This window comes from Grus americana, chromosome 1 (genome assembly GCF_028858705.1).
Source record: "Grus americana isolate bGruAme1 chromosome 1, bGruAme1.mat, whole genome shotgun sequence".
NCBI classification, from domain to species: domain Eukaryota; kingdom Metazoa; phylum Chordata; class Aves; order Gruiformes; family Gruidae; genus Grus; species Grus americana.
This window is the reverse complement of record NC_072852.1, coordinates 123,383,414-123,527,592: the sequence shown is the minus strand read 5'-3', so window position 1 is coordinate 123,527,592 and position 144,179 is coordinate 123,383,414. Positions and strand designations below refer to the sequence as shown.

Below are 144,179 nucleotides of genomic sequence, written 5' to 3'. Positions count from 1 at the left end.
GTTCTCACTTAGATTTAAGTACAGTACCAGTAACGTTAGCAAGGGTTGTTCAACTCTGAAAAGTCTACTTTTTTCTTGTTTGCTTTCCAAATGAAGACTATGTTTCAGTCCCTTTTTTGATTGGGAAAACCAACCCGCTCATTGCTCTTTTCTCATTTTTTTTTCTTCCCTCAATGGTGAACTCCAACCTTAATGCAAGGATTTTAAAGGAAGTCAAACTGATTTTTTCATGTTAAGAATTTACCCAGACACTAAACAAGTTTAAATGTCATCTCCCATTTTTGGTTATATCCTTATAAATTAAGTTATCCAAATACTGTTCTGCAAATTTACTCTCAAGGAAAAAATCCAATCTGATATATTTCCTTTGCAGCATTTCTTGCTTTCTATTAAAGTTTGAAAATTGTTGTTAGAACTTCCTGGAACAGGAACAAAAATTATTTAACTTATTGCTGGGTTGGAGAGCAAAGTGTTTGGTGGGAAAAGGGTGGGGAGATAGTAAGAGCAAACAAGGCAAAAAAGGCTTGTATTTACTGAATCTCTAACTCTCAAGTGTCCAACCTACAACTGGTATTGCCAGCCAAGCCCAACATTTCTACATTTTCTTTTGACATTTGGAGATTAAGTAAATCATGTTTACGTGCGATAGTACCAGCAGACACTCAACTCCGGTCTCTCCCCACCTCTTCAGGACTTGTCGCCAAAGTGATATCATGGAAACAGCATCGAGGAGATGGCAGGGAATATGTGTCCTTACAGGAGACCACTGCTATTGACTAATCTCCTGATTTAAGGGAGCATCGACATAATCTCCAGCCCTGCTTCCCTTCTATACTGAGTGGTTGCTATAGGTCTGCATGCATGTGCAAACCTACCTGATAGACATGTGCTTGTTATCTCTACATTTCTATCTTATTTGCCCCTTAAAATTTTAGTAAGGGTACAATTAAGGATACCAGTTAACGGCTGCTGTTTGTTTTATAAAGTAAACATGAAGCAATTGACTGTAAGTATCAAGTCTGTGGTGCTTTATTGAGCTGTGATTAGAAAAACACTAAAAGGCTACTTAAAGCTACTCCACTTTCTAAAGGTTTCTGAAACGTATCTGAGATTGGCTTGCAAAAGCAGCATCTTGACATTGCCTTTGTTTATCATTTACCTTTTGATCCCATTTCTTGTGGCTATAGGTTCATTTCAGCAACTTTGCTTGGTGGTGGGTGAGAACAACCTCAAGGCTTTCTATTTTCTGAGGGTTCCCACACTATATGGCAAATGAAAACAGATACATGTCAGATGTGGATGGAAGGAGAGACGGGAGGGAGGCAGGGATGGAGGGAGGGAGGAAGGAAGAAAGAAAGAGAAGGAAGAAAGAGAAGGAAAGAAGGAAAAGGAAGGAGGGGAGGAATGGAAGGAAAGAAAGAAAATGAAGAAAAGAAAGTGCAGGCTTTTTTATAACCTTGATTTAACATCCAGTCTGAGCCAAACCTGTTTTACAGAATATGTTTCCTTGGGGGCTTATAATGCAACTACTACAGAGAAACCAGCATGATCTGACATAGCATGAACTATTCAGCAGCCTGCTAAAAATACGAATAGCTCACAATGACAGGAGAATCAAACTGTAACTGCCTGGAATGTGAGATTATAAAATGTGAGATTATAAAAGATCACGATCCAGATTGAAATTCAATATATTTGTTAAAGTTGCCAGCAAAGACACACAGACTATTGGAAAATAGTCAGTGCATTCCCCACAGCTGCTAACAGCGGCCTTTGGACAAGGCAAGAAGTTGCAGGTTCAAAATAAAAATAAACAAAAAAAAAGGCTTCTGATATCAATCCAAAGTATTCAAAAATGGAAAATGTAATGGGAAGCAAGTAGTGAAAAGCCGGCCTGGAGGGGTGAAGAAAAGGCAACTGTAGCCTGTAACACTGATGTCTCAAAGGCAAAAGGCACGTAAGCCCTTACCCAGAGGGGTCTTCAGAATGTCCTTTGCTGTAAGGCAATGCCCTTGCAAAGTCTGTGCTGCCTAGGGACTGCAGTATTTAAAGGGATTTGCTATCAGAAACTCTCGGATTAGGTAATTTTACATGCACCAAGTTAAATATCAAAGCGAGAACTAGCCAGCCTGCCAGGCTAGCCACCAGTGTTAGTGAAGGTAAGTAATAGCACTAAAGTATCCCTATTCAAGTAAGCAGTTAAACAAATGTTTAGACTGAGCACATGACTTAAGCATTTACTTAAGCGATTTAATACACTGAGGCCAGATTAATGAAATTCAACTGCTATTCATCTCACCACACAAAAGCGTCCTCCATACCATAGATATGAAAGCAAATAAGATAAAAGGAAAGATGAAATAAGAAAAGAGGTTCTACTTACCTGTGCTATGCATTTTGTCTTTTTTATGGAGCCATTTGTAACCATTCCTAAGCATGGTTTGTATTAAGGCTGCATCACAAACGACACCTACCATGCAGCTGTTTACATCTGGCTCACAGGTGTTTGCCTGGTGTTTGCCAGGAGCAGATGGATGCCTTAGAGGCACCTTTCAGAACTGAGAAGCAGAGCCAGAGCAGAGGAAAGGGAGAGGGTCTTTACAGTTCCCTATCTTTGTTACCTCCCTATTAAGCGTCCTGTTAGGAAATACAAGTCAATTTGAACAGAAATATTGGTTGGAAAACTCTCCTGATTTTCCTCTAAGGTAGTGAAAAATGCAATAGTGAACACAAGCAGGAGCACAGGAGAAGTTGACTAGAAAAAGAGAGTATCGATAATATAGCATGGCAATTCAGGTAAAGCCCCTAGCAACAGGAATTCAAGGTACAGCCTTTGCCTGGGCAGGGACTGCAGTGTGTCCCCTGCCCCAGGGGCCAGAAATGAGTGCATGAGACTAAAAAGCTGTCAAATGCTCCCAGGTGCCTGGCAGTGTGATTTTGTGCACACACCAAGGAGCACGGCAACTCCAGATGGTCCCAGTGCTTCCTTCTCTGGGTCTGTGGCTGCTCTCCTTTTGCTTCATATCCTGGAGGGTCGATGTTTTTAAGTGTATGTTGCTATTCTCCAAGTTGCTCCTATGGCTGCAGTGAGGAGGCAGGAGGAGCCTCTCAGTGAATCCAGCACATGTTAAAAACCCTCCTGTATGATGAAGAGCTTAGGGCTTCGATTCCCCACAGGCTGAGCAGCCAGTCCCATTTTTGAAAGCCCGTCCGCCATCATCTGCTGTAGGCCAGAGGGTAGGTCTGACACTCGGCAAACCTACCCAAGCCTGTCTGGAGAGCAGGACTTTTGCCCACCTGATAATGTGAAACCGGTGAGAAACATGGGCTGCAAGGAGGATGCACCACCACACCTTGCCTGCGTTCTCCCGCCCGTCAGAGCAGGAGAGAGAGGAAAGCTATGGGCAGGAGGGCGCGGGAGGCACGACAGGAGGAACCAGCAGGAATTCGTCCCCTGCGTTACCAGCCTGGCACTCGCTGAGCCAAGTACGCCGGGGCTTTGGCAGGGGAGTTTCATTCGAGAGGAACAATGCAACAGACACGGGGATAACAAAGAGACCTTTGTGAACACGACCGGCCTGTAGCACAGGATAAGGACTTCTTTTCAGGCTGGCTGCCTGGAATACTGAAGGAGGACAAACAGCTTCCCATGCCAGGATAACATGACTGAAAATCCCAGTATATCGCCCTAACTCCCCGTCTGTGCAACTCCTCAGCCGTGCAGCGACTTCTTCCTCCGCGGGAGGACTTGAGTAAGAAAGGGGGAGAGGCGGGAGGTCAGGCAGCAGGCAGCGCAGGCAGCTCTTTGCATGCGTGCACACGTAGCGCTGGCAGCCGGAGCCTGGCTGCTGGCAGAGGCCGGTCAGCTGCCTGGCTGCAGAGTTTGGGAAGCCCTGCGGCGCACAAAGGTTGCACTGAGACAACAATTCTGAATTCAGTGCTTGTGCTCTCCTGAGCCAGCAACACATAAAAACCCCCGCAACTTTGGCATATCTTCTGCTTCCAACTTTCCTGAAGAACTATCACAAGGCAGAGAAACAATCCTCAGCCCTTCTCACACAGAAAGCTGAGGATTTTTTCCATGGGCTGGGTAACACAAAGCACCCCAAATTAGCACCATTCATGCTACTACAGCCAAGTACCGCCTGCACAACATCCCCAGCGAAAGTGTTGCAGCCTCTCTTAAGAGCCTACAAAATAAAATGTAGTCACAGATTCCCAACCCAAGCATACCACTAAACCCACCCACTTCATCCCTGACCCCACTAATTTATTTTTTTTCCAATAAATTCAGGCACCTAGTTTACCCCAAAATACACCAACTTCTTTAACTTCGCAGAAGATTTTTCTTTTCAAGTAACTACATCACCAAGCCTATGCTTTAACCAACATTCAGAAATCACATGTTCACCATCTGGATTGGAAGCCTGTGCTTTGTTTTCAATTCCCATCGCAAATTCAGTAATCAGCAATGCCATCAAGCTGTCTTTGAAATATTCTTACACCCCATCAGCTTCATGGGCACTATCATTAGAGAAGTGACACACTAAATCTTCCATGCACAAGAATGCCTGCAGATCAACACATGTATCTCCACTGAGCTTACAACCATTCAAAACATATTACATTGCTGTGCCTTAGAGCAGACTCTCAGGGACCACTAGTCACTTGGAGGAGAGCAATGATGGCACTTACTTCATTGGTGTAAGACTTGGTTTTGCTTATTCACTTTTACAGTGAATGAGCAACCAGAAGCTTACTTCAATGCAAAAAACCAAACCAACCAACTGACTCTACCCCTCGGTTTTCACATACTAAAGGCTAATGGGATCCACATGGAAAATTAGCAGGAAACCACAACCAGCATTAGAAGACCATATGTTTTGAAAGAAATTTGAAAGAAATGGGCAACTGGTTTAGCGGAGGGTGTCCCTGCCCATGGCAGAAGGGTTGGAACTAGATGATCTTTGAGGTGCCTTCCAACCCAAACCATTCTGTGACTCTATGATTCTATGAAATTTCCCCCAGCATCTAACTTCCCAACTTTTAAATATCACCTACCCTCAACAAACTCATAATCAGAAGCAAAACAAATTGAATACCCCCTTGACAAATGAACAGCAACCAGCAAAAAAAAAATCTGCCTGCAGCCCCTGCCATGACTGCCCTCCAAGCAGCCCCACTGCAATCCAGGGAGCCTTCACATGCTCACCATGAAACGTGACACACACTGCACCCATACACTACGGGACTTATGGAAACTATGCAGCTGGACAACACTTATGTGCTGGAGTGAACTCTCCTGGACAATTAATAAAGGACCCTAGCATCCAGTTACCACTAAAACATTCCCTCTGACCTCTTGGAGGGTAGTTCTGAAGGGTGATTTCTGATGCAACTCCAAAAGACAACCCTGAAAATGAAAATGCTTAACTCTAGTAGAGTAAAAAAAAAGTTATGGACTCAACAAAGTCCATGTATTTAAGGCATACTTTGAACTTTCTTCTGTCTAGCTGAATGATGCCCGTTCCACATGGGCTGCCTGCCGACCTGTTTTCCCCCTGCTTTTCTCTGAAGGAATAAACGTGTTATCACCTTCCCCTTCCAAAACCCCCTATCTTGACCACACAGGCTGTAACTGCTCTTTCTCTCTCAAGTTGGCTGGTCAGCTAGTACAACTGAGTTGAACACAGATTTATTGTCTCTAACGTGTTTTGTCTGGAAGATGCTGCTGCTGCTGTCCAAGTCACCAACTTGCCTGTCTGGATTTTTTTCAAATGTCAGATGAAAGGTATGAAAGGTCTAGTGAAAGATATCACATCTGGCGAAATGCATGTTATTGCACTAACCTTGCACACACTGGAGCCCTTCACCCCACGACAGAGTATCCGGTGCTGCTGTGGGAAGAACATGCCACGTGTGCGCCACAGACTTGTTTTGTTGGGCCATGAGGAGCAGAGCTCAGATGCTTCTTATGCCCACAGGCCTGCACCCACTGAGAAATGGTGGCACCCATGGTGGTGGTTGCTCTCCCCACCGTGCCCATCCCCGCGTTGATGCTTCCCGTGCAATGCTCGGCTCTGTCCACCCAACACGCCAGCCGTGACCTCGAGCCTGTGCCAGGAGTACAGCAACCCCAAGCAGCCAAGGCCGTGTGTCCCTTCGGCACGGTCTCAGCTGCAGAAACAGCTTTCCTGAAGTGCACGTGAGACGCGGTGCTCTAGTTACTTTCAGGAATGTGCCCCTACCGAGGATTAAGTAAAATAAATGTTATCTGGTTTTGTATTTGTTTGCATGTTTGCATATGCATCCCCGCCTCTAACCGTGTCCAATACTTAGAACTGTCAACTGCTCCTAGTTATTAGAGAGCGTCTCAGTTTTACAGGGTCACTTTTCATTTTTCAAGAGCCTTTTCTTTAGAGAATGTTTACATCTGCCCTCCATAAACACAGAAATACCATATATAGAGTTACAGTTCCCTACAGAGGCACTTCAGAGACCATCCTTGCATTGCAAAGGAGTAATGCTGAAAAAAAAGAGGTCATATCTGAAGAATAATAACCCCTACAAGACTTTCTTGGGTGCGCTAATGAGCTAAGGATGTCCAAATATATATAGGTGAACTGTCCTCTTAGACATTTCATTCATATTTTCTTTGAGCATATTTTCTTCTCAGTCATAATAGCAGAGCTTCATCAGATAGTGCTTTTCCAAGTCATTTTTGCTTCATTTCCAAGCTACTGCTTCACAATCTGGTCCAAATTTTCCAATAATTCTCACTGATGCTGCCAGGGGCATCCGCAGAAAAGTGCTGCCCCAGAGTTCAACCTGTGATCTTTAGTGAGACCAACAGTGCTGATTATTAGTGGACCACATTCTTCGTCTTCCCCCACCCGAAACTTGCAGCTATGACATTTCCTGGGCTTCTGCATCTGAGAAAACTCCTGTTGGCCCCAAGGGAAGAGACCACCTCTTGCACTTGGAGAGACGGGGACCTGCAGCATGGCTTCCTTGCCAACCCATTTGGGCATGCTGCAAGGGAAGTATGGGGGGCTTGTGGCTCCAAAATGAGGGGTCTTCCTCTTCAGTCTTGTCAGCAGAAACTGCTGAGCAGGTGGTGGTACCCCCAACAGATTCCTCCTTACAGCCAAGAGCAAAGACAAGCTTTAAGTGTGAAGTGCAGAGCAGCATCCAGTAGAACAAAGTAGAATTAAACTCTGTCCAACTTTTGCTGAGTGAGAGCAAGCTCATAACTGTCCTCAGTGGTTTAAGTCCTTCCACTCGCACAACTGGTTTTGGTTAGCTGTGTCCTTGATTCATGTCAACAGAGAGTTTGGCCCAGAAATTGCACATTATTATAAAAATCACAGGCAGCTCTTAGAAATGGCTATGCATATGTTGCAAACCTTGGGCATTTCTGAGAAGGGTTCAGAGGCAGCTCCTCTGCAGCCACTGAAAGCTTCAGGATGCCTGCATCATGCAGGCGGGTAGGCAGATTTGGACCTCACAGCGTGTAGCTGTGCGAAAGCTCCCCAGATGGTGTTTGCACAGGAGGTGTTTGACAGTGCTCGGAGCAGGACATTGTAGGCGATGCTGAGTGAAAATCTCTGCCATTGTTTCCCATGGAAAAAGGAGGTGAGGAGGAACAAACTAGCAGCTGCAGTTCACTACTACCCAGACAAATTACTCATGCAAAAAATAACTCGATTGTCACCTTTTGAATATTTATAAACTCTGCGTGTCAGGATCCAGATGAGAACTATGTGGGAAGCCCTGCAAATATGAGACCTAACAAGTGTGCAAAAGCATTTGTTGGCCCCATCACTCAGCTAGCGATTTTGCCAGCACCCCAAGCAACAGTGCTTCAGAGTAGATTATTTTAAAAAAATGGTCCCGAACCTTTCAGTCGCACCTGCAGCATGGCACTTTCAAAATGAGTTGCAGGTGCAAATGAGACAGTTTGAATTTCTCTTTACCTGCCTTGCATGAAATTCAGCTAGCGGGGCAGCCCTCAGAAGTGTCTGTGGCAGTTGCAGAGGGCGAGCAGTCCTCAGCGCGAGAGCAGAGTGTTTGCTCCCCTTTCCTTCCGCTCCCTCCACCAGGCTCTCTTCATTTCTGGGTGATGCATGTCCAGATCAGTGCAGAGGAGGGGACAAAACCCTTCCTTGCAAAAAAGTCGTGAGTAGAAGATTTGTACCTGCCAGGGCTGCAAGATGGAAAAAAAAGAAAAGGAAAAAGGAAAAAAAAAAAAAAAAAAAGATGTCATCCAGTGGATCTTGAGAACTGTCACCACACCAGCAGCACGTCAGCAGAGCTGTGAGAAACATTTTCAGCCCCGGGACATTGCAGGACATTGTCAGGCCAGGCCAGGCAAGCTCGCTGCTCTTCGGCCACACACTCAGAAAAGAAAGGATCCCAGTTTCTGACAAACAAGCCATGGGCAGGGCGCCAGCCTCCCGGTTTCTGAGCACTGAGAAGGGGGAAAGGCTGCTCCTGGGAGAAAGGCTGCACCCAGGGGTGTGAGTCGGTCGCTGGCGATGGAAAGATTTAACCCTTCCAGGGACGCTCTTGCAGAGAGTCGTGAGGACAGCGAGTGTGCCCAGGCAGGTACCAAGACTCACCAGAGCGACAAATCCTGGCTTGCCCGAGCCGATGAAGCTCATTTTTATCAGCCTTTGCCATCAAAGGCCTTTCCGCAGTAACTTCAGAGCAAATGACCATCTATTTAATAATTAGCAGTATAGTGCCAAATCAAAGACACAACAGCCATTGTACTATCCCCAGACATTTAGACAAAGGCACATACCAATTTTCACATGGTGGCATTGCAGTTCTCCATAACTCTTATGCAACAGTGTGGGCAATACTGCCCAAGAGTGCTTTTTAACATTCCTTATTCCAAAAGCTATGCATCGTCTTGAAAAAAAATTCAAGAGCCAGCTTGTGTAGTGCTGCCAATTTGCTTTTCCTCTGCAGCCAAATGCAATTGATACTAAACTTCAGTTGTTAATTTTTAAGTCTGCTTCCCCCCCCCCCCCGCCAGTTTGTTAGTTTCTCAGATGTGTATGGGTGTGCTTTGATTTTCTTACTTTTATGCATCCACAGACCACCTGTCTGCTGCCTTACAGACCAGCACAATGTGTGTACCACAGACCAAAAAGCACTTTCCCTTCCAGAGCCTTAGTGTTAAAAAATGCTAAGAGTTAAACTACAGCTTTATATTAAGAAAGAGTAACTGTAAAATCCTAAGAAACTACCTAGCAGGACACCTCTAACTGGTTATAAAGGTAACAGTAAAAAATGGAGGGGCAAAAGAATATTGCCTGCTTCAGAGAAAATGCAAAAGAACCTTTTTCTCAAATTACACACCCTTTGTAGCAACTTTGTACATGCAGGAGGGGACTGATGCAGTCTCAGAAGATTGCACTGTGGTTTACTAAGGGTATGGAAGGAAATGCATAAGAAGCAAGGGAAAATTATTACCGGTCAGTTTGTCGGGTCCTGCTAAAGGACACGAGCCTCACACGGTTACTACAGCTACGAAGAAGTAACTTGGATATGAGTCAACGCTTCATCCTTTGTCGCGTCCTACAATTAATCTAGTCCCCTCAGGCTTGCCCAGGTTCCTGACCTTTGTCTCTGCTGCTCCCTCATGCAGCCACACTATCCTTTCACTCTGCAGAAAGTCTGCTCTGGGCTCGTACATACATTATGGATGATACATGCCCTCCTGTGCTGTGCTTAAGAGCCTCAGTGTTCGCTGCTCAGGAAAGCTCGCTGCCTGGCCGTGTGCCCTTCTGCAACTACCCATTAAAACACTTACCCTTCACATGAAATTATAAAGTGATGGGGCTCCAAAAATAGGCAGTGTCATCTGGTTTGGAGCTGTGAACCTTAAAGCATCGGCTGAGCGAGCAGGGAAAAGACTGTTCTTCTCCATTAATACGAAAAAATAATTTCCAGGGTGGAAGCCCATGCAGAGTAACTTGGCCTAGAGATGCCCATGCTCCACTTTTCTTTTAAAAGCAGACGATTCTGGTTTGAGTGTTGCCAACGCAGCAAATTCGGGAAGAATTAAATACCAACATGTTGTTTCATCCCCCTTTTTTAGTAGCTGATAGAACAAAATTTCAAATTACTATAGCAACAGGCTTAAACAATACTCTGGAACTTGTCGATATTTATCCCATGATCTAATAGCGGTTTGTTGACTGTGCTACTCTGCAAGGCTACGGCATTAAGTCAGAGCTTTATTCTTTTAACATATGGTCCCCAGGAAAGAAATTTTCTCTTGCGCTTTTTGTACTCTGCACTAGAGTTAAGTGCACCAACAGTAAGATTCATAAAGAAAGGCATTAGTTACCTGTGATTAAATCCCACAGCCTAGGTAAGGATTTAAAATTTATGGAAATAAAATTATAGACATAAAAATGAGGTTGCATAGATCCAGATGAGTGTTAACGAGTGTGAAGGCCTGCGAGAGTAATGTGTTATTTTACTATTATTATAACATATGTTTATCTTTAAAGAAGGCGTCTGTAAAAGGTATCGCACAGGGATTTAAGTCATGTGGGTAGGTGCAAGTAGCGCAGGATTAGGTGGCTGGGGGACCAGGCTAAGATCAAGGAAATTACATCATTCCCAAATTCAGAAAATTTAGCAGTGAATCTCAAGGGAACAGGGCAGAACTCCACTAGAAGACGTTTTAGGAGAGGTGAATGCGAGGATGCTGCACTGTATAAATTTTTTTTTTTAATTTTTTTTTTTGAGGAGCTAACTCCCTGTGACACTTTCCAAAAATACAGCCAAAGACAGCAGTTCTGTTGGTCAGCTCAGGCATTGCTCCCAGACCCATGTACAGAGACCCACCTCTCATGGGACAAATTCAGCTCCCAGAATTACACAGCAGATTTTGACCTCACTTATTTGCAGCAGCCTTTCTTCCTATGACACCACTTTTGCTGTATGTTGGAAAGCAGCAAACTCCTTTTTGGGAACACGCCTCATTGAAAGCTGGCCAGTAATCATAGAATCACAGAATGGTTTGGGTTGGAAGGGACCTTAAAGCCCATCTAGTTCCAACCCCCCTGCCACGGGCAGGGACACCCTCCACTAGACCACATTGCCCAAAGCCTCATCCAACCTGGCCTTGAACACTTCCAGGGATGGGGCATCCACAGCTTCTCTGGGCAACCTGTTCCACTGCCTCACCACCCTCACAGTAAAGAATTTCTTCCTGATAACTAATCTAAATCTACCCTTTTTTAGTTTAAAACCAGTACCCCTTGTCCTGTCACTACATGCCCTTGTAAACAGTCCCTCTCCAGCTTTCCTGTAGGCCCCCTTCAAGTACTGGTAAGCCGCAATTAGATCTCCCTGGAGCCTTCTCTTCTCCAGGCTGAACAACCCCAACTCTCTCAGCCTGTCCTCACAGGAGAGGTGCTCCAGCCCTCTGATCAGCTTTGTGGCCCTCCTCTGGACTCGCTCCAACAGCTCCATGTCTCTCCTGTACTGGGGCCCCCACAGCTGGGCACAGTACTCCAGGTGGGGTCTCACAAGAGCGGAGTTGAAGAGGAGAATCCTCTCTCTCTCGGCCTGCTGGTCACACTTCTTTTGATGTGTGTGTAGATCCACCTACAGGACTGGCCATGTACTCATTGCTTACTGCTGGTGCTCCTAGCAATCCCAGGGAGAGTGCTCCCAATAAGCCAGGTGTGAATGAATTTTGAGATGTAGGATTCACTGAGGGCAAAGCATGGTACTTGGCTTTAGAAAGGAAGAGGAAGACCACCTGGGGAATGATAGAGCAGTCAACCAAAGTTTGACACCCTGAAAAATACTCAGCCAAATTATTAGACAATCAGTCTGTGCCTCTCAGAAGATAACAAGATAAAATAAAAACAAGGTAAAATAAAATAAAATAAATCTGAAATCATCAGAGTGAAACTCTGCAAGACAGATGTGGAGGGTGGCATTCAGGAAAGAAAACTTGGGTGCCCAGAAGAAGGACAAGCTGGCAAGATGGACTGGGCTGCTATGCAAACCAGTTGGGGGGTCAGAGCGAAGCGGGGAGCAAGCATGAATCAACAATGTGATACTGTTGGAAAAAAGTCAAATGTCATTCTGGGACATGCCAGCAAGCGCTGTAAACAATTACTCCGCTCTGCTCTGCATTGAGGAGCCCTGAGCAGCAGCCCAGTGCCCAGACCTTGGCACCAGGCTCTGAGGAGGGCGCGGGCAGATGGGAGCACAGAGGAAAGAGGAGTGAGAGGAGCTGCAAGGGACTGAAATTCATGATTTATGGGAAATAGATGAAGGAATAATTTGTTTAAGCTAGAAAAAAGATTTCTCCATAAATAATACTCAGAACAATATTAAATGCTGAAATTCACATAGTTTCTGGCATGGGGTAGCTATGCTGGGGATCTCTGAGAGACTTCAGGCGCAGAAGTGGGGAGCTGGTCCCAAATGCTTGGGAACAAGCAGGCTGCCAGGGGCAATGCAGATACCCTTGGGCTTGCTTCAGAGCAGGGAATGGTCCCACTGAACTCCCAGGCCACCCACCCACCCACCCTGTCTGTGGCTTCACAGTCCCACCCTCTTCTTGACTGAGATCGAAACCCACTGGAGCTACCAGCTGCCATGAAACCCCTTCTCTGAGCTGATATCGCTGGTGAAAGGAGCAAAGCGGACAGAGTCATGTGCCCTACATTTCAATGTATGACTTTCTCAGGCAATGCTGAGCCCCTGAGGGTGCCATGATGGGCTTTGGGCACACAGGGTCTGTCTGCCACATCGCACCATGGAGGGGCTGGGTAGGTGTGGAGCAAGCAAAAAAAAAACCAACCAAAACCCAAAAAAGACAACAGAAAATTGTTTCCGGCTGTGGAGCAAAGGACATCTGTGGATGGGTTAGCTCCATAAAAAGAGTGAATCAGTCATCTGAGAAAGGTTGAGCAGGAAATGATTGCTGTTGTTCAGGACTCTCTTCCTATGAACAGAAGGGTGAGGATGGGGTACCTTCCCCCAGCACCACTGGCTGGGGTTGTCTCTGCCAAGTGCCACTTGTTTTGGGATGGAAGGGTTAGGAGGAAATCATGTGTGTCTCTGGCAGTTGCCAAAATCATGCTTGCTTGCCTTTGGAATACCAAAATCCCACTTACTTTCCCTGTGCTTCACGTGACATGTCTCTCTGCCTGGGTCTTTTCTGAAAAATTGTAAAGTGACCATGAAGTTTGTTTACATTGCTGCTCAAGATAAAAGTGCATGGTATCACAGTTTAGCTGGGTGCCACACTGTACAGACCGACCTGTCCAGTGATTTTCTTACTCACACAATGCACCTTTGCTGCTTTTATAGTGTCCTTCAGTCTTCTCTCACCCATGGATTTAGAACCATAGAACCATTTAGGTTGGAAAAGACCTTTAAGATCATCAAGTTCAAGCACTAACCTAGGATTGCCAAGGCCACCACTAAACCATGTCCCTAAGCACCACATCTATGTGTCTTTTCAATACCTCCAGGGATCATGACTCAACCACTTCCCTGGGCAGCCTGTTCCAATGATTGACAACCCTTTTGGTGAAGAAATTTTTCCTAATATCCAATCTAAACCTCACCTGGCACAACTTGAGGACATTTCCTCTTGTCCCATCGCTTGTTACTCGGGAGAAGAGACCAGCCCCCACCTGGCTACAACCTCCTTTCAGGTAGCTGTAGAGAGCGATAAGGTCTCCCCTCAGCCTCCTTTTCTCCAGGCGCTAAACACCCCCAGTTCCCTCAGCCGCTCCTCATAAGACTTGTGCTTTAGACTCTTCGTTGCCCTTCTTTGGATGTGCTCCAGCAGCTCAATGTCTTTATTGTAGTGAGGGGCCCAAAACTGAACACAGGACTCGAGGTGCGGCCTCACCAGAGCCAAGTACAGGGGGACCATCACTTCCCTCGTCCTGCTGGCCACACTGTTTCTGACACAAGCCAGGATGCTGTTGGCCTTCTTGGCCACCTGGGCACACTGCTGGCTCATGTTCAGCCAGCTGTTGACCAACACCCCCAGGTCCTTTTCTGCTGGGCAGCTTTCCAGCCACTCTTCCCCAGCATGGGGTTGTTGTGACCCAAGTGCAGGACCCAGCACTTGGCCTTGTTGAACCTCATACCACTGGCCTCAGCCCATCAATCCAGACTGTCCAGATCCCTCTGTAGAGCCTTCCTACCCTACCCTCAAGCAGATCAACACTCCCTTATTTTTTCCCTTATTCTTCTTGAGGAAGAAGGTTTTTGATAAAGGATTCAAGACTCCATCCACCCTGAGTGGTGATGGGCCCTAGCCCCCAGAGATCTCCAGCATAGACACTGCAGTGCCATAGGAAGCCCATCAGGGCTGTGTGGACCATCAAGGTCCTGGTGACAGTCTCAGGTCCTCACTTTGTGCAATGGTACCCGTGGAAAAAAAACCAAACCAATCTTCACTCATCACCTTGTCAGGTGTAGTCTTCCTCAGCCAGAGTGAAGACTGGGACATGCCAAAATTATACCTTGAGCAGTTTTACACTGTAGTATGTTACCGTAATAGTAAGTGCCCCTCTGTCAGTCGTACCCTCTGCATCTGTTTTCTGTATTTTTTGCTCAACTTCTGGCCAGAAGGTCACTGCAACTGGTTCCACTGCTAATGTGCCAGCCATTTCAGTAGGACCTGCAGGCAGCAACACAATGCAAATAAATAACAGGAACTGAGTTCCTGCAGGAGCCTAGACTTCTCTGGAACTGAAAAGGATTTCTTTTTAATTGTTTTCTGGGTTTTTCATCAACTTGCTGTTACCAGACTCAGTTTCTGAGTAGCTGTCCTCTATAGTCCAGAACTGGATCATGTCAGAGAGTTACACTGCCCTCTGACAGTGGTCCAGCCCAAGGCAGGTGCCAGCCTTCCTCACCTCCACAGCACAGCTCATACCAGAATACTCAGGACTTTCCATGAGCCCTCCCACAGCCAAGCAGTAAATCTGCAGAACCAAAGACGTGATCTTACCCAGGGTAGAAATGTCTTTCCCATCAATGGGTATGATTTAATGCACGTCTGCTACATTTCTTAAGTTGTGCAAAGCGTCGTATTTTACCGATAGCACAACCTTCTGGGACTGTGCATCCCTTTGGATTCCCTTGTAGGGTTCCCATTCCTATGTGGAGAAAGGCAGAGATAAGTCATTTCCTCAGTGAACTGAAAGAAACCCGCCTTGCCCTCACCCCCATGACTTCTTCCTCGTAGAGAACAAGCAGAGTGTACAAGCAGGGTTTCTGAGAATGGAGAAGAAGCATATGATAGTGCTTTTAATGTCTGCTGTGTTTCCATGCCCTCCTCTGTGTTTGTTTCCTGGGCTGTGCACAATCTCCAGCAAAGAAAAGATTTTGAGTAACTCTCTGAAAATCGTCCTCCGCTGTGTCCAGGGAGCTAGTCCTGTGGAACAATAGGAAGAAACAAAAAGCACTGTTGGCTTCCTAGTCAAAGGCATACTCTCCAGCTTGAGCACGCGTATCCGTGGATGATAGAGATCAAAAGAAAAAACAGACAAGCATTTCAGTTATTCTAATTAACACAAAAGCTGACTCTCACAAAGTCCTTATCTCCATTGATTGAGGTGCAATGTTGAACTCCCCAGGGGGGTCGGGAGTCTGCATAGCTGCTTTGACAGTCCTGGCAGCACCACTGTGTTCATGTTCTGGGTTATGAAACACTGCAGTTGCTCCAGGCTTAGTGGGTTTGCTTTGTTGTTGCATGACAACCATTGGGCTTCACTGTATGCTATACAGAGGAAACACATAGGGGCCCAATATTCAGCAACTGAGGATCTCACCCCATGATATGCATTAATGTGCCAGAAATAAATGTGAAGTTGACAGATATATTCATTCCCCGTTATGTGAGTCTTCTGTTCCCATATTGGCTCTCAAATGCAGGGCTGCCACAGGAAAGCGCTGGCTCCTCAACAACCATATACATTGCAAATTAAAAAACAAAAAGGAAATGTTACTAAGGCCAACATATGTTTTACCACAGGTCTTTGCAGAGCAAATAACTTAGAAAATGTGCTGCACATAAAACATTACTATGTAAAATAGCATGTATTGTGCATTTTCAATAGCTCTCTGCATAACCTCAGGACTGGATGGTAGAAGTCTGTTGCATAACGTATTTTAGGTAAGATTTCCCACCATTAAAAATGCTAGTTGATTACAACATTCAAGACCTTGTTCACTTGGGATCAACAAACTTATTCATGCCAGGCAGCACTAGCAGATTCCACTATTAACGTAGCTACATGGGAGATGGAGCTGACACTTCAGAAAAAAACTTTCCCCAAAGAGGTAGTGGAGACCAGTGTCATCTTTCTATTTTTCAGTACAATTTTACCGTAAAAGGATGAAAGTCTAGAGGTCTGCTGTAAGACTGAGAGTTGGTGATAATTTCCTAACATTTCCATGCCATTGGTGAATCACACTCATTATACAAATTAGAAGCAGGTAACATCATGGTTTCTGGCTGGACAGATGGATGGCATTCATGGCTATAATTTTTTCCTGGAAAATGCTGACACAGATTGACAAAAATAAGTTCTAATTTATGTCCAACGTTGCCTAGTTGGACTGGTCTGAAAAATAAGACTTTAAAAGACCCTGACAAAGTGAAAAAACAATTGAATGTTCGTATCTTTAAGATGAAATGCTATGCTTTTGTGACTGAGAACAAGGTTCCAGCTTGACTTAAATACTTGTAATGTTTGATTTCAGGCACAGTAAGCCGTTTTGTTCACCCACAAATGATTTTTTTTTCACTCTTCTGTTCATCCAAAACACTTTGAATATTCTCATTTTGGGGCAACCTGAAACAAATTGTGTTTTAGTTCTTTCAGTACTGCCAATGAACTGAAAAAAAACCCCTTATTAGGCAAGCTCTATTTGCAGGTCCCATGCTCTGTTTTAATCCTTCAAAGCCTCTCTGTGTTTTCTAGCAATTGTGGGTGTTTCAGGCAGAGCACATGTGTACATTTATCTGTAAAATAAATTTTGGCACAAAGCTTTAGTATGATGGGAAAAGCTTTTTGATTTATGAGACCGAAAAGCTGCTTTGCTTTATTTGCTTCTTCAGTACCTGACTGAAATGTAGGTAAGACTAACTTAAAAAGGACTTAAGAAGGACATTTTACTTTAACCTAGGATTATAGTCATTTTAGCTAATGACATATAAGAAGATCAAAGTTTAAAGATGTGTTTTCCGTTTTTGTCTGAAAAACAAAACAAAACAAAAATCAAATCTCATCCTTGATCTAGAAGTTTTACTGATGTTTTGGACTTTTTATTTGTCATTTCTTGCACCTGCCTGTGGAGTGTCAGACAGTTTGAGTCCTTAATGGTTACTTCTATAAAGAAGCAGTCATGGAGTTATGCGGCTGCTGACAGAAGCCAAAACCAAAACTGCCTGTGACCATAACAGGAGGCACATTGAGTTAATACTGGGATAACTCTTCAGCCAGGGAGAAATTCTGGCCCAGAGAAGAGCAAACCCTCTGACTAAGCATCTCTTCCCTTCCAGCTGCCCCGTGGTCACTCTCCGGTTTTTGTAATGTCACCACTTTCCCAGCTGTCCCACGACTGTAGCATCTTCCAGGAGAGCAAAACGTTGGTAATTTTTTAATTCGTCAGCCTCAGCAGCCGCATGAGGACCAAGGCAGCGCCAAGGCTGTGGGCCCTAAGAAGCTGATAAGCACCAGGCCAGGGCTTTGCTCACCCAGGAGTTACACACAGACCTGCTAAATCTGGTCTTTACATCTACGGCTGAGTGAAACGGCAGCCCACGGAGCCCTGTCCTCCTCTCGTCCTCCCGCCGTGCACCGGCAGTGTCACACCACAGCTCTGCGGTGCGGCTTCTCTCAGCCACCCACGTCGGAGCTGATGCTCCAAGGAGCAGAGAAGGAACAGACTGACATCGGTGCAGGATGCACCACAGAAAAATGCCCCTTATAAGCCAGAGCAGGGAAGATGTTAAATAAAGAATCTGGGAGGATGGCTTCTGCAAGAGGAGGTGGGTAAATGAAAAATCAGGTTACATCTCACCTAGCCCTTGACCCCTCCAGGGCATGTACATTTTGCAGGACATTTTCTGTGCAAAAATGGAAGGTGAAAGATAAGGAGTTTTAAAGCGCTGGTGTCTGGCTGCATCTGCGTACAGGATGTCCATCCCACCCAGTCAGCTCTGCTGGGAACATAGATTCATTCACTCATCTCTTTCACTAACAGACAAAAGCAAGTGCTGAAAAACAATGATATCTCCTAAATGGTGACTCTGACATGGAAAATACCTGATGTGTGTATCAGGTATTCCCAAACACAGCTCTCATTCCCTGAAATAGCGAACAGAAGTCAAGGAGCAGGTTAAAATGTGATGGCTGAACAAAAAAAATCCACATGCCACCTTTTTTTCTTAACTTTTTACAAAGCTGCTCTCATAGAAGTTATTTACTCTAACACCCTGCAAACTCATACTGTATGGATACATGTTGTGGACGAGCATTTTCCTTTCTATCCATCACGGCTTCAATGACTGTAAGAGAAGCAAGAGTGTATTTTCTTTTAATCCAGTTCTTCCTCCAGGTTTACAGAAATAAAACATCTGCATTTGTCTTCCAAGTACTTCTGACTTTGGAAACATCAGCTGCTGTATGAGACTGTAGGCTCGCCAGCAAAATATGGTTGTGGCTCTGAGTTTACCATCTTTCAGATCCAAGAACCCATTTCAGCTACTTAGTGAATTCAATAGAAAGTGTGTCAGATGTATTGGGTGCAAAATCTGCCTAGTTTGTGTTAAAAGTAGATGAGTTTAATCCTGGTTTTATGAAAGTCTGTAGCAAAGCTGCTGCTGTCTTCTGAAGGGCCAAGCTTTCACTCGCTGTGGATTTTCTGAGCAGGTGGACAGTGTCACTCAAATAGAAATCTTTCTGTCCTTACTAACTCCATCCCTTGGAAAAGTCCTACAAGTATCCTCAAAGTGTTACAGGGCTGGCCATAGATAGGGAATTTATCTGTCATTTCTTTTGATGACACATGAAATGAAATAAAATGTAATTCATTTTACTGCCCCAGAGTTGTGCTGGCTGCTCAGGGGCAGCAGAAGAAAAAGCCATATTGCCACCCAACCCAGCAAGCCCAGCTTTGAACTGACGCAGCGAGCACACAGTCACTTCTTGGAGCAGAACTGCACATTACCATTTAGCTGGATGAACGCATGAGACAGAAAAGTTGTTCTTGATTAAAAACAAATATCAAGCATGGCAAGAAAATGAGTAAGGATAAACAGATTAAGTGTGATATGTCTGAAGGCTTCCCACAGTATAAAAGCCATATGTGGGAGGCATCAGCCTAAAATTAAACTCCTAATAGTGTGAGTTAAGGTTTTGAAAGAGGCACCTGACACAATCAGAAGGGGAAAGTCTGAGTAATTGGCTCATCAAGGGAGGTTCTCACCACTTTCCCATGTTCTGCATCTTCCTCCTTCTGCTGTGCTCATCCAAGCAGGAAAACGCCATTCAGAGGTCAGACCAGACAAGCTGACTTACACGTCCCTCCAGCCCTGCTCGTCCGAAGGAGCCCCCGTGCAGAGCCGAAGCAGGGAAGCAGCTGTGGGCAGCCCCAGCTAAGCCACGGCCCATTCAACGCTAACCCAAGCCCAGGCAGGCTGGAGCTGGTATGAATGTTAAACTCAAGCCAACCTGCTAGCAGCCTCTCCTGCCTGTGCTCAGCCAGCTAAAGCCCCGCACCACAAGCTCAGGTATGGGAGAAGGAGTCCATTTTAAAAACGGGCAATAGATTTTTTTAACAATCAGTCACAGACTAATTGCAACAAGCAATTGCTTGGAACAACAAACAATGACCTACTGGTTGCTGTCTCTGTGGTCATCATTGTGGGCTATAACCTCAACACCCTCGCAAGCAGAAAGGCAGAGTGGCATGTTTCTAAGCAACATAATTTACTGATTTCATTCAATTCACCAAATTGTGTTCATTTGAGGCAGCCGCCTTTTGTTCACTTGGTGATGCTGCAGCCTTGGCTTCCACAAAGACCCTCCACTTCCAACAGGAACACCGGCTGGCTTTCCCACCACCAGGCAGCCGGGGGACAGCCAGCATCCTCGGGGTCTGTGTTGTCCACCACCCTTGGCCGTGCAGCTGGCATTCCCCCTTCCCCGCCCCAGAGGCTCCCTGCTCATCGGTGGATGTGAGGGAGCCTACAGTTAGTGGGAACCCAGTATCTCCTGAGGCTTTATGACAAACCGCTTGCACTGCCCCTCAAGCCACATGTTTTCCAGTAACTGCACAATCAAGCAATAATTCACCCGGACCAAACTCAATAGCTATGTGTTGCTTTAGCTTGCAAGCTGCTCAGCTCTGGTGGTTTCTTCCCAATTAGTCTTCTTTATAGACCCAATCAACAACGTCTTCTCTTTTCTTCACTGAGGAAGAAATAGACCAGATCAAGTAAAGGTACATTTGTTAGTGACTAGGAAATCCTGAAGTTTCAGGCTCTCCCCTTAAAGCTGAAAGCCCGATCTGCTGCCCACCACCTCACCTCACCACCAAGCGCTTTGCAGAGGGAGCCCTGCACAGCAGCCCGGAGGCTTTTCCACTCCCTTTGGGCACGTGCAAGGAGTGAGATTGCAGATGCTCCCACAGCCTCCCTTACTCCTGCAAAGATCTGCTGTGACCATGGAAGAAATTCCTGCTCAAGCAGAGCATGCAGGGCATGCACATAACATTTTTTGCAAAGCAAATGTCTAAATTAACTACACTGAGAGAAAAATGATGGGGAGACCAATCATGAGGGACCACTACGGCTCCCAGAATATGAGCAAAACTTACCAGCCTTCTGTCACCGCACCCTTTACCAGATATATAGATTTTCTCTTTTCTTGTGGGGAGACCATCTACTTAGGCAGGGTGCAGTGCACTTAGCCCATGCCTGGCTGCTGTTTTGGTAGCCCCAGGCTTCAGGCTGTGGTGCTTGGAAGGATGCTGCACAGCCACAGAAAATGCATGCAGCACCCTGGTCCACGCCCTGTGGCAAGATCAGCCGCCGCAGTCAGTTCCCATGTGTAAATGCAATGAATGGATTTGTTATTTAAAGCTATCAGCCATCCCATGTCAGGCATGAAATTAATAAATGATTGGGAAGGGGAGCTTTTCTTCTTCTCCCTCTGTGGAGGAGCTGTCTTCATCCAACTCTGCACCACTCCAAGATGAAGTATTTTTGGCTCCCTGCGTTTTAGCTATTTGAGATAACAAACTCAAATTTCTTAGTCATCCAAAGGCAAAAATGTCTTTAGCTCTTTGCTGGTGTTATGGCTTTGTTTTCACTGTAACCCATGCTCTGGGTGCAAGCATGTGGGTCAGCATGACACAGAAGCTGCTCCTACGCTAGGCAAGTTTCCTAAATGAGATGTTGTGAAAAGGCAAGAGGTGGAATTCAACCATTATCAGTAACACTTCCATGCAGTGCCCACACAACTGCTCACAGGAGGATATAATTATTACAAAGGATAACCAAGAAAGACTGACAGAAAAGAGTGCTAGGTTTTGCATTGCTGCTCACAGGCTGCACTATAAACAGGGCCTGAAACACCATGTGCACCCATGTTTCCTCCCAGGAGTTACAAGACAGACCAACCTGAGGCTGCACCTGAAGGTTAGTAGCACAGCCAGGAGACGGTCTTCTCACGAGGGCCCAAGAATCACTCTGCAAGGTAGTGTAGATGCAGTTTTAAATACTAAGAAGTGAACCCTGGATGCCATTTTGTTCTTTTTTTGGTTTTTTTTGTTTTTTTGTTTGTTTTTTTTTTTTTTAACCAAGGCAGGGCAAATCTTGCCTTCAGAAGCACTAGGTAATCATAAGGTAGTTGGTGAGTATTTCTGATTGGACTAAACATTGGGAAAAAAACCACTATCTGCATGCTACTCTGTGCAAAATGGCTGTGCTCAGCACCACCTAGAGCTGGATGCCCGTGGCTCTTTACCAGGGTATCCTTTTAAGTTTTTAATTTGGGAGCACAATCAATTGTTAAGGATATGAAGGCAGGTCATCATGGAGGCAAGAGTTATTTAGCACAGCTCTCTGAGTCATATCTGTTTACTGAGGCTGGCCACAGCAAGGGGACTAAGGGAAAGACCTTCCCAAGATTTAACTGCTACTAAAAACCAGGAGCTCCAGCGTGCTCCAAAAGCCAAAGGGAACATGTCTTTTTTACCATCTACATTGCATATGAAAATCTTCTTACACAGGTGAGTGTACCTGCCGTTATGCTACATCATAGATATAGCTGGGTAATAGATATAGTTACTAGAAACCTGAATCTTTAAGCTGCTCTTTCTTAGGCAGATAGCAGAAGCATGCTAAATGGCTAAACATGTAACCTGAGCATCATAAATATCTTACTCACTGTCACCTGCTCTAGGCCAAAAGAGTAAGAAATGTTCTTTCAAAAGTTATCTAGAAAGTATTGTTGGTTAATGAATGAATTCAAAATAATGAGCTCTCTTGGAAACAGATTTAAAAGAAAAAAAAAAAGAAATTTAATTAATCAGATTGATTTTTTGCTGACAAATTATTAGCCCGGCTTTGTCAAGTAGCAGTCTAACCAAAAAGGAGTGTATGATCTTCTTTCCTTTAATTATCCTATTATTGCCTCTTGGTTTCCCAATCATATAGAGCACTTCTTCTCTTCATTCAAGCTTCCAAGAATCCTTCTCCATCAAAAAAATTGGGTTTTGGTTGGCTAATGTGAGGATGACTAATTTCCATCTACCTCACTCAATCACAGTCATCAGCCAAAATTTGGAATCCAGAAGATTGTGTCAAATTAAGAAGACAATAAAGCCAGTTAATTTATTGATGGTATCTGTTTATTTATCAAATTAGGCAAAAATTAAAAAAATATAAAGACCTGTTCTCCTGAAGACAGGAATAATCAACATCAGGAGATGTTCTTTTCTGGCCGGCAGCTGTTCTCAAAGCTCTTGGTCAGAGCTGCACTGTCATTCCATCCTCATCATCTCCCTCCATCTATCAATAAAGTTCAAATTCTTGAGCTAACTGTGGCTCCACTGAGTGTCGTAATTTATGTATCTGTTGTCTCCTACGGAAATTATATCACCCAAAACATGCCTTCTGTACCACCAAAAAGTTGGCAGGATTAGCTTTATGGAGATCTACAAAGTTAGTTGTTTAAAATATCAACAGAGACAGTGGTATAGTTAGGTGTCAGCTCAGGCAAATTGAATTTGCTCAGATTTATTTTAGATGTATAAATATGCACCAAACTGTGTGCGCATGTGTGTACGCACATGTATAAATACATGCACACCCACACACATGAATGCATTGAACCAACATATATCCATATTTATATGAACACACAGAATATATTGTCCTACAGTTACGCCCATATACACCAAACAGTTGTGTTCATCACTTTTTTATCTGCTGTTTCGCCACCAGACAGAAGCTTGCAGACGTTAAAAACCTGCTAAACCCAGAAGAGAAGAAACTGATGGGTGCTGTGCAGATGAAGATGCCTACAGCTGGTGAGGAAGCTGAAGGTTTGTAGGGTTGCTGCTGCCAACTCAGTGTGTTTGGCAGGACGAGGAGGAGAGGAGATCATACACAGATGTGCCCCATCACAGGAACATTAACAAAAACTAAAGACAAAATTCTTTTTCCAACAGGACAAGACCTTCCTCTGGGGAAGGTCATTCTTTTATTTCCCAGTCTGAGGTCTCCTGTTATGTGATAGCTATAAGATTTTATGACCAGCTAATGTAGGCCAGGATGGTAAATGCCCATATTCCTCACTTTCCCACCATTTCTTTTCTCTGTCCTAAGGAATCAGAGCATGGACAAATCCCATTGACGTAAATGCTGTGGGGTAGCAAGAATGTTTGCTACCAGGCCATGCTCTGGAATGATAACTATGCAAGAATTAGCATCTATAACTCTCCATAAACATTGGGGTTAATCTCCAGGGTTTACAAGACTCTTTAATAGGACAATATGCTTTACACAGGACCCATCCAACACTTCACATATCAGCAAAGTTTACAAAAAGGTAAACTGAGCTGGGGTAATAGTTCAGACATACAGCCAGGGTTCTAATGAGAATGCCAAAGTCAAAGTAATAAATGGATTTGCAAGTATAATACCTTCCCAAATGGCTGAAGAGCATTCCAAGTCTGGCGAGACAGTCAGAAGGGAAGAGCTGCAAGAATTACATTGTTCTCTCTCAGGCTCTGAAATCTAAAGAAATGGATGAAATCACCGCACATTCAGTGCAAAATGATGAGCTGGCTTAGACCTGCACTCTGCCAGCCTCACCCAGCTTGGGCAGGACTCCACTCCTTGGCTGGTCCTGCTGAGGGGACCAGTGCTGCCCACAGAGTTTAGGGCTGCTGAGAATGAGTAAACGTGGTTAATTAAAACTGAAGACTGTGTGGACACCTACTTTAGGAAGGGAAGACTAAGGCCTTGAATGAACCTGCTCTTCTCCACTGATGACAAAAGCAGTCTGAGTATGTTGCCAATTTGCAGACACATACCTTGTAGCTTCCTAAAGCCAGGTGAGATGAATCCTGCCCTGGGTTTATGCAAGCCCTGGGTAACTACTTGCTTCAGGTAGACTCCACCTCTGTGGTCAGAGCAAGCCATCAGCCCCAGCTTGGTTTCATTTTGGAGAATGATTGTTAAGATGGCTGCCTCAGCCTCACCACTATCATCCAACAAACACATATAGAAAACAAACACAGGCAGAATAAGCCTTTGCTAGTAGATGACCAGTTTGTTTTTATTTAACTTATTCTTTCTGTGCTTTTCACTCAAAACTGAATATCAACAAGAAAAAAAAATCCAGGAATTTCAAGAAGTGACACGTTTCTGTTAAAGCAATAGGAAAACCAGCCAGACTATCCCAATAAATGTAATGAATTAATTAGGCATTCAAAGAAGAATGGCCTCATGTTTCACTTCTTTATCCTCATCCTAATTATCACAGAACATTTGCCCAACCTAGACTCTCTTTCCATGCCTCTGTAAAGACCTGAGGGGACTTTTCGGAGGGAGCCAGCCAATATCTTAGTTTCATTTGCTATTGTCTCTGTTTATCACTTGGCACAACCCCGTCAGAGTAAGGGTAGATTGACAGTAAAAGGATGATTGCTTCATTATAATAATTCAATCTGCACTGAGACAGGCTGTCTCCTGTGCTACATGAGAAACAGCTAGAAACTTTATTTCATAAGCAAAATTACTACTGGCCATTTTAAAATGCCAAGAGCAGCTATCATTAGATTGTGGTTCGGCTGGCTCTGCTCTCCAGTGCAGGGGCTGCGGCGGGTTGGGGAGCCTCTGTCTCAGGAAGGAACCGACCTTCCTGAGAAGGAAGGAAGGTCCCACGATGGAGCAAAGGGGTGACAAGCAAGAGGAGGTCCAACTGTTTCATTACCACAAAACCAAAAAGTTCAGGAAAAACGTGTTTCTATACCAGCAGAAGAAATTCTGTAATTGTTTGCATAGCGAATTGGGAACAATTTTTGCTCCCTTAGAAACACAAGCTTGACCTGGTCGCTGTCACCGAAATCTGGCGGGAAGATTCCCATGGCTGGAATGTTTAAATCAATCTTTACTGCGTATTTCGGGAGGATCAGCTGAGCAAAAGCTAAGGAGGAATTGCACTGTTTGTGAAAAGGGGTTTGGCCTGCTTCCAAATTTTTAGCAACTCAGGAACGTATATTCTCGTATTGTTATAGCTTAGCGTCCTCAGAAATGGTGTCTGAGATGAGTACAACTAACACCGACTCCAAAGCCAACAGGGAAGAGTGAATTTAGCTCACTGGATTATGATGCATAGGGACAAAAAAACTGCACTGTCATGGGTGCTGCAGCCTGTGCAGCGCAAGTGAGGGACCTCCCATGGCATCTACCAACACATTTATGGCATGTCCAGCCGTACAGAAGACATAGCATAACTTAAATATGTGCAGTGTAAAACACGGAGTGTGTAAAATCTGGTGCATAACATACTGTGTGCTAGATTTGTATCTTTATAGGTTACCAGCTGATCAGATAGTGCAAAGTAGTGGCTGCATAGATACAAGTCATCATGACTGGGTCATATTTGTTGGGATCATCATCATACAACCCCAGCCAGGATTGGGTATTTTGGTAAGCCTGGCTTCAGAAAACTGAAAACATCACAAGGAAGAATTTCAACAGAGAAACGTGGATGACTGACAACTGTTTAATGACAGCAGATCAGTGACGACTAAGGTGAATGAACCCTCCTTTGTGAGGAATGTCTTTCACCGCTAAGTGACTGTCGGTGTCTGATAAGGCTTGAGCTTGGTCAAAGCTTTGCTTATTGTTGGCTGTTCACAAGGGCTCTCCCTGGAGTGGGTCCTCTGATGTCTAATAAGTTGAGACCTTGTACTAAAGACTTTCATCCAGTGAAGTCACTAATAAAAGAAAGAGTAAATTGATGGTAATTAATATGAATGACAGGCTGTAAATTACAGCAGTATGGTAAAAAAAGGACACAAGTACAAATCTATGGTCAGCAGGAGTTTTAAAAGTATGCTAGCTACAAATGGGTGCATCACAAAGGTACCACAATGCTTCTAAATGGACATGCTAAGACTGCAAATAATACACCCAAAGAAGTAAAAATGTTGAGTAAATATTTACCACTTATGTTTGGCAAAAAGGCAGATAATGCATTGCATCTTATGCAAGAAAAACAATCTTTTATTTTATAACAATAATTTCTAAACTTAGAATTTTTTAATTGGCAGTTCCTGAATAATTTGTATCCAAGAGGCAAAGATGTTCACTGAACCCCTGCTGCTGATTTTGAATAAGTCTTGGAACACTAGAGAAGTTAGAGATGTGAAGGAAAGATAATGTTGTGCCAGCACTTAAAGAGAGTGACTAAAATGACATGAATAAGTATAGGCCTGTCAGCCTGACATCAATCTGAACAAAATAATACAATGGTTATTTAGGGACTCTATTAAGAATTAAGTGGGCAAAAACTAGAATTAAATTGAAATTATCACAAACTTATTAAAACCAGACCCTATTCAAATAATTTCATAATGTTGGAGCATGTTCAAGTTTAATTGGTAAAGGTAGTAGTGCTGATGTAAACAATACTGTTGGACTATTTTGTCAACTGATAGGTAAAAAAAAGTGTCTTTGGGGAATCAGTCAGTCTCATGACCTGGGTTCTTGGCCCTTCACTCCTTAACAACCGTTCCCTGCTGATGGAGTCAGCAAATAAGACAAAGACCGGGAGGGACTGGTGAATGGTGAAGATGTGACAGCTGAGCTGGGCCATGAGTCCGGTTTGCTCCTGGTGACACAGCACAAGTAAGGGACAGCAAAAAGAGGCCAAACTTGCCAAGTGAGGAGATAGGTGATTTTGAAGACATTTCCAGCTCCTGGTCGAAAGTCAGCCAAACACGAGCTCAGTGTCTACGGAGGCCAAGACAGCCCTTGGCTGTGCAAAGCAGGGTCCATTCGTGAGCAAGGTATCCTCTGTGTTTCACAACGGTGTGATGGCTCCTACAATTGTTTTGGTGTTTAGAAAAAGAGTCCTGAAAAAAATTGAGAGGATTCAGGAAAAAAACCCACCACTAACTTGACTGAAAGATAGGAAAGCGTGCCTTATTCTGAGACACTCAAGAGCTCAATTTCTGTGACATGTCCAAAGGAAGGCTCAAGGATGACTTGATACTAATGAGTTTCAGCCACACAGATAGCAGAGCTTTCACAGAAATGGGCTCCTTCAGTTATTGGACAAACATTTAACAAGTGTCATGGTTTAACGCTGAAGTTACATTCATTTTGACAAGAGTTTTTCAGAGGGGAGGATAATTAACTGCCAGAGTTATTCACAAATAAAAAAGTACTGTAAAACATTGAAACTGGAAAATTTCAAGCAGGAAGAAAACAAGGTAGGTCCCATGGGTTGTGTTACAATGAAGATCTGTCTAGAAGACCCTCAGGTCTATTCTAACCTTACAAAATCTGAGAAAATAGATTGTCAATGACTCACTTTCAGTGAGTTTGTCCAGCAGGCTGTCTCACCGCTGAGACGAGAAAGACCTTTCTTTAAACAACAGAGTGCTCAAACATTCCCAAAGTTTGCTTTTACTGTTAGATGCTCTTACAGAAAGAAAAAGAAAAAAAAAAATGTCTTAGCTAGTGCAGCCACCATGTTTAGTCACTGTCAAGCTTTTCTGCAGTTGTTCTTTTAACTTTATCTTGAGCTTATGGCAATTTCCCGATGCTAATAGGACTTACAGATCTTGCAAATCAGTGAACGTTTAGTAGCAAGGAAGTCAGAGGTTCAGAGCAATTTATCCCATTTCTTCATACCCCTCAGCTCCTTTTGTGGCCTCATAGAACTTGGTTTTATGAAGAAGCTGGATGGATCTCTTGCTGCTTATCAGCTAAAGAGCTGGCTGATCTGACAGGAAGCACATCTGTGAGCAGCTCTGCTGCACTTGGTGGGAAAGTTTCCATTTGCAGGACTTGTTCTTTCAGTTCACATGGCCTCGCAGCCTGTCAGTTTGACCAAGTCCAAAGTCTTAAATCACAACTCAAGCAAAATCACCTTGGTCTTCCCCTTTTTACCATTAAAAATCTGTGAAACTACCAAGTATTCCAGGGCTTTTGCCCAAAACCGTAACCTGCTGCAAATTCATTGAAAAGTAGTTCCAAACTTAAACCAGATTAATAACGATTCTAATTAGTATGGCCAGGTTTTGCAGTTTAACAGATTAAAAATTGTCAGGTTTCGTGTCTCTTTGTGAACATTTTGTTCCAGTCAAACCACAATCCCACAACAAATTATTACTGCCAAACTAAAGTCATTAAAAAAAAAAATAAAATCCACCTTTGCATTTTGAAAACTCTACACTTTGGTGGAGTTCAGATCTGCAGTTTAATTTTGTCCTGTTGCATAAAGATGGGAGGAACCTGCTTCTAGATCCAGAAGGGTTTCCAAGTCATAGCCCTACCCACATCGGGATATTTGGACCCATATGCTTTTGTTTGGATCCTTCTCTATTTTTTTCCTTAAAATGGAGGGCGTGCTTAGATCATCTGCAAGTGTTTCAAGCTAACATGTTTTCAGCCGTTACCTCCCTTTAGCTGAAAATCATTGCCCATTGACTGAAGTAGCCACAGTTCCCTACCAGTGCAACATGAAACAGGTTTGCTGGCCCACCCTCATAGAAAGGAAGGAGATGAGAAGGGTGAACACCTACAAAGATGCCAATTCAATTGTTTGTGATCACGCTGGCTACTCTCTACATTTTTCAGAAGTTGGTTTCTTCCTCCGGCTTCTGCATTCTTTTCCCTAGGCATGATACCTGGAGACAGAAGCGCGGGCTGATGATGAGTGAAACCACATTCCCCTGAACAGGATGGCCCTTGCACTTTCTAGACCAAAGTACTGTCTGGGACTGTGCTGAAAAAAAGATTTATAGTTTTTAATCTCCTCATAAGGTATGACTGTTAAGTATGCTATAATATATAGGACAGGAATTAATCCTGAATTTATTTAGTACTTTTTTTCTTATTTCATCTGTCAGAAGATTGCCATTTCAATTATTTATTAAGAAAATTATGTTTTTCAAGGTAAATGCATTACTTTCGTTATCTGCTTTCAATTAGCTGGGAATTCACTATGTTCAGCCAAATGTCCATTCATCAACAAATTCCAGATTCCTGGCAGTCTGAACAAATTCCCAATTTTCTTTTTTTATGGGTAAAATAAGTGAAGATATTCATGCCTCATGCTAAATTATGGCTGGGGTTAGACTAGCCTGAAGGGAGGAGAAAACAGCTATAGAAGGTCTTGAAATACATTAATAGATGTTTTGATAGAAGTAGAGCTAAAATATTTCACAATCTTTCTTCTTCAGGTGCTTTGTTACGTTAACTAGATGCCCTCCTGCCCTCCTTCAGGGGCAACTTAATGACCTGAGCTGGTCACCTTCCAAAATGCGTGTAACAGGTTGATGAGACCATCTCTAGCTGGAGGGCTCTGCCTTCTGCAGGGACATGCAGGAATAAAAGCAAAGTAAAATACATCCCGTGCCACTGCAACTCTTCATGTCGTGCCCAACCCTTCCAATTAGTGAATTCACATTTTGGGGGCAAGGCTGTGCCAAGTAGCTCCAGCAGTGTCACGTGCTGCCCCAGGGCCACCTGTACACCCTGGAGGATGGAGGGAGAAGTGAGCAGGTAGAAGCGCAGTGACCAGCCGTGTGCCTGGGCAGAATGGGGTCCAGGCTTCTGCCTTGGGAATACTCCGGTGCTGGTCCTTCATTCTCCTCCTGCAAAACAGGGCTACCTAGCTGGGGGTCAGCCCATTGCTGACACAGTTATGGCTTGCAAGACCCCAACCCGTTTCTCAGCCCAGCACCACGCCATGCTTGTAGCTGCCTCCATCGAAGCCGGTTCCCTCCCCAGCCAGCTGCTCGCTGAGAGGAGAAAGCCCCGTGCTCCAACATGGGGGCTGGGCTTCTTGCAGAGAGGCTCTTTATCCCAAAAAGGGAACATAAGCACTTTTAAAAAATGCAAATATGCATTGGCCCCTTGGTGCAGGGCCAAAGCCCTTTACAAGGAATCTCCTGGGCAAAGCCAGGAGAAAGGCTCTGCCCGTGCCAGCCATGGGGATGGAGGGTGACCTGAAATGCTGCCCCAGCCTCTGTGCATGCCCACCACAGCTCGGAGCTCAGTTGCTCTCCAGGCACTGCTTTGGGGGGTACTTCTGTGAATGGTGCGACCAGCCCCAGCCATGGGCAGAGCAGAGGAGCTGGGTGGGGTGATCCCACTGTCCCGAATGGCTGTATCAGCCTCCTTCATCTCTGCAGGGCACCAGGCTGTGTGCCCGAGGAGGTCCTGGGCACACCACGGCTGCCTGCTGGCCCCCATGGCCACGTTTCCTTCCCAGAAGGCAAGGAGACAGGGAGGAGGATAAGCTCCCAACACGGAGTTAGGACCTCGCCAGGATGCTTGTTTGGACTCAGGCTCTTTGCTGTGAGAAAGTCTTAAAATATAAGCAGTATTTACAGCTCAAGTTTTTCCTTCCAAAATAGGAAGATTTTCAGTCATTTTAGTAATTCATTTCATCTCCTCCTTCTTTTGTTAGTGAAACTGCTGTCTCTCTTGGCTTCCTCAGTTGTTGTCAAAAATTCTCTGTCTTGGTCATCTCCTATGGGTTGTACAAAGTCATCTTGGTTTTGTGCTGCCTTTCTGTTTCCCAGCTCAGCCATCACTGACTCTCTGATTATATTTCCTTGGTCACCTCTTTTTTCCTCCCTTCCACTCACAGTGGATACTTTCCGCTCCTTCTTTTTTCTCTTTCCAATGATTTGTGGTTAGTAATGCTTTCCTTACACTGTGGCGCAGGACTCTTCATCCTTTCCCATCATATTCAGGTGTTCATAGGTCTCTCCCCCTCCATGCGTGCTCTGAGATGGTGTTCTCTTGTGCACTGTATTTTTCATCATGTGAATGAAGAAACAGAGTCACCGCTCTGCCTCTCGTTCCCCAGGTTGTGCAGAAAGTTAACCATCCTTACACGGGCTGATGCCTTTCCCACCAGACGTAGGAAAGGCAGGAACATGGGATTTTTTTTTTTCCCCTTGTGTGATTTGTGTGCATCTCAGCCAGATATTGGTCTCCACACGGCAAGATGACTAGGCTGATGTTTTGAGGTAAAAGCTATGCCACCTTCACTTCTTGGTGACACAGAGCCTTCAGACCCACCTCAACGTCCAGCAGCTCTGCCAATGGTGAGTTCTCCTGCTGAGGGCTCTCCCAACAAGCGAAACCATCTCTTCTGCATCTGTCTAATGTCCTGTAGCCCAGGCAATCGTGGACTCATGTTTATTTTACTGGTAGAATACACCTGCAACTTAAATATTGTATGATAAGCAGATGTTCACTTCTATAAATTGAACAGTGCACAAAGATTTATAGACCCCAGAGGTTCAGATTTAGCGAGTGAGAGCCAAGGTCACAACTGGACCTTCAGATTCAATAAATCTCGACATTACTAGAGCATTGGGGGAGGGGGGAAGGCATCATTATAGACATATAACAATTTTAAAAGTATGCCAGTGATGATCTGCAAAGCAGATGTAAGTCAGGCTGATTTTGATACGTTAAACTGACCCTTCCAGGAAAGAGATGAAATAACTCAGGATTTGATTTGGAGTCACATATGGAATATAGGAGTGGAAATAGCGATAATAAGCCCCTGTCCACATGAGAAGCAGAGGGGGAGAAAAGCTCCATTAAAAAGAATAAATGTTTTGTTTTCATGCTATAAGGAGGACACTGTTGATATCATCAGTGGCAAATTTGTTCTAATTAAGGTACTTTAAATGACATATCTGTGCTGTGTTTTTCTTTCGTGCAATACACTAATGAAAACCACTGTTTTAGCCACAGAAGGACTGAAGTCCTGCGTGAGCAGACTAGGTACCCACTGCACCCCAATGGTGTCCCCCAGCTCAGGAGGCAGAGTCGGCGCTGCTGGGTGCATTGGGAGGCCTGGCAAAGAGAATAGGCTGTCGGAAGCAATTCCGTCTCTAACGTCCCTTCAGACCCTGGTCTCTTTGCTGGAGCTTTAACCACAGGCTGGCAACAAGGATGGAGGGGAAGGGAGGCAAGACAGTATGGACAGCCTGCACCAACGTCACCGCAGAAGAAAGGGAGGTTGGAAATTGAGAGAGTTAAGGAGAGTAAGAGGCAAAGAGGAAGGTTTGAAATGGGCACCAAAATATCCTGACGTGGATGATTACCTGCCCCAGTGCCACCCAGCAGCCCCATCCAGCAGCCCCTGCAGCGATCCCAGTCACCACATCCCCTCGCCTGGAGATTTTTTCCCCATGACCACAAGCTCCAGAATCATTAAGGAAAGGTATTTCTCAGTGGTTTCTCCACTGCTCCTTGTGAAAGTCCTACACAACAAGGGCAGTCGGGAAGTGTTTACACCATCTGGCCTTTGTTCCGGTATCTTGAAACACTGACTCCAAAATAATTCTGATTTCCATACCAAACAAGCACATTGTGGCTTATTTACTGGTGAGGCACAGCCTGTGAATTTCCCTGCCTTGGAAGTTGCAAAAGACAAATTTGGTATCTGCAACATCTTTTAAGGGAGCCCCTGGCATCCTTAATGAAAAATTAATTTAGGGTAAATCAATATTCGGCTTCATTGTCATCCTATATTAGACCGGTCTGCAGGTGAAAGTGAGTTTAGTGGTTACTATTTATTCCCAGCCGACTACTAATCCCATTTCCCATTGCTGAAATAAGGCATTAAAAATCAAAGTAATCTCTCATTGAAAGGAAGACATTCCTAACAGCTGTATCCTTCAAAGGCTGCGGCCTTTTCTTTCCCCTCACCATCTCCCTAGGTAGCCCTCCGGGACACATGGTTATGTGGGATGCCAACTGCTTACTATTCATCATGGCCCCATTCTCCAAGGGCCCATTGACTTTCAATAATTTATCACTCTATGTTTTGTGTGTCGCTGCAGAAATAAATCAGAACTGGGAGTGCCAGATGCTCCCGCATCCCATCATACTGTGTTAATTTATTAAAAAGGGGTTTTCTCAGCCCAGCCGTGGGATGCAGGAATCTCCTCCGCAAGGAGCGGTGAGAATGAGGGTTAAGGTCCACTGAGCCAAGTGCGAAGAGCAGAGAGAGCGAGAGACAGAGAGAGACTTCAACGTGGAAGCACATGAGCTTGGAAACCCTCGCAGGGTGAGCAGGCGGTCGGCTTTCCAAGTAGAGCTAGTGGTGACAGTGCTCCAAGAAAAATACATTTAGTCCTTAAGCGTGTAGCTTTTGTTCTGGGCTCACAGTCTCCTTTTGTTTCTTGGACTAGGTCTCGCACCCGGATATGGCAAGTAAATATGAAGCCATAAATCACAAACTTGATGCTTGCTTTTCTTTCCTCAAGGTTGTATAACATAATGAAAAAGATCAAGCAAATGCAAAGCTATTTTACACTGCACATGCAGAGTGCAAAAGGCCCTGGGTCTCTTCCAATGACCCCACAAGAATGATAGGCCTCCTGCTAACAAGAAGATCTATTTTTCTGAGGCATCACACAAATCCTCTCATGGATTGAAGAGTTTCTCCTGTTCTTGTTTTCTTTAATGCTCTCGCAATACAGTTAATTTAACATATAATGACCCTTCATTCAAACCTTCTGCACATATATATTATGATAGTTTCATCAAATGTGCCTCTGGCAGAACAGGAAACGCAAATTTCCTATGTTCCTTCCCAGAGTCCTGAATGCACGTCAACAACTTTTTTGGTACATATCACCCTTGGTCATTTCTCATCTCCCCTTCAGAGGGGAAGAACCGTGGCTGCGAGCACACAATCTTGCCTCCAACATTACTGCTGGAGCACCAAGTTGACTCCCACCTGGAAGACGGGAGGGTACTGGGACTTCTTGAAGTTCTGGGACCTTGTTCTTGAAGTCCAACCTTGCCAAGGTTGCACACTCAGTTCCAACACTCCCCAGTGCAGCAGGGCCTGAAGTCATACCACCGGTGCTCTTAGAAAATCAACTTCTACTTACCTGCAAGGGGAAGAGCCAAACCTAGAATGCCGGATTCTTCCTACCCCCTCCCAAAACATTGTTTAGGATAATTCCTCTTCTCCAGGATGGTGCCCACAGAACAGGAACTGTATAAAGGGATAGGAGCATTCCCAGTACTGCTGACGCGTTAGCAGCCTCTCTGCTCGTCTCCGAGCATGTAAAAATGGGACTTTAGAGTGTCACATAACTAACTGGCAGCTAGTTTTTGTGGTGACAGCAAGAAAACACACTTTATTGACACCAGCTCTTTTGCCAGGTTTCAAGTCTTTGCCGCACTCCCTCCAGAGGGACTTCGCAACCTTTACAGGAACGAGGTGGCAGGTGGGTTGTAAGCCCCCATTTCTGTCTCCGTTCTCTCCTCCCCCTTAGAAGTTTCTATTTGCATTGACATTTTCCCAAACTTTTAAGCTAGGGAAAGATATCCGATATGCATAATTCTAGCCTGAAGAGCTAAAGTTTGCCAATGTTATGAGAAAGCATAAGCAAGAGCTCATAATGGGAAGTGTTGGGCAATCCTGTCTTTACTGAAGGCAAAATCCCCCACTGCGCCTGCCACCAAGATTAATTCCAGATTTCCTTAGGTTCTGTGACATGCACAGGGCCTGTCCCAGCAGCTGCTGAGCACTATCAGATCTAATGCTCTCCTTCAAATCTTTCAGCCCTAGTATCAAGAGCATTATTCTGAGGAGATTTTTCCTGAATCTTCATGAGACAACATTGGGAAATCCTGATTAGTCAGTAAGACCGTTGTTTATCCTCTTGGTAAAACACAGCTTCCGTTAAACCAGCGCCATTCTCTCCTTGAAGATAAGCAAATGTTAGCAAAATTACTGTAAATTGTGAGATTGCTGGTTAAGGTTGCAGCAAAACACAATTTGTATCTTAACTCTGTTTTAATCTCATTTACAGCCTTCTTCAAATGTCTTCTTTGGCACTGAAAACACTTGTCTCAACCTAAAAGTGAACTTTGGAGGGGGGGAGTCTGACTAAAACCCCTACAGCTGTTTTTGAATTATCCAGGAAGCAAAAAAAATGCACATTTCCCAGTATAAACATTATCTTGGTTTTATTTTGGGGCTTTTTGTTGTTGTTGTTTTGTTTCGGTTTTGTTTTTAGTTCAAGGAGAACATTCAGTTTATTTAGAGTTAGATTATTTTATTTTATTTAGATGTCAGCACAGCACATCTGTATTTCTCGGTGAGACAGAGGAACATAAGAACCGCTCTGCGAGGTCAGACCAAGGGTCAGTCCAACCCCGCATCCCGCCTCCGGCGGCAGCCACTAGCAGATGCTCAGAGCAAAGCAGAGGGGAAACAGGACCAGCGCCCAGGGGCCCTTCCCGGTGCCTGTCCCCGCTGCACTCCCAGTGCTCGGTGGTCACAGGGCTTCCTGACCTGGAGCTGCAGCTGGGACGCTGCGTTTGACAGTCAGCAACGGCCCGGTCCTCTCCGAATTGGTCTAATCCCCTTTTGAGCCCCTCCACCCTCCTGGCCTTTGCGGCTTCCTGTGGCAAAGACACGGGCACGGGGCAAGTACGCTGTGTGCAAAATCAATACTTCCTTACCCTCTTTTTAAATCTGATAACGTCCTTGGAAGACTCTTAGTTCTTACATTACGAGAAACTCTGAATAGGCTCTTTACCTGAATAAGCCTTTTTTCATAAGCTGTTTCATCACCTCTCTCGTGCAAGCTTGGTCATAGCTCTCCTCATTCTTGTTTTCCTTCTCTCTGCACCTCTGGCTGTCCTCTGTCCTTTTTAGGGGTGTTGAAGCATGACATGGCTTGGACTTACAATTCAAACAATGACTTCCTTTCCTGATAGTATCTAGTACTTAATTTGCCTATTTTTCTCCTCCATTGCCGAGTAGCAGACTATGCTATCAGAGAATTTTCCATCTTCTTTCTAAATGGCAGCAGCTTGCTGAGAGCCAACTGTTGGATAAGCGCCGGTCATTTTGTTGCTTCCCCTCTGTTTCATTACTTTGCTCTTACCAGCACTGACTTTCTCCTGACATTTTATCTCCCCGTCACTCCGCGGGGTGAGATCCTCCGGCAACTGTTTGCTGTTGGCTCTTCTGAAGAGTTCTGCATCATCTGCAAATGAAGTTAACTCGCTATTTAGCCCCTCTTCCAGATCTTTGATTAATACATCTGATTATACCACATATATCTAGTTTCCTGGAGTAGAGCAGCTCCACAAGAGGACTTGGGCATTTTCCCCTCCACAGCTTGGCTTTCCAATGTGCCTGGGGTGAAGTACCATTTTTGGAAAGCTGGATACGCTTCATCAGTGATGCCTTGCTTAGTCACACACTCACTGACTTCTGCAAAGATTGCCAACAGATTTGCAAAGCCTGACTTTCCCCCACAGAAGCAACACCTATTTCCTTTCACCGTCTCTCTCACACACACGAGACCCATCCATGTCTATCAATTGTAATCCGTGATATAATTTTCAATGCCTTGCCCAGTATAGAAGGCCAGTACATTAGTTTGCAGTTCTTGGGTTCATTCTCAAATTACTTCTAGCTATAGTTAATGTATCTGGAATAAAAGGCTCACATGTGAGGTTTAATTAATAATTAGAAGGACAACAAATATTCCCTGTAGACAAGCTCCATTATCTTTGCTAGTTTCCCTGATAAAAGCGTCACTTCTTCCACAAACTGAGCCAAAGTATGCCCACAGCTAAAGTATTTGGGAAGTTGCCCTTGGTCCTTGACTAATTTGTGGATTTAGTTTTTGCACAGCAAAATGCACTGGCAATTTCTTCCCCCATAAACTCCGCTTTTGTATTCACAATTTTGCTCCTATAGCTTCTTGTGGGTCAAGCATAATACAAGGCATCAACTGAACATCCAGTAGTTGTCATAAGGTTTGGCATCTGCAATTAATGCTGCAATCCAAGTTCACAATTAATTAGAGCCCTCTTACACTGGGAAATGCACTAGCATTATTTTGCCTCTATAATTTCAGTTACATTGGTACAGCTTTCCCTGTGCATGCTCCTTTCCTGGAACAATTGTGCATATTCGTTGATGTTTTAGCATATTTTCCTTCAGCATGATTACCCCCAGTAGAAATTTGCATACTTTTGAAATGTAGTCAAATGTATAATATAGGGTAAAAATATGCAAGTTTTTATTTGACTCACCTGTCTGTCTTATACACCTGAATGTGTGTACGTATGTGTGCGTGTGCATGACACTGCATGAGCATTCATGCAGACATTAGAGAAGGTGAATGCATAAACAAAGGTACGCGTACAGGAATTGTCTTTGATTTCAAAAAAATGATAAATAAGTCCCAAAGAGGTAGAAGTTACCTACAGCAGTGAAGGCATCAAGTATTTAATCATCAACATAATTACAAATATGAAAGCACTGTCTGTGAAATTAATGCAACCTATCAGGTGCTTTAAAGATGGGCTCAGGCTTAAATATTTCACCTACCCAGGGCTTCCATGGGTAGGATCAGGGTACCACCTAGGAAAACAAATGCAGATTAATGGAGGGACTGTGGGTGCTTTCACCTCTCTCCCTCAAAATTAGCAGCACTGCTGCACTGTGCATTCCCACATGATAATACATCAGGGCTGTGCAGCCTTGCCTCCACCCTTGAGTCAGTTCAGGGCTGTGTTTGCCTCTGGGTAATGTTAAATTTAGGGCTTGCTTTTCAGGACTACTCATCTTCACTTCGCAGCTCTCTCAGCTGCAGTATATCACTCACAGGCCAATACCCTTAACCCATAGGGGGGGTATCCCATGTGGCATACATTAATTTATAAATGAGAATGATATCTGAATGCGTCACATTTCAGTGAAGAAAAACAAACCTTATGGACTCTTTTAAGGCTGTGATAAATTAGAATGTGCATGGTACAATTATTTATCTTGCACCCTTATTACAAGTATTTCCTTTTCACTGGTTAATTTAATTAAGAGGTGTCCCTTCGGATGAAAACTTTCTAAGATGGATATCTTTTTCTCCAAAACATAATTCATTTTGAATGAAGAGGGGAAAACTCACAGCTCCTGAACTTATTAATAATGATCTGAATTAAAATACATTCCTGGCTTCCTTGAACAGTTACGTATGTTAAGGGATAGCTGGGAGGGGAGGCAAGAGGGATTATTTTTGTTTTCATGAGAAGGACCTGATCCCAGAAACACTGTGGAATATGTATGATGAGGAGTTAGTCACAATGATTTCTTTGGCAAGGGAGAAAGAAGCAGAAACAAAAACAACACTGACCCAACTTTCTGTCAAAGCGGGTGGACAGGGATGAGGGAGCCAGTGTGGGATCATTCTTCTTTTCTCCCGACGCCCAGGATCCCAACTCACTCCAAAAAATCCTCCCTGCGCTTGGCATCCTGTGGCTGTGAAGGAGACCAAGGACCGGAGCAGGAGAAGTGGTGAAGCCTGCCAGGAGCAGCCCGTGGCTCAGAGGGGGTCGCCGTCCTGCACGGCCCCGGCAGCTGCAGGGACCTCTCCTGTGTCCCCCTCTCTGCGTGATGCAAACCATCACCCAGCGCACGGCACTGAGCCCCCAGGGAAGGCAAAACCCACAGAAGACCCTGTCCCGGTTCGGCTGGCAAATTCTGGGTGAGATCTGCTGTCCTCTCAAAACGTTACCTGGGCTGTAGACCCAAAAAAGAAAAAGGGAAAGATGAAGCCTACTGGAGAAGGTGCTGTTTAGGCATTCAGAGGGTCAAGATTTTGCCTCGGGTCTGCTGTGCTAATCTTGGATGTGCCACTTCACCCCACTTCTTGGGACCCCTTCCCAACTTTTGTCTCATCTACTTCAAGGATGTTATCTCTGGATCACAAGCCAACTCCTGCTGTGTCTGTGCAATGAGACAACGAGGCTCCACGCACAACTTTGCTGACAGACAGGCGTTACAGAGAGATGATGACAAAAATGCAACTGTTTTCCAAAATCTGCTTTGCCTCTGCTCCTAGAATTGTCCATTAGAAAATTAGTCCTCAGCTCAATCCCTGCAGAGGGGTGAGTGATTTTGTGCCCGATTATCTCTTCGAGGGAGAGTTTAGACGTACAAACATTTGGGAGACGCAGGTATTTTGAGAGGCCGCTTCTTCCACAAAGGTTGGTGTTTATGACTTCCATCACTGCCTCTGCGGCATGCTGATGGGAGGTGATTTTAATGACATTCAAGGTTGAATAAAAGAAAAAGGCTTGTCATTTTGCTTCCTTTTTAGAAGAGAATTTTCTGATCAGTTTTGAATATTGTGTCAATAACTCCTGTCAAATTTTCTTTCATTACAGAGCCTATCCATACACTGCTAGCAGACTCATTAACAAAACAAGGGGCATCACTGCCAGAAGAAAAGGCTACTCAAATGTAAATACAAAGTCTAGCAAAACATCTCAAGCATATAAGCTTGAACTTGAATCATTGCTGCATGTTGAAGGGGTTTCTCAACACATTATTCAAATCCCTGTTGATGCTGTTTTGCTTCCCACCCCCATCCAGCACCTGCAGAAACCTCTCTGCTGACCCTAAGACCCTTGGTTGAGATTCAAGCCAGAGCATTTGGTCAATGCCAGCTCTTACATCAGTGACTGGCACCCCTTCATGGCTCACACGTCCTACTTTTAAAAGAACAATTATGGCCATGCTGTGAGTTGAATGACAAAACTCAAAGGAAAATGAACTTGAAGATGTTTCCCTAGCAACTGTGTGCAGCAGTGCTCTCACCAGTCCAACATTACAGCATTACACTTTGAATTGAAAAAAATACAGATTGAAAACTTAAATGGCCAGTGCATCCTGGCAGAGACACAGCCTTCCTTGGTCACACCGGCCCATATCCAACTCATAATTCTGGCTTTCACCTTACGTGGAAGACCACTTTGGAGAAGGAACAACGGCCACAAACAGAGGTTCAGGGAGCATAGCAACCTCAGGAGCTGGCCCTGAAAGTAAAAAAAGCTTAATTTCAGTATTGTTAAACGAAAATAAATGTTGATTATCTCTTTCTCCTTCCCTTCCTGATCCTTCTCACTACATCACTAGAAGAATTTCAATATATGTTGTTTAATGAGTTGCCTTCAGCCATCTGACACACATTGGCTTTCTTGAAACAAACACCGTGAGTTGCCAGTGGGCAAAGCAAGGCTTACTCACCTAACTGTAATCATCCCTGTGCGGCAAGTCTTTCCCAGTCCTTCTTGCTCATCGCTCCTAAAATGGCCTGACTGTCAGAAACAACGTGCCCTGGTGTAACCCATCTTTCCTTCCTGGCAGGCTAAGAGGTCCATATTTTCTTTTCACCTTATTACTTAGAGCAGATACAGTGAGTGATGCAAACAAGGGAAGGCAAGAGGTGACAGTCCCACTACTATCCTAATAAACCACCCCATCTTTTGTTTACATTACCACCATTGTTTTAACTGACGTAGTCCAGTGTACTGCATGAGGCCGACTTTTTATGCTGCATCCTGTACTATTATCTTCCAGAAGGACAGTAACCATTTGCCTCAAGGATGCTATTCTGGTTTGAATATTTAGGCACACAGATGAAAGGCTGCTATGACATCATGCTGCAAAATCTATTTGCACTGGTACATTATCTATCAGTTGTACTCCTAAGATAACTGCAACATTATATCATAATCACTCCAAAAATGATTTCCACTCACCTGTGCTGGAAACGTCCTGTTCTATAGATTGGGTTCCACTTTTTGGACCTGAAAACACTCTGAAAATGCTCCCTAGAGATGGCCAACCAGTTGCTTTCCTTAGCTGATGCACGCTCAGCTAATTAGAAATATTAAATCCAAATTAAATCCAAATTCAATTTAACATTAATAATATTAAATTAAAAAAATTGTGTCTCGCACTGTGATTTATGGTTTACCTCCTGGGCCCTTGGCACACTGAGGCAGAGATGCCTCAAATGCCACCAACAGGACATTTTTACAAAAAGAATGTGAGGGGAGGGAAGCGTTCATCAACATCCCCGCATTAGTTGTGCGGCTCTTCCTCCTGTTTGTCTGGTGTTAATACTCATGCCATTCATTCTTTCTATAGCTCTCCACGCACCATCAGTAGGAAAAGCTCAGCCAGGGGCTTTGCAGGGCAGGGCTAAACAGTCTCAGAGTATCCAAAAGTATCCGAAAGCCTCAGCTGATGAAGCAGGAGGAAGACTACGCGATCGCCCTGACCCACAAGAAAGGGAGCGTTGCCTCTTACCCAGGGAAAGTGGCAGGTTTGCGCAACTGAGGGGAGCAATTCAGGAGGGAAAAGAACGATCAAAAAGCTGAAACCTCTCCTTGGTGAGGAGGCAATCCTGCAGCTGCTGCTTTGGGAAAACAGCCCCCCATTGCCTCCAGAGCTATACACAGGGACTTGGGCAACCCGCGAGACCCGCAGTCACCCACAGACTTCAAAGGATGAGTTTCTAACCTGAGAGAAGGGCCCGATCCTGCTCCCGCTCCCTCTAAATGACCAGGAACCTCTCAGGAGGCTTTGGAGCATTTCATAGCTGCTTACAATGGAGTCAAAGCCTGAGAAGTCCAGTCGTCTTCTCTATAATTCAAGTCACAGCCCACCCACATACTTAGGTTAAAGTGTACTTTAGGATAATGAAAAGTCATTATTATCTCCTTACGAGAGTTTCTTATGGAAATTTCCCTGTTATTCCATCAATCCTCTCTGTTGACACAGGATGATGTAGTAGATCAGGCAGACAATATTACAGACATTTTTCCGTGATCCAGAATCTCAGATCCTGTCCTGCTCGTCAACATACTTACATGGCATCATGAATGTTATCTCATACCTAGGAATCACCCCTTGTCTCATCTCTGTGCAGTTCTTGCTAGCGTTACTTGCAAATCCTCCCTACTTAGAGGCTGGAGCTGGCACTGGAGTCACCATCCGTCTTTCCTGTCTGCACGAGGCTTTGATCCAGCCTCTCACACGCTAGGAGCCAGGGCACGGCTCCTCCTGGATCTCCGTCCCACCAGGCGCCAGGAGCCAGAGCCGCTAATGCTGCGGCCACAGAGGAGGTGGTGCGACCCTGTCGTGAATGGGCGATTTAGATTGCTTATAGAACCACTGACAAAGGTATCAGCAAAAGTGGTTTTATCGAAATATAATGTTGTAAAAGTGTGACTTAACAAAGACTGATGGCAAGGTTCACTCTATTACTGTACTGCACAATCATTTGAACAATGATTCAAAACTACCAAAGCAGAGTCAAAGTTACCATGACACAAATCAAAGTTACCATAAGACAAGGTTATGCATGATATCGGTCGCTTACCAAAGATCTGCCGTTGGTAAAAGGTCTCTCTGCCTTGGGAGCAACCTTGAGAGGCGTCTCAGCTCAAGGGGAGATCACCGCCACACAGCCAGGCTGCTTAGTAACGAGAGCTCAGAGAAGGCTCACTCAGGCTGTCACGTTTATGGAATAAAGTGGTCGGTTTGTAGTCAACTTACATGTGATGGAAAAGGTATGCATGGCACTCCTTGTACCCACAACTTTCTTTGTTCCTTGATAAATGAGTGTTGGAAAAGCCACCTGCTATACTTGCTTTAATCGCATGATCACATGATCGGTGTTCCAAGCTTATACGCATCGATGCTCACTGTGTCATTCTGCTCTTTTGTGGGTTTTCAGAGACCAGATTGGAACTAGAGAAGTTCTTGGCGCGGTTACAGCTCAGGCCTTTACCTCCTTTGGAGCCTCTACCACTAGTTTGGTGAAGGAGTTGAGTACATCTGTCACAGATGCCCATACCTGCAATACTGCATTTTGAGCTGGGATCTGCCAGGATCTGACCCACTCCTAGGACCTGGCTTCTGCAGCTGAACCATGTGGACTACTCTGAGACGAGTTGAGGATTTTGTGTGCAAGGGTAGGAAAACAGCAAAGCAATTGCCCTTTCCCAAACCCTCTTCCCACAGAAATCAATGGTGAAACTGTCGGGACCTCAGCAGCGACAGTTCAGGTCCTTTGTGGTTGGTTGCTTCCCAAAAGAAATTTTGCTTCATTAAGATGCTGAGTCTTTCTAATTCGAATATTTTACTTGCTTCAGGTCTTGGGTTGTCTTCATTATGTGGTTGCCAACAGGGAGTCAGAAGGGGCATCTCGGAACCTGCTGCGAGGCCGTGAAACTTTACCGAGTGTTAGGTGTGGGGTGAGAGCGAGTGGGAGGCATGGTCCCCAGGGAGTGCCCCCCTGTTTGACACCCTTGTCATGGAAGTTAAAACTTCAGGATAAACTGGGAAAGCCAGTGAAGAGACCGCATTTGCTCACTACTTACCACACTTCCACAGAACTAAATGTCTGAATTTCTGCCTTGTGTGAAAATGAGCTTTCCTGGGGTCCTAACGGCCAAACTCCCTCGTAGGCGTAAAGGTCAAGAATCCAGCAGCAGTGAGGCGACAGACACCAATCCCAACAGCCACTTGAGATGCTTACTCTGGAAATGAGCTCTCACGCAAACGTGGCAAAAACAGAAGACACGATGCAACAGCAAAACAAATGAAAACCGTGTTTCATCCCAGGATGAGTTACCTGCTGGGAGAGGGAGGGCAAGAGCAGTTGCTCTCTTGTGTACCTCCAGCTTTTCACATCCCCTTCAACCCAGCCGGCTAGCGATGACAAAAACTTCACGCATTTTGATGAACTCAAACAGTATAATTTTAATAGCACAGGAAGAAATGTCCTTCAGCAGCAGAGTGACCAGACAGAGGTGGTTCATTGCGCAACAATTTGCTAAGCAGAACGGCGCCCTACCACACTGTGAAATAAAGCTCTTTCGGACAAAGGAAGGGGTTCATTTTTTGTTGCAAATGGCTTAATTAACCACTTCCCTCAGCTCCAAATAGAAAGAGGCTTGAGCTACAAAAGCTCTGCTCCTGTTAACCTCCAGGCAAGCGGATACTCTTCCCTAAAGTTCATTTAGCTGTCAAAACGGGGAAAAAATGCCAGCAGCAGAGAGGTTCAAAAACTGTCAAAGTCCAGGCACTTAGATGAGGCTTTTCCTTAAAAAAAAAACCAAAACAAACAAACAAACAAAAATAGAAAAGTACACTGAAACCCATCTCTGGAGAAGATATTGTTCCCATTTCTCCAGAAGGGAGAGGCGGGGTGAGGATACCACCAGCGCTTTTACACACAATCTTTCCATGTAAATGATTTCAAATGGGAGCTCTTGCTCTTGCCTGCAGACAAAAGCAGAATACATCGCTGTTGCCAGACCACCTGGGACATGGGGAGGAGAGGAAATCTCCAGATGGGTTTTAAGACAATTCATTTATATTTATATAGCCAGAATAAATGTTTTTTTTCTGAGATAGCATTTCCCTTTGCTCTATCTAGACCACCAAGAAAAGAGGGAGGCACAGAATTTCTATTGCATTAATAGTCCTGGTGTTTACGGTTTTGGCTTTTATGAACTTGTGGGAGCTGTTTATTGAGTCATAAACTCTTCTAATGGGGATATTATCTCTAAATTATATAAGTACTACAGTATTTGGGTTAGTTAAAAGAAAGGTTTAAAAGAGTTACACACTTACAGTTTATCTCAATTACTAACATGATCCCATAATGGGAACTTAATTGCTAATTGCTAGCTTGTATTGCAGAAGAACTACAATAACAACACACAATATATAGCCTGTATAAACATGTCCAGACAATTCTATATTACCTCCTTTCACTGCTACCTTCTCGTATGGTGGGGTTTTTTATTACAATGATTTAATTCCTAAATGCCTCAAATTCGGAATTCCTCTTTGTCAGGAAAGCATTTCCACCAGTGCTTCATTTGACAGATTTTAGCAAGCCTTCTGCACACACTTGAGTGGCTTTGTGCAAAAGGGACAGCCTTGTACATATGCTTAAATACTTTGCTAAACTAGATTCTCCAAGAGCTCTAACGAGATAAATCCTAGTTCCATTTAAATCAACCCAGGTTTTCATGTTTACCTAGCTAGAGTGGAATTTGACCAAGACCCACTGGCCAGAGCCTGAGTCAGGCTCATTGAGGACAGTCAGGTTTTCCTGCTAAGCATGGCCCTGAGTCTCTGCTCAGGCTAATCTCCAGAATACCCCACCAGAGGGATCACATCCACGGTCAGCATGTAGCGTGGACTCATGTTCCCCTCTGCCCGGTCTGCCCAGCTCAGCGCTTCCTACACGTACCATACTCACTGCAGCAAGGGTAGGCAGCAGCCAAGCGGTCTCCATGCTTGACCTCAGTGCTCCTCTAGCAATGCTGATGGAACCCAAGGGTGGGATTCATCTCACTCAACAGCGATGCAAACATCTACATTTAGCTCGTTGTTTTAAATCCCTTCACAGTCAGTGCAGAAGGAGGAGCAGTGTGTGGATAGCATGACTCCTGTAGATACTCCTGTTAGCTAGTTGATCCCCAGAGGTGCCCATCGCCCTTCCATCCACAAGTAAGGGATCCAGAGAGCTAGTGCAGGTGCAGACATCTGCGCTGCAGACATCTGAAGGCAAGGGACATAAGTCTCACCCACAAACCTCATGCTAATTTAGAGGAGGCTGCGTCCCACCTGCACCACAGCAGCTCTGCAAAAGGTCTTCCTCTTGTCTTTCAAGACAATGCCATTCTTCTGACAGATTTGCCTTTGAAAGTGGGAGCTCTCTCAAGTATTGTTCGGTGATACAATGAATTTTTGCTCTTACAGATCATCCCACCGTGCTGCTTGCCAGGGATCTGCATCAGATTTCGGAGAAGTTTATGAATCAGCTCCTTTACTTCTCTTTGTTCGTAGTTCTTAATATGAAACTACTCTGACGAAAGAGGAGAGCAAAGAGGACAGATGGCTAGGGTGAAAGGCAGATGAAGATAGCTAGCTTATTTGTGTGTAATACATACCAGAAGAAACTTCCTGGTGATTCAGAAATGCCCAGCTGTGCAGAGAAAGAGTTTATATAATCAATCTATAATCTTAATATATTATATCTGTATTAACTTCTTTCCTCATCTTAGTTATGCTCCCTCACTGGTTTAAAACTTTACATTTTAGGGACACAGGCTTCCCTCCCCATCCCTGTCTGGTTTCTTTGACCATTGCCTAAAACATGAGTGCTGCTTCCGACCAGATCTGAGTCACCACCCTAAACAAACAAAACCAAGAAATTAATTCAGAGCAAACCGAACCTTAAAAAAGTCTTCTTTCAAGATAGTTTTCTCTCAAATGTTACCTATACTGCCCTCTAAAACCTAATAATAATTTTAAAAATCTGACCGTGGTACTTTTTTTTTCTCCTGATATTGTAACTGCTTCACAAACATGTTGCCATTTTGTCTTTCTCATTGTACTCGGGCTTGCTGGCTAAGCCACCTCAAAGAGGAAGAAACCCTGCGAGCAAACATGCAATGGATAAGTTACTGAGGGTACAGGACATTATTACTTAAAGAACTAATGTTTCCCTCCATGTCACTGAATAACCTATGTATGACTTCAAGATGTTAAAAACTGGAAAATTCTTGTAATGATTAGTTCCATGTCTCAAACCACAGGAACACATAGAAGGGTCCAGCAAGCAAGAGACCAGTGAATTACTATGAGTGATACATTGACTGCTGTTCTCTGAATGCTGGCAAGTGACCGAAAACATCCAGTATTTTGGTCATTGTGGAATTAGGATCCCTGCCGTTTTTCCCACAGAAAGCTTGCTTTTGGGAGGCAGAAATGTTTCCTGGGCTAAAAGGACAAGACAGAGAGAGCAGGCATAGGAGTCAACTGAGCCCAAACTTCTTCCGTGAAGAGCCTTCCTGCCATGAAGTAGGAATAACTCACATCAGCACGAGGGACAAATGCAGAAGCAGGACTGCAACATCTTTTCATTTATGCAGATGAACATCTGTCTGACATTGGTACAAACGGCTCTGTCTAGAAAAACAGAGATGCCTGTATGATGGGCAGGACACGGGGAAATATTGCCTGTTGAGGAACTTCCTTTTTGTCCACAGATTGTCTATGGCTGCTTGTGGCTACCATGTCTGAGGGGGTCTAGCTGCTGGTGACCAGAGCGGGCACTCTGAACTGGACAGGAGCAGAAGCTGATGCGAGGCCATGAGCTAACCAGCACACCACCTGCACACAAGGAACGGTCCTCTTTGCCATTTGCAGCCTGACATTTGCTTGCAGCAGCAGCTATCCCAGAGAACTTGAAGCCTCTTATTCTCAAATGCCAAGTTGAGGAAATAAAAATTAACGCTGAACATGTAGCAGACCCCAGCAGTGAGATGGGGAGCCGGTACTGTAATGTGAATCTCTTTGCTCCTGCCATGGACAGCACAGATACTTGTGGAAAGAAGATATCTTTGGCTCCCCTACAGAGATCGAGAGCTGAGATTAATGGCAACTGTGAGGGCTGCCTTCCTCTTTATGCGATGCATGCTTTAAAGCTGTGGCCTCCTGCCATCTTGAAACATAATCTTGCGGTATTGTCTTCATTCAGGCCCCTCATCAGCAATGTGAAAAGAGAAAAGAAGCTGGTGGCAGGATTAGAGGACAGGTTGAAATATTCTGGGCAGCATATGCTGTAAGTCACATTATACAAAGAGTATTATTGGACTGCTCATTGGCTTTCCCTTCTGGAAGCACTGCTGCATGTAAAAAGAAAAACCCAGTGAAAAGTGTTTATAACGCATCAGACCACAGCATGTGACACATTGTGAGCACACTGACAAGCACTGAAAATATTTTTCAGGCCTTTCTGCCCTGCTCCGAGGAGATCCTTTTGTGCTTATTGGGGCTATGCAAGATGCATGGGAAAACAGGAGAAAGAGAGGTGAGAATAATAATTCAGAAGGGTATTAATAAACATTCCAAAATTACTGTCATCAGATGCCCCATCTCAACCTTAAAACAGTCTTGGAAGTCTGTTTGAGACCCTCGCTGCTTTAGAAGTGAGAAACCACCTTTTCTTGTCCAGTGGCAAATTTATTCGTGGCAAAAACCCATTTGTTTTTGTTCTTAGACTACCAATGTTCTTAACTGAAACAGATTATTTTCCTCACCTGGCCATAATGTATTTACAGAGAGCAGTCATATTTTCTCTGAGACTTCATTTTATTTCACTAAATAAGCCAAGCTCCTTCAGTCTCCTTTCTTATCCCCATTCTCCTGGTCACCTTTCCAATTCTTTGCTGCACTGGTTCCACTTTACAGTCACCTTTCTTGACCATGACCAGACCAGACCTGACCATGATTGACCAGACCTATACACAGGGCTCCACATGAAATTATAAGAAAACATATTTCTTGTACTTTTTTTTTTCTGAAAAGAGGCTCCTCTTTGTCCCATATACATGAAGGAAAACAAACTAAAGTGAATTTCTCTAAAACCTACTTGGGAAGTTCTAAATGTTCAGAGTCAATCTTTCTTAGAAACCCTCGGCTCTACAAGATTTCCACAACTGAAATGTATCATTCTGAAGTATGGGGAACATTAAAAATTTACAAGAGCAACTGCTTTTCCTTTAAAGTGTCAAGCTCAGTCTTGGTGGCATGTTCTAAAAATCTTCAGCTTTCATCGAACTGCCTTCAAATGCAAGTTATTATTGATCTGGCTCCTGACACTATCCCCATGGTCAGACATTTTTCTTGTCATGTAAGAAACCATTTTCCTCTTTTGGATCAAAAAGCAGTAAGTACATGGTCTTGTCTACAACTTGGAGTACTTCAACAAGTTTTCACAGTTTTCTTTTTGACCCGTTGGACACAGACCATCACTTAGCCATTTTATTGCAAACATCTTCCTAAGTAGCAGCAACACACATAATTATGCCTTGCCTCAAGTCCTTTTTTTTGCTGACAAAAAGGGTAAAAAGCTGCCAAAAGCTTCATATTTTGCCATATGGAGGGAAAAGAATTTCTTCTCAGGAGCTGGGGGAGTTAGAGAGAAGATGTACAAAGAAAGTTCATCTACACTATCATGCAAAAGTGCAGCAAGGTATCTCTAAATGGAATCATCATTCTACAAGGGATCTCCAAGTTTCCAAAAAGATACATATTTAGTGAATTAAGTTATTCTTTGAACTACTGTCTCTCCTTCAGTTTGGGGATTTAGATATGTTGAATTCTCACCCTTCTAAATCAAACACTTCCTCCCCAAATTGTAATTTCAGATTACAGAAAGTGCAGGGTTCTCATTCTAATGAATGTGTGAGTTTCCCAGTCACCAACAGAGGTGTGCTGGCTCACACCTCTTTCCCTTCCCCCGGGGAATTGCCATGGATGAATCAGCTCCCCCCTTCACCTCAGCTCTTCCATTCTTTAAAGTGGGGTAATTACTTTCCTCACAAAAGCATGCAGTAAATTCAGATCTAATCATGGCTTTGAGCTGGCATAAGCTTAAAAAGATACAAAAATGCTAACAGGAACTCCATTTAGTCATCACAATTTTGAGCAAAGAGAAAGGCATCAATTAATTTTCAAAGGGCAAGAACAGTACTGCTGTAAGAAAGCTGCACACTACAATTGTAGTGAATCACCTACTCTTCATACATGTCTCACCCAAGTAAATTTGGGTGGCAACTAACCTGAGTCACATCTAAAACAAAAAGCAAGAACTGATAGCTTCCGTGCCATACCTGCAAAATAGTAACTTCTCCATTGGAAGGCTATAATTATCTCTGATACCAAAGCAACTTTATACTGTGCTAAAACCTTGCTAGTATTTCCTCCATAAATTAACAAACTCTGACACAAACAGTACTTAAGCATCACCACAGGGATATAGCAAAAACACAGATAAAAGCTAAAGAGCAAGAGAGGAAATTTGAATGGAATTACCTTATTGTGCTAACATAGTCCGACCCAATATTTTGAGAGGTCATCCAACAACCTCATTTGTTTGCAGAACAAAGCAAGGTCAGTCAGATTTTGCTCTGTTTGACTCAAAGATTTCTCAATATTTGTAAATTCTCCATATAACCAGACACAAAAATTAGAGGATATAGTTTTAATTATGCTTGTGTAAGTATGACAGATTACTGTTGATTTAGAAGGAGTTACAACAACACACAAAGTATACATCTATGTTGGAATAAGAAATATCTGTTTTGTTTTGTTTTTTTTTTACAAGGAATGTTTTCACTATCTGTCTAAGTAAGCTTTGGAGCTGAAACACTAATCCAAAAGCAGTGCCTTGCACAGGTCAGATTATTCTTCCTTGCCAAACAGATCATCCAGAAAAGGTAAGTATTTGATCCCTTTCACAGGAAGGGATGGTGGTTGGCCGCTCCAGTCATCTTCATTCTGAAATTAGTAACCCAGAGAATATCTTAGAATATAATATTGAAAACAAGAATAATTAAAAGCTGGTCAAGATAAGATTGAATGAGCTGCTTCATTTCGCAAATATGTGAAAAAGTGGACATTTATATAGCACATCCTCTTAAAAGATTACTACATTCACATTTTTATCAATCTTGCACAATATTTTATTTAAAATGTTTTCTATCATTAGCCCTTTTGCAGATATTTTCAGTTTAAATGATGCTATATTCTCTTCATTAAGATGCTCATACTTGAAAGTGTTGCAAGTCACCTATGTCTAAACACCAAAAATCATACAAAATAATGAGATAGAAAGAAGAAAACAGTCAGCTAAACAAGCACAACTCTGTTGCTGAAATCTATCTGTCAAATACAGGTACTGTAGCCCCAAAATATTGCTGTTAATTCATGGTAAGTCATGAACAGAATGACAATTGGATTCTAAAGTTGAGCAAGATTTTGATCCCTTCCTTTCTCTGATTTTTTCCATTTCATATTGATCTCTTCATTAAAATATTCTTGTACTGTACCAAGGATAACCTAGGTATTGCAGTTAACAAAATAATAAAGTCAACAAAACTGAATAAACTATACTGGCACCAACTGGCGCAGTTCATTAAAAACAGTGCTATATGTCAGCCTGACAGTTACAGCAAGGCTTTGGAGCTGATGAGGAACTGATTATCCCAGCATGATGATGACTGATTATAATTTCCATTGATGCTCTTTCTTCCTTTTTGATTTCAGCTGTAACTTTCCTCCCATAACTCTATTTACGTTCTCAACTGGGGCATTAAGGCATCAGCCACTCCCAGAAATCCCATCCACTGTCTCTCCTCCAAGCAAAGATAACGGCTTCTTCATATCCAAACAAAACCTCATCTCTTATGCTGATCAGAACATATGTTTCACTACAAAGGTCCACTTCACCCTCCTGCGTGTTTCACAGTCACCTTTTCCTCCACGCCTTCACCTTGTGAAGGCTGCCTCTTGGTTCCACCATTACTTGCACCCCACCTTTACCCCGCAGGAGCCACCTCCTTCCTTCACCTGCCAGAAATCAGGTCATGCTCAATGGCTAGATAAGCCATCCTGTGAGGGGAAAAAAATGGTCAAACATTCAACAGCAAGTGTATCTGTGCCTCTGCTTATTTCATCCTTGCTTTTCGGCACAGAGCTTAGCACTATCTTCAAGGCAAAAATCCTCCAGGCACAGGCTCTGACCTTCTTTTTGTTTCTGTGGTACTGAGGCTCACAAGGCCCCTTATCCTGATACAATCTCCTGAGAGCAGTCACTGTTTAAATACTGAGTTATAACTTAAGCAGAGAATTTTTCTGTAACAACAAAGAATACCCACTGAACAAAATCTAATGCACACTTCGAACCACAGGACTGCTCCATAAAACACATGGAAGGGCTTTGATTTTATCTGCACAAGATGGAAAAATTCTTCTCCATGACAAAGTGAAAAATAAACCATCATGGAAAGCAGAGCAAACCAGCAGCACTGGGCCCTCATTAGAAACCACTGACAGTTTGAGATGCCAGAGAAGAGCTGGTAAGCCAAGTAAGAGAGAGGAGTCAGGTTAATAGCACAGTACTTGAGGAATATTGGTTCAAACTATGTCACTGTTGAATTTAAAGGAATGTTATGTTTCTAAACGGTCTGAATACAATCAAACACACTCTGTACAAGCATAGCAACACATTGGCTAGGCCAGAATAGCAAAACTATGTGTTGGCAGAAGGGCTTGGGTTTTGTCTGTTACTAAGTTTTTAAAAAAACAGCATAATTGCCTTATGCACCACCTATTTTAAAATGTTCCATTCAGTACAAGATGGCAAGAGCAGATTAATCTCTGCAGTTTGTTGATACCGCATTTTTAGTTACCCTAAGTAGCAGGCTGGTGGAGATATACAAAAGTGATCCATCAATCCTGCTCTTGCCGTACACCTACCAGTGATGTGGTGTATTATGTACAAGTTTCTATGGAGTTATAAAAAATACATAGCTATTTTCTGCAGTGTCAGTGGAGTTTCAAGTATTTCCTGACTATCTCAGCAAGTGAACAGATTGTTTGACATGTAACAACGATATTTGTGGGTGAAGTGGTATTCACACTCATTGTTCATGGACAAATACACCTGTTTCCCCTTCTCTTATTTTTTTCTTCTAGAAAAATGTCACAGAGATGTGACACCTATTAGGCATGGGGGTGTTACAGGGCTTCTTGTCCCTGTTTGATTTCTCTACTTCATTCTAAACCTCCCAGAAAAAATTAATTACTTGAAGAAAACAGGCACAAATACACAAAGCTGAAAACTGTTGTGGTCCCCATTGGATAATGCACTCATGTTAAAGTTTTACTGTTCTTTTGCTCAGATACACTGGTTTTACCTTGAGAGGAACTTTTATTGTCTGGAATGCAGGGATTTGATTCTCTCTCCAGTTCAGCCCATTCACAAACTTTTTATAGTCCACTTGCTTATGGTCATCTTCACACCTAAGCAGGATATCCATAAGATGACTCAACATTAAAGGAAATTTTTAACAAAGATATATCATGTTATCTACAACATACCTTTTGGATAATAATTTTTTACTACTTTATTACCAGACACTGGCAGGAGTTCAGAACTGTCAGGACTTCTATATCATACACTCTATACCATATACTTGCAACTTATTATTGCCTCTCATAGTAGAATTCAACTTCTTTAAGGTTTATTACATTTCAACTAATTTCATTTTACTTTTGAAGCACTGCACAATCTTTTCCAACACTGGGATCTAACAGCTGGTGACAAACATAGAGTTGGGATGATCAGTGTATGATTCCTTTGTGTAGAAAAGAAACAGGCAGAATCACAGAATCATAGAATCATGTAGGTTGGAAAAGAACTTTAAGATCATTGTGTGCAACCATAAACCTCGCACTGCCAAGGCCACTGATAAACCATATCCCTAAGCACCACATCTACGTGTCTTTTCAATATGTCCAGGGATGGTGACTCAACCACTTCCCTGGGCAGCCTGTTCCAATACTTGATAACTGTTTTGGTGAAGAAATTTTTCCTAATATCCAATCTAAACCTCCCATGGTGCAACTTGAGGCCACTTCCTCTTGTCCTATTGCTTGTTACTTGGGAGAAGAGACGGACACCCACCTGGCTACAACGAGACAGTTGTAGAGAGCAATAAGGTCTCCCCTCAGCCTACTTTTCTCCAGGTTAAACAACCCCAGTTCCCTCAGCTGCTCCTCATAAGACTTATGCTCTAGACCCTTCACCAGCTTGGTCAATAGAATGACAGCTTGACAGGCAGAATGATACAAGAGAGCTGAGCTATAACACAACTGACCTGCTTTATCTGGTTTCTACAATCATTTCCTGAAAATAAGCAATCCTTCAAAAATGTTATTTGCACACAGCTTGGGATCAATTCACAATTGACAAACACACAGCTCTCTAACCTATCAAATAATAGCCAGATTTAAAAATCACAACCCTTGTCACTTGGCAGTTGTTTTATGGCATTCTTCTTTATTTCTATGGAATAAATATATATTTGTGTCTGTTAAGAGGGTCCCCTAACTGCATGAAGATATATATGCTGCCAGCCAAGGTTTACAGGTACATGTGAAACATGCTATCTCCCTCCCTCAAATTTCTAAAATCATTACCTTGCACTAATAAACCTCATGGAAGCAGATTTGCAAGCCACATCATCCTTCTGCCATTGATTTGGATGAAGCAGCTTCAGAAAAAAAGTCCTCAATTCAGTTAAACACTTAAGTGATTAAGGCATTTGGGAAAGACTGTTATTTCAGTGGGACTAGTCAAATGCTTGAAACATATCCGCAAGCTGAAGCTACCATGCAAATCGTTTCTAAAATGAACAGCTTAAGTGCTCTGCTATAAATACTGTACTAGCAGCTTCTGTGAATGACATCTGTCTCACCTAACACTACTGACATAGAAAAAAGGACCTGATTTAGGCATATAAGTACACCCTGGAAGTGGCTGTGCTTCACTGGGGTCCATGGAGAGGCATATAAAACTAGCAAGACTCAATACCTATTCTTTGGTGGGAAACATCAGGTTAAACAATTCTGTCCTGTAATCTGGTGAGACAAATACTACTGCACAGGAGCAAGATTGTCTCCAGGAAACAAGTATTTTAGAAAATAATTTTACCTTGTTCTTAAAGAAATAGCACTGAACAAAACAGGGATTCAAAACCCTTCAACCACTGCAGAGGGTAAAAATTGAGCATGCAGGTACTTTAAGGGAGAATTTACAACACAAACTGGGAAAACAATACCGGAGAAGAGGAAAAATAAATCTAGTGACAAAAATAAACTGCAATAAACTGCAACTCATCCTCTTCTTCTCCTCCCCCCACACCTTTCATTTAATAGTCAGCAGGAGAGATAATAATAAAATATACTGAGAGTCATAAACAGAGATGCTAGCGATAAACTGGAATGTTAAGTACAGTGAGTTATGCTGAAGATGAAAGCAGTCAGAAAAGAATGCTACTGTTACTAGTAGTAAAATGGAGCCTGAAACATTGCCATGACCCTCCTATGATAGCTTGCTGCTTTATAATAGCTCACACGCAAGTTAGCATTTTTATGAAACCTTACTTTTGGGGAATATATCCAATATACAAGAAAACTATCATTCCCACTTCTAGGGGGTTCTTGTTTGTTTCAGGTTTTTTGCAGGTGGCCATTGGGAAAAGAAAGGACTTCTGCATTAGAAGTAACAAGACAATAAAGAAGCATATAGCTCTGGGGAAAAAACCTATGGCACCCAGATTTTGAATTTCAGAACTATCATGACTTTTTTTTTTTAACTATATATGTATTTATCTTTTGCTTGTTGTGAAAAGTCCAAAATATTAAGTCTATTGCCAAGATGCAGAGCTGTATAAGCAGGAATTTTAAATAAAGAACAAGTGAAGGTGTCTAACTACTTAAACTTTACATTGAGGCAACTAAGTCAGAGAAAGCATTGCTTCTGCTTTCAGCAAGCATTAACAAGGAGAAAAGTCCTTTGATGTGACAACACTAGCAAACCGAGATGACAAAATGGGCATGAAGTTAACTATAACCAAAGATTTTAACATGGGCAGAGGAAATGGGATTCCTAAATCCCGTATTTAAATAGCTACAGAAAGCAGCTTAAAATATTACTCTAGAATAATCCAGAAAGAAAGAAAAAATCTGCTCTTTCAATCTCTTTCCTGCTGTGACTTATTGTATCAACCTACTAAATGCACATACTTGCAATTTGGCACAGAGTATCCAGATGGACTGAGGAGATGTTATCAATTTGTGCATTATTAGGACAGAGATGTCATCCATTTCAGTGTCTGGAGTTAATATGACTGAAACTGACAGTGCTCTTCAGGAAAGGAAATTAGATTTGTCTTATCAAGAAGATGCAACAAAGATCTCTTGAAACCATGCTTCTCTTCAGTTTTGCCCTATGACTTTACCAACGCATGTGATTTTAGACTATGAAAGTCACTCCCCCATCCCTATCACAGTTTGCAGAGCTTTTTTTTTCTTTGACATTACAGAAATAATTGCACATTTCTGTTTCTAAAAATATATTCATAATGAAATACTCCAGATATGTGAAAGATCTGGTTAAATCTGAGGATGCTTTGGTGAATAAAGGCTACATCCAATTATTTTTTCTTTCCCATCAAGAGATCTTTAACCCAAACATTTATATCAAAAAATGTACATGCAGAAGTTTTTTTAATTCATTAGTTTTGAATAACATTTATTAAGAAGATAATCTGATAATAATAGGGGAGAAGATCATGCTGCTTTAACCTTAGAGAAAATGTTGGGATTCTTCAGCCTGTTTGATAGTCTCTGTAATACAGGTATATGCCTAAATTGTCATAAACTGCTCTTATGAAAAGATTTAAAACAGCAAGCATGGACAAGTCTATGCAGCTGATCAATATGCATTAAGTAATGGCTACCATCTTCTGTATACATTTATTCACATCTTCAACAACTATAAATTGAACCATCAGCTCCTCAGCATACTGAATAACAGAAAGAATTTCTTTTAAGAGATCCAAATATAAATGCTAGAGAGTCTTTTCATCACAAATGGCATAGGCAGTCTCAGGCAGCAAAGGTAACAAGCAGAACACAGAGTGCAGGAGAACAATCTTGTGACTATTTCCAATCTCACTCCTGCTATCAGGACACTTGCTGTAGCAGGAAAAGAGGGTTTGCTTCTGGAAAGAAACAGGTCAGCCCTAAAAAAAAAAAAAAATTACAGGTAGGCAACTAGGTAAAAAATTATTACCCAGCCACAAACCATGGAAAAGCTGAGCAGGCCTGGCCTGCCCTATTAGTGACTTAAGAACTGGGATGACCACGTATGAGGCCCACCACCATCAGGCACTGCTGCCTGAGACACTAGGGATTAACTTTTTCAAAACCACAAGCTCCCCTCCAGAGTCCAAGAGACTGGTACTGTGGAGAGGTGAACTACACAGACACTTTTAATAGAAATTACAAGACATTTTAAAAAATAGGAGCATACACTTAGCAACTAAACTAATGTGCAACAATCAACATGTAATACTTGTAAACTTGTCATCCGTTCTTTCTTCCCTCCATTTTTTCTTTCCTTATCTGCCAGCTGTTTACATACCCTTGGGGGAAGGACTGCATCTTTTCAACTCCTTGTTAGCATACATTTAGCATTGCAGTAAATAAAAATAACAGAACAAACCCTAAATTCATTACTTAAGCACTTTAGCAACATTTATTTATTAAACAAACTGTAATTGTTCATTATGCCTGCATAAATTTAAAAAAATGCTTATAATGACTACTGCGGTTTTCTGGCAGAAACAATTGTGTACCATCTGCATTGCTTAAATACATCGTGATTAAAAGTCTGTATTGCACTATGATTACAAAACTAAGTGAGAACATGCTGATGGAGAAAGGAAATACTTTTTAATAAGCCAGCTCAGGTAAAATGGAAAAATGGACACACTGTTGGGTATCTAAATCCTACTATCCCACCATCCCACAATTAAATATATAAATTTACTCTAGACAGACAATTTGAAAGGGTCTTATGAAACCTCACAGTATTTATGCTAATTCTCCCTGCATTCTGTGGAAACTGAATGGTCTTTGGGTAGAGTAAAGAATGTCTTGGGTCATCTGGATGTGATCACAAAATTAGACAGTAACTTCTAGTCCCATCCCATGCTTTTAATAAATGACAGATCATTGCAGTATAATTTACAAATGTAAATAATAAATACTTTAAGAATATTACCTTTCAAAATGGAAGCATAGAACCATTAAGTCCTACAGAAAGTCTTTGCCACCTAATCTCAGATAGCAAAGCTGAATAAACACATAGCTTCAGTCTTCAACTATTATCTGATCACATTGTCTAGCATCATTTTATAGCTGAATAAGGTCCAGCTAGTGCATTAGCCTTATATACTGATTTTGTGGGAATCAGTCCAACAACTTTTATTGTACCACTTTCTTTCTTCATAAATAAAGATACACACAGTAGGAACACCACCACTACTTGCTTCAGAAACATCAATGGACACAAAATTACATGCTTCCTCATAAAACAACAACAACAAAAAAAACCCAGGGAAATAATATTGTTGACAAACTTTGCCCACACTGAATTGCATAATTCCCAGGAGTGAGACTGTTTTTCATTAACAATAAACCTGCCTGTTTCATGATTCTTCAGTCTCAAAGAAAACTACCAAAAGCAGGAGGAAAGGAAAAGTTTAACTCTCATACAGCCAACTCTACTCTTTGATTTCCAGATTACTGGAATTAACTCCTATTAAATAGACTTTAAAAAAACCTTTCCCTGACTCTGCATTCTTATGAAACAATAAAATTACCAGGCAGTGCCAACTGCACACATTATTAAGAAAGTGACAATCTTCCTTCTTATTTGCACTGCAGTGACTCACCATGTAAACTGTCATCTTTCGAACCAGCTGACATTGTAACTTAGAACTGGCATTACACATAGCACTCTATCATATGAAGTACTTCTCACACTGATTTCTGACGCCCAGCTTCACACCATTTACTTTTCTCATACAGAAATCTGCAATAAAGGCTGGCCACATGCCCTTTAGAAACAAAGGAAAAAGGATGGTAATTTAGAAATCCAGCTCTTATACAAGCTGAGGAGATAACTCTCTCCTTCTCTATCACCTACAGAAAGCAAGCAAGCCACCTACAGTGGCTGAATCCTAATTCAGCTGTCATGGGTACCTGCCTAAAGCTGAATGAAATCCAGTTCTTAGTCTCCTCCTTGTCTTCTAAGCTTATCTCTAATTTTTATTACAGTGTACTGGGCTTTTTGGTTTTAACTGCCTACACTGAGACTCTTCAGGACAAAAGAGGTTCATCTCACAAAAGCTTTCCCAATAAACACATCTCTGGAGCCTATGATGTGTCAGGCTTGTCTGTTTTTCATCATCATTGAGTTAGTACATAAAGGAAAAGCTCCAGTCTCTTGTCTGTGCATCTACTCAATTTCAGCCTTTATGAAGTGGAAACTATGAGAAACCCTTGTCTAGTACAGGATGTCAATTGTCCTCCAACACTTTTTGTGTTGGGTGGCTTAGTGGGAGTTCTTAAAAATGAGTTTTAGATTAACGCTAAAATTCAGACATGCTTCTGATGACTAATGCTTGTAACCTAACTGTCAGAAGTGATGAACAGCAAACAAATTGCCAAAGTTGTCTGTTTGGCCACTGCAGGGAACTATTCTGAAAGTCTTTGGTCTGGAAACAGGGACTTTGTGAAAAATAGCCCCTTAGGCTTCTTAAAGCAGTCTTGTTGATACTGATTTTAGTAGGAAGTTTTCCTGGCAGCACAAAGATGCTTCATTAAAATGGATTCCACATTTCTGCCTGACAAGAGTCTTTTCATTATTTGATAATTCCAGATGCTTAGTTTGCAATTCCTCCTGAAATCAAGAAGCATATCTATCTGAAAGCATCTAAACATGACAGAAGACAAGATCTGCTCCTGCTTTTTACACAGAATGAAGGCACAGACAAAACATTAAAGGATTTCCCACAAGGGAAAGAAGAGACCAATGAGCATGCATTTAAACCTATTACCAGAAAATCTGACCATGAAAACCAAACTCAACATGACATGAGTGTTCGAAACACCACAGGTTACGCTGAACTCTAGCCTTTAATACAAGTGCACTGAATACTAGTTCTTTTCACTACTATTCCCATTAATACAGCTAGCCAAGCAATTTGTCTCGAAACAATTAAATGTGCTATGGAAAAATACCAAAACCATGCCAACATTCCTTTTCCTTTTCAAGAATTACAATAAAGTATGTTTCAGCTGAGATTAATAGGAGTAGCAAACCACTTTTATTTACTACCAATGCTGTCCACTTGATTCAAGGACATTTCATTGTATTCATCGTGGTATGTTATGTAAAACTCACATAATGTACTTTCATAAGATTATTGTTTTTACCTTACATATACACAGGAACAACATGCAAAAAAAGTTAATATCATTGATAATGGTCAGTATTAGCAGCTGTTTCTTATAAGACGAATTCCATAGAATTCTGGCAAAACCCAGGTGATCTACCATGCCAGACAAAATGAAAAGAAGTTTCTAAGATGGATGCACCTCAGTTGATCATAAATATTCTATAAATAGGGAAGTCCACACGTATATTGAGACAACATCAGCATCATGAAATGATTAATATATAAACGACAAATTCTTAAGAACTGTGTCTACAGTAGATATTTAGCATTGATTTGCACCCATGCATGCAGGTCATGCTATCTGTCCTTAACTTACATGGTCAGTAAAGCTTGCAGATCATCATCAGCCAGTGGCAACTTGAAGGACTTGCAAATAGTCCTGCACATGTCATGGGGCAGCACTCCACATCTACACAAACAGAAAGAGAGGGAGAGCAGTGTACATTAGGTATTTTCCAGATTGACCTCAATGTTGGTCTGAATAGGAAAACATGTGAGGAATATTGGGGTAGAGGTAAAGAAAACAAGGTTTTATGAAATTTCGCTATTACAAAGCCAAGAAACTTGAAGTGCACGTAGTGGCCTGTCTCCCCCACACTGAGGTCCCTAGTGATTCTTTATCTGTGACATCAGAGAACAAAAAGGGCAAATGAGTCATATAAAGAATCAACTAGAAATCCTTCCTTTTTTCCCCTTAAATCACTGTTTTCCTCTTTGATTTAAAATACTGTGTTTTGCCTGTGAACAGGCATCTGACTATGTCACAGAATGTTCAGTACAGCAGCTATAATAAAAAGTCCACAAACAAAATGAAAAAGAGACAAAAAGGCTATTCTTTTCTTGTCTGCTGTCAAGTGCTGGGAGAGGCTTAACTTTACCAATAATATTCTTTGGCCGCAAGGTATCATTTGCTCAGCAACAAACAAAAAGTAGGTAAGTTTACAAGCAGAGCTTCCCAAATAACAGCTTAGGATAAATAGAGGAAACTTACTTTTCACGGTCATTGTACATAAGGACCGCAGACAGTTGTTCAAAATTCTCAAAGCTATTTTTCTTTAGTTGTTCATGAGCCACTGCAAGGAGGAAGTGGATGTCCATTTCATATTCATCTCTGACACCATAGTAGCGCCCGACAGTCAGAATTTCGTGTTCTAAAAATGCTCCATCAGTGATACTGACTATCAAATTTCTGTTCACAAAACCAACAGTCTACATTAGTTTTAAGTAAAGGAGTTAAAAACCATTAATAGTCACTAAATTTCAAGGGGGAAAGAAGATTATAGTGCACTCATTATAAAATGCTGTATTTAGATCTTTAAAGAATGTATCCACTTAAAATTGAAATACAGATCTGTTCAAGGAAGTATAATGGCAATTATCTGAACTCTTAAACTTTTGCAGGATGTCCACATTTCCTCAGTAGTTGGCTACACATACAAAAATACATAATAATCATGATTGAAGCCTTTTACCGGAGATGCCATACTGGCATGGAATATTAGTAGAGATTAATTTTGTCATTGCATTTGTCCAACAAGATAGTGAATTAACAAGGTATTACTTTGGTTTGTTCCTAATTATATTTTGCATTCTGCAGCACGTGATTAATTATCTGTAAACAAAAAGCATGCACAACAACAGTTGCATAAAATAGAGAGAGAGAATTAATAATGGCAGAGGAGAAGTGGGGCAGAAGATCCCAACAGAGAACAGAGTATTAATCAAGTGTCAAGCCACACTTTGCAAAGCATTGTGAAAGCTGGCCTTGCTGGGTAGCTTTCAGGGGAAAGCTGGGGGAAGGGAAACAGAAATTGGTCACAGAGAGAGGGCAGAAAATTACACCCAACTTGTAATCACAAGCCCTCCTGGCAAGAATGGAAGACAGGAGGCAGTAGCAAGACCAGTTTACGCTTGGACACTGTCAGTGGAGAGTCAGATCCCATGCAGGAAAGAGCCTGAGATGCGCTCTCCCAAAGATTGCTTGTGCTACTCAGATGAATCAGCCCAATCCGAGGAAGAAGAAATGTTCCTGAGATCCATCTGATGGGCCAGTGCTGGCACTGAATGACTAGTCATTCCTGTTAATGTCAAGAATTTGTTGCTGGTAATAGAGCTGGAGTGATTTCTGTGTAAGCTCCTGGAGGCACTTGTAAGCATAGCAGCAAATGGACACACGCTTTGCAGCTTAAGAACCAGGACCAGTAATTACAGTTCAGAACAATCTCCCTCTGCTTTATATTGTTGGTGGAGGGGAGGAGAAGGACTAATTTTAAAGACTATGTTGCCTTTGTAGTAGGGGTTTTGTTGCCTTCAATGATTACAGAGTTCTTCACATGTCCTGGATGTTGACACAACATAAGGGAAGAAAAACACCAGTAGTGAGGTATGCAAGGAAACATAGGAGGCTTCCTGCTCTCCTGGAAAAAAATCCGCCTGAACTGTAGGTTACCTCAGCTGTTACAAGGGCTCTTGTCAAACCTGGCTTAGTGTAACTATATGTTGGTGTTATGAACCCAAGCGTCTCCCTCTGGTGAACTCAAGTTCAACAGGATATTTTTAACAGTAAACATCAACATAGCCCTATGTGCCTCAATCAAAATTAGGTTAACTTATATATAATACTTCTGGATAAACTGCCCTAAGAATAAACTTCACCATAACTGCTGATGCAATTAGAGCTGTACCTTGTGGTACCCTCGAGGGTACTGCTTCACTGTGATTATATACTGATCTTTGAAAACAAATGGAATAAATTATTAGTGATGCACAAAGTTCTGATGCAAGACTCAAACTGCTGGCTTGAGAATAGTTACATTCTTGAATGAATCTGCTAATGGGTGTCTTAACGTCCACATGTGAAGTGAAAGCACAGAAACTTAGTAACCTTCCAAACTGAAAAGTTTTATCAAGAAACATAATTTTTCACTTGCTTCCTCTCAGAGGCTTGTATCGTCCTGTTCAAATGAAGATATCTCTTCATAGAATATAATTGCACTTACACAGCTATTCAAAAAAGAATGCTAAACACTGCATAGTGTCTGCTTTGATTCAACTGCTGCATTTTTCATATTAAATAAATCAGCAAGATCCTTTATTTGCAGTAGCAGGAGATAAATATAAGAAGGTAAGTTGTTGACAATAGCGAACCTTATTTGAGATTATGCAAACTCAATGACCAAAACTTGGTCCATCTATTAATATTATCATTATCTTGTCAGCATTATTATTCAACTTACTGAATATTATTATTTATATTGTAGCAGCATTCAGAGATCCAGTCAAAACTGGAGCCTCTTTCCTAGAGCCTGCAGTAATACTACTGCACACACAAAGAAGAGGAAAATACTGCCTGATAAGCCTGGCACTCTAGATGCTTGGGCTGGCAAAGCTGAAAGCATGTAGATAACATCACCCATCTGAATTTCCACAGACTGGATTTCCACACATGGCACATATTTTTCCAGTGTCGAGAATTTAAAGGTCTTTTATTTTCTCAAGCCAGTCAGTGACAATGAAGTCACCAAAACCCCCAGATAAAATTATTGTCTCATTTGGGAATTAAGGAATATTCTAGTGATTGCTAGAGACTAATGAGTGAGACCTAAGATTCAACAGAATTACATCTAAACGCTTCCTGAGAAAAAGAAATGGGTGCAACAATTGTTCCCACAGCTTAGTTATCTTTTGGTTTACTTTTTTTTTTTGTTCTAGAAGAATAAGACAGATTGTAATCTGAAATTGGTAGAGAAAGAAGAAATAATAATTAACGGCTTAAGAGAGCTGTTTCTCAAGCTGAATTGAAGATAGGCATCTTTGTTAAACCCACATGGTTCTTTGTCTATAACAGCGAACTGTCTTGCCAGTAGCTTATGAGAAAAAGCAGTTTGGATAGGACCATGTGATGCACAGGCATCTAAGTTTTAGGGGTCTTTTTCCTTCTCTTTTTTTAACAAAGCTTTCAATAGTTTTAACGATAGCTTAGGGGATAACTTCAGTGTACACCGTGTATTTATTTCCTGGATGATGTGCTGAAGATTTGGGTTCTGCAAGTAGTTAAAGTAAATTGTATAATAACAATTCCGTTTCTCTACATCATACTTACAGGTGTATTTTTAAATGCAGTTCATATAAAATTACATAGGTAGAAAGGAAGAAACCTGAACAGCCAAATTCAGAGCACAGTAAAGCTTTAGCTCTATGTAAGATAAGAAAAGAGGATTATCGTGCTGGTTGAAGCTGTCACACAGATAATTGCCTGTACTAAAAATAATCATTTGTAGTTAGTTATAATCATGAAATGCCATGACAGATTAAAAATTAACAGTGATATACACAAAAAAATACACAACTGAAAGAAAAATACATATTCTATTCACAGAAAAATATCTTTGACTTTTAGAGATGCAAAGTGCTTTCATCTTCGTCATTAAGAATGTTTCTTTCATTCTAAAACAAGATGCACAGATAATAAAAAGAAGAGAGCCTTTAGATTACTGGCTATAACACGAATGAACAGAAACAAAAACTACTGTCACTATAAAGCACAGAAGTTAAATGTTCCTGAGAGGCAAATTCTTCCTCTGGCAGTGTGAAAGCTTCCTGTTAAGCTCTGCTGTGGTCCCACTGCAGGAGGGTTGTAGACCATCAGTAGGTGCTCAGACTGGCTCAGGTGAGCACTGAGGCCAAGAAAAAATTTATCACCGGGGTTCCCCTGCTTTCTCTCTCACTCATGGAGAGGGCTACAGCATTTTTGTTGCTGAAACCAAGTGCCTCAATACCATAGAACTAGACATATCTTACTCCATGCCACAGAACAGCACTACCCTAAATTAAACAGCTGGACTGTTCACAGCTGCACAGAATATGATTGTGATTAAATTTACACTCAGCTGAGCCTCTCTTTGCTAAAATAAAAATCCTTCCCTGCTGCTGGAAAGCACAATCATCCCTTCTAAAAGTGTGCTCCACCAATTTCATCATGCAAATGCTCCGAAACTTTGACCTGCTCTTAGTGCATGTAAGAAGATAAAGTTTTGCAGATGATTATTTCATAATTTGAATTAAATTAATAATTATTTGATTTTAAAGTTATTATGCATATAAATTAAAACCCTTTTCCAAGTGCTATAAAGTTTCTCCAGATATACATTAACTTTCCATTTTCTCCCCTTCTTACTCTAGTAATAACTTTTTCCCTCTTAATGCAATTAACAATTCAAAATCTTGCTTCTTTTGACTAAAATATCTGAATCTAGAAATATTTTGACCAAAAGCTGCCAAAACCTGTGGCCTCTCTTAGTTTAAATCCTACCTTTTACTAACTTATTTTTCATTTCTGAATAACACCTTGTTTTCATTTCTCACTACTTTCACTTTGAATTGCTGGAAGAACCTTCTGCTGATCTATATCTCTTCTGAGATATTTCAGAAGCGATTTCTGCCTTGGTTAACGTGCCTATAGGGATGACATTCCACACAATATACATCTACTTATATACTTTAGTTATTATGACAGTTCCTAAATACATAGTGTATTACCAGTGAGAAAACCAAATGCTTCTAGGTAAAATTTCTTCCTCTGTTCCACATCATTAACTCTACTAGTACGCAACACAGTTCATATGCTCAAGTATTTTGGCTGTGGGATAAACTGAAATCAGCCAGCATTTGAGCATGATTTCCTCTTTCTACTGTCTATATGTTTGCCCATTGCCATACCTGAAGCATTGCCAGAAGCCAGATTTCTGCTTCCCCTATCTATGCTGAAATTACTATCCAAACATGAATGAATTATTGTTCTCACTACTGCTTTATAGTCTTTTTTTAAAGATGCATACTACTGCATCCCATAATTTCAATACATCTTGGTTCTGTGAAGACACTGTTCTCTATTAGTGATTCAAACCTCAAATAACACCATTTTCAGGAGGCAACTCAAACATTCCTTCTTGAATTTCAAATCTACTAATTAATTTGTTTGGCTCTCAGGATGGACTTTTCTTTATCTTTCAGTGTATATATTACTGCTGACTTGCTCTTCTTCACAACACCCTGTGCCAGCTCCATGAAAAGCAGACAGATTTCAGTTGTGCTTTTCAGCTTACTTGAAACTATTACATTTCTCTTTTTTTCTGGGGCATGGGTTCGCTTTCTTTTTCACACACAGTCTCCAAGTAAATGCAAAACAAATACACACCATTTGTCAGCTAACGTGCAGAAAGCATCAAGAAACAGTCATGCTCTATACATTTTTGGGGAATGCGCCTTCATTAAATATTAAAAAACAAAATGCACTGTCTTACCTGAAAGGGTCATACTCAATCACCTTCGTATACTCAGGGTCAGTGGCAGCAAACACCTGTCTGATTTCTCGGGAACGAGATTCGGCTATGTCTTTCAGTTTTGTGAGGATGACACCAATATCAGCCACGGAGAACTTAACAAAAAGGAAGGCAAGGCACAGATTAGAGAGAAAGGCACTATGCATGCACTGGCAAGAGTTGTCAAGATGCAGGGCAATGCTGAACTTCTAAGTATTATTAGTTTCTTCATTGTTTCATTTCAAATACATAAATCAGCACTGTGTTAAATTTGGAGGGAAGTTTGCTACTGAAAAAATGTCTTCCTACTGAGAATATAAAAAATTAAACAAAAACCATCAGATCATGCACTGTCAGAAAGCTTATTCCAACGACATAAAAGGACATCCACTTTCGCTTCAAACATTGAATTGTTAAAGCAGAAGCAGAGACATTTGAAATACAGTTCTAATAACTTCGTCCTGATTTTATGTTAGTGCATCTCACTTAATTCTCAATTAATAAAATTCACCATGTTAAAACTAATCTTTTCACCGTTGGCTTTGATGAACTGTTGAACAGATATTCTCATTCATATTAGACTGAGTATGCTGTTTTACATACTCAGAATTAGCAGATTGGAAATTTGTTAGGAACCAATTTTTCCCGTCATGTCAGAAGAATGTTTATTTCTTCTAAATATAGGCTATTAAAATAAAATTAAATTTAGATAAACAGAACTGGAGCACTTAAGCTTCCACCCTACATTCAGATTGTTGTGTCAGAGCTCTACCAAAGATTTATTTGCTATACTCATTTTTAACATAAAACATCTATGTATTTAGTCATTAAATAGCGGTTGAGTATCTGATATGCCCTTACATCTGTTGTGCTCTACCTAACTTACAAAAGCACAATGAACTATCTGAAAACAGTTTTCTCCCATTTCTTCCAGTAAGTAATGTTGGTTTAGCTAACAATTATTTGGAATTTGGTATGACTGGTATTAAGGACCTAATAACAACAGAGATTGGGCCTCACTCTCAATTCTGCTGAAGTTTGTCTAGAGCATTGTATCAGTTCAAAGGGATCTAGAAAAGGGTATTTAAAGTCCCTGTGACACTGCCAGAACAGTATAAAGTGACCCAAGTTTAATAAATTCATCAGTGGTTGCAGGTAACATGCTCAGATTTAGAGAAAACAGTTGCTGTATGTGCCAAAACTGCTCCAGGTCCAACCCTGGCATGCAATGCTATGCAAGGCAGTGGTGTGGAGCAGCTGGACCAGCAATCAAAAAGTTTTAGAGACAGCAACTTTTTCAATCCTCTCCTCAAACTATTATTGTTTGGGCCATAAGCACACAGCTTTTTTGAAAAAGCAAGAAACAGAGATTGAGAAAAGACCAGCCAGAAGCAATCAATCAACAGAGTATTTAAAGATGGACAAAGTGTTCTGTCTATTTAAAAACCTGCCTTCTCTATGTTGTCAAAGCAGTTATTTTTACATCTTTTTCCTAAACTACATATTCCAAACACCTACACAGACATCAAGTATCTGAGCAGCATGGCAATAACTCTTTAATCGCTTTCCCTTCTTCTCACGTAATTGCTGACATGCTGTAGCCACAATCTAGTTTTGTTTGATTGTCTTGCTTAAGTCAGAGGTTATGATGTTGTATTCAACGGAAATAAAATCAACCTCCATGTCTGTGCTGCAGAAGACTACAAAGTTTGAACAACTGAGACTGTTTCAGAGATGACGAATTCATTTCCAAGGAGGCACAGTGACGTCTTGTTTGAAAGAGTCCTCCTCAAACCTGGATAATTGCAGTAGGACTGTGCAAAACACACATGTGCTGCTTTGCAAGCAAATTTACTCTTCCTGAATACATTTTTTTTCCTCAAATTGTAAAAGCAGCTGAAAGTGTTGAAAAGTTTTGAGAATTAGATCTTTAAAGTTACTTCCAGTACAGGTGGCAATCAAAATGACAAGACTCAATGATTTTTCTCTCCCCGTAACTTAAAAACAATATGACAAACACAATTTTGAAACAGAAAATTAAAATTTTCCAAATATATCACATGGTGTCAAACAAATGTTTCAATGACAGCAAAATCAATTCTGACCTGCACTGCGATTACCCAATCAAAATTTCATCTAAAACAACATATGCCTATAGAAATGTGGTCAAAATGGCATTTTCCAGAAGAGAAAAATTCCATTTGGATTTCTTTCCTCAATTGTCAGAAAACGTACTGATGTGTTCTGCTGAAAGGAAACTTCTGTCTATTCAGAAGGAAAATTATTTATGTTCTAATTTTAGAAATAACTGACAAATAGTCATCTTAAAATTATTTTCCATTCTTCAAACCATCTTCCAGCTCTGCTCTTCTCTAATAATTGCTAAAGTTCTTGTGATTTGAGTATGCAGTTCCCTGATGAACTGAGGCAGATGAGAGGTGTCCTTACTTCTGGAGCTCTATTCAAAGGATGTGAATAAAGCATCCATCGTTGGGAGAATAAACCTTTTTTTCTACCAGCTGTTTTGAAATCTTAACTCCGCAAAGAACATTTCAAAATTCATTTTAAAGAAGTATTTTTAGTGTTGCTTCTTCCCACTTTGCAGATTTTATTTTGATAATATACAGTCAGTCAGTCTGGAAAACTGAGAACTCATCTGTTTGATCCAAGATAATCAATGCAAACAGCAATTCCAAAGAACAGTTACAATCTAATGATGTGTTCCGCATTTTGGAGAATAGCTTTGGGTTTTATTCTACTAGGAGGAGAAACAGTCCAGGAGTAAGAAAACATAATGTATATAGCTTTGTATTTTACTGCTTAAAGCATTTAGCAGTCGTAGCATTTTACGTCAACAAGCATTTTGCAGACCTTCCTCATTATTCCAGGGAAGGCAGGTGGTGCTAACTCCACGTTAATTTACAAAGAAATCACGCTGTTCTGCTATTTTCATTTGAGTGAGAACAGTGCGTGTGGCCCAAAGGCAGCACAGGTTCAGGTTGCATCTGCCTCTGCCTCAGCAGCATGATAGCATCAAGACTTGCAGTCCCCAAGACTGCGCTAGGCATGCTGGTGTCTTGGGAGTCTTGCAGGTTTGCTCACTCTGGTGAGCCAGCAGACAGGGAACAATTAAAACCTGCACTAAGAACCTTCTCCCTTCTCCACCCACAACAGATCTGGACAAAAGGGCAGAGGACAGTATCTTGTAGCTTGACAAACCCTTCTGGATATTTTCCGTAGAGTACTCTCAACAAGCCTGCGCAAAAGGGTAGCTCTGGGGAAGGACTGCCAAAGGCACGATTCATGCTGCCACCCCACCGTGAGCTATGAAGCATACGCACTACCCCAAGGTCCTCATAGCACAGTCTAGTCCAAAGGCTGATGTTCAAGACCACACTGTGACAAAGCAACAATCCAGAAGAGGGACTGGGATGCAGAAATGCCTTGGATCCTGAGCCAATGCATTCTTAAGATGCGTCTCAGAGTGACTGGGTCAGAGCTGCACATAACAAGAATTTCAAAGTATACCAGAGTACATTTATTCAAATATTGCAGCACAAACTTCATCGTAAAAAAACCCCAAAACAGTACTCTGCATTTCTTAGCAAACCAACATAAAATCCCACAAAATGCTCTGTGATTCTTCTGTGGTTCTCCATCCCTGTATCCTTTCTTTTTTGACCTCTGTGACAACTGCTATAGGACAATCAATTTCATCTTATTGGATATGTTTCTGGCTTTGGTGAATGAGGACTTCTTTACCAGCCATTTGCGTAATGACTGGTAGGACACAGTATACAACAGCAGAGGCACCCCAGTTCTCTATTTATTGTTGCTCTCCCCTCTGAAGGCAACATCAAAAGACAGTGAAACTCAGTACAAACTGTAAGCTTGAATTACTGACTGTGATATGATTTCTAATATTACAAGGGAAACATTTTGGCAGATAAATATGTATGAACTGAAAAAATCAAATCAGGGGATGAAATAGCCTCATCAGTAAGACTCTAAATTGGATGTGCCTACATCTTGAGTACTGTGCACTGTTGCAGTCTCCACATCTCACAATTGCCTTCAAGGACAGAGTAAAAAGGGTGACACTCTTATAGGGATAGGATTAGGCCAAGGGGGAAGAATGTGTGAGATTTACAAAATGATTAAGGTGGTGCACAAAGTGAATGGGGATTTTCACCAAGCCCCAGAACACTAGAAGTGGCATGGAAACTAGTGAGAAGTTGGTTTAAAACAGATAAAAGATACTTACTTCTTTTATCATATACTTTTTTACATAGCAGCCAGTGAACTTTTCAATTTGCTGGCACATAAAGCTGTGGAAGCAGACAGTATCTGCAGGTTCAACAAGGGCTGGATCAATTCAGAGACAAGAGGTCCATAAACAGTCTCAAGAATGAACAATACAATAAGAGTGGATGCCGAGAAAATAGAAGGAGAATGGACAATAAAGAGTGACCAGGCTTGCATGCACTCCCTAGCTAGCACCTCCTCAATCCGTTGCTTAGAGAGACCGCACTGGGCTGTGAAGTTTGGGTGAAGAAACTAGGTATGTATAATTCTGAAAAATATATAGATAAGATACAGTCCTTAAAGATAATAGAAAATAGCATGAGCCTGCTTCACCTCATTTGCATGCTTCTCCATGTAGTTGAATGTGTACTCATCAGCATCCACCAAAAGAAAGTTGTGACCATGGAAACAAACTCTGGCTCCAACAAACAGATCCTGAGCCTTGAAGTATTCAGATGGCTCACTCTTAAAGAGCTCCTGCCCAGGCTTCTTAATGCGACCTCTTTCCAAGAACTTCCCACCAAGTATCCCTATGGGAATAGAATTGTAAAAAATTAATTGTGCCTTTACTGGGGGGGGAACCACAAAAGAAAACCCCAAAGACACCCCAAAACAGGTGGTTTGTATTTAAATATCAGTTTTCATCCTTGAGTTTCTTGTCTCATAATATACTCTTCCCCTCCCCTCTCACTGCTAAAAGAACTGTCTCTGCCAGTGTCCACAGCAACAGTTACATTGTGCATATTCTGTGACATGTCTCATTTGAATGCCTGCCAAACACCTTCCCTTTTTTCCTTTTCTTTAAAATGGGACAGAATTGTGCCTCTTCAAATCGTTCCCATAACCCTGTCGCCAGTATTTGGACTGACCCTTGAGAAATGTAAGATGCAAAATGTAAGATGCAGGCAATTATCCTTGAACCGCTAAAGCAGAAAAGAAAAAAGAAAAAAAACCCCACAACTTAGGATAGCACAGTCCTATGAAGATCATGAATTCTGGTGCACTGTAATTCTAACTTGTTTTTAAGGGCTTTTGAATGTAAAAAAAAAAAAAAAAAGTAGGAGTGACATGACACTATCTTCCACATACTGTTCTGCCAATGCAATTTAATTGCAATCTGTTATTTCCTGTGTGAGTTGAGTATGTCACATTATTTCTTTTCACATTATAATGATTTTATTCGTGTCACTGGAAACTGCACGCAGTGCTCAAGGGTATGTAAGATACTAAAAGGAACATCTCACTTTCCAGTAATATCTTCTGGTGCACCACAAGATCGCATTGCATGTACTAAGCTTTCTAGAAAACAGTCTGTCACATGTTTAGTTTCATCAGGATATGTGCCCTACAACAACTCCTGAGTGCCTGGGGTTCATTTCCTGTTTGTATTTGAGCTTCCAAGCCAAAAGCCAAAAAGCATACTTTAGTAACATTTAATGATGTCTTACATATTAGGTAGTGATGCAAGTCCAATAAAAAGCTGATGAACAGTGTAATAAAATGCCGTTTATAGTCAAAATTATAAATGACTGTGAAACCCAAACTACTTATCAAACCAGAGTTTGGATCAGATGTCTGTCTTAATTGCTTTATTAGCACCATAAAAGCAAAAGACAAAAAATACACTATGGCAATGGTCAGGTCTAGCTTGAATAAAAACCGATTCAAATCATTAATGTAACTCTAATCTTAACACATTCCTTTTCACGTAGCTATTAAAACAAATACGAAATTTTAGGTTATATAATCCTGGCAACTGTTTGTACCATTTAAACAGAACTGGTCTCTATAAGATTGGAATTTCACTCTTGTGTCTGTATTTCCCTGCAATTGTGCACTTAGATTGGAAACTTACCTTAATACCTCTGTCCCATAATTGTTTTTCAAATGTTACAAGTTAGTACATTTCATGTGGTATAAAGAAAAACAACCAAAAATATCTCATTAGGTTGGAGATTTTACACTGAAACCTGATGAGAAATTTTGATGGAAATCTACAAGAGCCAGGCTCAAAGCACAAAATAAACATCACAACCAAAGACTCTCTTCCATTAAGACCAGATCAGACTTTGCAGGTGTTTGTACAGCTGTTGGCTTGGTCTTACACTGAGTAAAAAAGGAGTTGTGATCTTCTACATGGGGAGCCAAAGTTCTCATGTTTTGACCCCCATGTGAACAAGTGCTTCAAGATGTCCAGCCCTGTGCATTTCAAATAAAATTTCACAGTGTTACGAATAGCGTGAAGTACTTCTCTGCAACCTTCAGGTTGCTGGACTGAGAAAAGTAAGAGCAACTTTATTGCTTCCATCTTAGGACTGAGATTTGGAACATTTTTACTTGCCATTTTGTATCAATTCATGAAAATAAAAAAGGCAAAAATAGCCCTTTGAACCTGTGCACAAAAAGGATGGTCAAGTTGTTATTTTGGGAGCCATTTACTGGTTTAACTCATCACCTCTCTAAGACGTGCTCAACCTTACTCTTTTCCCACCCCATTCACTTCAACACTTTTCCTTCTCACACACAGATGTCCTTCTCGTTGCCATTTGCATGCCTTACTCCTTTTTTCTAGCTGCTCTTGTCTGACCTCCGCAAAGCCTTCTCATTCTTCAAAGAAACACATTCACTTTTCCTTCAGACATGACCAAAATGAGGGAGGGATAGAGAGAGAGAAGAGAAAGGGAGAAGAAAGAAAAGAAAGAAGGTAGGAACAAAGAAACTTCTGCAGTCCCAGGCCTCTTTCCAACCGCTGCTCTACCTCCCCCCCTCCACCATCCCTACTTATCCTGCCTCTTCATGGCTGTTCTGACTAAACTCTCCGCTGGCCAGTTCTTAGCCACATCCTTCCACTTCACCTTTCTACCACCTCTGGAAGTCAGCTACTCCACACACTTTAACATCCCAGGAAAATTAAAAACCCATTTACAGATACTTGCCTTTCATACGTGTCTTAAAATGTTTGTTATTGCTGGTTTGCAAACTTGCACATCTGTTGTTTCACATTTTGTTTGACTAGCAATGTTCAACGGGCTCCAGGCTGCAATCCCAGCATATATTCTCATTTCAAAATAAAAGGAAGCCAGGGAGCAATCTCTGGCCTGGCACCCGTGCTGCTGAGAGCCTGACCAACTGACCACATCTGCACTGCACAGTGTGTGGCTCTAGCTCTGCTCTGGGTGACACGTGATACATCTGGGGTCTTAAGACATAGCTATTATTTTTGTGTGTTCAAACTGTTTGAAGGTATGTGAGGGCTGTGCTGCAGTCCAAGAGTGGTGTTTTACAGCATAAAACCGAGGGTATGTATTGCAGCCCCTGGGTGTGACAGAAGGACCTGAATTTTTGAGTGTGCAAAACCACCTGGGATAGTGCTAGATGACTGATAAGGGTGGAGCAAGCCAAACCTGGTGCAGCCTTGTCCTTACTACCTTGCAGGAGACTCTTCTGGAGTTAAGCATCCTCCAGGAGGGGCCCCAGGCTTTCTGGGGCCTTGTCTAGTTAACCAAATGGTGCAAAGGAGAACCAGGAATGACCGAGCAGTCAATATGTATGTTTGGGGTCCAAGATTCAAATTGCTCCCCGGACTTCTTCAATTTAACAGTGCAGCTGTACCCTTAGCATCCTTTATGTCTCCAGACATAAAGAATGCCAATCAAACATGTCATTCACTAGTGGAGAACTGAGCCTCTTGAGCCTCACAGCAGCATTACATAATACATACATACATAAATGTATTTATCTTTAGCTGTAATAAAAGAAGTTGCATAAATTACAGGCCACTGGATGGCAGGAAACTAGTAAAATAATGATAGCAGGACACTGCTGCTATAAGCAGTGCTAAATCTTGATGTTGCAGTAGGGCAGAGCTAACAGGGAATGCTCACTGAAGCATAGGCAAGTACTCTACACGTTTTCAAAACATTTCTCAGAGAACTGCTTGTATCTTAGTTGGGGGTGAGGGCCCTATTTATGCATTCATACTATAGGTGGATACAAGCAGAGAAGCCATTAGAAGTTCTTTGCATTGAAAAGGCTCAGGCCTTCCCAAAAACCTACTTATGTGCAGGGCACTCAAAATGACTTAGTAGCACCCCTGGCACAGAAAGAGGAATACAGAAGGGTCTAGATATTCACCACACCTCCATTTTTTATGGATGCAATGTTCATCATAGGTCTGAAAAGGATTGACATCAGAAATAATTTTCAGTAAAGGCTTAAGTGTAGGGTCGTAAGAATACTTAGTCCTTAACTGTAAGCTGAATAACTGGACCTCAGAACGTCAACTGCTGGCACCAGAGCCTGAAGGGGAGTGAACAGTCCTCCCTAGGACAGTCTTTGCTCTAGACAGTGAGCTGGGAGGTTAGCACTGAGCAGAGTGTTATTACTGGTTACCATTGCAGGGTGTACCTGAAACACCACACGAAGGTGCTCTGTGCCAAGAAGCTGATATAGGGCAATTCACGCAGTATCAAAAGAGCTAGTCACGAGGTTCCACAAGAGCCTAAAATGGTAACTAAGGAAACCTTCTATTACTCTTTTTCCCTTGTCTTTCAATGTGATTTCCTGATTTTTTTTTCTCTCTATGGTTTTATCAGAGGCTGACAGCAGCTTTTAAGAGTCAGTCCTTCAACTGCTCATATTGAGAGGTGCCAGAGCATTTCTGGATGTTAACTGCTCTGAAACTGTTGCTGCAGATGTTCTGTGGGCTTCACAGAAATTGCACTAATTTCTCCAACAGGGTCATGCTTAGCCAAGGCTTCCCTATCTCTCTGAGTTACAGAATTACTTCCTGACATTCTTCCCAGTGCTGTGCCCTTCCATCCATGTGTGAGACACTCCAAGGAAATAAAAAGATGCTTGAAAATCACAAAACTTTTCATATCCTCAGTTGGAGGCAGCCTACAACAGACAACAGTAGTCAAAAGGTCACAACATTGTGGGACCACACTCCAGCAATAGGATAAATGTGATCAAGCAACTGAGCAGTAACAAATCATTCATCACTTAAACACTGGTAGTCTGGCTCTTGAAATTCAGTTCAGTATTACACACACATGTACAGACACTAGCACAGGGCAATCTTCACTCTTTATATGCTCTACACTACATGATTAATGATAAAGTATACTAAAAAATGACAGCAGTTTTGGCTTCATGAGCTGTTTCTATACAATGGATGCTATATACGTATTATAACACCATAACACAATCTTGCAAAGCAAAGGATTTACTCTTTCATTCTTGATGTCTTATATTTCCTGTCCCTATTTATCATCAGTTATAATACAATTCCTGTATGTTATCCACAACAAAAGCAAATGTTTAAAGGCCTAATTTGCAAATCAAAATGTAATAAAAGTTCTAATGCATTCAACTTCCAGTTCCCACAGGATATTGTGAAGTACTGTCATACAATGAACAGCGTTATTCTGAGTGATGAAGATTATAAATTACTATGACATACAACTATGCAAGATAATGCAGTAGACCTGCTGATGTAATTCCCATTGCATTTAAAAATCCACATCCCTGCTTCTGCTAGTGGTGAGTCTGGCCAAAATGTTTACTGTGAACTCTAATCAAATGAGCAGGGCAACTGGGACTGATTGCAAGACATTACTACATCTTACCTGTGTTTCGCTGTATATGTTCAAAAACTGAAATGGTGTCATCACTGAGGAAGTAGGAAATAATGAATTTCCGATCCTTGTCAATAGGACTATCTGTGATGAGTTTGGCAAGAAAGCGCAGTATGTTACTTTCCTTGCCACTTCTAAAAAGCACAAGAAGAAGTAAGAAATCAAAAACAGAGTATTAGAAAAGTTTTCATCACTCAAAGATGTATTCTCCTGAGTTTTGTAACATGCATTAATTGTGTTATTCCTGGACCAAGAAGGGAAATAGCATAAGATTCCCTACTTTGTCAAAAACCATTTTCAGCTTAAATTAACAGAACCAGCTAGAGTCAGCCAGATAGAAAGGAATAATTTTCAGGAGAAAATTACTTCTCTGCAACAGGTCTGGAATGAATTTTTATTCAAATTCAGTTGCAAATCAAGCTCCAAGTTTCTTTCCAGAAAATTTATAAAGGAAGAACACATTTACGTATGTATATTTTCAAATCAAATTCTGAATAGCAATACATACTAGGATTATCTCCACAAAATCAGGCCCACCAGATGATCTTACCAGTTGGATATTTGTTAAGTGATTGTCTTTTACATGATTTACTGTACGACTATACGCATTATCAATACATTCCCAAGACTGTTTCTGTTAGCTTTCTTCTTTTACGGAGGTTCTGTAGGTGAATCTCTAGCATGTGACTTTGCTTTCTGCTTAGGCTTTGACAACCACTGCTTGACAAACCATTTCATAATGGAAAGTAAAGGGTTTATGCTTTAATATTGCTATGGTAAACTGCATGAAATTCAGCAGACAAAAAAAAGTAAATGCCAGAAAGTCAAACAGAAAAACAAATCAGTATTGGACTGCTAAAGCATACAGAATTCCTGACTAATTCCTGGACTAAGACTTCCATCAAACTTCCACTGAAGACAGCAGAAGGGAAGGGGGGGGGGGGAGAGTCAGAATATTTCCCTTCTCAAAAGAGAAATTTTGCTGAGTTTGGAGAAAATTGGAGTACCATGTTATTAAACCAGTCCTCATGCACCTGTCCCTTAAAAGTCTGATGAGCTGCATATTTTGCTGAAAAAAATGACATCCCTACTTAACATTTCTCTCCTTCACAAAAAAAAAAAAAAAGTTGGAAATTAAAAAGTTGGAATTATTTTTCACTGAAATACCTGTCTTTTTCCATGAATTCCTTGAAATCTTTCTGGGGAGGCTTGGGAAGCAGACCCATACAGGAGCACAGAGAATCCTCTTCGGAACCGAATCCAGTATAAGGAGGAAATGTTTTTTCTGGTTTTGGAGGTGGTGGAGCCTTATATAGAACTGGGGTGAAATCCTCTACAACAAAGACAGCAAGAGTTACTTATTACTGTTCTGATCAAGCCATTCTACTAAGGATTTAAACTTCCAATATGAATACTTATTAGCCTATTTCTGTAACAGAGCACTGATCAAAGTCAAACCAGGATCCCTCCTACTGTTACAGGGTAGAAAGACTCCATAGAAGCCAACAGTGAAATTATTGTTTCTTCAAGGGTTTCAGGATTTCATCTATAATCTTAAAATGTTTGACAAATATCATTAAGATACACAGGCAAAAGGAAAGATAAATATAGTTTCAAAATGGGATAAAATAATAAAATAACAATTCTAAATTAATTTTTCAGTTTTATCCTTTGAGACAACATGATTAAGTAAATACTTGGCTTATGAGTTTCCTACCCTCTGCTTGTTGCCAGAGGAAAATAAATACATAAATAAATAAAATATTATTCATTATTTAAATCATACATATATGAGAAGAATGTGGTACACTGAAGCCAAGAGCTTCAGTCCACATCTCACTTTATGAAGAGTTTTGGAAGCTCGTTTCTACTCATCTTCCCCAGTCTCAAGTCTTTTGTTGCAGTGATCAATGGTCCTGACTCTCCCAGGTACACAGCAGGAGCTCTCCTGACTCAGCAGAGACATGTCTGGTCAGGGACCTGCGCTCACATCCCATAGGGGTTGCTCCCAAAGGTTGCTGCCCTGTGGTCCCTCCTTACTCCTCTCTTGGTGAAAATCTTGCTGTACCATTTGGCCCCTTGTTGCTTTCCTGCACTGCTCTTTTGCTGCCACTAGGTTTCACATAAAACTTCAACAAGTAATACAGTCTGCTGGTTAAATAAGGTTAATGGAAAATGGAAAAGGTGAGAGGAAGAAAGTAACTTGTATATGGAAGAAAGTCAATGGGCAGACCCGAGGCAAATGAAGGCATAAATCATAGGAACGCAGGTTAATTCAGGTTGGATGGGACCTCAGGAGGTCTCTGGTGGGGTCTCCTGCTTGGGACAAGGTCAGCCCCAGGCCAGACCAGGCTGCTCAGGGCTGTGTCCAGTTGGGACTTGACACCTCCTAGGATGGAGCCTGCACAGCCTGCCCTGGCAGCCTGCCCCAGGGAGGAAAGTTCTTCCTGATATTCAACCCTGAGCCTCTTGTTTCCACTAAAGCATGTTGTTTCATGCTCTCCTGCGGTGTATCCCTGTGAAGAGCCAGGCTGCCTGGTCTCAGCAACCTCCCCGTGGGTGGATGCAGGCAGCTGCTCGGGGCCCTTCCTGGGCTGAGCAAGCCCTGCTCCCTGGGGCACTCCTCAGCCCTGACCATCCTGGGGCCTCCCCTGAACTCACCCTGGCATGTCCATGTCTTTCCTGTCCTGGCAGACACAAAAGGGGACACAGTACCTTGATGAGGTCTAACGAGCGCTAGGCAGAGGGGGATAGTCACTTTCCTTGCCCACTTTTTGGGCAGCCCAGGCTTCAGCTAGCCCTCTGTGCTGTGGCCCCAAGCTCAGCATGTTGCCCCCTCCAACCCACAGGGCCCAAACTGCGGTCCAACTGGTGTGGCACTGCCTGTGTTAAGCTGCATCACCTCCACACCTGGGTGGGCTGGAGATGCTGTCCTGAAGAACAGAGAGCTGGCTGAGTGTATTGGGTTTGCGTGGCAAGGTTTTGGTAGCAGGGGGGCTACAGGGGTGGCTTCTGTGAGAAGCTGCTAGAAGCTTCGCCTATGTCCAACAGAGCTGATGCCAGCTGGCTCCAAGATGGACTCACTGCTGGCCAAGGTCGAGCCCATCAGCCATGGTGGTAACATCTCTGGGATAACATAGTTAAGAAGGGGAAAAAAATAGAAGCAGTTTTTGCAGCCAGAGAGGAGTGAGAAGATGTGAGAGAAACAACTCTGCAGACACCAGGGTCAGTGAAGAAGAAGAGAAAGGAGGTGCTCCAGGCACCGGAGCAGAGATTACCCTGTAGCCCGTGGAGAAGACCATGACGAGGCAGGCTGTCCCCCTGCAGCCCATGGAGGATGATGGTGGAGCAGATATCCACGTGCAGCCTGTGGAGGACCCCACGCCCGATACACCCGAAGGAGGCTGTGACCCCGTGGGAAGCCTGTGCTGGAGCAGGCTCCTGGCAGGACCTGTGGCCCCGTGGAGAAAGGAGCCCATGTTGGAGCAGGTTTGCTGGCAGGACTTGTGATCCCATGGGGGACCCACACTGGAGCAGTTCATGAAGAACTGCAGCCCACGAAAAGGACTCACATTGGAGAAGTTGGTGGAGGACTGTCTCCCATGGGAGGGACCCTACGCTGGAGCATGGGAAGAATGTGAGGAGTCCTCCCCCCGAGGAGGAAGGAGCAGCAGAGACAAGGTGTGGTGAACTGACCGCAACTCCCATTCCCCGTTCCCCTATGCCGCTCAGGGGGAGGAGGTAGAGAATTTGGGATTGAAGTTGAGCCTGGGAAGAAGGGAGGGGTGGGGGGAAGGTGTTTTAAGATTTGGTTTTATTTCTCATTACTCTACTCTGTTTTGCTTGGTAATAAATTAGATGAATTTTTTCTAAGTTGAGTCTGTTTTGCTCATGACGGTAATTGGTGAGTAATCTCTCCCTGTCCTTATCTCGACCCACAAACCTTTCGTCATATTTTCTCTCCTCTGCCCATCTGAGAAGGGGGGTGATAGAGTGGCTTTGGGGGCACCTGGCCTCCAGCCAGGGTCAACTTGCCACACTGTGCTAGGAAGTGAAAGATAAACACGAGGCAAACTAGCTAAGTGACCAGTGTATAGAAGTGGAGCCCGTGAAATAAACATTTTTTCTTTAAAACTTAACTTTTCTACCTAGCACCGAAGAGAGACGAATAATCTAAACATGTACCATGGGTTTCAGTGCAAATAGAGGAGAATGACAAAACCGCTGTCACTTGGAACATCTTCTGAATTGGTTAAAATGTTTTAAACATGGCTATATCCAAAGATCAAAGCAACATACACTCTCAAAATCTGACTTGCCTAACAGCAGTATGAAGTTGAAAAATATAGAAAGAATTCAGATATCCAAGTTTTTCTTTATCTTGAAAACAAAATGAAATATCCCTCAGCCTTTACCTCTTACAAGAATATGGTCTGACTTGAAAAGCTAATACCTTCACCCAAATCAGTCACAAGGGGGGTTTGCAAAACCATGCCAACATTTTCCTCCATAAAAAATAAAGGTGCCCTTTCTGTGATTCAGAAGTAAAAAGCCAAGCCCACATGCAAAATAAAAGTCCACTCAAAAATTTTCCAAGCAATCTTCACCATGAAAGAGTAAGTGTACGTGTAAACATGCACCACAATATCATATTCTAAATACTGTTTGTGACAAAATTGCCCCTCGAGACGCTTTCAGTGTGCCATCCTATGTAACTGACGCACGCAATTCTTGTTGCAACGAACGCGGAGTGTGCAAACCGACATGTGGGGATGACGGAGAGAACCCCCTCACAGGTGCGGAGCTGATGTGCGCTCAGTCACGGCGTGACGGAAGGAGCCGCGGGCGGTTCCCGCGCTCCCACAGCGCCACCTAGCGCCCGCGCGGCAGGGCAGGCGGGCAGCTAACGACCGCGCCGCTCCTGGCGCTCAGGGCCAAACTCGGGCTCTGCTAATTAAGGTCTTGATGCTGTTTATAAACCTTAATGGTTTGTTGTTTTGGGGGGTTTTTTTCATTATGCGCTGTGTTAATCTGCACTAATATTTTCTCCCTCAAAGTCCGGAGGTTTGTACCAGCATATTTTAGCAGAGACAAACCCCCTTCTCTTTGCACGGTTTGCAAATAATACACTGCCTGGCAAAAGAGCTTGGGAAGCCAGGGTGTTCAGTTGCACCGATAAACTCAAAAGACGAGCTAATGTGTTTACATGCAGGTCACAGTGTATGCACATTAACACTCACGTGTAATGCACTGATTAAGAAATGCTAAAGCACTTCCCTTTGTATGTACTTTAGCTGTATGTACTGTATGTACTTGTACATAAGGATGAAAGTTAGATATATAAACTAAAAGGAAACTACAAATTAAGAGGAATATTGTGTTAGCCCCAGAGAGTATATTAAATCGCTCATAACCCAAGCTTGGGGTAAACAAAGTCCAAAGATAAGTTCGGTGCTTTGGTTCCCATACTTTCCCCGATGTAAAATGACCTCGTTTCACTCAGATTCACTGAAGAGAGCAATGCAAACATCCAGCCTTGTGCCACCTACAGTTTCCAGGATTTTAAAGGATTATATATTCAGATTGTCTCCTGTGAATGAGGAAATTCAGAAAGAAATTGCCATGGGGAAATACAGTTTACAAAATCAGTTAAAAACTAATTTCTGCATCTTTGGAATAGCCAGCTCAGTGCAGTAGACTAATAGCTATACCCGAGCTCAAAACTCATTTCATCTTTGCTTTGCCGCACACCATTAGGGTAGAATCAGACAGACAACTTGCACTTACACATAAAACACACTCCTCTCAAGGTCAGCACTGTTTCTTAAGAAAATTACCTTTGTCCAGTCTGGAAAAGGAATCAATGCTCTCTTCTTCCAGGCTGTAACATTTTCAGTGTGAATTTACAATGGGTGGAGGGTAAATTGAAAGTCCGGGATTACAAATTTCTACTTCCAGAAAGAACAGCACGGATATTTTCCCCTTGGACAGTTTCACCCCTTGTTATTGTCTCATTTGATGCCTAGTGGGAGATGGGCTGGCACTAGGGGGTTTATTTCACCTAGTCTATCAAACATGTATCACATACCAGTAACTTTTTCTCACAACATCAAAACCTGAGTGAGATTTGAACGGGCACTGGGAACAGGAAGAAACAAAACGGCTCCAGCCACATCTTTAGCATATAAACAATTTGAAGATAGCATAGCCTTTTTAGTAAGAAAAACTAAATTCCTCAAGAAGAATTTGTTGTCACAGAGGCAGCATTAAACCAGCTCGAATGAGCTTGTCTGCTTTCAGTTTCAATATACATTATAAGATTTTGGCATACATTGTAAGATTACCTTCTGCCTTCAGTAAAAGAACTATAGGAAAACTCTCACGTGTTAAACAAAACCATGTTTCAAGGAAGAGTCAAGTGCTACATACAGAATCATAGAATCATGGAATGGTTTGGGTTGGAAGGGACCTCAAAGATCATCTAGTTCCAACCCCCCTGCCATGGGCAGGGACACCCTCCACTAGACCACGTTGCCCAAAGCCTCATCCAACCTGGTCTTAAACACCTCCAGGGATGGGGCATCCACAGCTTCTCTGGGCAACCTGTTCCAGTGCCTCACCACCCTCACAGTAAAGAATTTCTTTCTAACATCTAATCTAAATCGACCCTCCTTCAGCTTAAACCCATTACCCCTTGTCCTGTCACTACACTTCCTGATAAACAGTCCCTCTCCAGCTTTCCTGTAGGCCCCTTCAGGTATTGGAAGGCTGCTACAAGGTCTCCCCGGAGCCTTCTCTTCTCCAGGCTGAACAACCCCAACTCTCTCAGCCTGTCCTCATAGGAGAGGTGCTCCAGCCCTCTGATCAGCTTCGTGGCCCTCCTCTGGACTCGCTCCAACAGCTCCATGTCTCTCCTGTACTGGGGCCCCCAGAGCTGGATGCAGTACTCCAGGTGGGGTCTCACAAAAGCAGAGTAGAGGGGCAGGATCACCTCCCTCGACCTGCTGGTCACAATTCTTTTGATGCAGCCCAGGACACGGTTGGCTTTCTGGGCTGCAAGCGCACACTGCCGGCTCATGTTGAGCTTCTCATCAATCAACACCCCCAAGTCCTTCTCCTCAGGGCTGCTCTCAATCCATTCCCTGCCCAGCCTGTAGCTGTGCTTGGGATTGCGCCGACCCATGCGCAGGACCTTGCACTTGGCCTTGTTGAACTTCATGCGGTTCACACGGGCCCACCTCTCCAGCCTGCCAAGGTCCCTCTGGATGGCATACCTTCCCTCCAGCGTGTCGACCCCACCATACAGCTTGGGGTCGTCGGCAAACTTGCTGAAGGTGCACTCGATCCCACTGTCCATGTCGCTGACAAAGATGTTAAACAGCGCCGGTCCCAGTACCGATCCCTGAGGAATGCCACTTGTCACTGTTCTCCACTTAGACATTGAGCCATTGACCACAACTCTTTGAGTACGACCATCCAGCCAATAATTGGATTAGAGCGATAACCATAGTGAATATCAGTATATAGCAGGCAGGCAAGAAATTCTACCTTCAGAGGAAGAAAACAGACACCTCTGAGCATTACAGTCAAGAAAAGGAGAGAGAAATCCTGCTAGCCTTGGACAACATAAGAGGTGGCAATAACTTGGAAGGATGACATTGTTAATGTGATGTTCTCTATACATAGGAGAACATGTATAACAAACAGCTGAGATCTGGTTTTTGTGAGAGTCTGTCTCACAATTTAGGCAACAAGTAAAATAAGAAGGCAATACCACCATCTTCACATTTTTTATATGCAGGATTAAAGAAAATCTAGTGCTCACAGAACCATCCATGCAGCTAAAACATGATGGTGTTTATTCCGATTCAAAGAAAATCTCCTTTTTCAGAGTCTTACTTCATGCTTATTCCAGTTACCTGAGGAAAAAAGGCATCTGTAAATGCACAAAGTATATTTAGAAGCTGCTGCTGAGTCTCCACCACATGTAGCAGAGAGGTTAGACGCCAGAGAGACTCTGATCTCTGATGAGTCTAGTGAAAATTGGCAGCAGGCTTTAATGCCCCCACTGAGGGAAAAGCAAGAAGTCAGCTGTTATCCAGCAGCAGCTGCCTGGCCAAAATCACACATGTACCGGCCAGCCGATCACCCCGCACGCTGCTCTGCCCAGGCAGCAGGTCAGAGAAGGAGCCTGAGAAATGAGGGGGTGGGAGGGCGAGGAGAGCTGGGGCAGGAGAGGGATCGCAGGGTGCTGCGAAAAGGCGTAACAGGCTTGGGAGGTGCCGGGACATTGAATAAAAATCAGTAAGAAAGCAGATTTTACTGGGTTTGTTCCTTCAGGAACAATCTGTTATTTAAAAAAGAACACTTTATATTCAACTCTATGCTTTATACTCAGCCCTGTACTGAGATACTGTGTTTAGTGAGAAGAACAAGTATCAGCTCCCCCCCACTGCACATCAGTGTATTTCACATTTCAGCTGGGTGACCACAACATTTACGTGGTTATAGAATATCTTTCTCCTCCTCTAAGGCTGCACTAGCAAGTCTGGACAGATAATATCACACATTAAGGCATTTTCTCTTGCATTCATAGCACTGCTAGATGACAGTAATGTCATTAGCTTCCTATTGAAGGGCATAAGCTATTGTTTACCCATGGAAAAGCTCTCCTTTGGTTTTCACAAACAGTATAAAGAGTAAAACAGGCAAAACCAACATTGGAAATATATCAGATACCATAATCATGCACTTCAAGGGAAATCTAAACTGCCCTTAATTCTCCTAAAGGGCAAATTCCACTGGCAAGCAACTTATGCTGAAACTGCAGAGTCAAAAATAAATGTCAGCCCCTTTAATGGCTTTGGCAGAAGAGTATAAATTGAAGGGGAGTAATGTGAAAACACAAAAACAAACAGCTGGATTGATGCTGTGAGGTGCTGAGCACTGTGCTTTGATGTAAGAACTAATTTATCCACTTGCTTACTCTTACTCAAGTAAATGGTCTCCCTGGATTCAAACTGCAATTAAGCACGTTTCAGTGTTTAATTGGATGGGAGCAGAATGCCGGGTACTTTGTGGGACTGAGCCCACTGAGAGTACCTTGTACATCCACCAGACACAAAGAAAATTTGTAACTCACTAAGAATAAAAGGTGAGCCCTCACCCTTTCTCTCTCAAAACCTGCTTCTAAGCAAAAAACTACCCTGATTCTACTCCTAGTCCCTTCTAGTAAAAAAAGTCATACCTACATTTTTTCAGTCCTGATAGGGAAAACAGGAAAGAATTTCACAACAAAATGTGAGAATCTCTCAGCTCTAAGAAGGTGTGTATTTTCTGTGAACAAGACAGGCTGCATTAAGATGGATGTTTTTTGTGTGTTAGCCACAGTCTCTGCCATCATGTATTCTTAAAGGTATGTACAAAACACTTTCCAGTTTCACGAAGGTCTCAGGCAGAGCTGAGACCACACATCTTCGTGTGTTTCATGTTAAGGAGGCAGAGAAACTGGAGAGAGCACTGAGAAAAAATATCACAGATATAAAAGAATGGACTATGGAGAAAGACTGAAAGGTTTTCCCTAGCAGCAGATGGCCTGGGAGGTGGGCAGGGTGGTAAGATGGTGTATTGGAATAGTGTTCAAATATGTGCAGGGTTGTTATAAAAAGAGGATACTGAGCAGTTGTTCTCCTTGTCCAACAAAGGTAAAACAAAAAAGTTACTCAGTCTACATAAACCAGCTTCAGAGTAGCTATTAAGCAGCATTTCTAACTATGAGGTTAGGATAAGATACCTCAGGAGGCAAAGATATCTCCTCTACTGGGGGATGCTGATAAAGGCTATACAAACGTATAGCAATCTATGTATATCCTGCCTCAGAACAATGGGAATGGACTAGATCACCTATGGTCCCAATTTTCTAGAATTCTGCACATCAGCAACTTCTGACTTCTCCTAACTTGCAAACCACCTAACTTGCAAACCACCTAACTTTAACATCCAGAGACATAACCAGTAATTACTGAACCAGCATTATAGGAGGGGAAGAGCCTTTGTGTTCACATGATGCTTGGTTGCACTGCTTGGTTGATACAGAATGGTCAGCTGCATTTCATTTATTGCCTGCCATGAGTAAGAAATCCCCATTCACTGTTCCAGGATATTTTGCTCAGACACAGGATATTGCTGCCAAACAGCGGCAGCAGTCTTGGCTGAAAGAATTGTCAGGGAAGAACCCCCTGTTTTGCATCCGAACTTAGACTCACTATTATTATAGATAATACTATGGTTATTGAATATGGCTTCCTCACACACTGGCTAGTATAAGAAAAGATTTATTTTGGTACAGACATGCCAAGCTATTATTTAGAAAGTCCTAATACGACGTGTTTTGCCAATTAAGAAATTTAGTGTTGTAATGGCAGCACTACGTCATTTAATTCCCCCAAAGCAACAGACAAGCTTTGATCCAAACCCTACACTCTATCTGATCACAAATAGAGCTGAAAGAAATAGTCTACCCAGGTATTTTGTTTCATAATGTCAGAGAAAGGCCATAGTAGGATTTTTCCAACCATCTCTGAACAGTCAGACACTGAGCTATATTTACTGAATGAATAAACTGCCAGAAATTAACTGAGCTGTTATTGCAGGAAGATGTCCATAATAGAACCATTAGCAAGTTTGACTGAGGGAATTCAGAGACAGATAAATGAAAAGTCCCTATTGTTATACATTTCCAAAATGCTTTTCCATTATGGCCATAATTGCTAAATGTTTCCAGAATTCAGTGCTGAAACGTCACAGGATACATACTCTAATGGTCCAGAATACATACAACTGCATTGTAAAAACCAATAATGTGATAGACTACTACTGTTGTGTCAGAAAATCTTATTATGTGAGGATTCTGACATCCGTATAAAATGAAGCATAGTATAATGGGGAATAATTGAGCTCATTCTACTTACCCACTCACTACATGTTCTTCATTATTTTCTGACTGCAAACACAGCTATTGGAATGGGAGGGGGAAGGGGAGAAGACGACTTGGCAGTCTATGCATATGACTGTTTTGTCATTCTGATTTTAAAACAGAGGCAGTTAGGAACAGAACATGTACACTACATGTTAGTTTTCAATGGAGTAACATATAAGAAAGCCCTTCTGGATCACCTGCAAAATTACTGCTTTGCCACTAACAGCCTACAACAGATTGTTATTGCTAAAGGTTTTAATGAACATGGTTTGTCAGTAATAAAATTCGAAGACAGCTCTGTCAAACTCAGAAGCATAAAAAGCCTCATAAGGAAAGGATAATTATCACTACTTACTGATTCCATACTTTGTCCTGTAATATTCTTTAGTGAATTCATCACAATCACAGAGTGTTATCTTCCTTCCCCAAACATTAATTACTGCCCCTATTTTCAGGTCACTGTCTCTGTAAAATTCTTGATGCACTGCTCCTGTCTAATAAAAGAGGGAACATTTATACAGCAGCTCTATAAATCTCAGAATCCTAGAACTTTTCTTAAAATCTAGGTCATTAAGTGCGTGTGATTTAAAATATAACCTTCATAGTCCATTTTCAAGTATTTTTCACCCCATGCTAAGCTACCTCATTTTCACAAATGCAGAATTTACATACTGTAAATCTCAGTAGTTTTCATTTGAGCTATTCTCCAGCGGCAAAACAATTTTATAAATAACTCTTTTTGTTGTAGAAGATAACAAACACAGTAATTACAAAAACTACTATAAAGACATTCAACAGCTGGATGCATTCAATAACATCTAACCTTACGATTGTCCAGAATGTAATGGCCTCTGTTTCCTACTAACTTTCCAAACACATTGAGAACAGTACGACTGGTGATTGTGCCCGGCTGATACAGTCCGGTGGGAGCATACTGCAAGAAAAGAGACGAACTCTTAAGAAATGCAGTTAACAGTGGAGAAAGAGGACTCAGTTACCTTGGAACTAGCAGGTTTTTTACAGACTGACTGTTATGTAGTATTTTCTTAGGAGAATTTTTAGTAAATTCTAAGGCACGATTACACCTCTGAACCTAAAAACCAGTGTATATGTCAAAACTCAGTATGTATACCAGAAGAAGCATTCAGAAGCCAAAAGTAAAGTCTCCTTTTTCTTGGAAGCAAACAGAAAGCAAAGGTCAGAACATCCAAAGTACCACATCCTTGTCAACATCTGCTCTAAAGGCTATTATTTTGATCAGTAATAATTACAAAAACATGCAAAAGAACCACCCAGGGTTGGTTCTACTGTGCTAACCACCGCACAAATACAGGGGATTCAAGTCAGCATGATTGTATTGGCAATATTGTTAGTATTTTTGTTTCTTTTTTAAGTCTCAAAATTACAATAGTAATTTATCCCAGTAATATCAAATGTAATACGCAAGCACATTGCATTTTTTAAAATTATGAACAAGCTGCTGACGCAGTGTAACCAAAGTGGGTTATTTTGTCATACCACTTTCCCTGACACCCCAACTTCTGACTGACCTTCACTGCTGTCCTTCTCAAAATTTCCACTGAATTCAGAGGAAGATGACAGCCCTTAAAACTGCAATATGCACTTCAGTGGTAGAAGGGGTCTGTTAACATAGAGCCACTGCTAAATCAGCATCTCAGAACACAGGATGCAACAAGGTGAGAAAAGCGCATTATTTTGCTGTTAGCTTTTTACTACAAAATCTCACGTACATCTATGGCATCACAAACAGATTGCCAGTATGAGAAGGCAAGGAGGGAGAAGATTTTCCAGTGTTTTACTCCATCTTAAGTCCATGTTGTTATATCATCAGGATCTGTCTGGAGCGATACAGAAGTGTATCCAGCTCATTAATTTTATAATCATAATAGGTTACGGAGGACTCAAACCCCTTGAAGATTTCTCTGAGAGGAGCCTTCTCGAATAAGCACCTGATTAATGCCTGACAAAGCTTATTCATGGAATCCTATTGATATTAACTAGCTTTGCATAAGGTCCCAAATTTAGGAACTCAGTTTTAAGAAATCACTCAGATTTGCTGCAAAGAAGTAATGTTATGGAATACTAAAACTGGACTTTTCCAAAGGTTCCAAATATAAATCATATGGATCAAATCTGAATTCACCTCAGTTTCACATTAGTTTATCTATCAATACTAATTAATTTTCTGGACTGCCATTACTGCAGAGCTCTATTAATACATTTACCTTAATACACTAATATGGGAGAAAGGAAATCATAGGATATCTTTCTGCCTAAATTCTCTCTCCTTTTAATTTAAGTATGACAAGCCTAAACTTATTTTTTCCATCCCTTATTAAGTTATTATATTAATATGTGTGCAAAACCTAAATAGTGCAATTATGATTAATACTCTGATAACACTTTCTAAATATCATTACAATCCTAATACAGGATTTTCAAAACAAGGCATTTAATATTTCTTGATTAGTGGAAGAATTTGAAATAAGCTGTAATTTTCATTGCTTACCTTTGGCAGCTTATCTCTTCTGAGGAAAAGTGGAACTGCATCCCGGCCCGAGTTTACTGGTGTAATTTCTTTTATATCAATAGTATCATCGGACAAATAATAGTGCAGAACAAGTTCCCGTGGGTCATGAAACATGGATTCTGGGTCATCCCACACACAGAAAAAACGCAAAACATGTCCATCATGCTCCAGAAATTGTTTCAAAGTGTCAATGCGCTCATAAGGGCGCAATGGCTTCATACTATCCAGAATCTGCAGATAAAGGAGAAATTAATTATTTGCTCTTAAAAACAGGATACCAAACTGCAGGGTACCATCTACTCTTAGAACATGCTTTCAGGATTTTCAGATAACACCACACAATTACAATGCATGAAACACTATTTACGCCATTACCAAAGAACTATTTACAGAGTTGTTGTGCCCTCAGAAAATAAAGGAAAACAATTTTGTATTGGTTTTGATCCTTGTTTTTCTTGCAATAAGGTCCTTCAGCTCAGAGAGTTGTTAAATTATTTATAGTACAGCTTACATTTTCAACAAATTGCCTACGGTAATTGGATGACTACAACTCCAAATAGCACCACCCTTCCTGATTTACTTCCTTAAAAATTATTTTTTATAAATGATGTGGTATAAAGAATTAATTCTTCCTTTTCCCTTTGGTGTTTTCTTTCTTATAGCTTTAAAACATAGTTAATTAACTTTTGATTCATGTCCTACAGTTGGCAGGTACTGGGTATGTGTGTTCTCCTCTCAGTATACACCCATAGGTCTGAAAAGGAATATCAAATCTCCAACTAAAGATATATTCCAGCTGATGTGATCTATGACAAGATCCTATCTACAGTCATGGTTGCTGCAAAACCAGTAGCACTGCATTAAATTGGATCCCAGGATGATGATCCAATCCGAGGACTGCATTTACATATTGCAAGTTACAGTCACATATATAAATGGTGACCTGAACTGGGTCATGAACATGAAGTCAAAAGCCATCATGTCCAATGTGAGTTAAAGGGGCAAGACAATCTTTTTAATCTACAAAATTGCTTCCAAAGAAGAATGGTGACAGGCATCAATGAGACAATGTGAGCTGAACTGTCTGAAGAGAAAGAACTGTTGACTACGGGCAGTTTATATCATTGCCTAAATTTCTATTTATCCACTGACACCTCTTCTGGCCTTAAAAATCTGAGAGGGAAAAGGCCCATTCTTTCAGAGCATCAAATCTTAAAATAAGGACAGCAGAACCAGGTTTTGCCTGCCAATGTCCCTGCTGATCTGCAGCACTCTTTCCATTTCAGGCATCATCATGCTCACATGCTACAACTCAGGTATTTACAATCCCAGTACTATCTGTCCTCCTTCCTGACCCTTGAAGATGCCGTGAGCAACCAAATACAGCCACAGAGCCAGATAACATCATCATCCATAGGATATCATCTCCAACAATACAAAAATATGAATCTAAGGGGTTTGCTACATTTTTCATTGGTCTCATTTTCTACCTCATCATATTCCTTACTTTCCTTAATACCTTCATTTTCTGGCCATCTATTAGGAGTCTGGTGCAAACCGATTTAATTTTGCTCAAAGCAGTCCAGAACAATCCACCCTCAATAAATAAAAAAATTACCTTCCACAAATTAGTCACAGGAAAGTGAGAGCATAAAGCAGCCAGAATTTTCTAGATAACTTTTCTGTAACTTCTCAACAATTGAGAATATTAAGACATAGACTTCAGTAATTTTTGGTCTTCTGATGCTCTTATTTCTCAAACCTCTTTCTCCCCTCTCCATTCTCTTTAGGCACACAATATGCACAATGCTTGAATGTTTTGCTTGTTGTTTTTACAAAAAAAATACCTAAGATTATGGAGTACCATATATAATGTCGACACAGTGTGCCAATATCAAGACAACTCAGCATGTGTTAAGACACACTTGTTACCTACAAGGCCTGAGTAAGGGAAAAGCAACCCACAGCCAGCCTGAGTCACCCCTATGCAGAACCAGGAGACATATTACAAATACAGCTTTCACTGGAGGACTGCAAAATGCCTGAAAGCATGAATGAAATGAAACCAACACGTCAGCCTGAGAGTGCCTCAAAGACATGCAAATGGTCCTACACATCTCAGTCATAATTACCTTTCATTTTTGCTGCTAGAGAGCTGCAGCGGTTTTCTCAATAGGAGGATTAAGTTGAATGCAACAGACACGTGTAGTATTTGTTGCTTTCAGAGTACTAGGCTGGATCTATCACAACGGACTGCATATCGTGGGCCAACAGTCCTAACAGTCAGGTCAAGAGAAAAATACAGTGCCATTTGCACTCATATTGATCAAGAAAAACAGAAGTGAAAGAAACTGTGATTATCCCCTACAGAAAACATCACTTCCACTACTATTCCCAGAGAAAAGACCTCAAATCCTGCAGAGAGGAATCCACATAGCATTTAGGAGCTGCGAGTGAGATTTTTAGAGGAGGTGTGTATGTGTTCCCATATACTCATAAAAGAGGGAACTGCGTTCAAATAAAACCTCACAAGTCTTCAAACTGGAGAGTGCTAGAAGCCATGGATGTGCTTGAACCACAATTCCAATTAGATCTTTTTTTAAATGCTTTAAAAGTGTTTATCATCAATAAATTAGCTTAAGCAAAATCATAAGTAGAACATATAACACGTCCTTTTTTTTTCTTTTCTGTTTAAAATGGAAAGGTTTATTTTATTTTTACCAATTAATTTTGTTCTGTTTCAAAAGGTGTGTGAACACATCAAGAGAAAATCAGTTATGTTTGGGACTTAGTTACAAATAGTAACTGTTATAGTAAATATTAGTACAACGAGCCATGTAACAGAATTTTTAAAAGCAAGTTTTCTCTTGCAATTCATTACGTTGAAACAGCTACCTCTACATACTTTCGATTTGCTATTAGAGAAATATTTTATATAATGCATATCACTAATAGCAATGGCACTTTTATTAAAATCAAGTTTTCACTATTGCTGCCTCATCTGACCTTTTGCCGCTCTTTGGTATATGGATCATCTGGACGACTTGTAGGAGTATTTAATCTAACTCCCATCTTCCTCAGGAAATTTTTTGTAAATTGGTCACAATCTATAATCTTATATCTTCGGGCATAAAGGATTACTTCTATGTTGACATTGAAATGATCTATAGTATAGAACTGATCTTCATGAGGTGGTGGAAGTGGAATCCGATGCCGTCGAACAATAGTTCCTGTAAAAGAATAAGAACAAATTCATAGAGTGAATATCCTTTGCTCTAAGGATCACTTTACAGACTTGCTAATTTTCTACGTTGATATGACCAAAACAGATGAAGCCATATAGGACAAACAAAATTATCCTTCATTCAGCAAAAGAACTATTAGGTAAGAGGATCCTTTTTATTAACAACAATATTTTACACCTAGCATCAGAACCTCAAGTTCTAGTATTTGACTGAAGCCAATACAGAAAATTACCACCTTCTGGAGCAAACAGGAAACCACTGGAATAAATTAACATTTGTTGGTGCAAACGTAGCAGGTTAGTATTTTTTCAATGAGAATAGCAAAGATATTGCTCTCACTAAGAAAAGATGTCTTTTTCAATTTTTCTGAAAAGCAATAGCAGTCTCCAGTTCTCATTAGTATAATTCATTTTTCTTTTTTTAAAAAATACACAAAAAGTTGTGCAAAAAGGATGTGGTGGGGTGCATGGGAGAGGCAAGATTTCTCCATATGCTCTGCAGGGTGAGGAAAGCCATATGTAACTAAGGTTAGAGAAAAAACCTGCCTTACCAAGGAAAAAAGTGGGACCTATCAAGCATGGAGGCAGGCGCATTCAACTGAGCTTCCTTAGTCTAACAGGAACACTTTTCAAAGGAAAGAGGAAGAGAGGGGAGGAGAAGAAGAAAGAGAGACATTTTAACTTTGTTAAAGTAAGTACATACTTAAATTTTCTTATTGACAGTCTTTGAATGCAAGGACTGTTATTCTGAGAGCATTGTATTTGTTTACATATACCACATTAAACGAGAAGGAATCTGCTATTGGTCTATCAGTTGAAAACTCACGAACACATTGATGAATTGGGTAATGCTTCAAAAGTTCTCACTGCTGATGATTAAGACTGGAGCATCTCTCATATGAGGAAAGGTTGAAAGAGCTGGGTCTGTTCAGCCTGGAACAGAGGTGGCTTGGGGGGTAAACTTATCAGTGTTTAGAAATACCTGATGGGAGAGAATGAGGAAGATGGAGCCAGCCTCTCCTCTGTTGTGCCCACTGACAGAACATGAGGCAATGGGCACAAATGAAAAGAGAGAAAATTCCATTTGAACGCAAGAAAACACTTTTTTACTGTGTAAACACTGGAAATACTTGTAGGAAATTTCTAGAAGGAGAAATGTAATTATTTCCAGAAGGAAGGACAATTTAAAAATTGCTGAGACCTAACCTCAGTTGATCAGGTTTTATTAAATTTCAGATTCAACAATGTAAAATGTATCATCTACATGTGTTGATCAGGCACAATGATACCTAATAAGAGCAGATAATATCTTTACTGGAAACACTGGATTTTACTGATCAAACACTGGAACAGGCTGCCCAAAAATGTTGTGAAGTCTCCATTCTTGGAGATACTTAAAACTCAACTGGACATGGCCCTGGGCATCTGACTCTAGCTGATCCTGCTTGGAGCAGGGCGGGGTGGACTACAGAATCTTAAGATATTCCTCCCAACCTCAATGATTTTGTGATACTACAAGTATTTGAGAAGCAACTTAGAAGCTACAGCCTCAGTACTTTAAGCAAGTATGTAACGCATACATTAAAGAAAAGTGTGTAGCTGCATGTATGACAAGCTATGATTTTTTCCAAGTGAACTTAGAGTTCACAAAGAACAGCAGATCGGCATAGCTGGGACTAAACTCTTTTTTTCAATATTATGACAAAACAAAAACGACAACAGTGAAAGTTTTGCCACATCAATACCTTAGTATAGTTGTGTGAATATACCCTGCAGAGAATAAAAATAGGGTCCAGTCTTCAACCTCAGGCTTTTTGCTGTGCTTACCAACCTAGACACCTCTGTAACACCAGCTTTATAATGCGGATACTCACTGGCTAAGACCAGACAGGAACCACTAACCCATACTATTATAATAATTCCTTGCCACTACAGGTTCCCAACAGTTTAAAATTACAGTAATTACAAAAGATGCAACTTTAAGACAACTACAGTAAACACACAAAAATTCCAAAACTAAAAATAGTTCCAGTACTAACCTACTACTACAATAATAGTTTATTAGACACAATTATCTAAAGGTCTATATCATTATCTCTCACTACAGAACTGGATCACTTCCCAGTGCCCTTCAGCTGTGCATCTGGTAGTGTTTCCCACTGAGTCCCGTTTGATGCTCTTCCAGCACCGCTATTTTGTTTTGGGGATAGGCGGGGGTGGAGGGGGGCCTGGGGAGAGAGGGTATGAAGAGAGGCAGAGGAGGAGGGAGAAAGATATCACTGTGTGGTTTTGTTTGGTGTTTGAAGAGCCTTATTTCTGAGTTAGTCCGTGGAAATTCTTTATTGTTCGCTTTATTTCCCTAGAGACTAATCTGTATGAAATACTTTCCACTACTACATTATCAGAGTTGTTTGTTAAATTCTAACTCCTACAACGAAAACATCCCCTTAATTTTTCAGGGGAATAAAGCAACAAAGCAGATTTTCTTTATGTTCCCATTAAAATAATTATTTAAGACCCATTCAGCATCCTGATGTTTCACATGTACCAAATCCAACATTCTGGTTACTGACCTTTGACTGTAAAATAAATTTGAAGCTCTATCTGCTTAAACATACTTATACACATATTTAAGAGGTATCCTCATGGAAATATTAGATATAAAATATGGGAATTAGCACATTTTAACATGATGCAAAACTGCATCGCATTACCATTAACAAAACTGAATACTTTAAAATGTTACCTGATTTGGGCTAATCCTTGGGTCACTCCTACAAAAATCAACAGATAATGTGCTAAGTCAGAACAGTTCTCCACATAAAACCAAATTCTGTTGAATCATCATTATAGTGAAAATATAATGGTTGACAATTTTCTAATATGAGGTGTTTTCTGAGGGTATATACACCTCAGAACTGATGAATAAGCCATCAGCTAGTTTTTCATATCCCTTTTCAAAGTATAATACACATATCTATTTTGTTCTGAGGGATAAGAATTTCTTTCCTAATGGAAAATGTCTTGTAAAGATATTATCTGCTTTTATTAGGTATCACTGTGCCTGATCAACACATGTAGAGGATACATTTTATATTGTTGAATTTGAAATTTAATAAAACCTGATCAACTGAGGTTGGGTCTCAGCAATTTTTAAATTGTCCTTCCTTCTAGAAATAATTACATTTCTACTTCTAGAAAGAGGATCTGGGCATGTGCAACACTCAGGTTTCTCAGGATGGGTGGCTATTCTTGATGTTTCTGTTGTCTTTTTTCAGTTTATTGAGCAGGCTATCCTACTGCACCACCAAGCATTATTTTAAATATTTGCATCTGGTCAGGCTAAAGCTCTCCTTTAATGTGCTCTTGTAAGAGAGTTGGGGTACTGCTTTTCTCTGACAACAGTGGTGGCATCAAGTTCCACACTGTAATTTGTAGCATATCTTCTTTTCTCTCAGGGCTTCTGATTATTTGGCAACTACAGCAGCAACTTAAGGAGACCTTAATAATAGTGAAGGCCTTTTGACTATGGGGCAGCTCGTGGAGCTGGGCAGCAAATGATTTGGTCTCTGCTGCTACACTGCTTTGCAGAACAAATAAAGTAGTATCAAGGATTTCCTCAGCACAGTTTTCTGACTCCTTCTGCACTACTCAAGAGTGCATTGGAGAGAGGAAAGGAACAGGTAATGCCTGGAGTTTGTACACTCTTTGACTGCTTGCACAGAAAGGAGGAGAAGCAACCCCTGCTATTCCTGCAACACAGAGCGTTCACCCCAATAAACAAGGGGGCTTCTTACATGCACTTACTCACCCATCTCAGAACATAGCAAGGTTATGATTTGGCCACCATTAAGTACAGCAAAATCACAATTATTTCAAGGCCTCAGGGGAGGTCTCAAACTCTTAAATAATCAGTTACATCGGAGGGTCTGACTGCAACTTCACTTTCCTGCTTGTACTTTCCTCTTCAGTCAGTCGGCCTTGGGAAGCCAGCCAGCAGGCAGCTCCACTCTCTTTTTCAGCTGGCTGACCTTGGGGAAACCAGCCAGCTCCTCCACTCTGCTCTGGCTTGCAGGGCCTGGATTGCACTGGAAGCTACACTCAACCCCATGGGACATAAATGACCTTTTGATAAGACAGTATCAGCCAGCCACAGTCCTGTTAACTGGGAATTAGATCTACAAAACACTTGCACTGCCATATCTAGCCTGGCTCTCTATGGGAGAATTTCTTTTTATATGGGAAGAATAATTAGCATTCTGGTTCTGGAAGAACACAGTGGAGTTTGTTATGTGGTTGTGTTTACTGTCCTTCTCTTCCCTCTGTCCTCCCTTATCTTTAGTTAGTTTTTTGCACTGTGATTGTCCTGGTATTTTTTTGCTTTGATTCTGCTTTCTCAAGTTCAGATTGGCCTCTGCATTCCTTTGTGTTTTGCATTGAATTTCCCTGTTTGTATAGATTTCTTCTAATGTTTCTAGTATTTTCCAAAGTCCAAACTATAGCAAGGCAGTTTCCAAAATTAAATGAAGTTTAAATTTCCATTATTTGGTAGCAACCTCATCTGTCCAAATTCATACCCAAGTACAGCAGCCAATTCCATAATGCACTGTTTTAAAGTCACTGAAATACATTTCCCACAGATCATTTACTGTGTCACTCTGAAATTTTAATCAATGATAAAAGAAAAATTTCTGGCTTTTTTTCTTTACAAAGCCATTTTGTTTCAGTTTTGTAAAATCATAATCAAAGTTAGAGATTCTTCTAATTTCTTTGACAGCTGTTCCTTCACCAAATCTTCCTGCAGCCCGTAAACCTCTCCAAGGTTTTTTTTTCTGCAAAGCCACAAGTACTACCCACAGCGGACAGTACAGTGGGAAACTACTTCATTTCTCTGATCCCACCATGCCCAGCGACATCCATTCAGACCATCAAGCTCTTACTTGTGGGTTATGGCACAAGCACTGGTAGTCCCATGGCCTCAAGGCATTAACCAGCCAAGCTAAGATCTGCCTTTGATCTACCACACCACCTGCCTTTGATCTACCCCACCACTGCTGTATCTACTTCTCAAGAAGACTCCTGAGAACAGCCATTTCAGCTGTCTCCTTTACATCTTTTCCACCGGGGTAAACATCCAAGTTAAGGTTACCACCACCTTCTGCCTTCAACAGTTCGATTTCACTTTTTCCATCACTGTTTTTTGCTGTTTCTCCTTTACACAACCACTTTCCTGCCACTGCAACTCTCCACACAGACTAAGCCTATCCTGCTCCTGTTGTTCCCACACTTCTTTCTTCACATACATCCCCACAGTTTGCCTTTCAACAACCCAAGCTCTTCTGCAGTTGAACTCTCCTCTATAAGTCCCTGGCATTTTAATTAACTGAAATGTTGTATTTCAGCAGATGTACAGAGGACGGCATTATGGTTAAGATCCTGAACTTCAGTCCGGTTCAGTTCCTCATCCTGTTACAACCTTTTCTGCATGATCATGGGCAAGGTTTTCATTCCTTTGTGCTTCAGTTTGTCAGCTTCACAATGCAGACAGTCACACTTCTGTTGTTCTCTGGCTTACAAATTCCCAGTCTGGACAGGGAATTTGAATAATATAAGATAGATAGAGATATAGATAGATAGATAGATATAATTATAATAAAAGAGGCAACAGGCCAATTTTTAATTGAAAATGGAGTACGACTAGCAGCTAATAGTTTGAGATTCCCTTTTAAGAAACACTGCTCTTGCATATATCCAACAACAACTGTTTAGTGCCATTAATGTAACAAGTTTGTGGTTGTTCTTCAGTTATGGAGCATGAAGTCAATGCCCAAATACATGTGAGTAAAGAATCCTCTGATAGGCATCTCCACCACCTTTTCCCCTCTGCATCATAGAATAATAAGAATATTTATGTAGATGTTTATGATAAAGTATAGGCTCCAGATCATCTCATCAACTGTGAAGCCTAAACACATCCCAAATACTCCTTGGGCCTTTCAGTCTACAGTACCCCTGCCTAAACACAATCAATATACAGAGCTTCCTTACCAGCCCAGGTACCAGCAACAAATAAAGTGCACTTTTGAGATCCTGGAACATTTCTTTTTAACCCATCTTTTTAATACGTTGTGTATACTCATTTATCCCACATAAAGTACTCATACAAATCTGTAGAGGTCCTCAAAACACCCTTGCATGGAAGACTGAGAGAATTCTTGTTTTCTTTAATACTATTCAGTTACTTTAAGATCCAGTACCAAAGGTGACTCCAACAACCATTAACACAAGATACGACCAAGGAACTAGGGGGAAATTGTAGCCTTCCTGTCACCACAGGATCATGACTAGACTGCCAGGAACGTCAGGCCTGAAGGAGCAGCCTGCACAACCCATACTACAAAGACAATGAAAATGACCTTTGAATTTGCATTATCCTGCTCTAATGAACCTGGCTTCCACCTTCCCTTTCAAAGACATCCCCTCTGCCTCACAGGTTAACTGTATTTCCTTTGTCAATGGTCATTTCTTCTAAGCCACGAAATCCAGAAACAGCTGCTCCCACTCCTGTGACACACAAGTCAAGGAAAACCTAAGCCAAATGATGTCTCCAGCCTCACACATATGAGTGCAGGGAGAGGGTAAGTGACTTCTAAGTTCCCAGGAGAAGAGATCCAACATGCTTTTCTTCAGGTCTTGAAAAAGCATTTGGCCAGATAGGAGTAGGATGAGGTTTGTCTGAATTCAAAATCAGTTCCTGCTGAAGAGCCAACAAGATGTCTGGCAAGAAGAGCTACTCAACTTAGAGAGAGCATGGCCTGATGTACTGGTTTAAGAAAAGATTCCCAGGTAATTTTATCCCAGGTCTAACAGTAATGATGCACATAACACCTTTTAAATATTACCCTACTTTGTAGACAGAGAAATTGATAGCATCTGTTTATCTTGGAAAAGAATACAGTAGTTAAATAGTTAACTTATTTTTGAAAACTGCTGTGCTAAGATCCACCAGAATGTACAAAATATCTTTGGGGATTGGGAGGTGCAGTCATGCCAAGATACTCATCCCAAGACATCCTGCTTATCTGGACTACATCCCTTGAAAACTTTAATTCTGGCAGTGACCCATAAACACCAAGAAGCAGCAGCTGTGCTCCCCTTCTGCAACAGGATGTTGACCGCTAGATCACATTTTCTTAATGTAAACTAAGACCATTAATACTCCAGTAAATCAGCTCAGTTAACCCCCCTCCCAAAGTCCTCAGGCCAGCCCAAGTGCAGTGATGTGACACTGAGGCAAGGCAGCTTCTTAACTTAGAGGCATCAAAGAAAAATTACTGTGCCAAGGGTACTTCAATCATAAAACCACCAGCAGCCAGAGGCACAAAAGGCGCTCTCCTTCAGCAATGGCAGAGATGCTGCAACAGCTAATGAACAACTATGGAGCTGCAGCTAGAGAGCTTACTGTCAGTGCCAAGATGGGAGGCACCAGGCTCAGGAATGGAGTTCTAGAACACAAATTGGTTTTGCAGAAGTGACACGACACTGACAATAGACCCGCTATCACATGATTTCAAACAGCTATATTAGATAAAAAAAATTGTATGTGTGAGTGAAGGAGGGGATTTTGCCTTATAAAACCTACATCTTCAGAAACTAAGACAGTAAAAAAGTTTGCATTATGATCCATAACAAGAAAAGGCAATTACAGCTGTTCACTTACAGCCCATTTTAACTATAAGAAGTCATGTTATGCATCCATTAGATTGGACCACGACTGTACTGAAGAAAGATATAAAGAGAGGAAAAAAAAAAAAAGAGTGCTGTTAAAAATAGGTACCTTGAGTTATGCCACTATTTTTCACTTGGGGTTCAATCACTTGAATTGTATCATCTTCAAGGTAGAAGTATATTTTACAATGTCTGATTCTATATAGCTCTTGATTTTTGTCAGGCACTTCTTCCTCAAAATAGGCATCAAAAGACAATACCTATTAAAAACAATAAATAAATACAAAGCAGCAAAATCTTCAATGCTTTTGCAAATTATGTCAATAAAATAAACTTGTATAGATTATAAGTAACTAAATGTATGGATTTCAGGAGGTAGATTTATTTCTCAGAAATGTAAGAATAGAAATCCACATTAAATCACATAAATTTAAAATTCTTTGCTTGGCATTTTTATTATCACAACATCTAAGCAGAGATGGAACTCTAAAGTAAAGATATAAATCAAATATAAAACTATCAGCAGGCTGCTCGGAAAATCTTCTGAACAAAGCACTTTTGATAACACAATGAGCTACCTAGGTCCTGAAGCAAATTTTAGACTTCTATTCAATGAATTGCTGGAAAATAAAGTGCATTATGACAGTAATGGCTTTACCATTGAGGTAAGTGGAAAGGTGAGTTCTTTTTAAGCAGATCCTGCAAGCTGTCTGATGAATGATACTGAAGACTATCAGAGAGCAATGACGTTTTTCAGGAGTCATTTAGAGCTATGCAATATTGGCATTTCAAAACTTACCTGGTTCTGCAATTCGGCGAGTGGGGAAAGCTCTGAGAGTATACCAACTGGTCTTCATGGTCTCTTGCAATAGCATTAATGCAAGAAAAAAAGCCTTCATAGGTGAGGTGCTCAGTGGTTTACTACAGTGGCCTTTACGTCTGGAGATCCCAACTCAAATTCGGCAAACCATTACACAATTTTGCACTTCTTGGTATCATTTATGGTGTTTAATCACCAAGATCGATTTTAAGGGAATGTGCAAGAAGTATCTATTTAGTAGTGTATTATCTACCAGGATGCTTGCTGTCATATGTATGTGGAAGGAGGCAATAGTTAAAACAAGGTTTCCATCCTGCCCTCCCAACACATTTGGGTCAAATCAGTGCTAATCCATACATCATTTTTTGCAATTATTCTATTTAGTATATTCAATTACCTTTATTCCTGATTAATTAGACAAACTGAGGCATTGAAAAAAGACAGCCTAGCTGTTCCCTATGTTTCAATGAGCATCTGGCAGACTATGGCTTGAAAATGCTTGAAATCTAGTGAGCTAGCCAAGATCCCTGTATGACACTGAACCAACCGGTTAATAGTCTGTATTCCTTTAGCACGTCTTTGAGAACCTCAGAGTACTTCCATGAATACTAACGACAGCGAGTTTAAAACACCCTAATAGACAAACACAACCTCTTTTTCTACATCTGGGGAGACAGAGCTAGCAGCTTGCTCAGGAGCACACAAGAACAGCTATCCTGTGTCCTAGTCACACTTCTCAACAGGCCACTCTTCCTTCTCTCAGGCAAGGTAACTGCAAGATAAGAAAAACTCTGTTTCGACAAACTATTTCAAAGGCTAAGATCCCACTGACTTTCAGCATGCATCAAACAATATGACAGATATATTTTTGGCATCCTCTCTCCCGCACTGTGACCCGCCACCATTACAGAAATAAAATTGAAATTATAATCAAATGACATAACTGTTACCTGTTAAACCTGATGGCATTAAATCTTCACACAAAAGAATCTAGACACTATAAGTTATGGTTTGTTTAAGTAGTACAACATGCAAGCTTCTGAACAATCCACAGACAAAATAGTAGAAAATAAATAAAAGTTCATTCTGGCCACATGCAATTTTTAACTGTGGATTTCACTGTTTCACGTATCAAACACAAAAACACTGGACAAAACATCTGACATACAACAGAGCCAACACAAACAACTCTATTGTCCTTTAACATCTCTTCTTCCTTCCATTTGTCTAAACTGTGGTGTATAGTGCCATTTTTGGTGACCAAGGTATCCTTCCTAGCCCCCAGCTACTATTCTGGAAGGACCAGGAGCCCTGTGTAAATCTCTTGAATACTCCAGGGAACTTAAAAGGTATTATGGTGGAACCATTATATCCCAGTCTGAACATCCTGGGGTTCAGCTGACAAGGAGCTGAATTTCATTCCTTGCCCAGCTGCTGACAAGCCATGCAACCATTGGAAACTTCCTCAGATGCTGTACCCTCTTCTCTCTATTCTGCTAGTCCCACTAGAGTATAGTCATTTGACAAACATATTGTTCAAGTGCCCTATTTGATTACTAATTGCTCTTAATTTTGTCAATGATCTTTTCCGAGAATGGTTGCCTTGTGAGACACCAGCCAGGCGAAATGGTCTTTTTGCATAGATCTCCAAGCACAATCAGGTCCTAAATACACTGTATTTATTTCTTTCACTGAGCATACACCTATGTCCTGGTTTACTCCATTCAAGGAGTTTGTGCAAGTTCTTTTGCACTTACACCTTTATTCTCTTTATACCCTTATCAACATGCTAGTGTATGAAATATATGAAGCAGCCAACTGCAATTTTGCAGATCAAAACAGATGATTCAGGAAGGGTGAGGAGGGGAAGGAAGAGAAAAGATAGATAACTTAGTTTTCATTTTAAAGCAAAGTTAATTTTAAAAATACTTGAAATGTAACACTTCCTAACTCATGTCTCATCTGTAGTATATTGCAGTGTGCAAAGTTCCCATCCCACTCTTTAAAAAATTAAATGTTACGTATGAAAACCAGAAGTAACAAATACTGAATAAACTCTGCAGCATTTTGTAAAGTTGGCGCAAGGTTTCCCTGGCACCTGTGGCAGTCAAATTACAAACATCATTTCAAGCCCAGGAGGCCTTGTGTGTGTACTTAATCGTAGAAGAAATTAAATTTACACTTGCTTCCTATTAGGCATATGAAATTGCAAAAACTATTTCTTAACCTGCTTAATAACGAAGTTTTATCTCTGTCCTTCCTCCAACTACTGTGGTATTGCTGAAAGTTAGAAACCAAAGAAAAATGGTACGAAAGTAGACTACATTTTAAAAGATAAACACCTACTCAAACCATTTTTCATGTAGTCCATTTTGCTGAGTCACAAACTGCAGCACTGGAGGACACAGCTACATTCTAGGCTCCTAACTGGGGAAGCTAAATTAGTTGGGTAGTAGTACCTTTTTAACTGCGATTAATACAAACACATGAGCCCTCCAGAGGCCAATTCTGAACCTGCAAACTCCTGCCCTGTATTGCCCTGTGGACGAACACACTGCTTGGAGAAGGAATGTAGACAGGCTAGCTAGTTCATCTCAACAGCCGTGTTCAGTGGCAGGTCCACACTGCATCCCACCAAACCCCTTTACGGCATAAACTTGGGTCCAAGTCCTGCCAACTTACACATGGCCCTGAGAAGCCAATCCACACCTCCTTGTTGAAAGAAGAGTGCAGACAAAGAAAGTGCAGGACTGGCTAAAGCCTTAACACTTTGGCACATTAGGCCAACTCATACTTGAGCACATTGCCGAAAAGTATGTGAGCAGTACTAAGGACTTCTGAGGTAATGCTAACCGAAGTCACGTGTATCTGTTCAAGCCTCACATTTTCTTGTAGTAGTTCTGGTCTGCCAAAGAGACGAATGTGTAATTGTACTGCAATTACCTGCACGGTTTTTCTTTTAAAGCAAAAATTATGAGATTTTAGCCATTCTTCCCAACATTTAAATACCATAATCATTTAGTCATGCAACATTTCTACGATCTACTGAATGATTTCTTTTTCTGGATCATTTTTCTTCTCCGATTGTAGGCTTTTTGGTTTTAGAAATAAAACATCGTTAAGCAGAATTTAATGTAAATTTAAACATGGAAAGTAATGACAGTGTGCTACAAAATTCATATCATCACAGATTACAGCTATTGGATAACTCTCTAACTTTAAAGGTGTCACTATACTCTTACAAAATAAAAAAAATATTAATTTTAAATTCCTGTGTCTATAATGGACACAATCTACCTATATTACACATGAACAGACCACACAAAAGTCAACAAGAGCCTATAGCACTCCACGGTGGTTAATAGTTCCTGAGTGCCCATCCACATTTTCTCCTGGACTGGGGCCTACCTTACATTCATTCTTATCAGGTTGCCAAATAATTCCTTTATTGTCACTATTTTCACTAAAAAGAAATATATCAACCACTCCCTTATTTTTCTTAGGAGGAGTACTCCCATATAGAAATATTTTTATATGTTGCAGTATGGCATGACATACCTTTATATTAATTGTCCAATATTATTTGTATTAATTGTCTGATATGATGGAAAAATAGTTACCGCTCTTTTTGTCTATCTAGGGGCTTTTTTTTGCATGCACAAAATAACCTTCTGAAGTATTTGACTAATTGAATTTCACCTTTATACTGTCTTTGTCATATTGGAGCTATTAAAAGAAAAAAATACAGATTTCTACATACCTGCTTGTCAAATGCTACCCAAGCAGGAGCATCACTTCCCATGCCTTCAGGAAACACACTGTATTTAGGTTTCAGCTTCTGACCAGGTAATGGTTCACCTCCTATTCCAGGTTTATCTTCTGCAACCAGCATAGCAACATTATTGCAGTAACCCCAGTGCTGTGACTTGTGGAACTTTTCTTTCCCTATCTGTCAAAAGTTTGGAAGAAAAAGAGAGAAAAAAAAATCTGTGTGTTTGTTCTTAAATCCATAAGAGTTAACTATCTAGGCAAGGGGGATTAGTCATGGAAAAGTTTCTCTATAATTACTTTTGATACAGAATCTAAAAACCTGTAACAACTGGAATGCTGCAAGTGAAGTGATACATTTCATTGGTCAATTTGCCAGCCTTATAGACAAAAATGAAAAAATATTCCAGTAATTTACCCCAGCTGAGAGACAGGATGATACTGGCCGTTACCCCCCCTCCTCCTTCCCTGCAACAAGGATTAAGGCATGTGGTAGAAAGAAGCAAGTCACCAATGAGAACCGTTCCAAAAGGTAGAGGGGAAAAGCCTTTTCCATAGATCTCCAGAGGACAAATGCAAATGGTTCAGGAGTACCCAGAGAACAGCCTGCTCTCATTACGTATGTCAAAGATCTTATTTACGCTTGCATCCCCTAGTGCAAAATAAATAGCTGTGTACTGGTGAATACACTTGAAATTTGGGAGGTTGGATCTGAATCAAGACAGAATATTCATTCCATCTGGGCTTATTCCAAAAGAAGGTCTCTGTAGTGAATTCTTTATATTATTACTATTTTTTCAGGCAATTAAGGATGGAGTGCTTAAAAAAATATGCACAACCAACTGCAAAGAAACCCATCTTGCCTACTTGCATTTCTTGGCTGGGGCTGGAGCCAGTCTTGAAGTGATGCAGAAAAGCCTCTGGCCTCACATGAATATCAGTCCTGCCTGTGAGAATGTCCCTCCTAATGAGCTGCCTGCTCTGCTGGCCAGTTCCCTCGAACGGAGGCAGCCAGTGTGAGCTGCACTCAGGCAGCAATCCCCCAATGACCCTACACATCAGTCTCCCATGAGAGGACAGGGAAATAGGAAAAGCCGACAGAAAGCTCCACTAACCCTCCTTCCCATGAGCAGCAGTTCTGACTCGTTAGCTGCTCTCGCTCTGCTATTCCTCCCTTGCTCACCCTCTCAAATCCTCGAAACACTTTGTCTGGGAAAGCAGAGAAGGGGCACTGGGTAATTGCACCCCGGCACACCTAGTAAGGGGAGATGGAGACTACTACAGCTGTGTCCTCCCTTGGCCTGCGACTGGGTGAACATGGGAAAAGATGAGGCTGAAAGGGGAGGAACTGATGTTACGGGTGAGCACAGAGAAGGCCCTGGGTAGAAGAAAAGTCTGGGCAGCAAAATTTTCATAGTAGCACCAGAGCAGGTATGTTGGCAAAGCAGCAGAGGGTCAAAATTGCCTCTCATTTGGTAGACTGAGCAATGCTAATTATCATACACATAGATATTTAAACCAGTACTCCCTCAAAAGGTATAGACAGCTCTAGGTTACTATCAGGAATCAAAAATCGCCAAGAAAAACAACAAAAAAAGGAACAGATCTTTGTTCTTCATCATGGCAACATTCAAGTGCTCCAAGATAACGTAACACGCTCAACATCACACTTCTGGGAACAAGTGCAAGAGTGAAGCAGCAAAACCTGAAAGTAACCAAATAGTTATTTCATTCTGTCAATATGAAAGAGAGTGAGGAATCTGAAAGGCAGCTAACCTACCTCATGGCTCACAGCATTCAACGCTCATGTATACAAACTACTGCACACTGAAAGTTACAATCTGAACTGTTCACCTGCCTTGCAGTGCTCTAAATCCAATGACAGGACAGAGAGCTGCCCTTGACATGAACAGCTCAATCCCTACCATAGCTTAACCTTTGCTTAAAATTCTTTTGCATACCACTTGTGTCCTTTTGCAAGGACAGTGGTATGGAAAATAATAAATTACTATTTTTACAAATTATTATTTCAATACCATAATCAATGGCCATACCTTGCTTAGGTTAACAACAGCTGGGCTAGCCAGCACCCTTTGAAATAGTCATTGCCAAATAAGATAAGGTTCATATACTGGAGACAGTAACGATTTGGAGTATGGAAGCATTTCCCCAAACAAGATATTTAAAAGAGGTGAATAAAAGGGCACAAGACAAGTGTCATAGTTTAAAGAATAATACAAAGGAAAATAAGAAGTACTCCTGAACCATATGTTTACAACTCACAAACATGGGTTACTGAATAAAAGATAAAATCAACAAAAGGAAATACTTGTTTATGTAACAACTAGTTAGCCCATGGGCCCCCCTGCCACACAGCATTGTTCAAGCCAGGAATTTAACAAAATTTTAAAAAGAGCTGCATATTTGCAGGAATAATGCCCAAAATAAAATACAAAATGTCATGCTTCGGTGCACAGTGTAAGCACTGACATTTAGGCATTAGGAGCAGATCTTCATGTGGTCATCCCACTCTTCCCTGAAGAAGCGAACACAGGTGCTCTCTTGGTACAGAACTCTGGAACAGACACTGACAGGGTTTGGCACCCACTTTGTAACACATCTGCACTTGGGATGGTTTTCTCCAGCTCCTCTGGGCACTACTGAGCTGCCCTTTCTTCTTCTCCTTCTTATTTTAATAGTTTTGCTCCTCGGTAAACTGATAAAAGAACTAGGGAGAAGTCAGAATGGGAGGGAGCTTTCTGCATTTATCAGTTCAAATATGGAATAACTACAGTCAAGCTGAGTTTTGAAAGGGAAATTTCTAGGCAGAAACATCTGATTTATACTGAAGGTGCTACAGAACAGATCCACTTTGTGGCACAGCAAGTATTTAATTATTTTCCCCATATTACGAAAGCATGAGTTAGGGAGAAAAGCATAGTTATCAAAGCACAGCGAGGGTGGCAGTTTTCCTGAGCAAAGGAAAACTTTTCATGTCCTCAAAGCTTCTTCTCGAAGCATTTGTTATTCATCTGTTTCTGGGTTTTGGCCAGCTACAGTGTGGCAAAGTGTTTATCAAAGTAATCCAGGTTTGGTCCTGCTGGAAATTTTCCAGAGTTTAGGGGTGAAATTGAAACATCATTCACAATTTGGTATGAAAAATACACAGCCCAACAGCTGCAATTCTGTTAAGAATCTTTTGTGGCATTCTTGTAACTTTTTAGGCTTCAACAGAAAGACTATGTTAGATTCCTAATCATAGAATTACTTATAAGTCCCTTCTCCATGAAAAGCACCTAAAACCATATGCAAAATAATCTCTTCTAAAGGTCTGTACAGTTATTTCTTAAAAAAAAAAAAAAAACCAAACAGTTTAAGAAAAAGAGTAATTATAATTGAAAATAACAAAAGAGAAAAAAGACATTTGGGAAACTTCAGCTAATGAACTCAGACCACATCCAGCCTAAAATAGTGACAGAACATCATGTTACCTCCACAGTAATATTAAATGACTTCTAAAAGAAATCTGTGAGAGTGCAGGGAAAGAGCTTTGCTGTGTCTGCTGTGCTAATGCAGCTAAACTGAGCAGGCTGTAGATCTGCTGAACAAAGCTGGCCTTTTTCTGTGCGATGAGCCTGAAATAAATATTGAGGATACATTCAATAGTGACTAATGCAAAGGTCAGGATTCTCTGACTGCAGCTACTGGCTTTGCAAACTCAGCCACTGCAGTCCTTGGGGAACACTGCCTTGTGCACTCTCCATCTTGCTCTATTATACTCTGGTACAGTCACAGCAAACTCATCAGGGAGCTGCACGTTTCAGCCAAACCATACACAACTGGAAATCTCTCACGACAGCAGCTGGAGTGATGAGGGAGCCCTGTGACACAGAGTCTCAGGAGCTATGTGGTTTTAACCAAGTCCCACAGGGAGTTATGGCAGAAGCCGCTGGTAGCAGTCCTGTTCTCTTCCCCATATCCATTTTTAATTCCCACCTTAAGAACAGCAGCTGCACTGTGGAGGTCCTGCTCAAATCCTGTTTCAGGATGAACTGTGGCATTTCTGAACTACTCCAGGCTGCTGATACAGTCTACTGGTTGCTTCAGCTAAGTAATAGAAATAAATGTAAATGCTGCACACTGTGCCAGTCAAATTCATGTGATCCCCTGCTCTGTGGAAAGCGCAGGTCACCACCAGAGATGAGACAAACAGCAGAAATTCCTGCAATCCTTATAAGTAGCATCTCTCACAAAGTTAGCACTCACTGCTTAGTGAAAAGCCATATTTCAGCTACCGATTTTCAAATCTTTTATCATCCCCAGCTTGCTGCAGAGGTTTCAGTATGTTCAGAGGTTAAGTGGTACTGTAAAAGGATTACCTTAAGACATTGTTCCCCGAAACTGTGGTGCCCCTCTCACACATCCCAGAACAAAGTGCATCATCACGAACAGCCTAGATCAATACAGGAAAGATATGCAGCTGTTGGAGCGGGTCCAGCGGAGGGCCACAAAAATGATCAGAGGGCTGGAGCACCTCTCCTATGAGGAAAGGCTGAGACAGATGGGGTTGTTCAGCCTGGAGAGGAGAAGGCTCCAGAGAGACCACATAGCAGCCTTCTAGTACCTGAAAGGGGCCTTATGAGAAAGATGGGGACAGACTTTTTAGCAGGGCCTGTTGCGGCAGAACAAGGGGTAACAGTTTTAAACCAAAAGAGGGTAGATTCAGACTAGATATAAGGAAGAACTTTTTTACAATGAGGGTGGTGAAATACTGGAACAGGTTGCCCAGAGAGGTGGTGGATGCCCCATCCCTGGAAACATTCAAGGTCACATTGGACGAGGCTCTGAGCAACCTGATCTAGTTGAAGATGTTCCTGCTCACTGCAGGGGGGTTGGACTAGATGACCTTTAAGGGTCCCTTCCAACCCAAACTATTCTATGATTCTCTTAGCTTGCTCTTACTACCTGAGCTGGTACAGCCTGAGAGAAGACAACAGATGGATACAAAGTAAAGGGTCCAAAATTCAACCCTGACCGGCAGCTACAGGAAGATTTGGGTTTGGCGGTTGTGAACAGAGAGAGATCTGGGGGATTGGGCTCAAGGGGCAGGAGATAGTGGAAGGGGTTCAGGAAAGGGCAGGGAAAGAAGCAGAAAAGGCACAGCAGGCAGACTTATAAAGAGGTTGGTAATCGCTCTGCCAAAAAAACTAATGTTCCATTTTGGCACCAATGATTACAGAACAGCAGAAAATACTCAGGCCAGGAAACACAGAGACAGCAACAGTAGCACAGTTGAGGGTAATTCCAAGCTCCTGCAATAAACAAGAGGAATTTCTGCTGCACCACTGAAGTTTGCAACAGAAACTGATATTCTCAAGGATGTATTTTCCCCCCGAGATCTATAAACTCATTGTCCGATTCTCTGAGAAATGCCATGTAGAATTGTTGCACAGAATTCCCTCTCTGAGAGGGATTTCAAACCTCAGGCAAGAAAATACACTGGTCAGCTAGCACCTTGTATATCTGACCCATATGAATATGCTGTCCTCTATAAGGCAAGGACATCAATCTGGTATCAGAAGGGACAGCTGCCTTGGACAATGGGAGGTAGACCAGTTACACTAACAAAGTAATGATGCCGTTGCACTGCAACCAGTGTCATGCCTAACACAGTCCAGACTCTGAATGCACAAACTTTTTCCTGCAATAACAGGGTAAACTTATTATATGCTACATTTCCACCACATGCAGAATTAAATATGGTTATCAAGATCCATGATCTTCTGTCTTGAAAAACAGGCAACACGCATATAACTCGTATAGACAAAGCTGAATATCTCACTGTTTGAGTATCAGTTGGGCTCTGCAGACAGAAGCTACAGCATCTAGGTCTCCCCTCAGCTCTTAAACATTGGTTTCAGTGGCAAGAACAAAAGAAAAGAAATTAAGAATTCCCCTTTTCAAGGGTATGCAACAGGTAGCGAATTTTTCAAACAGGTAACCCAAAAATTACTGTTTGTGAAAATAAAGAAATGAGTAAACTCTTTAATGCAACAGGACAGTAAATGATGTGTGAGTACCACATCCTGCCACTGCCACCAGACAAGGCACTTCTCTAAGGCTGTCAGGACAGAGGAGCATCAGCCTTGCCAAGGGGCAGCAGCACCCCCAGCACAGACTCTGGCCTCCCCAGCCTCTGCGAAAGGGAAAGGTCTGACTTCTGCCTGTTAGCCAGCTCCCTGAACAGAGGGCCTTTGCAAGTGGGCAGGAGATGGGCTAATCTGGTCAAAATACCAGGCTGCTCTGTCATTCGATCTCCTGATCGCCCACATGTGAACGTGACAGGCACTGCTGATGAGCAGCTTATCTTTGGACTTCGTTCAAGGAACAGGAGTTTTAAAGGAGGTGAATGGGGTTTATTTGATGGGTGGACTTGTGTGTACACAAACTAATGTAATTTTGATTTTAAAGAGATTTGAAAAAATAGGGGTGGTTCCTTTTACTCTCTTTGTAGACAGTAATTTATGCTCCTGATGCCTTCTGCTAGCAGTCATTCTTCTCCACCCCATCAAACCAAACATCAAACATGGCACTGCTTGTGCTATACCTGTCCCCTTCATCCTTGCTCTTCATTTAGCGCAAAGGAAACATTACCTTACGTTACCGTAGGAACCACTCTGGCTGTTTTAAAAGTGCGTATCACCACCCTATGTTTCCCTCCAGTCTCATTAACTGTGACGCCTGAGCAGCAAGATTTTGTCTCAGCTACGCAGGACCACAGCAGCAGCAGCGCTCTCGGGGAAGGTGCTGAATGTGGCACCAGTTGAGGGAGGGAAATATAGTAAAAACCAGGCAGTGGCTGCTGCCCTTCACTGTGCCAGCACAAAGGGTGGCAGCGAGCTGCCTGGCCTCGTTGCCCTTGCTCCCGGCCAGAGATGAAGTGTTTCTGCACCTGGCTAGAGAGGAAGTAAGTGTTCCTGGTACAGTGAGTTAAAAGTAATAATAATCGTAACAGAGGGGTAACACATGGGCCAGTGGCTCTTAGATCCAGACACTTAAGTGCTGCGAAAAGATTTCTTACTTCCCATTTGCCAATGCAGTCCCTGCTGCTCTGAAGTTAGACCCCATGTCCCTAACTATCTTAAAGCTCTGTTTTTCTGGAGACAGCCCAGCCACCTTATTAAACACATCCAAGGTAATCAAAACACATATGTACTCCTCTTCCACTATCTTTTGTGGGCCTATATATGAGGCCGGTGGAAGCATTAGGGGCAGAGAAAAGAAGATCGCAAGCATTAGCTTGAACAATGATAAGAGTGGAATTAATACCCATAATCATAAACCAAGGGCTGACAGCAATAGTAGTCCCCTGTCCCTTGCTCATCTTTCTTCAGGGGATGCTTTGCTACTGTTGTTTCTGTGCAATAAGAGGCATTGATGGCAATGCTTAGAGTACTAACAGGTGAAAATACTTTCTTCCTTTTCGATTTATCTATAGCAGTGATACTTTTTTTTGCCTTTAAATATGCTCTTCTTGGCCTCTCATTTGTGGAACCAAATGAAAATAAAATTAAATCTAATAGCCAACAACTAAGCAGAGATCAGAAATTATTTTCAAGAAGGGTGAGTTATCAGTATTAACTCCACTATCTCAAGGACTGTACAAGAAGAGCAATCTGAAGCCCTAACAATGGTATAACCCTGGGTTTACAATGCTGTCTTGTCGCAATCGTGACTTGGTTTTCACACCTTTAGTTCTCATAACACATAAGCACACTATATGTACTTCAGCACGTAGTGTTCAATGTTCTTTAAAGGTAAGGGAAGTAGGTGGAGCAAGAGACCCCCTTGGTTTAACTGCAAGCTTCTGAGTCTGCTCAAAACCAAAAGAGAAGTATACCAGAGATGGAAAAGAAGATGAATACCTGTCAAGAAACACAAGGGCATTGCTAGGGTGTGCAGAGATGCAGTTAGAAAAGCAAAAGCTCAACTCTAATTGAAATTGGCCAGAGATGTCAAAAGCTACAAGAAAGGGTTTTTCAGGTACGTAAACAACAAGCAGAAACAGAAGAAAAATATTGGCCTGCTGTTAAACAGGAGAGGTGAATTAGTCACCAACCACGCTGAAAAGGCAAAGGTTCTCAACACCTTCTTCACCTCTGTCTTTACCAGCACTGTTGGGACCCAGGTCTTGGGAACAAAAATCCGGGTTGATGGAAACACAGGCCCACCGTCAGTGAAGGAAGAGTTGGTATGTGAACTGTTACAGGAACCTGACCCCTACAAATTGATGGACCCTGACCATATCCACCCAAGGGTGTTAAGAGAGCTGGCTGACATCACTAGGAGGCCGCTCTCCATAATCTTTGAGAGGTCATGGAGATCGGGGGACATCCCAGAAGACTGGAAGAAGGCTAATGTCACCCCCATCTACAATAAGGGCTTAAAGGATATTATAGATATTATATTAAAGGATATTATAGGATATTATAGGCCCATCAGTCTTACTTCAGTCCCTGGGAAAGTTATGGAACAAATCCTCCTGGGGGCTATCACAAGTCAAAAGAAGAACGTGATTGGGAAAAGCCAGCACGGATTCACCAAGGGTGAACTGTGCTTGACAAACCTGATTGCCTTCTGCCACAAAGTAACCTGCTCAGTTGATGTGGGGTGAACAGTCGACATTGTCTATCTGGATTTCTCCAAGGCTTTCAGTAAGGTTCCCCTCAGCCTCCACCTAGAGAAACTGGTGCGTTATGTTCTAGACCGTGGGGTGGGTGGGGAACTGGCTGACAGACAACACCCAGAGGTTGGTGGTAAATTGCTCCTATTGAAACTGGCAACCTGTCACAAGCAGGGTCCCCCAGGAATCGATACTGGGCCTAGCACTGTTTAATATCTTCATTGAGTGATCTGGATGATGGGATCAAGTGTACCCTGATGAAGTTTGCCAACAATAGCAAACTGAGTGGGGAAGTGGAGACTTCAGAAGGGAAAGCCACCCTGCAGGAAGACCCTGATAGGCTAGAAGATAGGTGCGCTTGATAGGGCTAACAAGAACCTTATGAAGTTCAGCAAGGACAAGTGTAAGGTCTTGCACCTGGGAAAACATAATCCAACAGTGCAGCACAGACTGGGATCTACCTGGCTGGAGACCAGCTGTGTGGAAAGGGACCTAGGGGTCCTGGTGGACAAGAAGCTCAATATGAGTGAACCATGTGCTGCAGTGGCAAAGAAAGCCAACAGTATGCTGGGTTGCATCAACAAGGGTATCACCAGCAGAGATAATGAAGTCATTATCCCACTCAGTGCTGGTCAGGCCACACTTGGAATACTGTGTTCAGTTTTGGTCCCCGCTATGCAAAAAAGATGTGGACAGGCTGGAGAGGGTCCAGAGGAGGGCCATAGAGATGATCAAAGGACCAGGAAGCCTGCCATATGAGGAAAGGCTGAGAGTACTGAGTTTGCTCAGCCTTGAGAAAAGGCGGCCCAGGGGAGACCTCATCACCATGTTTCGGTATTTAAAGGGTGACTACAAAGAAGATGGAGACTCCCTTTTTACAAGCAGTCACATGGAAAAGATGAGGGGTAATGAGTGCAAGTTACTCCTGGGGAGATTCCAACTGGACGCAAGAGAAAAATTTTTCACAATGAGAACAATTGGCCATTGGAATAATCTCCCCAGGGAAGTGGTGGATTCCCCAGCATTGGACACTTTTAAGATTCAGCTGGACAGGATGCTGGGCCATCTTGTCTAGACCGTGCTTTCACCAAGAAAGGTTGGACCAGATGATCCTTGAGGTCCCTTCCAACCTGGTATTCTATAGTTCTATGATTCTCTACATTTAACTCTTCCCAAGGATGTGAAGCTAAATACTGTGCCTCTTCTCTGAAAAAGGAGGCACCATGTCTATCACAAAGCCTCTGCACTCCTCCCATGGAGCTCTGGAGACAACTCACTCCATCATACTCCAAGAACAATAATCTCTATCAATTAAGTTAAATTGAAATTTGGAGAACAATAAAGTTCTAGATAACATTGAGCTGAGCTATTCTGCGTCCACCTAGCAAATCCCAATGGTACACACCTATTTCAACGTTGTTGATATGCCCACTCAGCAGCTACCCGAAGTGTTATATATACAACCCTTTACAATACAAATTTGAATTCAGCAAGAGAGACTGAGTATTCACCACCAGACCCTTTTTCTTCCTTCTAAAATAATGGCATCCAGCCTGCTGTTTGTGGGGAAGAAGCTGCCTGAAAGATCCTCAGTGCTTTTAAGCTGGGCTCCTCCTGCAAGAGGTCCTGTGTTTGCACACACCTGTGCAATGCTGACACACCAAGTGAGGCTGGGGAGTCCACATATTTCTACATAATTTGATGTTCCCTGTACCAGCACCTAGGCAGCTATTATTGCCTCTACTTCTCTTGTTTTTTTAGAGAGCTGCCAGAGGTTTTACACTGGACTGTGCTTAATGCAAACTGATTCATAGCTCATAAAGTGGACTCCAGATATGCTAACAGCATGGAGAAGTCTCATACTGAAGTGGTACTGATGCTTATGGTATCAATGGCATTAATACACGTGTCTTTATACATCATTTGGAAATTGTCCTGGAACTACATCATCACCTTCTACACCCTCCTTCATAGGGTGGACCAGACTAAGGAGCTAGCAAAGCATCCCAGCAGTCAGGCTGCAAAAACAAGGGCTCTAACGGCCACAACACATTCATAGTGTAAAAACAATAGATTCCCTTCCAGATATTTTAACGTTATTAAGAATGTATACGCTGTTTCATCTGCCTCCTGAAGGCACCAGCTACAGTGCCATGCCTGAACCCTTCCTTACCTCCTGCACATTTCACAGTACAGATTGTATTCAGCAAATGTCTAGCTATCCTTGAAGAACAAGCTTGAAGTCGTGATGGCAGACTTCTCTTTTGTTTGCTATTGTAGCTCATGATAAAAATACCATCTTATATATTCACAGACTGCCATCGATATTTAAAAGTACTGGCAACTCTGAAAAACCACATTAGCATCCCTAGCATTTCCCACACACACACACCTCTGCAAAGACGTTTTGGTTTATTTAGAGGGTATCTGCCTCTCCCCATTTTGCTTTGTTAGAGGCACAACAAGAGCTCAGACTGTCCCACAGCAGCTGCCAGATCCCTCAGTCCCGGCCTCTCAAGGTGAAACCGGAGGAGGTTTGTACACCTAATCGCATCTCGCTTTCCACTGCCGGGTAAGAAGAGGGGGGGAAACGGCCTCGCCGTGGCACCGGCGCTTCCTCGCCACCCCTGGGCTCGACTCCGAAGGGAGCACCTGCGCCTCACCCCCTCCTGCCGGCGCCACCGACAGGCAAAACGCATCTTATTCCGCCCTCGTCCCCCCTCAGGCTGGCGGAGCGCTACCGGCGCCCGCCGTGTGGCGGCCGCGCCACCCCCCGGCCTGGCCTGGCCTGGCCTGGCCTGGCCTGAGGGGGGCGGTCGGGCCAACCGACGCCGACGCCGCTCCCACGGCAGCCCCGGCACCGGGGGCAGGGGAGGGGAGGGATAGGGGTGTCCCCTCCGCTGTCACTCACGTTCCGGTCGCGGGAGGCCCCGGGCAGGAGCGGCAGCGCCATGGCCGCCCCGACCCGCCGACAGCCCCGCGCCGCTGGGGGCGCCGTTGCCTGGAGACCGCCCGATGACGTCACGGTGGGCGGGGCGAAGGGCGGTGGAGCCGAGCGGAGCGGAGCCCCGCGGCGGCAGGCGAGGGCTGGGTGGGGGTGCGCAGCCGCTGGGCCTGGGGCTGCGAGGCTCCACGGGCAGAGCCCTTCCCGCTCCCTCCGGCCCCGGCGCCCGTTCCCCCGGTGTTATAGCCCGCCCGGGCGGTGCCGGGTGGTCTCCCGGTGGCGGCGAGGGAGGCAGGCCCTGGCCTTCGTCCTCAGGCGCCCCGCGGGCCCACAGCGGGGCGGGGGGGGAGCGAGTCGGGGTTTGCGGCCTTGGGGACCGAAATAGAACTGAATACGAATCCATTTATTTACTTTTTCAGAATTCATTGCCAGCTTCTTCGCAAATTTCAAAATTTACCTCAGAGCCAAAGCCTTGTGTAGTCCTCCTCTCCCTCCCACCTGCCGGGTGCAGCACTCTGAGCAGGGTTTCCCCCAAAAGTAACTCTGCAACCGGGGTCATGGATGGGGGCAAATCCCATTGCATCTGCCATTTTCTGCACGAGTTAATTTTTAATGTTTTTTGGTTTGTGAGTTTTATACAGCGGATTTTACTTTGGGGCCCTGGTGGGCTCAGGGGAGGTGGGGAGTGAGATGCTTTTACATCTTTTTGTTTGGTTTTTTTTGCATTTTGGTCCACCGGGATGGTGAAACTAGGTCAGTGGGTTTTCACTTTCTGGTTTTCCAGTGCTGTATTATGCACCTGCATTTGCATTTAGTGCAGAAAGGTAAACATTTAAAATGTATTTTAATTGAAAATAAAAGGAACCATCATTTTAATCACATTCATTTCATGCAGTGGGTGGTATTACGCTCAAATTTAAATATCAAACAGAAAATACACTGAGAGTTTCTCACGGATGGCTTGGGGGGGGAAGGGTTGTTTCTTTCTGTAATGGAAGTAACATTTTCCTAGTTAATAAGGGAGGATCGCCTCCGAAGCCTATTCCAGAGAATAGCAACCATGCTACGTTATGTTCCTCCGTTTTACATAGAGCTGTTCATTAATATAGTCTTTAATTAGAACTGCTTTTTACAGAAAAATGAGTTTATGGATAAAATAGGCGAAATCCAAATATTTCAATTCTGATAACACCATCACGCTGTCTCAGAGGAGCTGTACTTGAGTTGCTTAATGTCCTTATTCTCATAGATAGAGTGGATCTCCCTTGCCATATTTCATACTCTATGATGCTCCAGACCATGAAATTCCTGTAACATGTCATCTCTCCTCCCTGAAACCAAGGCTTGTGGAACAGCATGGGCAATGTGTTCGGTCTGAATGTGTCCAGGAGGTGCTCCCCATACAGCTCCCATGGAGCCCTGGTGCAGTGTTCGCTATCAGAATTGGTCTTCGGCCAAAATGTTCTGATTTCAAAAGCTGTAATTTCAGTGAAAATTCTTTCTTTTCTTATTTTTTGCCAAAAGTTCGAAATGGGGAAGAGAAGGAAAAGAGAAGGAAGGAAAGCAAGCAAGCTGTGGAAATTCTGAAGGGGTCATTGCAGGGCTCACAACGGTGCCGTACTTCAGCGTCTCCCATTGTTCTTTGCATGTTCATGTGATCCCCCGATATCCTTTCGATATGTCTTTATGTACCTGACAAACATTGCATGGGAGACAGCTGGCATGCTCATAAAACATACCTTTCAGTGTCGGCAGCTGTCATTAGAGAGCGCGGATCTTCAGAAAGTGGATCCAAAGCATTTTATAATGTGTATGTGCCAACGTGTGTCTCTGAGATTATTCAAACAACATAGCTGCCGCTTCGTGCAGAGTCCCCATAGGCCCCTTGCAACTAATGGCACAGCTTCTCATTTGGGATAGTAACCATTGTCAAAACACAATAATGAAGAGTTAGTGTCTCTTTTCACTTCATTTTTCCTCCAGAATTGGTACCTCCTGTTTAGTTTTTGTGGCTCATTACATAGCAGGGTGGTTGAAATGTCTTAATACTCTTCTGATATCAATAATAAACTGTTGCTCCAAGGTTTCAGGCAGTGCAGGCAGAGACTGTGTGTGAAAAACATGCAAGGGAAACAGCAGCACTTCTTTAGGAAGGTTGGTGAAGCGCACGGCATCAGTAGAGAGTCCAATGCATTTCCAGCAGAAAATCCCGTGAATCATCCCTGACCTTCAGGTCAAATCTTTCTGCGTAGGATTACCTTTTGCCTCACCCAGTAAAGAAGCCACAGGGAGCTGTGGAGAAGGGGAGCATCTTCCTTCTACACTAAAAGCATGGTTGCAGTGTGATGTTTTCTACCAGTCTTCAATCATCTTGTGCTTTCAAAAGTGGAAAAAAAAGTATATTCTACTTAGAATTATTTCTTCCTACATTACCTTCTCTTTGGGGTTTCTCTCACATGTTTATCTTTTTTGTTCCTTGCTGTATTCAGTCAAGAATACAGACCAAGTGAAAACAAATTAATTTTAATGTTTTTTCTGGGAAAAATAGAAGTACTACAGGAAAACCATTTTTGATAAAAGCTTTTTATTAAATGAAGATTGTTAATGACAACAAAGGCAAGCAGTTGGCAGTAGTAAATTAACTATATTCTGATGGTACTCTACGGGATAATAGTGGTGAATGTAAGTGTATTAGTTGTACAGTTCAAAGGAGGAAGAAAGCAGGAGGGAAGCTAAAGCTAGGAAAACATGGAAAATATTATTTCATTATAAAAAGAGATTTTAGTCCCTTTGTATTGGGATTGAGTTTTACTAGCAAACTTGAAATCAGTAAGGGTATTCAAGTTGTACTCTTCTGAGCAGCCCAATACTTCCAGAAAAGGCTTAATTTTAAAGCAAATACTGGTTTTTACTCTGACCAAATGCCGTTGGCTCCAGACTCTTGTTAGTCCATTTGCCTGAGTGGAAGGCCAGGTTTTCTGCTTCCAAGTAGTGTCAGTTTAGAATAGGAGAGTTTGGAAAGAAGAGGAGACCAGGGAAGTTTGACTTAAATCAGCATGATTTAGTGTCACTTCACTGTAGGGATGTGTCTGCTTCCGTCATAGGTGCTACTTCATCCCCTTTCTGGGACTGGTTTTACAGGCCATATTAAGGCTGGGCTGTCTAAAATTAGATCGTTGCCAGGCTGCCTAGTTTAAAGTGAATTATGGCCCTGTGTGGATCGTCGTGCGAGCACAGTTAGACTTGAACATAACTAAACTCCGACATACACTTAATTAGGTACCAGAAATTAAGAATGGAAAATTATTACCTATTGATACCTTCTTCCTTAGGCCTGTTTTAGAAAAATATCAAACACCATAACAGCCATCGCAGAAATCCCATGGGGGACAGGATTAGAGGAATGAAGCGCACATGCACACACACGCAGAGCCACAGCCCCACCTGTAGCTAGCTAGCGTCGGGGGAAAAAGGGCAAATCCTGACGTGGCTGTTCGTTGTGGTGCAGTGTGGGTCAACTGATCGCATTGATGAACGATCCTGAAAAATATCGATTCCTTATGTTTTCCCATGTTTTTCATTACCTCATTCATTTTGTTTTCAGCCGTCCATGAACATGTAGCATATGAAGATACTTCTTCAGTGGCCAGAAAGCAATGCTCAAACCATCATTTTTGGCTGCAGCTGTGGAGTGCTCCAGACAACTCACACAGGGAAAATCGGGCATTTTTGCGGCCACAGGTCTGTGCTGGCCATGTACCACGTGGGGGCTTGGCACGTTATTGCTGCAGCTGCCCACTGCCCCAAGAAGGTGAGGTATTAAGCGTGAATTTCCACAGCTCATGGCCCGTAACCTTTTTCTTCTGGTGGTGCTGCGGGGGATAGGAGAACAGAAAAGCAGTTACATCCAGCCTGGTCTCGCTGGAAGGTTTCCTTAGCCAGAATGACCTTTCTACGGCTAATTGCTCCAATTCAGCATGTCCTAATAAGGCACGTTTGCACGAGTCACCTCGCTCAGATCTACCGTGCCCGTTGCGGAGTGGCAGCTGGGTGGGAGCTGTAGTACCCCCGTTGGTGCTACCTCCCTGGTGCGGCCTGCCTGCTGGAGGCCATGCAGTGGGCCGGTTTTCCTCCCCTCCTGTCCCCACCCCATCACACCATCTCACAAATTCATCAGCCTCTGGAAACTTGACGGAAGAAGTTTGCTGTCTCACAGAACAAGCTCGGTGGGCGTGTTTCACTTTGCCATGCCTGTTTAATGCATTTTGAAGTTCCTACTCATCTGATACCCAGCTCTTTTACATAAGGTGTGAGCTTTCCAGGGATGTTTGCTATCAGCCTGATTTCCCTGTCATTAAAGTTGGGGAAAATATGAGGGGCTGCTTTCCTAAGTCCCCCACACTTCTGAAAGTACACGAAAAAGAAATATTCTGGGCCTGGTAGACACCTTTGAGTTGCCCCCGCTGCATATATTCAGTGAGATCTGCAGTACGGAGTAGCTGTTCAGTTCCTCTTCACCCTCCTTACGTGGGCTGATTTGAGATGCAGCCACGCTAGTAAAATGAACCTGACAGAAAAGCCTCTAATTTAATTCAGAAGCAGAATGTAGATTTTTTGCAATTAAACCATAGACACACATTTAATACAGCGCGCAGTAGTTGCCGGGAAGAGTAGGAAAAACCCGTGATAAAAGTAACTCACCTAATAAACCGACAGGAATACAGAACTCATCGGCAACATAACCATTCATCAAAATGAAGTCGAGGCCTCCAAGTTATATCGTCACTTGTGCAAACAGCAAAGCACGTGTTCCTCCCTCCAGGTAACATCTATTTCGGAGTGAAGACAAATCACCTGGGAACACGAAGCCCCTGTGGCAGGGGAGCGTGGCAGCTCTCCATCAGGAACAGCCACAAAAAGGGCAGCCATCCCCAGACAACCCCATGAAAGTCAGGGAAATGCCACTATCGCCTCGACTGCAACATCCAGACACCTGATGACAGTGTAGGCACTGCAAAACGGTGGGTCCCACTCACGGCCGCAGTAAAGAAGGGAGGCAGCTATTTCCCTCTGACTCTCTTTGGTTTTCCTTCATTTGCTCCTGACCTGTTTGGGACGTTAATGGGACTGAACCCATCCTCATCACAAACATTTCCTGACTTTCCTCTTTTTGCTGTCCCACTGCCTTGCTGACCGAAACGAGGGGTTTGGCTCAGCACAAGTGTCAGTACACACCTTTCCTCCTTTTCACCAGTGGTGTAACTTGCCCGTAGCCTGAATCTCCGTGACGGTTGTCAAAGCTCTCCCATCCAGCCAATGAGGCACCGCAAGACACTCAAAAACCCCAGCCCTGGCTCTGTTCAGCCAGACTTACCAGTCTGCTTCCTTCTGCCTAGGAAAATTCCGTTGACATTTCTCCAAGTCTTGCAAGTTGCCTTGAGGATATGCCATCGGTTGAGGCTGCATGACTGATCAATTCCTCCCTCTCCTCCCATCCTCCATTTTCCAGCTTAATCTTTTCAGCTGATGGATAAAACAACAACAAAAAAACCCTCAACAATTTTTAAAATTCCCATAGCAATAAATAGATAGATAGATTACAGTCAATTACCAGAAACTGCTATTGATCAAGGCTGGTTTAGAAGTATACTTGCTTTCTGCAATCAAGCTTACAATACAATTTGCCCTGCATTCAGCATCTATTTCAATTAAAATGAGAGGGGAAGAAATGCCACTTATTTTAAATAAAAAGCTTTCAAGCTATCCTTGCAGGCTGCTTTGAGGATCTAGGACAGATCAAAGCTGCTTTAAGAACTCATCCATTCTGCTTCAAATATGATAGCACATTGTCCACGGAAAAAATTAAGGCGGTGTAAGATATCAAAGCAGCAAGTACATTTTGGGTTTCCAAGCAGTGGTCTCAAAACTGGTGAAGGCTGCCAGAATAATAACAGAACAGGAGTGACAGTAATCCCCTCTGTCACAGAAACCAAGACATTGGCAATTGCAGGCAGCGCACCAGAAATTGCTTCTTAAATTAGTCAAGCTGTGTCTTAATGACAGTGAGGTCGTCTGTATGGATCAAAAGTCTTGGTCAATACCAGCTTCTCAAAACTGACTGAAATCGGTCAATTATGACTAAGTTAGGAGTTGAGGTTTACCCCAAACTTAATCCCTTTGCCGATTAGGGCTTTGTTCTAACTTTCAGCCTGAAGGCATTCATGGGAAACGTATCCTTTTCATCCTTGTTTTGGCATTGTCCTTTGAATAATGTGTCACTTTTTTGCCATTCGCTGCCTGCTCCTTACGTAATGGCAGATAGCAATCACATCTTTCAGCTTTTTGCCAAGTTTCACGAACCAGACTTTTTGGCACTCCGTTTATGTGATAGCTCATCTTTCTTCTGAACACCCAGGTCTGCTTTTCTCTCTGCCTGTTCCAGTCTGAGTACATCTTCCTTGAATAAAGGTAGCTATTCACAACAACCTAAAAGAAGTGTCACCAAGGTGCCGCACTGTTCCAGTCACTCCATCTCTGCTGTCGCTCTGCTGCGTCTTCTCCGTATTTCTTTCTCCCGTCTCTGCTTCCTTGGGTTTGCGCTTCCTCCTACCCCTTCTCATTTCCACTTGTACCGCTTTTGGTTCTGCTTCTTTTCTTCACTGCTGCTTTTCTCATTGAAGGCCAAAATAAGTGAGAAAAGTGTCGGGTCCCCCTTTCCAAACCTGTTGATTGAACGTGCTGAAGAATAAGGAGTCTGTGGGGAATAGGGTTTATTGGGCTGTTAGCTTGAATGGAGCCGGCTGGTTCAGCCTGTCGAGTCTCTCAGCACAATTTTCTTGCTGCACAGCTCCACTGCTGCTCTCCAGCATGTACTTTGAAGGTCTTTTGTGTGTGAGGAGTACGGGTAAGACCTAATTTAGGGGATGGGAGAAGCAGACTTCACTATCTGTGAGAGGTAGTTTCATGCCCTTAAAATGTATTTTTCAAGACAACCGGTCCTGATGCTGCATGGATAACTTGTCTCCCATTTGTTGGAATTAGAGCCACTGTCCTGATGGGGTTTTGTCTGTTTGTTTGGAGGTAACCTGTGTTAGCACAGAAAGAAATGTGTTAACTTGAAGTTCAGTTGAACTTCTGATTAAACTCAGTTCTTTTTATGAGAGAGGTACCTATTCTTATTTGCTGTGGTTCTAACTTAAAGATGGGGCAAACTCCAGATCTTGTCTATGAAAAGGGTAAAGAAGGTTTAAATGAGAGATGAAACCCTTCTGTCATGCTAGGGCATGACATTAGCTGGTCGCTAGCACGTTCCACACCACAGTGACACCGTATTTATTTTTGTGTGCTAAATGCTGTAGCAAGGATAGTTAACAAATAAATAAATGAGTTGAGGTTGAATCCTTAAGGGAATTTCAAGTGGAACAAAAACTAATGTGAAAGTTGAGGCTGTAACAACCTCGACAGTGTCCCTTTAAATTACACTTAATAAATACCACGGAGCTGAAGTGTTCTGTGGTTATGCATATATTTGTAACAAACGGTTGCACAAATATTTGGCTCCTAACGATGAACTAAATGGCATGACATTTGCCTGGGAAAATTAATTACTTTAACATGTGTTGTATAGAATATGAGATAATCATGTAATGTATGTGTATACTGTAGAGTGTTGCTGAGTGACTAAGTTATTACCAAAGGAAATTTATGAGAAATAAACAAGAAATACTCAGGGATGCTGTAAATGTCATGTTATGCTCAAGGGCCTTTTGCGGCTGAATAATTTTTATGTGGATGAGGAGGACAGGATCATGCAGTGAAAAGTCAAGTTGGAATGAGTTAATCTCTGTATTTGCACATAATTTTATTTAATGTAGCTATGATGTTTCTGTTTCAGATTGTAGGGTCAGTTCATAATGAAGATGGCAAGATCAAATCAGACTAAACTTAGTGATCCAGCATGGTCTCAGCACCAATTTTTAAACTGTTTATGTTCGAGAAGAAAAGCTGCCTGTTAAAGGAACGGGGAATAAATCAGTCCTGATAGTCAAATCATGGGTGCTGGGTTGGGCAAAACCTTACTACTTAATTTAAGTGACTTTTTGGAAGGGTGAAGTAATCTCCTTTAGATGTCTTGCCTGCGAAGAGGCGCTTCCCTGCACGGCCATCACGTCTCACAAGCGGGGAAGGTTCAGCAACTGCCAGAGCTCTGCCCTCCCCTCCCGTTAGGATGCTCCGCGGAGTCTACATGAGACTGCGTACAGGAGGAAGGAGTGGAAAGCAGTGAACTGGAGAAATATGAACTGGCGAGGGAAAAGCAGATACGTACATTTCTTCTCAGACAAAAAGTGTAGAGCTCAATGGACCCGATCTCTAAATAGTAGCAGGAAATAACATGGTAAAAAATCACATCCATTACACTCATCTTTTTTCCTCTAACTAAGAAAGTCAGATAGATGAGGCTCTTTTGTGAGCAGCTAGCAGAATCATTAAAAAAAAAAAACCACAACCAAACCAACGAACAGGGCCGATGGGTTTAGGGGGGTCTTTAACTACTCCAACAGTTATGAAGAACGTGATAAACTAGGGCACAGCCTGCTTGGCGGGTGTGTCACCGGCATTTTGTCGTGCAGCGGTACAGAAAGCAGCTTCCCAGGTGTGATACTGGAGTCCATTCCTACTACGGGAGAGGAGCAGCTGGGGAGTGTGAAGGTGGAGGACAATGTTGGTGAGAGCCTTACAGGGTTTGTAAGTCTCAGGGAATGAAGGAAGGATAATATAAACCTGAACACAAAGGACTTGAAGCCAGCAGACTTTAATGAACACAGAGGATATTAGCAGGTAAATTCTGCTGGGAATCAAATCTGTGGAAGAAAAGAGCTCCAGAAAGAATTGATGGTTCATTAACAAAAAATAATAAAAAAACCCCAAAAGACAGTAGGAGCAGAATCACAAAATATCCCAGCGTGCAGAAAGGATAGAAATGCAGTAAGAGATACCTGTGAAATCACAAGCTCTTCAATGATCTCAAGTGCAAGAAGGCAGTGTACAGAACATAGAAACTAGGTCAAATATCTAAAAATGAATGTTAAAAAAAAACCTCAGCATGAGCAGACAGAGACAAAATCAGAAAGTCTAAGGCACAAAATAAAATACTTCTCCTGTTCTTTGCTTATACTAATAAAGCATTTTAAGGGCATTTTTGATAGTTACAAAAAGGGAAACCGAGGGAAGAATGACTCTGTGAGTAGGAAAATTGGCAGATGATGCTGAGAAGCTCAGAAAGCTTAGTGCCTTTTTTGAAGAAGACTATAAGAGGACAAACATAGTGCTTCTGTTAAAAGTAGGGGCAGGGAACTGTGGAGCCAGGGAATTGGAAATAGTCACCATCCTCGTAACTCCTGAGAAAAGACTAAAACAAATAATCAGGTGATTTATAATTCCATGAAATTCGAAAATGAGGTGCAGCTTGATATGATTTGCCTTTTTCCAAATCCACCAAATTTTCTTTTACGACAAGCAAACAGGCATTGTAAGTACAAGAGAAACAATATGGGCCACACACAAGGGTGGAGGTGTGTGTGTGCGTGTGTGTGTGTGTGTGTGCTGGGGGTCAGGGAGGGCTGGACAGGCCTACCACAAATATGCTTATAGGGGGCTTTCAAACAGAGGGAAAATGTGACGTCCCCTCCGGTTCCTGCTCCCACTGCTTATGCAGCTGCCTATGCTGAAGACTGTGTGGTCTGCAATAGCTGTAAAATGCAGGGAGCACCAGAGCTGAAAGGAGCTGGGAGAGAGAGACGTGAGCGGTGGGTGCGCTCTTGCAGTGCTCTTGCAGCTGGGAGCAGCTGTGGCCCTTTTAAAAAAGAGGATGCGCAGCAAGGAGGGGAGGACGCAGGGAGCGCTTGCAGGCTGGTGGGGCCATTTGCTGCGTGGCTTTGAGCGTCCTGTGCTTCTGAGCTGAATGGCAGGAAAAGGTGTGGCCAAGGAGAAGACCCCGAAAGCTTTGTAGGTAAGAGGGAGCCAACCTTCGCAGTGCTGACAGCATCTCGCTGTGCTTCTGCGTCCTGGATGTTTGGGCCAATGCCTTAAGGAGAGCACCAAATGTGGGGGAAGATGCTGCACGTGAGAAAGCCCAATGTTCAAAATATCTCTCTCGAGCTGTGATTCTTCGTCAGTGTTTAATGGCCATAGTGGGTAAGACCAGACCAAAAGTAATCCAGTTACAACAGAAAAATGCTCTAGTGGTGAGGATGGTGAAGAGTGTCACGCCCCTGCTGAGCAGAGCATCCTCATCTCCCAGTGCTTATAACAACAGGTTGGACAGATTTCTGCTAGCTATGGCTTAGGTACGGCTGACCCACGCCAGGGTCAGTGGGATGTTGTAAATGAGTTTGCGTAGTCTCTTTCAGCACCGTTTCTTTCACCCAGGATACGATGGTGTATATCTGCAGTAATGGCCTGGCAGGAACCCCACTGGAGAGGTGAGGGGATAGGTGGCCTTGCGCTCACGGCAGTCTGGCTCGTGGTTTGCCCTGAGGTGCATGTTCAGGCTTGTCCCTGTGGTCTCTTTCCCTTCTGCACAGCTGGCAACTGTGCACTCGCTCGGAAATGGCAGAGGGGATCACAAGACCGATCTGCAGGTGGGATGTTTTGTCTCCAGGGGTAGCTGGCCCAGGCGCCTCAGGGAGAAATGCAGAAGCCGTGTGAGTGGGTAACCAGAGAATAAACTGTTTGTTGGTGGAAGGGCAAATATGAGAATTCATATTCTGATTGCTCTCTATGTAAATCCAACAGCTTCCTCAATCTTAATTTGTTTTTTCCAAACTTCCCTAACGATTTTCATTAACAATGCCTTACTTTTTCTGTGTGTCTTGATAGAGAAAGGGCTGGCATTATCCTCTGTTTTAATGAAGAAAAACAGATCATTCTGAAGGATGGTGGAGAACAGTAACCTACCGTGAGATGCCAGAAACGCCTCCTAGGAGAGAGCCCAAAGCTCGCTCTTGTCTGCAGAGGGATCTGAGGGAGGGTAAGCTCCTTAAGCTAACTTAGCTCTTCTGAGCAGGTGTTTGTAGAGCATTAGGCTGACCAGAACCAAATGCGGTGTTCCAGGTGAATCACTAAACCTTAATGGCACTGTAATGTCATAATATTGGGTATATTTTCCATCCCATTCCTTATGTACCCCAACATCTGGTTTGTGACTTGATGACTGCTTTACACAGAGCTTCCAGGGGGATGTCCCAGTCTTTCCCTGACTTTGTGATTTAGGACCAAGCGCCGTGCAGAGTGCTCCAGGCTACTCCATTTGTGATGTGATTTTGCGTTAAACCATCCACTCTGCTAGATGTGATTTTTGCATTAAACAGCTTTATCATACCACTGCCCACATGCTCAGGCTGGACAAAACTTTTGGGAATTCTTTTCTCTCCATTGGCTCAGCCTAACCTAAATAACTTTGTGTCACCTTCAAATGTTTATAGATCACAAAGAGGTACTGCAAATACCACTCATCGTGTTATGCAATTCTTTGGCATATTAATATTAATACAAGATCTGAAAAAGAAGACTGAAAAAACATTTCTGTTATAAAGATAGGAGGTGCCAGGATTAAAGCTTCTTATGTAGTTGTGATCTAAATCCCTTTGCACAGCAATGTAGGTTTTAATCATGGGTATATAGAGGGTTATTTAGAGGACCCCTTCTCATTTAGGAGGCAGTATAGATTTTGGACTAGATGGGCTATTTTTCTGGCCAAGGATGCAGTCTCTGAGTAAATGTACTATCACTACATGGGCATAGAGAAAATGCAGCACCATTTCTGATCCATGCTGGCTGGACAGACATCATAAAAGGGACTTCAAGATGCAGTAGAAGATTCTCTCCTGGACTTTGGTTTGGTTTTTTTTTTTTTCTATTTAGTATGAAGAAGAGGGGAGAGAGGCCATTGTTCTAAGACCTATATATTTAGGACATGTTTAGATGAGTGAAACTGCCTTCTTTAATAAAGTAGGAACATATTAATTGTGTTCTGTGCCTGCTTCATCATAGTCATAGATTTGGAAATGTGAAAATTTGTGGTGCCTGGTAGCCATCACAGCTAAGCTACGATGATCAGCCCAGATACTGGACAGTTTTGAGTAATTTACAAGAACACAACTCATACAGATTAGTAAATTGTGTTCTGTGTGAAGCAAAATATTTTATAAATGTGCAATTTCTTAGGAATGGATTCTTATTTTTTGATCGTCTGCTGGTCAGGGAAAACAAGGTGTGAAAACATAGTCAATTTGAGATTAATGTTATGTATTCCTAAATGGCATCAAGACTCCGTCATTGCTACTGTGAAGTAAATGAGTAATATCACTAATCAAAGGCATTTTTGCCAATAATCAGTTCCGTTATTTTTGCAAAAGCAGTTCCACTATATACTCAGTAGTGCGACTCTATGACATGACGGAATTAACTCCACAGATGACCTGCAAAATGTGCCCCACAATGTGGCACATAACACAGAAGGAGAAGCACATTTGTGTATTTTACCAAAGGTGTCAAAGTTACAAGGCTCAAATTCAGCCTGCCACATGTTTTTCCCCTTTCACATCTTGTCCTATATCTTGTTCTAGGTGAGTTACTGCTCACCTAGAACCTACAAGCATCCTTGCAACAGCCAGCCATGGTGACTACCAGTTAGGCTGATCCTACCTGTGGGAGATGCATTGCCAACAGTGAATGTTAAAGTAATCATAGGATCACAGGATAACTCAGGTTGGAAGGGACCTTGGGGACAGGACCAGCTCTGAGATCAACCCATGCTGCTCATGGCTTGAGAAAGACAGGACTTGAAAACCCCCAATGAGGGAGCCTGTGCAACCTCTCTGGCAACCTGCTCTGCTTCGGGCTTGTCCTCATAGGGAACAAGTTCCTCCTCATGTCCAGTCTGAACCTCTCTTGTTTCAACATATGCCTGTTGTCTCTCTCCATCCTGCCACGCACCCCTGTGAAAAGCCCATCTCCTCCATCTCAGTGACCTCCCTGTAGGTGTGGGAAGGTGATAACCAGATCCCTCCAAAGCCTTCTCTCTTCATCAGCTGTCTCAAGCGGGACAGGCAAATGTCAAGAAGCAGCAATCTGTATACTGTGACCGTTGCCACTTTTCATTTTATTCCAATAGATGGACTTTATTGATGGGAGTCAGTGAGACTTCTATCCCAAGGATATAAACAAATTCATGATTAACTAAGCAGTCTTTTTCCTAGATTGTCATATAGAAATAAAGTAACAGCCACTTGGGCATATGCACAGATGGGACCTCATGCTAGCTAGCAAGGGGTTTATTTGTGCAGTGCCCTGGGTATTCTAGGTGTGGATATGTCTACCACCACCCATTGGTCTTCTCCCAGTGGTGTGGTAGGCAGGGGATGGTGTGGTGGAGATAGCAGACTTTTTCTCTCAGCCCACAGACCTCCATAGCTAAACACAACAGGGAGGCCCTTTCCTCTGCACATACCTCTGTTCCTGAAGTACCTACCAGGCTTCTGGCAAAATTCTGTGGTCAGGCTACTGCCATGTCACGCATGTCCTGTGTTGGGAGTCTCACGGCAAGAAGCAAGTACGCAACTGAGGCAAAGCGGCCTGGGGTGGTGGGTGCTGCCCAGCTAGGGTGGTGGGTTGACATCTATACATAGAAGATCCCAGCTACAATCCCCCTTTACCTCCCCTCTTCCTCCACCAGGACTCCTTCACCCTGGCATGATCTCAAAACCAATGAAAGGAGAGGCTGATTTCTTTGCAATCTTTATAATCAGGAAAGAAAGCACTCGCACTTTCTTGTTCCCTGTGGAGACATCAAGAGGCCTAAATTCTCTTCTGCATCTGTAAACAGCTGGGAAAGCTGACCCTTAAACTGTGTCCATACCACTTTTCTTCTGGATTCCTCACCCAGCAGTTTGGCAGTTTTCATGAATTTTGCTTTGGAACAAAATCAGATTCACTGAAATGGACAGCAATTTTATTAAGTGTTAAACACACAGCTGTATTAAATAAGTGAATTTAACTGTAAATAAGAACCAAAATTCAGTGTAATCAGATTAATACAATAAACTATAATAACATCCATCGAAACAGAATGATGCAATATCAACTGCATTTGCAGTTTGTGCTGATCTGGAAAGAAAAAGAAATATGTACCTGGGAAGACTGTCACCAGAGTATTACTGAGAGGTTTTTTCTGTTGCGTAATTTTTTAGGAACCAGAACTATTCACTTGTCAATAGGAAATTAAACCAGTGAGACTCAATTAATGCATGACGCTGTTCCCTTTGAGAACAAACATGACTCAGAAGCAGTTCATAAAGAAGACAAGCTCTTGCTTAGTTTAGCTACATGACCTGCTTAGTTCTCAAAGGGACCCATCAAACTGAAATTAGGCAGTTAAAAAAAAAATCATTCTAAATAAATTCAGGAACTAACAGAACCTGGGATCCCTCTGCTAATTTATATAGCTTTGCAATCACATTTTCCATTTTTTTGTCAAGTTTCTCTCTTAGGTGAGAACATGAAGGTGAGGGGACGTTGTCTAATCACAACTTTACAGTCTGCACATCAATTGACAAGCTGCACATAGCATGATGTCAGCCCATTATCAAGAAAAACAGGTCACATTTTGTCCCGTGCTGACCACAGTTTTCTACATTTTCAGTGCTTGGTCAGCTATGGTGAGGATTGCTGTGGTGGCACTGGTAATTTAAAGCATGAAGATTTTTGCGGGGCCAAGCTTCCAGCAAGAGCTGAGCGCAGAAAGTATCATCTACCTTTCAGATCATATCATATCATATCATATCATATCATATCATATCAACCTGAGGTCCTGGGGAAGGGGCATCATTTAATGTGGAGTGTGGTCATTCTGGCCATGACTCCTTTCTCAGCTGAGAGACTCCTCGGGGTGCAACGTTTGCTCTATTTTGTTGCAGATTATTTACAGGAGGTTTGAGTAACTATGACGATATGTGGAAAAACAACCCAATCTCCTTTTTAAAAAAAACCAAACATTTCAGACTCAGCAGTTTTGCATTTGAGAAGAAGACAGGTTGGGAGTTGGTTGCATGTTTTCAAACAGGGGCTGTACAAAGGTGAGGGTGAGACTTCCAGCTGTAGAGACAAGCTGGATTTCTCAGGGTTATGATTTGGTTGTCTAAGCAGAGGCACTCTGTCCCACGTGAAACACCCTACAGTATCCAAGTCATCCATATATAGCTGGTAGAGATGCCACAAAACCCCATATGGATGGATTGGATATCCTGAGGTGTCCCAAGGACACTGGACCCCCTGTTCCGGCGCCCGAGTCCTGCCCCCTCTGTTGCCCCACCAGAGATGAGGTGGCACCCAGATCTACAGCATACCGGGCAAATAATTGCATGCATGCAGGGATGGCACTTTTTACTAAAGAGGCCCATCAGGTGAAATTTTAGGATGCTCAAGAGGGCAAAATGCTTGAAGGACTTAATTATGCCTCTACAAATCCCTCAGCAACAGCAGGCTACCTGAAAAGCCTCTCACTGCATTAGATTAGCGCATCCCAAAGTCGCAGGAATTCACAGCTGGAAGGGACGCCTTCCCAACCCTTGCTGCCTCATGCACTGAGACAGGGCTGAGCATTTCTGAACCATCAGTGCTGGATGTTTCCATAATCTTCTCTTTGAAAAGTTGAACTAAACATCCCTGGGTTATGTCTTCCTGTGCTGCACGACTGCCGTCATTAGGAAGTTTTCTCTATTGCCTAGCCTAAATCTTCTTTACTTCAGTTTAAGCTGATTTCTTCTTGTCCTTCTTCTGATGGACATGATGAGCAGTTGATCATAATCCTCTTTATAACAACCTTGTACGTACTGGAAGACTGGGAGACAGATTTTCTAAGAACTTGGTTTTGGCCTTAAAATAACTCTTCCAAATTATTTTGCTTTTGTACCACTTGGTCACAAAATAGGCAGTTTTCATAAAAGAAAGAGACAGGAACGATCATTTGATAACTATCTCTATCCCTCTGCAAACGCAGGTTTTAGTCCTCTGAGAGGCGACCTGTCAGACATTAAACTGATACTCTTATTTATCAGTGTCATGTGTAATCTGTAAATCCTTCTAGCGAAATAAAGGTTTGCAATTTTGTTCCAACAAAAATGTTTGGAGAATTTAGCTGACTGGTGCCTCTGATCCCTTATTGAACTTGCAGTGGCCTAAGTGACTAGTTGCTGTGCCAAGAAAAGCTATATTAGGTAATCTGGATAGTAACACAATAGACTTCCCACTTCTTACAAAGCTGGAGATTAAGAAAAGCAGTGCAGATAATCAACGAAATCAAAATACACTGATTTTAGAAATCACTCAGGAGCGTTTTCTCAGCCATGATGCTGCCACTTCAGCTGTGCGTGTTTGGCTCCTGGTGCGAACCCTGGGCTGCGTGTGTCCATGTCTCCTCCTCTCTTCAGAAAGAAACCTCTTGCACAGAACTCGATTTGCCTTCTCTGAAAAATGAAACCTGTTTGTTAAGGAACAGGAAACCTGTCTGAAATCCAGAATCGGTTGGCACTGCTGCCGTTCATCCATGAGAAGTGCTGACAGCCTTTGAAAAGCAACGCAAAACCTGTGGGTGTCTCACGCTACCATTCCAGTTTAGATTATGGAGCTGGGGAGATCAAGTCCATCACTGCTCGTTATCTTGAAGGGGATTGGTTTGAGGAAGAAGCAGGGAGCAAACAAGACTGCATGTCTCCTGACGCTGAGCAAGCTGGAAGAAACTCAAACCCAAAATTGAGAATAATACATATTGCACAGGAATGGTATCACTTTTAGCCATTTGTAGAAATACCTGTGCTCAATTTTCACTCATAGGTTTTGCATGTTATGTAGCTCCTCAGTGGTGTGACATGATAGCAAGGAGGAGCAAAAGTGATGTGTGACAGCGGTGGCATTGCCTTGTCACCCCCAAGTCAATAGGAATTGAAGCAATGCCTATCCGTTGTGTGACCTGAGGAGTAAAGCATAGTTTTGTAGGCTTGGTCGTCTTTCCCAAAATATCCATACTATAACACGGGCAGCGCAGTGCCGTACCTCCCTATCTCTGTAACCTCCCCCTGGGGAGCTCGGCTGCCTGTGTGTCAAGGACCCAAGGCCAGCTCTGATGCAGCACAGCTGTGTAACCTTCAGTCAGGCTGCTGAGAAAGAGCCATGAGAAAGTAAGCACACAGATAAGAGAGGTAAAATTACAGTCAGAGGTAGGGATGCTGAGACGGGCTTGTTGTACAGCTCAAGAATTCAAGAGGGAAAACACCTGCAGGGGAAGGTATTGAATCCTTAAAAAAAAAAAAAAAAAAAAAAAAAAGTGAGGCTGTTTGGGGGCTAGCCAGAAATTAGGGGATAGTTGGGTCGTGTCGTTGGTGTTACCTCTCACTGCACGGGGATAACTGGCATTTTGAAATGCCTGTCGTCCCTTGTAGTAGAGGTGTGTGAGCCTGCTTTGAGCCTCAGATGTCCCTCCCAGCCTCAGGGGTTCTGTTCCACGCACGGAGAGAGATGCTGCTGCCACAGCACCAGGGGTATGGCCGTGTCCTGTCTGAGTGGCACGGCAAGGGAAAGCAGGTATTAATTTTGACACTTTGAGGTGAAGCAAGGACGCAGGTGGGTCACGCTTGCTGGACCAGTGCACAAACCCCAGGAGCACAGTGCCTGCCTGGGCACACACACGCGCACACGCACACACACACGGCCACTCACTGGGTCACTACCAGATTTTCTGGCCCTCAGCAGGCTAATTCCAGCTGGACTCAGTTGTGCCTTTATTTTTTTCCCTGAGTCCTGAAATTCAGCCAAAGATGAGTTTGGACATCCAAACCTGCACTGCAGCTGCCAAGCAGAGCAGAAGCCGTGTTGGAGGATGAACTGGTGTCCATGGGGAGCTGAGGAGGAGAGGAGCTCCTCCTCAGATGGGAGCAGGACACGGGGACTGCCCAAGGTCCCAGCCCTGGGTGGCCATGCTGTCAGGCATCCTAGCAGGGTTGGCCTTGGCAGCTCTTTTGCCTCTGCAGTGCAGCTGCACAGTGGTCCCATGAGGTCTCCCAGCCTCGGGCATGTGCCTGAACCACACAAGAACTGCAGGTATCTAATGAGGGTCTGTCGGCCACCCTGCAGTGATGACCATGCCCCATTGACATCCATTTAGGATTTGGGTCTGCACAAGTCCTGGAGAAGAAACCCCTCATGGCAGGTGCTATGTAAGTGTACTGGGCAGGGTGGTTGCTGTACATAGGGAGGACCTGAAGGACAACACCTTTGTGTCCCTGAACGCTCCTCTCATTTTCCCAGTGGTGATTATTCTAACACAGTCTGCTGCTCCCACAGCTCTTGCCTCACTGGTTTTCTTCAGCCAGCCCAGACAGAGCAGTTCTGCTGGTGCTGGGCACCATGGAAACACTCTGCAAAGCATCTTTGCCACCCTTTGGCTGGCATCTTCCAGCAGATGAGTCCTCCTGCCAGCTGGAGACAGACTGGTTTATTCAATGGCTCTCTGCAGAGGCTGCTCCCCTCAAGAGGTTCAGATTTTTCCAGCCCCTTTCCTTATCTCCTTTTTTTCCCCTCGAGCAGAGATCCCCCTGGTGCTTCCTGAGGACAGTACTACGTGCAGCTCTAGGAGAAGGTAAATGAAGCACTCTCCAGAGCTTGTGACCTTCTTCCAAACTGGTCTCCCTCCTTCAGCCCTTCTTCAGTTCTGGAGATGCAGGTTGATGGTTGGGGCCTGGAGGGCAGCCCCCGCCTGATCCCAGAGCCGGCGCTGGGAAGAGAGCTGTCGGAGAAGGAGCTGTGGGCAGCTCTTCGGGGAGCTACTGCCCGGTGCGGACCCTCGTCCCACTCCCCACCCGAGCTGTGGTGCAGCCCTCCCCAGCCACGGGCCCCGCTCATCCTGACCCCCACCCACGGGGCCCCCTCCGATGCCCAGAGCTGCCCTGGTGCCCCCACCGCCCTGATCCCTGGGGATGAATGCGGGTGACGGGATCTTGCTCCCCTGGGCAACACAGGATTTAACCAGCCTGCAATACCAAGCGGAGAAGTTTGCCCATTATTTTTATTTTTATTGGCAGCAGATAAACTATTTTATAAAGGAATCTATCTAAAATAGATCAAGCAATAAAAAGGGGTAGAGACCAGATGAGGGAAGGTGTGTGGAGGCATAGCATATGGAGAATTCGTGTTCCTCTCCCTTCTTATTCAACCTGCGGATGATAAACTGCATGGTTCATATATTTACAGAGCTTTGTGAAAGGTTAGCAGTTACTTCCTCTATAATATATATTAATGTAGAGAAAAACAACACTTGAAACCGTAGAAACATCAGAAACCCTTTGGAAGGGTAAATCATGAGCGTAACACTGCCAAGACCTCTTCTCATATTGACAGGAAAGGATTTGCACTGAGAAATCCTATTAATAGAGATTATTTGCATAAATCTTTTGTGCAGCAGACTCCAAATCATTTGTATTATATATACTTCTCCCATGGCATGCATGTTAAAATAATGTATTTTTAATAATATATTCTTGTTGCCACTTACAAATGTGCACAGCCATGACTCACCAGTATTTAGTTTCTCCTGCAGGAGTGAAGTCAAGCTTACAGATCTGTAAATGCCGAAGCTTCATTAGACACTCACCAGTTCTCAATAATTCCCTTTCCAGTACGTTATCACAACCGCTCCACAAGAGCTTTCCAGCATCTCCCTCTCCCTTTACAATCCTAGGATGTGATTTATCACTCCAGCCTGGGTGCTCTGAGAACTTTTAATAGTAGTAATTGCCTTATTATCCACTCCAGTGCAAGAGTAAAACCTTTTGACATTTTCCTTCCTTCCCTGAGGAAAACAAATCCCAGTTCCTGGGATATTGCCTTCTGCTGCCTCTGTGATTACTGGGGCGAGGAATTCCTTTAGGCCCTTTGCCTTATCAACCTCATCTGTCACCAACTTTCCATTCCCGTCTCTCCCTTGGTGCTCCCTAATCACTTCATATCTTCTGTTATTTTGTGTTATTTTTTTCCTCTTCCTCTTTTATTTGCAATGTCAGTCTTCATCACATATTCTATTCCTTTTTTTCTATCAATATCCTTTTTCACATCAGGCTTTGTGACACTTACCTTGCTCCAGTTTACTATTTTTAAATTAGTGTAGGAGTGCCTACTTGGAAAAAAAAAAAAGGAAATGCATTTTTCTGGCTGTTGCATATTGGAGAATTTGCTGCAACAACTCCAAGCAAATCACACACGTATGCAAATTCCTGTATGTCACCTACCAGAGGATCTCAATTTTCTAAAAGCAAATCTAATATCACAAAAACATTTGGCAGATCTCTAACCTTTCCAATGCTGATATAATAAACAAATTTGTTTGGTTTGGGTTTTAGTGAAAAACTGGAATTAATTGCAGTACCACATACCCTCAGCATCTATTTTTCCTGCTCAGTGTGAATAGTAAGAAGAGACCAGCCATAGAAGAGCATTTATGATGTATGTTCAGCTGTGCAGGTACACAAGGCTAAACCCCAGTGGAAGACTGAGGGGCTGACACCTGTTGTCACAGTGCTGCTTGGATGGGACCACTAGAGCCTTCTGCTCACAGCAGGATGGTTGGTCCTCAGCACTGGATCAGGCCAGCTGTGGCTTTGTTCAGCCAAATCTTGTAAACCCCTGAGGAGGGAGAACCCACACCCGCTCTGGGTGACCTGTCCCAGTGCTGCACCACCCTCTTGGTGGAAGAGCTTTTCCTAATGTCCAGCTCAACCCTCCCAAGCCACAACTTGTGGCTGCTGCCCCTTGTTGAGTAGGGTTTGGCTCCATCGTCTTTGTAACTCCCCTTCACGTAGTTGTAGGCTGCCTCAGATTGCCCCTCAGCCTCCTCTTCCCTGGCTGAACAACCTCAGCTCCCCGTGTAGGTCCTATGCTTTTGGCCTTCAATTTGCTTAGGTATTTTTCTCTGGACCCCTTCCTATTTCTCCACATCCTTCTTGTACTGGAGGGCCTGAAAGCAGTCATGGTATCCCAGGTGTGGTCTCACCAGTGCTGAGTAGAGACAGGTAGATCACAAATTTCCAGAATTGCTGATAACGCTTCTCCTAAGGTACCTCAGTCCGTGATTTCTGTCATTCGCAGTGAGAGCGCAGGGTTCATTCCAATTCCGTCTGAGGTCCACCATAACCTCCATGCCCTCTCCAGCATAGCTGCTACCCAGGCAGTGGCTGTCTATGGGGCTAGCCTGCCCCAGGCACCGGACTTTCTGCTTCTCCTTGATGAACTCTGTGAGATTGCCCTTTGTGCAACGTTCAACTTCCCCAGCTTTGCCTCTGAATTGAAGCTCTACAGTTTAGTGTGCCAAATTCTAGTGGAGGGTGTCCCTGCCCATGTCAAGGGGGGGCTAGAACTAGATGATTTTTGAGGTCCCTTCCAACCCAAACCATTCTGTGATTCTATGATTCTACGAAATGCCTCTCCTAATTTGGTGTCACCCACGATTCATTAAGGAGCTACATTCTGGCCCATCACACAGGTCTTTGATGAAGATATTGGACAATATTTGTGCAGCAGCACTCCTTGATGTACTCTATTACCACTTCCAGCTGGACACCAAGACATTGACCGCTGCCCTCGGGGCCTGGCAGTGCAGGCAGTTTTCAGCCCGCGTAAGAGCTCCCCCTCTCTAGATAGCCAGTCATTTCATTAGAGAAGGAGAACGGGCCGGTCAAGCGTGACTTGCCCTTGGTAAATCACCTTGTCATCCTTCATGCCCTCGGCAGTTCAAACACGTTTCACGGAATTCATCTCACCCAACCTTCAGTACCCGCGGGTGAGCAAGACATGGCCTGCGCTGCCTTTAAAAACATTGGGGAAAAATGAGTCGTCCTAGGTCAGATTCATCTGAGCCACTGTAGATGTCAATTTTAGAGCAAGGTAAATATGCCACAGAAATGCCCGTTTTCTTTCATTTATATAAGCAGGCCGTAGGGTACCGAGCTCGACATCCATGTTCAGACAGACAAATTCTGCTTCTCGTGCCTTACCTTTAACTCCTGTACAGTGTCCAGTCCCTCCCTGGCTTTCTCATTCCCTGCGGACTACCTGAGGGTCTCAAAGCCTAACTAGAGACTCCTGTAACAACATGAAAAGAGGAAAAATGTGTATGTCACTTCCAATGTTTGTTCTACCTTTGCTTTCATATACAAACCAGTGAGTCATTGCAGCATATGCTGAGCTTTACTTGCACAAGCAGCCTCAAAACAAAGCTCCTACAGAAGCCAGCAGGCAATTTAGCTGGCACAAGCAGCTTTCAAGTTTGGAAACTAAGTATCATATTTGATGCCATATAAATAGGGAAAAAATTAATATTATTAATGTTGTAGAAAGGCAATTTTTCCATATTTTTTTAACTTTAACAATCATACATTGTTATAGGAGCATTAAGAATATAGAGTCCCTTATTGCTGTTAATTTTCATTCCTCCTTTTTATTGTCCCAAGTGGATTTTGAAACAGTATTTGGCAACACTTGATTTTCATACATTCCTTTCATACATCTGTAGATTTTTCTTGCATTTATGGATTTGTTCAGATGTATTTTGGTTTAGATTTCTGTCTGAGCAACATCTAGCTGTCAAGGCATTTCGATTGTCTCACTGGAGAGGATTTGAAATCCGAAAATAAAAATCTGTGTATTTGGCTGCAGTAGGAGTTTGTTGTCTGTTAAACACATGAGAAAACAGCATAACCTTTACTTCACAATTAACACTTCGAGAAAGTAAGATGTTTAATTAAAAATCATACTAGATATATTGGTTCTTAATTCACAAGGTCCCATGAGTGTGTATTGGCAAGCATATGTAGATAGCCTCATGTTGCGATGAAAGTTCAAAGTATCTATATTAAATGGGAATTGTATGGTTCAATAGTCATTAATTCCCTTTGTGAATGTTAACATTTTCTATTAAGTATTTTTTAAATATACAGTCCACATATGCAGAGATTTTTTTTTTTTTTTTTCAGTTTAAGGCTGTAACCAATTGATTTCGTGGGGGTTTGATGGTGAAGCCAAAACCCCTGTATCAAGGATTAGACATATAACAATATATTCCAGTTCTTAGGTAAGCACCCTACCACACAGGAAGGAAAATACTCTGGGTGCAGCCTGCCTGCCTTCCTTCCTCCCTCCCTGTTAGACCATTTCCACTTCAAGCAGCATATCTAACTATTTAGCAATGACTTAACTTTGGGGAGATGGGACTCAAGTTTCTGTCCTCACTCCCATGAATGCTGAGACACATCCACACAAGAGAATGAGTCAGCAGGAGAGACCAAGGATATCTCATGCCAACATACCTTATGGTTTGGTAGGTAGGGTACGGGTCTAGGAAGCAGGAGAGGTTTCCCAGGAAGAGGTAACTGAATGGGGGTCTCCAGCTTCCTTGAGCTCTCTAACCCAGAGGCATTAGCTGGCTGGAAGTCCCACAGCTGAGTTGACTTGTGGGCTTTATTCCCCAATTTCACCCCATTATCAAGCACTGCATTTCCTCTTTTTCACAGCAATAGCGTTTGCTGTGGTGCTCTATGCTAGGGAGCTGTGAAAAAAAGACGACAGGCAAAACAAAAGCAGGGAGGTAGAAACACGCAGAGGTCAGGGGATAAGAGAAGAGGGTGAGCAGAGGACCTCTGGGTGCTGAACCTATGAACTAGGCAAATTTGTTACCACTGAACTGGTTTACCCAAGCTATGAACTGGAGCCAGCTTGGGTCCAGCCAGATGTCTTAGTTAAAGCGTGGCACTGCTTGTGCCAGGGTTAGCCGTGCTGTTTCCAGTCCAGGATGCGAGTGCTGTTACATCTCTGCATCACGTTCCTCAGCACTCCAAGATTTAGATGGCCTCTTCCCTTCAATGTGAGGCCAAACAGGATTGAGGTTTTGGACTGCACTGGATCAGCACTAGATGCTTTGTGCAGACTTACCCCACAATTATCTTGATTAAACTTGGCTTCTGATCTTATAGGTCCTGATGAATGTCAGCTGTCTCAGTAGTTAAGAGCCCACCGCTCATTTCCCAAATTGCCCCAAAATAACAAATGTCAACTTTTCCATATGTCTTAGTACTGGGACATCACTACATTGCATCAGACCTGCTTCCTGATCAGACAAGGGAAAAACAGCTCTTTAAGCTCATTGTTCCTGTCTAATTTTTGAACTATAACACAAAAGACAAGGGAGGATGACACCTCCTACGCTTGGCAGAGTTGATTCTAGTCCTTCTCCCCCACCACCCACCTGCCCCAAGCACAGTCCTAGGGTAACCAAAACCCACACTTTTTTTTATGATCAATCTCCCTTCCAAAATGTCACCTAAGTTCTAGTTGTGCTGAATTTGGGTGAACATTATCTTTTTCTACTATGACCTACAGACCCCACGCTGGCAGCTGCCGGCTATAAAAGTCTGATTTTTAAAGTAATTCTTCGAGATTTCCAACATTTTTGAAAGGTTAGGAGGAGGTATTACTGATGCTTCTCACATGACTATGCTATGTACGTTACAAAATCTGCACAGGCATCGATTTTGAATTACAGTGTTGACTTCTGCATTTTACTCTGTGTGCATCCCCCCATCTTAAGACCTCATGACAAATGCACTTGAATCTAGGAGGCAGCTGTATCTTTAACTACAACATTTTAATTTGCAGTCTGGCTGCTAAAACAGAAACTGCCTTCAAAGATTTAGCCAAATTCTGGCCTCTTGAAATTCAGTAATAAGATCACACTCATGGTACAATTAATACAAAACAAATAGATGATTTCTTAGCAATCTCTCCCAAAACTCATTGCTTGGTAAACTTTCAGCCACTGTTCACTACAGAGGGATATATGGCATGCCTTAGTCAATCTTTTAGCTTAGCATTCAATTTTGAAAAGTGACTGCTAAAAACTGTTTGAGGGGAAAAAAAAAATACACAAGCCTGCAAAAGGCAAAGGCAGGATGATCTGATCACTAGAATCATTTTATCATTTACCATTAGCTGGGGCCAGAGAAACCTAGAGTTGCTTTTCTTGCATCGTTAGGTGTAACTGAGCACTCCTGCAATTTACCTCAATGTTGCCCCATCATTCCGAGTGGAGCCTGTTCCTTGGTTTCATTAGTACATAGCAGAAATGAGTTCCACAGACCTGTTGTGCGTTATGTGAAAAGCTGTTTCCCTGAGCTAGGTTCAGGTTTTCCACCTTTCAGGTAAATTCTCCAACTATACAATAAAAAGCATAGTAATGCTGGCTCAGCCTTTCATTAATTTACATATTTCTAACACTTTCCTTCTTAATCATCTGCTTTTTAAAATGATGTTCTCTCTCCTGCCCCCCAAAAAATGCTCTTCAAAAAAAATTTTCTTCAATCTTTATTTTGCCCTTCTCTGAATCTTCTTAGCCTGCTTTAGTTTTTATCAGGGAGGAAAACAGCAACTTTTAAATCGTTCCAGAGAAGAACTTAACCACCAGAAACACAGTATTTCTGTTATGCTCCATTCCATTCTCAATAATCCCATCAACATTCATTTTTCTGACTGTAACTTTACAAGAGCATTCCCTTCTTTACAGTGATACACAAGATTGTTCTGACACAGAAAAATCTCAGCTATTTGCAAGGAAAGCTGCATTTATTTGTCTCAGTACTTTATGTTTATCAAAGTCTGCCACTCCTAAATCTCCTCCCCCTGTCAGTTGTAGCTGTGGTTCCTGGCAGCATCCCCTCTACCTCACCAACTGAAGGAACCGTACCAGAGAACTTAGCGCAAGTATTGCTGTGCCAGCAGGCATTCCTCTTCTCAAGTCATGAGGGCATTATGTAAAGCCAATCCTAACACAAACCAACAGAGTTCACCTTTTCAGTGATGCCATTGCTCCTTACTTTTTTGTCCCTCAGACAATTTTACATGTACAACAATACACTTCTTATTCTAAAGGCTTCAAAAATAAAATAATAATAAAACCCTCAAATATATTGAATTCAATCAGTTCTTTATTCATTGCCTTACTGAGAATCTTAGATAATGGCAACAGAATAGCAGAACAACTTTCCTCTGCAGAAATCAGCCTTGCATACTACTCTAAGTTGGGGAGTTTGTCTTTTTTTTAATTCTACTTTTAACTATAAAGTATATTCCTTGGTCAGGAGTACCCTTTTTAGCAAGCCCACTAAAAGATGGTCCCTTGAAATCCTTTCACAGCATAGGCCCTATTTAAAAATGCAAGTTTACAGGTTCATGCTACTGAGGCAGTCACTTCATTCCTAAAGCCATTCAGAACATCCCAGTTCATTCCAGTCAGGGCAGGTGACTCACACCAGTTGGCTTCAGCAACTCTTCTGACATGCCAAAAATCCGTTAGCTTCATCAGCAGAAGAGCTGACTGGTTACCTTCCCAGTATCCTTGGGACCAAACACTAAGGCAAAGAAACTTTCATGTTTTAACATTTTAATTTTTCTTAAATTTCTTTAAATCCCAGATAACACACACATTCCTCCTTGGGCTTC

The 144,179-nt window shown here is 42.4% G+C and overlaps 1 protein-coding gene across 4 annotated transcripts; it reads right to left on the bottom strand.

Annotated features, from left to right (window-relative positions):
* Positions 1 to 50,697: 50,697 nt before the first annotated feature.
* Positions 50,698 to 117,649, bottom strand: EFHC2 (EF-hand domain containing 2). Of its 4 annotated transcripts, none has more exons than XM_054816430.1 (15): positions 117,555 to 117,649; positions 105,953 to 106,141; positions 101,482 to 101,632; positions 93,407 to 93,630; positions 90,380 to 90,631; positions 88,673 to 88,783; positions 88,205 to 88,343; positions 78,039 to 78,204; positions 76,863 to 77,005; positions 71,566 to 71,762; positions 66,910 to 67,043; positions 61,599 to 61,796; positions 60,924 to 61,016; positions 53,429 to 53,534; positions 50,698 to 51,008 (listed from the first exon to the last, which is right to left on the bottom strand). In XM_054816430.1, the coding sequence occupies exons 1-15, from the start codon at positions 117,594 to 117,596 to the stop codon at positions 50,913 to 50,915; spliced, it is 2,241 nt and encodes a 746-aa protein (XP_054672405.1). In that variant the 5' UTR covers positions 117,597 to 117,649; the 3' UTR covers positions 50,698 to 50,912. The 4 variants fall into 4 exon arrangements, with proteins under 4 accessions (XP_054672405.1, XP_054672419.1, XP_054672413.1 ...); XM_054816444.1 differs by lacking the exon at positions 117,555 to 117,649 and adding an exon at positions 102,172 to 102,234 and having other exon boundaries at positions 101,482 to 101,601; positions 105,953 to 106,091; XM_054816438.1 differs by lacking the exon at positions 117,555 to 117,649 and adding an exon at positions 102,172 to 102,964 and having other exon boundaries at positions 101,482 to 101,601; positions 105,953 to 106,083.
* Between the last annotated feature and the right edge of the window lie 26,530 nt (positions 117,650 to 144,179).

Coding starts and splice junctions, on each gene's coding strand:
- EFHC2 (XM_054816430.1), bottom strand. CDS start 117,596: ATGGCGCTGCCGCTCCTGCCCGGGGCCTCCCGCGACCGGAAC. Junction 106,142..117,554: donor GGGCCTCCCGCGACCGGAAC/GTGAGTGACAGC, acceptor AACTTTTGACAG/ATAGGGAAAGAAAAGTTCCA. Junction 61,017..61,598: donor ATGTACAATGACCGTGAAAA/GTAAGTTTCCTC, acceptor CTGTTTGTGTAG/ATGTGGAGTGCTGCCCCATG.